At 39.5% G+C, this 144,179-nt stretch overlaps 6 protein-coding genes and 4 pseudogenes across 9 annotated transcripts; all 10 read left to right on the top strand.

Annotated features, from left to right (window-relative positions):
* Positions 1–6,833: 6,833 nt before the first annotated feature.
* Positions 6,834–7,813, top strand: LOC137140123 (uncharacterized; annotated as a pseudogene).
* A 1,870-nt stretch (positions 7,814–9,683) lies between these two features.
* Positions 9,684–24,499, top strand: LOC137098663 (NACHT, LRR and PYD domains-containing protein 12-like). The gene is made up of 11 exons (XM_067475150.1): positions 9,684–10,920; positions 13,102–13,201; positions 14,128–14,232; positions 14,452–14,531; positions 14,708–16,517; positions 17,172–17,348; positions 18,981–19,154; positions 20,202–20,375; positions 21,197–21,370; positions 22,530–22,703; positions 22,847–24,499. Exons 2-11 carry the CDS (start codon positions 13,188–13,190, stop codon positions 22,893–22,895), a joined length of 2,931 nt encoding a protein of 976 aa, XP_067331251.1. The 5' UTR covers positions 9,684–10,920; positions 13,102–13,187; the 3' UTR covers positions 22,896–24,499.
* A 7,383-nt stretch (positions 24,500–31,882) lies between these two features.
* On the top strand, positions 31,883–46,084 carry LOC137098643 (NACHT, LRR and PYD domains-containing protein 12-like). Of its 2 annotated transcripts, none has more exons than XM_067475105.1 (11): positions 31,883–32,563; positions 34,781–34,880; positions 35,552–35,656; positions 35,876–35,955; positions 36,130–37,939; positions 38,594–38,770; positions 40,403–40,576; positions 41,624–41,797; positions 42,619–42,792; positions 43,952–44,125; positions 44,269–46,084. In XM_067475105.1, the coding sequence occupies exons 2-11, from the start codon at positions 34,867–34,869 to the stop codon at positions 44,315–44,317; spliced, it is 2,931 nt and encodes a 976-aa protein (XP_067331206.1). In that variant the 5' UTR covers positions 31,883–32,563; positions 34,781–34,866; the 3' UTR covers positions 44,318–46,084. The 2 variants fall into 2 exon arrangements, with proteins under 2 accessions (XP_067331206.1, XP_067331215.1); XM_067475114.1 differs by having other exon boundaries at positions 36,145–37,939; positions 44,269–46,083.
* Positions 46,085–53,305: 7,221 nt separating this feature from the next.
* Positions 53,306–67,359, top strand: LOC137098653 (NACHT, LRR and PYD domains-containing protein 12-like). 2 transcript variants are annotated; one of them, XM_067475137.1, is made up of 11 exons: positions 53,306–53,986; positions 56,214–56,313; positions 56,985–57,089; positions 57,309–57,388; positions 57,578–59,372; positions 60,025–60,201; positions 61,841–62,014; positions 63,062–63,235; positions 64,057–64,230; positions 65,390–65,563; positions 65,707–67,359. In XM_067475137.1, the coding sequence occupies exons 2-11, from the start codon at positions 56,300–56,302 to the stop codon at positions 65,753–65,755; spliced, it is 2,916 nt and encodes a 971-aa protein (XP_067331238.1). In that variant the 5' UTR covers positions 53,306–53,986; positions 56,214–56,299; the 3' UTR covers positions 65,756–67,359. The 2 variants fall into 2 exon arrangements, with proteins under 2 accessions (XP_067331238.1, XP_067331229.1); XM_067475128.1 differs by having other exon boundaries at positions 57,563–59,372.
* Positions 67,360–75,749: 8,390 nt separating this feature from the next.
* Positions 75,750–90,272, top strand: LOC137098706 (protein NLRC3-like; annotated as a pseudogene).
* Positions 90,226–91,768, top strand: LOC137139538 (ribonuclease inhibitor-like; annotated as a pseudogene).
* Positions 91,769–100,217: 8,449 nt separating this feature from the next.
* On the top strand, positions 100,218–102,786 carry LOC137098888 (uncharacterized; annotated as a pseudogene).
* Positions 102,787–106,039: 3,253 nt separating this feature from the next.
* LOC137098635 (NACHT, LRR and PYD domains-containing protein 12-like) lies at positions 106,040–142,731 on the top strand. 2 transcript variants are annotated; one of them, XM_067475094.1, is made up of 12 exons: positions 106,040–106,720; positions 108,115–108,469; positions 108,942–109,041; positions 109,973–110,077; positions 110,297–110,376; positions 110,551–112,360; positions 112,987–113,163; positions 136,377–136,550; positions 136,911–137,084; positions 138,132–138,305; positions 139,542–139,715; positions 140,234–142,731. In XM_067475094.1, the coding sequence occupies exons 3-12, from the start codon at positions 109,028–109,030 to the stop codon at positions 140,292–140,294; spliced, it is 2,943 nt and encodes a 980-aa protein (XP_067331195.1). In that variant the 5' UTR covers positions 106,040–106,720; positions 108,115–108,469; positions 108,942–109,027; the 3' UTR covers positions 140,295–142,731. The 2 variants fall into 2 exon arrangements, with proteins under 2 accessions (XP_067331195.1, XP_067331185.1); XM_067475084.1 differs by lacking the exon at positions 108,115–108,469.
* Positions 114,755–115,598, top strand: LOC137098864 (ribonuclease inhibitor-like; the record flags this gene model as incomplete). The annotated part of the gene is made up of 1 exon (XM_067475553.1): positions 114,755–115,598. A coding segment is annotated over one exon (237 nt), but the record flags the coding sequence as incomplete, so codon positions are not given.
* Positions 115,996–120,318, top strand: LOC137101474 (ribonuclease inhibitor-like; the record flags this gene model as incomplete). The annotated part of the gene is made up of 4 exons (XM_067479927.1): positions 115,996–116,195; positions 117,017–117,190; positions 118,349–118,522; positions 118,666–120,318. Coding segments are annotated over 4 exons (597 nt in total), but the record flags the coding sequence as incomplete, so codon positions are not given.
* Positions 142,732–144,179: the final 1,448 nt, after the last annotated feature.

The following is a 144,179-nucleotide window of genomic DNA, read 5'->3' as shown; positions in this document are numbered from 1 at the left end:
AGAAGGCAGTAAACCAGAAGAGGTGATCTCCATGGTATAGTTCACAAACACGCAACTTAAAACAAGCAACACGAAAGGTAGAAAGGAAGTGGTGTTCCAGAAATTTAGAAGCATCTCATTTAGTCTGGAAAAACAGTTTAAAAATGTACAAAAAAGCTCTCAGTGATGCCAGAACAGCATATTATTCATAATTAATAGATGAAAACAACCCCCGGTTTCTGTTCAGCACTGTAGCCAGGCTGACTAAGAGCCATAGTTCTGTTGAGCCTAGTTTTCCCTTAACTCTGAGCAACAATGACTTCATGACTTTATTTATGAATAAAATTGTAGCTATTAGAGAAAGAATTCACCAGATCCTCCCCCCAAAAATTACAGATAGATCTTCATGTACAGCAGTGCTAGAATCATCAATAAGGCCCCAATCCCTGTTAGACTGCTTTTTACCCATAGATCTCTCTGAGCTAACTTCAATTATTACATCATCTAAACCAACAACCTGTCTGCTAGACCCTATTCCAACTAAGCTGCTCAAGGAAGCTTTACCCTTAATAGATACGTTCATATTAGATATCATAAATCTATCTTTAGAAACAGGCTATGTACCACAGGCCTATAAGGTAGCTGTAATTAAACCACTACTTAAAAAACCCTGTCTTGAACCAGGTGTTTTAGCCAATTACAGACCAATATCTAATCTCCCCTTTATTTCTAAAATAATTGAAAAAGTAGTCGCAAAACAATTATGTGATCACCTTCATAGGAATAATTTGTATGAAGACTTTCAGTCAGGATTTAGAGTTCATCACAGTACAGAAACAGCACTGGTAAAAGTCACCAACGATCTTCTCATGGCCTCAGATAATGGACTCATCTCTATACTTGTTCTGTTAGATCTTAGTGCTGCATTTGATACCATTGATCATAACATTTTTTACAGAGACTGGAACATGAAATTTGGATTACAGGAACTGCACTAGGTTGGTTTAAATCTTATCTGTCTGATAGATTTCAATTTGTTCATGTTAATGATGAATCCTCCATGCACACAAAGGTTAGCTATGGAGTTCCACAAGGCTCTGTGTTAGGACCAATACTTTTTACTTTATATATGTCTCCTTTAGGCAACATTATTAGAAAACACTCCATAAATGTCCACTGTTATGCTGATGATACCCAGCTATGGAACCAGATGAAAAAAATAATTTTATCAAGCTTCAAGCCTACAAGACATAAAGGCCTGGATGTCCCTCAATTTTTTACTTCTAAACTCAGACAAAACTGAAGTCATAGTATTTAGGCCCAAAAATCTCATAGACCTGATGTCCAACCATATTGTTACTCTAGATGGCATAAGTCTGGCCTCCAGTACTACTAGTTATTTTTGACCAGGATTTGTCCTTTAACTCACATATAAAACAAATCTCTAAAACAGCCTTCTTCCACCTACGGAACATTGCCAAAATTAGGAGCATCCTGTCTCAAAGTGATGCCGAAAAACTGGTCCATGCATTTCTTACTTCTAGGTTGGACTACTGTAATTCCCTACTTTCAGGATGCCCCAGTAACTCCCTAAAGAGCCTGCAATTAATCCAAAATGCTGCAGCAAGAGTGCTGACTGGAACTAGCAAGAGAGATCATATTTCACCTTCTTCTTACATATAAAGCTCTGAATGGTCAGGCTCCATCATATATAGAAGACCTCATAGTACCATATCATCCCAGTAGACCACTTCGATCTCAGAATGCAGGCCTACTTGTGGTTCCCAGAATTTCCAAAGATAGAATGGGAGGTAGAACCTTTAGCTATCAAGCTCCTCTCCTGTGGAACCAGGTCCCAGTTCAGATTCAAGAAGCAGATATCCTCTCTACTATTAAGTCTGGGCTCAAAACCTTCCTCTTTAATAAAGAATATAGTTAGTTATAGTTATGCTGCTATAGGCTTAGACTGCTGGGGGACCCACCCCCCAATGCACAGTTCCTTTCCTCATCTTGTCCCTCTCTCCTCTCACCCCGCAATTGTCACCACTGTATGTGATTAACTCTGTGTTTTCTCCCGTAGTTGTTCTTGTCCTTCTCTGTCTCCCTCTCTCTGTCCCTTTCTGCAGCTGTCCACGGCTTTGAAGCTGTGTGTCTTCCAGCGTGCAGCTATTGGTCCTAACAACCTGCCCGATGTTTTGTTGTTGCTTTTTGTTGCTCTTTTCTTTTCTCTCTTCACTTTCCACTCACCTCAACCGGTCAAGGCAGATGGCCGCTCACCCTGAGCCTGGTTCTGCTGGAGGTTTCTTCAGTTAAAGGGAGTTTTCCTCTCCACTGTTGCCTATGGCTTGCTCCAGGGAGAATTTTTGGGTTCTCTCTATACACCTTTATAATCTTGACTTTACTCTGTAAAGTGCCCTGAGATGACTTTGTTGTGAATTGGCGCTATATAAAAAAAGTTGAATTGAATTGAAACTGTAGTTCAAATTTCTGCTATGTGCTATGAAAGAACTACACGCAGCCATCAATAAACAACAGACCGCTCACCCAGATGCTGCGTTTATTGTTGCAGGTGATTTTAATCACTCAAACCTAAAGGCAGTGCTTCCCAAATTTCACCAGCATGTTTCCTGCCACACCAGAGGAAACAAAACCCATGACCATGTTTACACAAACATGGCTGGAGCTTATGTTGCAATGTTTTTGTTGACATCGACCGCTACACCTCCTCTGTATTGAATTACATCCACTCCACCATAGACAATGTCACTACTCAGAAGCAGATCACCACATACCCAAATCAGAAACAATGGATGAACAAGGAGGTGACAACACAGTAACTGCTATCAAGCTCAAACCCTCACCTGACCACCATCCAATCACACTCTCCACCACAGACGTCTATATATCCATTGTCTTTAAATTTCTGTTTATGTACATATCCATCTACAAAATACTGTACAGTACTAACTTATTTATTTATGCAATAACTGGATATCCTGCTTTTGCTGCTGTTGCACTTCTGGTTAGACCTAAACAGCATTTTGTTGCATTGTACTTGTACATGTGTTATGACAATAAAGTTGAATCTAATCTAAAATCTAATCTAATCTAAACAACTGGATACACCCTTAAAATGTATGGCACAGTCTTGTACATTTACCTGTGACACAGCCATATTTGGACACGTAGTTGTGGACAACGATGAGCCAGAGCAGCCGTTTGCTGTTGATGAAACTCTCTTTTTGGAAAACCTTGCCCTTCTCTATTTGAAGCTACAAGGCAAGTTGTTGCTGCCAGCCAGCACCATACAGACTGTTATTGAGGACTTTCAGAATGCACATGAGATTAGCTTGTTGCATTCACTTAAGATCCTAAGTGAGAAACTGAAAGATCTTGGCATCCAAGAGCCCACTATTAGCAGCATCATTGATGAAATTAACAGTGGTGATCTACTGAAGATGTACAACAGAAATGTATTAAGTACAGACCAGAAAAGGAAAAGTGTCTTTAAAAACACTTTTAACTATGTTGAGCCTTTGCTATTGGGCAGTGATGAAAATGATAAAGAGAGCTTTGCCCAGTATATATCTATACATGAGACACTGGCCACATTGTTCAAAAGTGAACCTTTTAGAGAACAGCATGCTGCTACACAGGCTTGTCTTGTTACTAAAAATATAATTCGGGATGTTAGCGATGGACACGGATTTCAGAGCAATCAGTTGTTGAAAACAGAACCTTCCGCTGTTGGTCTGATCCTGTACCAAGAGGCCTTTGAGGTAGTGAATCCTCTTGGATCAGGGAAAAAAAAAACACAAAATTTTATCTGTTTATCTGAACCTCACTGAAATTTTGTTTCACAATAGATCCACAACGGATCACATGCAACTAGTCCTTCTTTGCAAGGAGAAGGACTTCAAATACTTTGGGAACATGAACATGAACAAAGTTCTTGAACCATTGATCAGAGACCTCAAATTTTTGACAAATTTTGACAAATGATGCAGAATTGTAAAAGGAGCTTTAGTTGCCATTTCAGGAGACAACCTGGGATCATTGTATTGGGAAAACTTCAGTCGGGCAAGTCATTTCTGCTGCTACTGTGAGATAGACAAAAATGTGTTTATAAATGAACCACACATGTGTGGGACTACAAGAAGACCACAATCCTACCAGAGTCATTTGCAAGCTTTGGACACCAATGCCACACATTCTGTATGTGGCATTAAGTTGGACTCTCCTTTTAACGAGCTTGCTTATTTCCATGTTTGCCAGCCAGGTCATCCGGCATGTCTAGGACATGACTTGTTTGAGGGTATTGTGTCTTATGACCTTGCTTTGTTTGTTGTTCACTTAGTTCAGGAGATGAACTTTACCTATTTGCAAATAATTAGATGTATCAAGGAAATGATGACAGCAGCAAACCAGCTGACCTGCACCCTGGTAGTGAACGTTTAAGTGGACATGCAGCCCAGAACTGGTGCTTTCTTAGGTTGCTGCCAGTTTTTTGTGGGTGACAGAATCATATATCCTACTGAAAATGAGGTATGACAACTCATTCTGCATCTGAGAGAGATTGCGGAGCTTGTTTGTGCACCAGCTATTACAGAGAACAAGTGTCATATCTGAAAGTCCTCATTGAAGAATATGTCTTTATTCGGAAAAGGCTTTTCCCTGCAAGTCCACTCAAACCCAAGCATCATTATTTGTGCCATTATCCAGAGCTAATTCTTCACTTTGGTCCACTCATACGCCTGTGGACTTTACGATTTGAGAGCAAACACACATTCTTCAAGCAGTTTGCCAGGAAATTGCACAACTTTAAAAATCTTTGCAAAACGCTTGCAGAAAGACATCAACTGTTGCAAACCTACTTGAGTGCAGCCAACTTCTTCCTTCCAGCTGTGAATGTTGAAAAGGGTACAGAGTTTTATGTGAATGATTACAATGACAGGATCAGGTCATCTGTGGTTGGTAAAAAAATACAGTCACAGTCTGCACTTGCTTGTAATGAAGTCATAGTGAAAGGCACTGTGTACCAGAAGGGAATGTTTGTTGTACTGGGAGCAGCGGTGGAGAACTTTCTGTTGGAAAGATTGAACTGATCGTTGCTCACAATGAGTCTTTTGTGAAGTTGAGAGACATAGGTGTCTATTGTGTCTTAGGATCAGCCCAGGATGATTATGTTTGCATCAACCGAGGGGATTTGTTAGACTACTATCCTCTTCCATGTTAGAAAGTGGATGGCTCACCAGTTATTGCCCTTCACCAGTCTTTTCCAGAGGCAGTTTGAACAAGTGGAGCAAGCTGATTAAGTAAAAACACAAGCAAAATGTAAACGTGATTGCAGTAAATCTATCAATGCAGGAAAACATGATACATATTCATCTTAGCTTATGCTTTATATGCACTGCCACATGTCTACCTGTGCATATTGGAACTAAATTGCTCCAAATGCAGCATTTGAAGTTGATTTTTAATCCACTAATCACAATTAATTAACAGATTATTATTATAGTAACATAGTGTGTAAATTAACAATATTCTATTTTGAATAGTTACATCTCAAAATACTGTTTATAGTTGCTGTTATTTTCTGATTAAGCTATCTAGGTTTAGATGCCCACTATTGTTTGGCGTTTTTTATGACCAGCATTTCAGGTATGACAGAACTATTGAGACAAATTATCATTGTTGGTCCCTCTAACTATGTTGCTTTAGGTCAATTGCTTAGTGTTTTATTGGTAAATAGTTAAATTATTATCCCCCAGTTGGTTTATAGTGCAAAAGAAGATATAGTACATTAAAAAGCTGTTAGCTAGTAAGTCAACTTTTGGATTGTACCAACAAATAGCATTGTTCTTTGTGGATGTAATTTAAATTGTGATTTTTAGTTGATATATTTAAAAAAAACAAAAAAAGAAGAAGAAGGATACAGCTTGTTGTAGGTCTTAAAATGCACAGAATTTGACTGAAATTAGTGGTAAAATAAAAAAAATGTATAGTTTGTTTGATTACAGCTGAAAACCAACCTTTGGAAAAAGTTTTTGGCTCTATACTTCTATACATCTATTTTTGGTTCACAATATTTGTGGTCTTTCTTTGTGTTTTAATAAAAACATTGATATATTCATAACCATAATATTACCCACCTCTAATTCTATTATTAGATTTATCGTCTGCCAAAATTATTTTGGAAAATGAATGAGGAGATAATAAAAGAAGTGGTGGTGTCACTCCTACCGGGCCTTTCTGATGAAACGCTGACATCGCTGTTGGATGGGTTGAAAGAACTGGGTGTGGAAAACAGAGAAGACTTGGCTTTCGTACAAGAAAAGGATATCGAGAAATATTCAGTGTAGGAAATTACTGAATAGGTTTAAGAATGAAGGTAACTATACTTTGACACTGTTCCAACTCACTGCTCAATAGTAGTATAATTATGACCTACTCCTCACTTTCTCCTCAGACTTGTTGTTTAGCCTACTTTGTTATCAGTAGCATATCTTCACCTGATCCCTTGTAGCCTGTGGTGTCCTACTGTTCAGCCTTATTCTTACCCCATCGCTGTTGCAGCACATACCAGAGTTGGTGTCATCTTTTCCAGGACAGTCTGACCAGTGTGACTTTCTGACAGTTATTTTTTCATACTGTATTAACACACTGGATCTAAAACCAAACAAGAAGCATAAGCTCTCATTCCGTCAGTACCTCCTACCTCAAACTTTGCATCCTACTCAGATACAATACAATACTCAGATAAAATACATTCACAAAGAAATATTCACAAAGACATAAATAAATACCCTTTCATGGTTTACTGTCTCTTCAGGTAACGTTGTGCTCTATGGTTTGTAGGATTTGAAACAGTTCAGCTGGAACTGGTTCCTGTTCCCTCTCCGAATATTGTCACCAGCTCCTTGAACACTCTCAGGATAGGATGCCAGTGGGAATTCGAAGAGCAGTAGCAAATCAAACAAGGCCATCTCCAGGAGATAGAAAGGATATGGTGAAGGCAGTGGTGGATCACATGTTAGAATATGAGTCTAACCCAACAAGAGTAACATGTCATAATATTGTCCGGGGAATCGTAAGGGACCATTCAAAAAGTTTTGCTGATGTTGGGAAAAATGGTGATGTTATTGGAGATGGTTGTTATTCTCTTCAACAAATAAAAACTACGGTAGAGTATAAAAATAGAAACAACACTCTTGCCAGAAGACGCAGAGAGAGAAGGCCACATACTGAAGTTCCTGAGTGAGGCACAGCCAATGCAAGAGGTCCTGTGGATCAGTACGGTTGTGTCAGTTGGTGTCCTACCGAATTTCCACTCGGTGAATCTGTGGCATCGTTGAATGACATTTAAACTCAACTTCTTAGCATTTACTCAAAGGAAGGAATGGGTGGGGCTGAGAGAGCTGAACCTCTAATGGGGAAGACCTACGTCATCCAGCGCCACTATCTCAACAGTGTCCCTGCCCCAGCCATTGCAGTGGTTACAAAGGAATGGCCTTTTCTCTTCTCACTGCGTGGCATGTTTTCCCATTTTAAACATTTGACGAATGTTTCCATCCTCAATAAGTTGAGGGAGTCACTGGACAACAAATACAAGACAATTGTGAAGTTCTGCCAAGCAACCAAATGCCATTCAGGGGTGAAAGATGTCCTCACTTCTTTTGAACCAGAGGTTTCAGACAAGGCTGCTTGCAGTCTTTTGCTTGTGATGGCAGACTTCAAAGAGCCCAAGGATGCCATGGTGATGGTTGCTGATATAAGTACATTCATTCTCAAGGACTAATGACTAATTTTTGATAATTATACAAAGTGCAATTAATGTTCATGTTTCATGTTTCTTGCAAGTGCAAGAAAGAAAGAAAAATAAAATCAGAATCGGAATCATCAAAATTAGAAGCATCTTAGTCGGACAGTAGCGTTCACACATACACCCCATTCTGGGTTCTATTCTTTGGGGCATAGTTGATTTGTCTTGTTTGTTTCAGGTGACATATTGGAGCCAACAGCATGGATGCTGTCTATTGAGGGACAGGTGGTCATGGGACCTCACCAAGACTTTACAAGTGGTTTGGCTGCTCTTTTCGCGACCTACTACAATTTAAACCTGCAGTAAGCTGAAGATGCTTCCTGCACCCTGGAATTTATCCAAAGGTAATGTTTTCTTTATTTTTCTTTTTTGCAAACCTTTTATTATCCTCATTTCTCATTGAAAACTAACAACTCTGCTCTTGGTCTTATTTTTGCAGGTGCTTCTTGGGCATTAATCCACAGATGGGGTGAAAGTCAAAGAGACAGCGTGGACACATAAATCAGCAAGTCTGTACTTTTATAAGAAAACTCATTGACTTTGACTTTGATGCAGGAAATACGTGTTAATGTCACTCTGTTTTGAAAAGTCACTGAAATGTGTTGTTCTACATATGACAATGGTCATTAGTGTTTTGAAAAGCTGAAGGAAGGTAAAGAAATGTCCAAATGTTTTGTCTTACAGTTGAATTTATGTAATACAGTTTATTGATTTGTGCAAACAGAATGTCAGTCTTTATAATCTATTTCCATACAGTGAGTCTTACACAACCCTGTTTCAGGTTTATAATAATAATAACCCTGCATTTTCTTGACTGTAGCCACTGCTATTGTATTGTTGGCAAAATAAATTGGTAAAATTGATGCTGTTATTGTAGTAATTTGTTTTGTTTTTGTAACACTTCATTAGATTCTAAACTAAATCTAAAACTAAATGTAATTATAGCTGTAAATTTACAGTTAATTACTGGCTACTGAATTGCATTACTTTTACAGTATCTACTGTCATTCTGCAATTGCATAATGTGACCTCACAGCAATGTCATAAAATATTTACTGCAAAATCACAATTTAATATTTTATTTGTACAACAACATACTGTAAGATCACAGCAGTATCAGAAAACCTTTACTGTGAAATCACAATTAAATACAGTAAACTTTCAACAGCATACTGTCATATCACAGTAATAGTTGGTAAATTTATTGTGCAAACCCAACATAATGCAGTATTTTCACAGTAGCACACTGTTAACTCATAGTAATTTCATGTGAAACTTACTGTGAAGTCACAGTACAGAGCAGAGTACAGAGTCAATTTACACACAGCTGCAAACTGTGAAAGTAATGCAACCAGTAGCCAGTAATTTACTGTAAGCTTACAGCCTAATATTTTACAGTGTACAAATACAAACATATAAACTTTCCTTCATAATGTTGATGAGGGATTTGTTAAAATGCCTCAGTAACTTCTTAAAAACTTGACCTGTGCCTGTTTGCAATAAGTGTTTCTTTGCAAACCACCAGGATCCAGGTTTGTTGGTTCTGCACCGTCTCCACTGGAGCAATGACCATCAGTCACATCATTCAAATCAGCACCACAGACCCTGTAGAGTTCTCACATGAGAAAAACCAGCAGTGATGTAGCTTCAGTTGTGGTCTGCAGCATATTTTGGTGGTGGATTCATTCAGCACTGAGGTCAAACACTGACCGACAGCTTGATAAGAACATTTTAAAGAACAGGGATAAAGTTTTTCTCTTTACTCAAACACTGATTTAACACTTTGGAAACTGCTCAGATACTACTACACCTTTCTGCACTGCAGCTTGACGTGTTCACCTGATGACGTCAGCTTTGTAAAACTCCAACCCTCCATGAATGACGGCGTCGGTAGCCGGGTGCGGTGGCACGCGCCTGTAATCCAAGCTACTGGGAGGCTGAGGCTGGAGGATCGTTGGAGCTCAGGAGCTCTGAGCTGCAGCGGACTGTGTCGAGCGGGTGTCCGCACTAAGTTCGGTATCGATATGGTGCTCCTGGGGGAGCCCGGGACCACCAGGTCGTCTAAGGAGGGGTGCACCGGCCCAGGTCGGAAACGGAGCAGGTCAAAGCCTCCGTGCCGCTCAGTAGTGGGATCGCGCCTGTGAATAGACGCTGTAGCGCAGCCTGAGGACACAGCGGGACCCAGTCTTTTTCTTCTCTTTATACTGTGGGACAACACACACGGTCAAACGTCCTGTTTCATCGTCATACACCAGCTTCTTCTCTCTGTCTGCATCTGCTTCTTTCCACAAAAAGCTTCAGCAACCGGAGCTGCTTGTTGCTCCTACAGCGCCTCCAGCTGGAGCAGAGCAGCAGTGACACCAGTGCTCAGATCCAGATCCACAGCAAACACAGGACGTCACACAGACTGGATTATGGGGAAATGAAAAAGTCAAATATGACACTGACATCATCATAAATCAGCTCAGTGTTTAGAGTGAAGATAAAGAGTCAGACATGAGATTAAATCAATAACTGATCAATAATCTAATCAACCATTAAAGAAGCAGCAGTTTACTCTGAAATGGGACTGAAATGATGAAATTCAAATTAAACCTGTTTATTACAACAACTGACAGAAATAAACTAGAAACATCCTCTCTGGATGCTGTGAGAAAAAGACTTCATGTCCTCAGATACCAGCTGTCCTCCTCCTCTTCCTCCTGTTCCTCCTCTCTTCAGCCTCCATCCAGCTCACCTACCCCAACGTCATGACGTCATGGATCGAGGTTACAACGGAGAACGTTCGGTTTCAGTTTAGCATTAGCTGAGTCACGTCCGTCCACCGGACACAGTTAATGCCAGTAATTTAAAACCAGAAGACGGAAAGTCTGAATTGGTAACTGGGACATCGCGGATGATCAACGCTCTTGGTCTTTTCAGACTTTCAAAGTTCCAGGGCTACAAGACCTAACACACGTTTGTAAAAAGACAAACGGAATAAATCGAAACCTCAGACAGGAACTTTTTTTCTCTGACAGTTGAACCTCAGTGAAAATCATTCATCAGTCTGTAGCCTGCAGCAGTTTACAGCTTAAAGACCAGAGAGAAAATGGAGGAAAAGTGAAGACTGAGACAGGGTGAGTGTTAATCCAACATTACTATTATTTTACTGTCTCTGAGTCAGTTTGTCCCTGAGGACAATAGAGGACACAACACACACTGTCCACTGCTGTTTACATGAAGAGACTCCGGAAAACAAAAACCAGGAAGTAGAAAATGTGGTGTTTCCTTAAAATGACAAATTTTGTTTTTACACCATTGTTGTGAAGAAGTTTTGGCTCCTGACAATTTCAGAGTCTGAGGGTTAAGACTTGGTTTTAGTTCTTAATGGTTGGTGTTGATATAAGAATTATTTCAAGAGTGTCTTCACCAGTCTAGTAAGACACGACTGTGTGTGTGTGTGTGTGTGTGTTGTCTTTTTTTAGGTGTGAACAAACCTGTTTGTCCTGATTCTTGTTCTGGTCTCACAGTTTCTGTTATTGTTTCATCATTACACACATACAGTTGTTTCTATGCTAATAAACTGGAGTCACATGTGTTTTTAGGGAACAGAAACCCACATTTTTTTCTGCTAACACAATAAGGACATGTTAACAATAACATAAATATAAAGTCACTAATACATTCATGCTGAACATACAGTTGTGTACAAAAATTCCATCTGTCTTTTTAGTGTAAAGATGCAAACTTTACATATACTTTACAAAAAAGAAGTGTATGAAGAAGTTATTGTAAAATAATGAAAAAAACTAAATAAAATAAATTACAACAAACTTATTATTTTTCTTTATTGTAAATAATGTTATTTTAATTAATGTTTGTAGGTAGATTTGGAACGTTAACTTCCTCAATGGGTATCTACCTCGGTGCTTTCAGTTTAGCAGCCTCTAGTTTTCACCCTCCCATAGACACATTCAGTCAATGACAAATGATTGCAAAACAATTAGTAGGAAAACAAGGCTTCATTTCATAAGCATTTTACTTTTTCAAGTAATTATTACATAACTTGGAAATTTTGTCACATAGTGTCGATTTATTGAAATCTGAATGTTATTTTATTTATAGAGCACAGATTTACAGCAAAATAATGTCAAGGCACTTTACATAGTAAGTTCATGGCCTTAGAAATGTACAGACAAACCCAACAAAGGACATTGAGCAAGCACAAAGGTAACGATGTGGTGAAAAAAATGTGGAAAAAACAAGAACTAGGGCCAGTGACTGCATATGGAAACACACAGCTCCAAACTGGGGACACCTGCAGAAGATAAAAGCACAACTATGGGAAAAGAAAATAGTTAGTGACATATAATGGAGACATGGCAATGTGTAGAAATGAAGAGAGGGGAGGAGGAGGCTCCTTTCATGAATCTGTACCCAGCATGTGGCACTGTGTTCGTTATTGTCAACACGACATGGTCAAGTTCTTGGAATTGGTGTCAAGTTGACAAGTTGTTTTCAGCTACACATCTCTGAACAGTCCTCCTAGATACTCCAAGATGCTGAGCCATCATTCCAACTGACATGGACATGTCAAGCAGCCCCTGAAGCTGGTTTGCAGATACTACATAACATGGCCGACCCATTGCTCCTTGTACTTGTTCTGGAGAGGCATCAGGCACCTCAGGGTCACAGATATGAATATCATTTAGAAGGTTGTGTAATCCCTGTAAAATGGGTGGAGGGATCAAAGTGAGCTCTTGAGAACAAGTAAACTCAAGAAAGTCCAAATCAATGGGAGGATGATTGATGACTTGGAGTAGCCTGGTCTGAAGCTAAACAAAAGGTGAACCAACATAACTGTACTTAACACATCCTGCCCGTGGATGTAGTGGATGGTTAACCATCTAGCACCAAGTACTGCCAGCTCTGCCTCTGTGTTTCAATTCAATTTCTTTAAAAGTAATTAAAAATCTCTTAGCTCTTCTGTTTTTCCATCTTTAATTATGGTTCTATTCTGCTTGAGTTTCAGATGTGTCTCTATTTTTATTCTAATATTAGGAAAACCTCAGAATATAACCACCTTTAATTATGTTCTCTATAATTAAGATGGAATTAAATTAAAGCATTTTTGAGAATTATCATCAAAAACTGAAACTGATCTTCATAAAGACACTGTATGCTACAGTAGGACTTCATTTACCTGGTGAAACTGATCAGTGAGTCTATTTGCCTGTTTGCTGTGTGGTTGTAGACGTTAAGATGATCGACAATATATCGTTAAATGTCTAACAGAACTTTTCCACTTTTGTATTTAGATAAAGTAAATGAACTTAATAGAGGAAGTTCTTTTATTCTGAACACGTTCAACCAGAAGACTGATTGATGCTGTGGATGGAGGAACATGGAGAACACATCGTAAGTTTTGTATTATTATTTATTATTTCACTGTCAGAGAATCTAGTTTAGTCTCATGTTGGACTGTAGGAGGTCGTGTTTGACATTGTCTGTGGACACAGAATAAACTTTACTGGAAAATAAATTTCCCACAGTTTGAGGTGTAAGTTACTGTGTATTTATGATATATTATTAGTTTATTAAGTAACTGATGCTGTGTATATAGAGTTTTATAGCAAGTTAACTTTCAGTCCCTGTTTAAAAAAAGTTATGAACTAATTAAACTGTGATAATCAAAATGTTTATCTATGTTTGAGCCGTTGATTGTGCAGATTCAGTGCAGTGTGTGAGCTGTAAACCACTGTCACATGTAACAAAGTGAACTGTGAAGACAAACCTGTGACAGTCACATAAAAGAACATGACACATGTAGGACAAACAAAGAGACGCGTCTTTAGGTTTTTGGTGTCAAATTCACAATTAGCATCAATCAATTATCTGCAACCACTTATCCACCCTGGACAGGTCTCCAGTCTGTCTCAGGGCCAATACAGAGAGACATACACAGACAGACACCTAGGGACAATTTCCCTAACATGCATGTCTTTGGACTGTGGGAGGAAACTCGCACAAAAACAGGGACAACATGCAAACTCCACACAGAGAGACTGCAGCTGGTCAGGGATTTGATCCAAGGACCTTCTAGCTGTGAAGCAACAGCATTAACCGCTCCACCACTGCTGCCTTCACAAATATAGGTTTTAAATTATTTGGAAATAATTTCGTCGTGATTGTATTTACGTTTTACAGCATCCCAACTTTTCTGAAAACAGGTTATTGATGGAGAAAAACACATAATCCTTTTTTATTCTAAAGCTCTGATAATGTCTTGTGGTTATGTCTGTTTATTACAAGTGTTAATGATAAAAACACTTTTGTTTCCACAGACACAAACCAGAGTCTTCAGCATCCAGTCATCTGTCTATGAAGAGTGACTGGTCCAAAGGAAATTCTCCAGACTTCAGTCCTGAACCTGGACCCACAGACACAAAGTAAGAGACAGTTTCTACTGTAAACTGACCTGATGAAGATGATTCACTGAAGATGATTTATATTCATGATGCAGAACTATTAGTGCAGATACTGGTTCAGACTAAGATGGATCTTAGTCTGGGTTTTATTTCCATAAACTACTGATGGAGTTTCTGTAGTAAAAAAAGAAAAAAACAGAAATCTACTGATTAGTTAGTTATAAAGAAATGTTTTCACAGAGAGAAGAAAAATCAGTTTGGAGAAAGATCCAGAACAAGACCTGGACTGAAGACAGACAGTCAGAGCAGCTCTGTACAAAGTAAGACTGAACATCTGTCTGCTGATGTTTCTGAAAACAAGACTTGTTGTTTTATACACAGACATTTGTCGTATTATACAGCATTAACATTTATTTTGTTATTATCATTCATTTGTGTTAAATATTATAATAATCACAAATTCCTAAACATCTTTTTGTGTTTTCTTCATTGGTAGTTTCTCATCTTTCAGCAGATGTTGGTCTGCAGGAGGTTTTAGATGAACATAAGATCAGTCTGAGGAGGAGATGTGAATGTGTGACTGAAGGAAGTGATGAAACAGGAAGTGGAACCCTCCTCAACAGGATCTACACTGAACTCTACATCACAGAGGGACAGAGTGAAGAGGTTAATACCCAACATGAGGTGAGGCAGCTTGAGACAGCTTCCAAGATGAAGACCCTCCATGACACTCCAATCAAGGTCCACGACATCTTTAAAGTCTTACCTGAGCAACAGAGACACATCAGAGTGGTTCTGACCAACGGTGTCGCTGGTGTTGGAAAAACCTTCTCGGTGCAGAAGTTCAGTCTGGACTGGGCAGAGGGCTTGGAAAACCAAGATGTCAGTGTGCTGGTTCTGCTTTCATTCAGGGAGCTGAACTTGATCAAAGATGAGCAGTACAGTCTTCTCACGCTGCTCCATGTTTTCCATCCAACATTACAGAAGGTCACAGCAGAGCAGCTGGCTGTCTGTAAACTTTTGTTCATCTTTGACGGCCTGGATGAAAGCAGACGTTCACTGGATTTCAACAACAGTGAGGTTGTGTCTGATGTCACACAGAAGTCATCAGTCGACGTGCTGTTGACAAACCTCATCAAGGGGAATCTGCTTCCCTCGGCTCTGGTCTGGATAACTTCCAGACCTGCAGCAGCCAATCAGATCCCTCCTACATGTGTCGACAGGGTAACAGAAGTACGAGGCTTCACTGATGCCCAGAAGGAGGAGTACTTCAGGAGGAGGTTAAGTGATGAAGAGCTGTCCAGCAGAATCATCTCCCACATCAAGACATCCAGGAGCCTTCACGTCATGTGTCACATCCCAGTCTTCAGCTGGATCACTGCTACAGTTCTGGAGCACATGTTGAGTACAGAGCAGAGAGGAGAGCTGCCCAAGACCCTGACTGACATGTACTCACACTTCCTGCTGGTTCAGACCAAGAGGAAGAAGAACAAATATGATGAGGGACATGAGACCAGTCCACAGGAGCTGACGGAGGCTGACAGGGATGTTCTTGTGAAGCTGGGGATGCTGGCGTTTGAACATCTGGAGAAAGGAAACCTCATGTTCTACCAAGAAGACCTGGAGCAGTGTGGTCTTGATGTCACAGAGGCCTTGGTGTACTCAGGAGTTTGTACAGAGATCTTCAAAAGAGAGAGTGTGATCTTCCAGAAAACAGTCTACTGCTTTGTTCATCTGAGCATTCAGGAGTTTCTGGCTGCAGTTTACTTCTTCCACTGTTACACCAACAGGGAGAGAAAGGTACTGGAGGACTTCCTGGGGAAGAAATACTCATCTCAAAACTCCTCTCTTGAGGTTTTCCTGAAGTCAGCCATGCAGAAATCCCTCCAAAGTAAAAATGGTCACCTGGACCTGTTTGTCCGCTTCCTTCATGGTCTCTCTCTGGAGTCCAACCAGAGACTCTTAGAAGGTCTGCTGGGTCAGACAGAGAACAGTCCAGAAATCATCCAGAGAGTCATAAACAACCTGAAGAAAAAGCAAACTAAAAGTTTTCCTGACAGAAGCATCAACATCTTCCACTGTCTGATGGAGATGAAGGACCACTCAGTACATCAGCAGATCCAAGAGTTCCTGAAGTCAGAGAACAGATCAAAGAAGAAACTCCCTGTGATCCACTGCTCAGCTCTGGCCTACATTCTGCAGATGTCAGAGGAGGTTCTGGATGAGTTGGACCTGAAGAAGTACAACACATCAGAGGAGGGACGACTGAGACTGATCCCAGCTGTGAGGAACTGCAGAAAGGCTCAGTAAGTCCAGATGTGATCAATCCCACTTAACACACATAAAAGATGTTTGAACCCCCGAAACCAAGCTGAAGTGAAGAGAGCTGTAGTAAAGGTCTGGCAGAGCATCACCAGGGAAGAAACCCGGCATCTTGTGATGTTCATAGTTCCAGATTATATAGTTCGTATTTTATAGTTACATAGTTCGAGTTTTTGACTCAGGAAGATTTGGAACAAATATTAAAACAGAGAGTTGAACTTTATTGTTCTTAATATTTGTGAGCCACTAAAATTGGGCTTCTGTGAATAAAAGTGTGTGTAGTTCCTCCACTGTTCATCTAATGTTTTGGAGCAAAGCCTTAAATGAAAGCTGACAGTCTCCACTTTACGCACATTTTGATGGTTTCACTTCAAATCCACTGTGGTGGGACAGAGAACCAGAACCATGAAATCTGTGTCCCTGTTCAAATACTTATGGACCTGACTGTGTGTGTGTGTGTGTTTGTGTCTCCGTGATGTAGAAAAGTGTTATAGAAGATAAGTTCAGACCATTTAGCTTCTGCCTCCATCTCATTCTGCTTTGTGATCAAAATAAAGAAAGTCTAAACTTTATAGTAGATTTTTAATTATACTTATAAATTACATATTCATATTATTTCTCATTATCTGTTATCACAGACTTCGTGGCTGCAAACTCTCAGAGACTCACTGTGAAGTTTTGGCCTCAGCTCTGAAGTCCAGCCCCTCCCATCTGAGAAAACTTGACCTGAATGGAAACTGGGACCTGCAGGATTCAGGAGTGAAGCTGATTTGTTCTGGCCTGAAGAATCCAAACTGTCTCCTGGAGACTCTGAGGTCAGTTTTCCATCTTAAATCCATAAGTGAATGTTCAGGTTTCGTTTGGTTCATTAGTTTCTACGTTTGTCTGAGCACAAATGTGAAAACTATTTCCTCAGGTCAAATCCCTCAACACTATGTGGGACTTTAAGTTGAGTCCACATAGAGAAGTGAAATAAGTCCAGACTGGCTGATGGGAGATGTCTCCATGTTTGCAGACTGTACTTGAAGGAAAGTGGTGCTGAGGAGGAACAGGCTGACAGTCTGATTGGGCCTTGGACTAGTACCTTGTCTGCACTAGTAGTAGACCATGAACTTAAGGAAAGCCGAGTTTTTCTCAAGTGTTAAAGAGTGAAAAGTGTGAAGATGAAACTTTGTTTCTCTGACATTTGTCTGCCTGACAGCTGGAAGGTTCCACACATTCAACAGTGGTTTCTGCCTGTGGCCTTTATGCACTGAATCTTTTCCCACTGTGATGTTGTGGAGATGGTGAAAGAGCTCAGTTCTTTGCAAACTTCTTCTTTCAACTTGATGACAGAATTGTCAAAGTGCTGAGCCACGAGCCATGTTTGATTGTAGAGACTGAGGCTTTGAGCCAATCCTGATCCCCTCACCTGTTACCAATGAAGCTGCTCATTCTGGAATCATCCACAACCGTCGGACTTTTCTTCACTTTTCACTCTTATTTTGTCTTTTCTCAATGAGCTTCAATTTACAAAATACAGTGAAAAATCTTTTCTTTGTCCTTTTGTCAGATAAATCAAATTTCAAGTGAATGAACAAATCCCAGATTGGAGTTTTTATTGCAGTTTGGAAAAAGTCCCAACTTTTCTGGAAGTAAGGTTTGTAGATGAGAAACAGGCAAATAGTTTTGTTAGTGTTGTTGAGAAAAACCAAAGGCTGAATGTCGTCTCAGTATCAATCAGAGCTACAGTGAAACTTTGTAGCAGCTCTTTAAATTCCACTGCTGAGGATATGATCAGGATTTTGGTGGTTTGGTCGTTTTGACCTTGGAATGAACCAGTTCATGGTGGATTTTGTTGTAATTTTTCACGATTTACCTGCTGGTTTTATGTTAAACGACATTTAATAAGTAAAATTTAACACAGTCAAAATCTGTTTTATCAAATGAACTCTTCATATCTTTAGTGGTGTCTGATTTGTCTCCATCAACAGGTGACACTTGAACCTGTGCATGATGCTTCCTGTCAGACAATGATGTCACTTTGTGTAGAGACACAACCAGTAACCAGGAGCAGAAATCTGACCCTGCAGACATGTTTGTACAGAAAGGTGCTAGGTTCCATTTAGGATCAGAGAAGAGAACATCCATCTGACTTTCAGAGGAAGCTGAACTCAGTGTGGTCATTTATTTCACAATACTGGTCATTTATGAAATTCTAAAGAAAACTTCATTCAAGATTCAGTCTTTTGAATAAACATGTCTGATTTTATAATATGTTATAAATGTCATGTTCTGAATCAGTGGGGACATGAATAGGTGTATGAATGCTGTGCTGACATTTGGATGATGTCTGTAGAAGTCTGACATTCTGATAACACAAGGACAAAGTCACTCTAACACCATTGATTAGGACATATCTGATTGATTACGAATGATTTGATCCACATCTTTGATTTTTTATTCAGATTAAGTTGCTGCGATTTCTCAGAGATCAGCTGTGATTCTCTGGTCTCAGCTCTGAAGTCCAACCCCTCCCATCTGAGACAACTGGACCTGAGCTTCAGCAAGCTGCTGGATTCAGGAGTGAAGCTGCTGTGTGGTTTTCTGGAGAGTCCACACTGTAGACTGGAGACTCTGAGGTCAGATTCCATTTTTTAGTTGTGTGCTGAGATTAATATGATGTGAAAGTTGTGGTGACACTAAACTACAGACAGGTTCAAGTTTCTGAGGTCAAATCACATTCAAACTGTTCAGTGGTTAATAGTAAGTTTTGAAAGTGTCGACTCTGATTTGAAAGTAGAAAAATATGATGTAAAAATGTGAAGATGACATTTGATTGTCAGACTTAGAATTGAAGACACTTGTATAAAGCAGCAACAGAGAATCAGCTTGGAGCAAATAGAAGGAGGAGAGAAGAATCAGCAGGTTAAGAACAGGACACACAGCACTAAATAGTTGACTGAAGCTAATGAAGAAGCATCCAACTGTGTCAAGAAGCAGAGACAGTTGATCCTGTTTGATTTGAGTGGAATAAATGTAGAGAGGAGCAGCAGAGTGGGATTGGAAGGTGCAGAGAAAAGGAAAGAAATCCTCCAAACATTCCACAGCTACTATCAAGTGCAACAGGAGATGATTGACAGCTTTACATCATATGGGAAATAGTTTGCATGTGTGAAGACATGTGAGAGACACATGAGACAGAGGACAACTGTGTGTTGAGGACAACCAAAGTGTTGCTGCAGACAAACTGGATCTTTTTCCAATCACTACATTGTCTGATCACATGAAGCCAAATCCAGGTGAATGACAGCAGCTGTGCTGTGAGATCCACCTTAGAGACATTTCAAATGTGTGAGGACAAAGTTCCTCCTGTCTGTCTCTGTCCAGTGTTTGAAGACAGACACAGAAAAACCTTAGTTTGAAGGTTTGATCATTAAGAGCAGACAAGAGGTTGAAGTTTGTGTTTAGCAGAGTTTAGACACTAACATTTCACTAATGATTAGATTGTTGCTTCTGTCTTCACAAAGACAACATGAACTGTCCAAATGAAGAAGAAGAAAGACAGAAATATGTTATTGAAGAATCCTGAGAGAAAATCCTGATCTCAGCTCTGATCAGATGATGAAACATTGATGGTTCAAACAGGAACTTTGTTTCTAAATTTACATCTTTGATTCTTTATACAGATTGATAAGCTGCAGTTTGTCAGAGATCAGCTGTGATTCTCTGGTCTCAGCTCTGAAGTCCAACCCCTCCTATCTGAGACAACTGGACCTGAATGACAACAACCTGCAGGATTCAGGAGTGAAGCTGCTGTGTTGTTTTCTGGAGAGTCCACACTGTAGACTGGAGACTCTGAGGTCAGATTCCATTTTTTAGTTGTGTGCTGAGATTAATATGATGTGAAAGTTGTGGTGACACTAAACTACAGACAGGTTCATGTTTCTGAGGTCAAATCACATTCAAACTGTTCAGTGGTTGAAAGTAAGTTTTGAAAGTGTCGACTCTGATTTGAAAGTAGAAAAATCTGATGTAAAAATGTGAAAATGACAGTTGATTGTCAGACTTAGAATTGAAGACACTTGTATAAAGCAGCAACAGAGAATCAGCTTGGAGCAAATAGAAGGAGGAGAGAAGAATCAGCAGGTTAAGAACAGGACACACAGCACTAAATAGTTGACTGAAGCTAATGAAGAAGCATCCAACTGCCAACTGTGTCAAGAAGCAGAGACAGTTGATCCTGTTTGATTTGAGTGGAATAAATGTAGAGAGGAGCAGCAGAGTGGGATTGGAAGGTGCAGAGAAAAGGAAAGAAATCCTCCAAACATTCCACAGCTACTATCAAGTGCAACAGGAGATGATTGACAGCTTTACATCATATGGGAAATATTTTGCATGGGTGAAGACATGTGAGAGACACATGAGAGAGCAGGGAGGACAAATGTGTGTTGAGGAAAACCAAAGTGTTGCTGCAGTCAAACTGGATCTTTTTCCAATCACTACATTGTCTGATCACATGAAGCCAAATCCAGGTGAATGACAGCAGCTGTGCTGTGAGATCCACCTTAGAGACATTTCAAATGTGTGAGGACAAAGTTCCTCCTGTCTGTCTCTGTCCAGTGTTTGATGGTTTCAAACAGGAACTTTGTTTCTAAATTTACATCTTTTATTCTTTATACAGATTGATAAGCTGCAGTTTGTCAGAGATCAGCTGTGATTCTCTGGTCTCAGCTCTGAAGTCCAACCCCTCCCATCTGAGAGAACTGGACCTGAGCTTCAACAACCTCCAGGATTCAGGAGTGAAGCTGCTGTGTGGTTTTCTGGAGAGTCCACACTGTAGACTGGAGACTCTGAGGTCAGTTCACTGACTGATACTGTTGGAGATTTTATGTGTTTTGTCCCCAACTGTCATTAATAAATCAATTACACTTTGAAGTTAAATGTTTCTTATATCAACAGACTAAAAATATTTTCTTCAGTTTCAGGTAAATGTATTAATAATAAACCTACATTTATTTAAGACAATAATACCAAACTAAACCAAATACAAAGAAACTTGTTTTCAAAATGTAAAAGTAATAAAATCAAACTCTTTTTAGAACAGCAATAAAATCCTTATTAAAATCAATTTACAGTCAGTGAAAAGCTGCATTATAATGGATCTGCAACCTTAAAGAGACACATGTTTAACTCTGCAATGAAACTGTGTTGGTGAATGTGAAAGGGAAGTTCAGTCCAGAGTCTCAGTTCTGGTTCTGAGTTGAACTTCAGCAGCTGAAGTAGATCACAGCATGAGGGAGGCAACATCATAAAGGCTCAAATTGGCCAGTTATGCAGGAGCAAGGCCATGCAGAGCTTTGAATACTTCCAAAAGAATTTCCAACTGAACATGATGAAGTAACGTGTTCACATGTTTTAGATTGGATGAGACCTTTGGCTGCAGAGTCCTGGATGATCCAAAGATGATCAATACATTTTGGGGAATGTCAGACAAATATTGGGTTTTGTTGCATCTAATTATTTTTAGTCATGTGTCATTTTTCTGTCAAATTAATATTCATATTTCTCACTAATGTTTCTCAATACATTGTAAAGAATGTTGAGTTCATCTTTGAATTTAAATTCAGATTTATCACAAAAATAAACTGAAATAAACTCAACAAAACAATATTCTTTGGATTTAATTCATATCAGTGAGCTGTAATCATTGATGTTCATATAAAAGCAGTTGTATTTTTTCATAGAGGTGAGTTTGTTGAACTTGTTAATTGTGTTGCAAAATGTTTAAAGAACCAAACTGTTGTTTTTCCATGTTTCAGTCCATGAAGAAATTGTTTTTATTTCACAAGTTTTCATGAAATCATCTGTAATTTGGGATTCAAATAGTTTTTGTTCTGAATAGTTTAGTAGTAAAATAGTTTTTAGTTTTGCTCATTTTAGAGAAAACACCATTGATTAGGACAAATCTGATTGATTACTAATGATTTGATCTACATCTTTGATTCTTTATTCAGATTAAAGAGCTGCAGCTTGTCAGATATCAGCTGTGATTCTCTGGTCTCAGCTCTGAAGTCCAAACCTTCCCATCTGAGACACCTGGACCTGAGCCCCAACAACCTGCAGGATTCACGAGTGAAGCTTCTGTCTGATCTTGTGGAGAGTCCACACTGTAGACTGGAGACTCTGAGGTCAGTAGAGGGTTGGAGTCAGTCCATGGTTACATTTAGTAACCATGTGGTCTTTGTAGAGACCATCTGCTGACTGACAGATGATGAAGTGAGTCTCTGGAAACATCACTGATCTCCTCTGTTCTGTCTCATTCTCTCTACAGGTGGAGGCCGACTATAATGGACCAGCAAAATAGAGTCAGATCATATTAATGTCTGATGTAAAAGTGTCATTAAATGACCAGGATAATGTTTGTCCTGATGATGCAGATGTTGCAGCAGCAGCAGCATGTTGTGTGCAGAGAGGCTCTGACTGGACCATGTTACTGGGAGGTAGAGTGGAGAGGAGAGCTTCATCCAGCAGTGACTGACAGAGGAATCAGAAGAAGTGGAGATGACTCTCAGTGCTGCAGTCTGAACTGCTCTGAGAACAGCTCCACTGTCAGACACAATGTCAAGTCCACCATCATCCCTGTGTGATCCTCTGGATCTGGATCAGCAGTGGATCTGCTCTGCTGCTGCTCTGTCCTTCTACACAGTCTCTGCAGACACACTGAGACTCCTCCACTCCTTCTGCTCCACACTCAACCACCTCCTCCACCTCCACCTGGATTTGACTTTGTCTTGTTTGATTCCTTCAGATCTTACATTCATATTTCTGTTTAATTGATAAAGTATTAAAGTAAAATAGTGTAATGTTTCTCTCTGAACTCCTGGTTTTTAGCAACAATAGACAGTTTCTCATTATCTTCATATTATTAACAGATAAATAGCTGATAATAAATGTGTTTTTATAATCAGTAAAGTCTCTCAACTGACTGGAAACCAAATATATCTGTTTTTTTGTTATTACTGTTAAAAATGACATTATATGGTCTTAGACACATCAAGTCTCTTTTAGGGTTTTATTACCTTAGAAGAGAGAAGAACATCAACAGAGCTTCCAGTGCAGTTCTAAACTTCATACATCACACATTAGTTTTCTAACCTTGTGTTGCTGGACAGAACATTCTCCACCCTCAGGCTACTGCTCTCAGCCCTTTTCTGCTTTTCTAGAAACCTTTTCCCTTTTCAGCACTTTGATAAGCACCTGTGAGCATGAAGTGACTCTGGGTCACTACAGTGTGGGATGATCTGCTGTTAGACAATAACTGACCTTGGAGCAGTTTTGCAAACACTATAAGACAAAACATGGATATGAGACAAAGTCTGAACAACATTTAAAACATCTTTCACAATTTACTATTACAACTAGAGAAAACACAAGCATTAACATTTAATCATACTTGATTTTCCATCACAATTCCCTCCTGAGACATTTAAGATATTCAATATACATCATCATAATGTTGTATTGGAAATTCAGGCTCTGTTTTTGTGTGACAGACATCACTGGGGTACAGAGCTAAGCAGAGATTAGGAGGTTTTCTAAGCATATTTACAATCTGTGAATGGATCAACATCAGGTTCTAAAAGAGGAACATTATTCTTTGCAGATCTTAGATCAACAAGTGCCATCTGATGAGTCACAGCACTCTGTGACTCACATAATTAGACCTCTTCCATGTGGCATAAGACAACATCCACAAAATGCAAAAATTACAAGCAGAAGTACAGAAGTAAGCAGAGACAATATAACAGGTTTCCATTTACCAAATATCTGCTCAATCCAACCAGTACTTACACCAGAGTTTCATGCAAGTTCTTCCCTGATGGACCTGAGACCCTCTTCCATCAGCTGCAGTATTATTAGGAATGAAAGTACAACATGAGTCTCCAAACACTTCTTTCTTTTTGTGATATATGTAATTAATCCAATGGACATTTGGATTTTATTAATGGCACAAAGAAAACTCAAACTGCAGATATTTGGTTTCTGGCTTTGTATTCATCTGGCCCCCTCTAGGAACCCCCACCTTAGCTATGTACATTTTCCATCAAATGATCCTTCAGGGTCACTAACCTGTGTGTCAACCTCATAAGTGTGTAGGAAGAATATTTCAAATTTGGAATTTGCAACCTCCTCTTTTTGTTTCTTTTTTTTCTCAGCAGTAGGAAAAGTTTGCACAGCAGTGAGTGATGAGAAAACTTTTATGTTTGTTCAACAACTCGCTGTAGAAAGGTGATGAGTCTCTGCTCCTGGAAGATGAAAGAGAGGCTGCATAAGGAACCAAAAGAGTTAGATCAGTCTAACCAACTGTTTGTCTGAGTCATGACAGCTTTCTCTGCAACTGTCACAGCTGGCAGGCATCATATTCCATCATCTACAGGGTCCAGCTTAGCTGAAAAGTAAGCAATAGGTTATCATCATGCCATCATGGCTCTTTAACCAAACAGAATATAATCATATCTACAGAATATTAAAGACAAGGAGCCTTTCTGTCTTGGCAACTGTGAATCCATTGTTTTCAGTATGACGTCATTGTTTCTTGGTTAAAGATATTAGAACAGATTGTTTGGTTATGTGATCTCAGCTGTGATCACATGACCTAAATAAGTTTCTTTAGGTAGGACAAACTGTAATGTGAGTCAGTTTTCTGCTAAATGTTTGGGTAGGTTCACCTTATCTAACATGCAGGCTTTCTCAGACAGGCTGCACATCAGAAAGTCATCAATGATTTCAGCTGAAAATCACCTGGACGTCTCAAAAAGTCAATTCAAAAGCCAAATCTTATCCAGGTAACCGCTATTATTTTTAAGGAAAAAGCAAAAAGTAATGGCTGTCAGCGAACATAAGGACAAATAGAAATACATTCTCCAAATCAGCAATTGAGAAATTAGTGGAAGCTGATTGTGGATTTAATACTTCTGAAGCTCTCGGATGAATTTCCATTTTTACTACTTGCAAATCCTGTACAAATCTCCACTTTCCACCATCACGTATCTTTAATGAGAAAGTTTCACAAGACACAATTACAACTGCTTTTCTTCAACAACTCAAAAACTGATGTAATTCCATCAGTGGCTTTTGTTTTAAAGAATATTGTCATTTGCTGGGCCTGTAAGTAAACTTTGGTATTATCACAACCAGCTCAAAAATATATTTTGTTTTATTTGTATATTACATTTTTTCCCAGGGTTAATGCAGAATTCAGATGTATTAACAAATAGACAGAATGGACGTGTTCATGGGAGGTTGTATGTCAAATGAAAAATCTTAATTGATAAAACATGGTCGACATTCAAGACTTTTGTCCCTCAGTAGATAAATATGAGTGTTTAAAATTAACATCTGTGCAGATGCATAATGTGAATTCAACAATAATTATTTTAGAACTTTTTTTGCATCAACACATGAAAAGATGGAACATTAAGCCAGTTAACTATTTATTACACACTATGAAAACAAACAGGAACCAAATGTGTTTTTTTCCTGTTTTTCTTCCTCAATCAGCAAAAAACTGTTTTTTTTTTTCTTTGCCAAAATGTTTTGAATGACGTGACATCCCACTTTTCTCATAAAAAAACTGTATCTGATTCACCCTCTTGGAAATATGAATGAATGAATTAATCAAATTTTTTTCTTTTTTCCTTTTTTCATTGACATGTTGTCACAGGTTACATTAAGGCTCCGTGTGACATCAGGGTGTTTTATTATGAGACCTACTCTATAACAAGGACAGCTTCATGCTCTTTTACTGTGAAATCTGAAAGAATCACTGGCTCATCCAATCCTAACCCTCTCCTCTCTGCTCGCACCTCTATCACTATGTGTTCAGGCAAAAGATAAATAAAAGACTCAACCACGAGCTGCTTCCACTCATGCACAGAAGAACATTTTCCCAATTATCTTCTTCTGATTTAGCTAATGACAATATAAGAGGAGCAGCATATGAAACCTCATAGAAATGTTTAGTTTCTCCTTCAGACAGACAGACAGTGCACATCTGTGATCAGACCAATACAAAAACCCTGCAGTCAATTTGTCAGACTTCACTGAATCCCCTCTTTGTTCATAAGGAACATCAGGGCCATGTGAATCCTGCTGTACAATGTAAATCACCTTCTGACATTAAATCTGTGCACATTGGGGAAAACAGATAATGTGACACTTCCATTCATACACATGTAACAAAGAATCAGGGCCGTGTGTGTTTGCAAATTTTAAATTACTGAACACTATTACTTCTGATGTAGACATCAGACAGATCCACAAGTTAATCATTAGATATGTCAATTTATGTATTTATATAATCAGTTGACTTCCTGTGTTTAAAGATTTCACAGTAAGAATTGAGTTGGTTTCTTAAATCTCATGTGAGCTGTAAATATCAGAGCAACACAAACAGATCTCAGCGACTGTTTCTGTCCTGTCAGGATTTAGAATGTGACTGCAGAATCTTGAAGTTCCTGTTCCATGTTGTTTGAATGACTAATGTGATTCTGTTAATAAACCTCATCAGCACCGTTTGAAGAAAAGTGAAGTTCCTCCAAAAGAAAACTTGATGAAGTAGTTCAGGACTCAGAGTCACTCACACAACAACTGCATCTAAATAAAGTTACTTATGGTGAAGTTACTAATATAAAAGTGGAAACAGAGTCAAACATGTGGACGTGTTTGTCCAACAGTTGAACACACTGAGGTCCTGAATATATAAAGACAGGAAAGCAGCAAATGTTCACCTCTGATACGACTCAGCCAGTTTATCTACGTGCTCGTGTCTTTACGTTCACCAGAAGACGACATGAAAAGTCTCCGCTTCTAAATGTGAAGACGGTCAACTGTCCACTGAAACATTTCTTGGTGAAATAGTTTACTACAGATCCATGAGAGCACAGGTGGTTTGTCTGCTTTTCAATTTCTGATTTGGAATCGGTCCAATTATCACAGTGGACGTTTTGTTGTCCACCAACAGACATTTGAGTTTTGTTGATAGTGTCAATAACAACTGGGTTTGGTTGTAACATTGGTTCTTCAGCTCCTCTAACTCACTGAACCCTTGAGCTACAGTTCTCGGCCTTTATACCCAAAGTTCTCTACTACAAATGGCCCCAATTCAGAGCTCTGCAAGAAAATCTGTTTGAAGCTGTGAGCACCACAAACTGGGTTTCAGATCCCTCCCTCCCTCTGTGCCTGGTTTCTGTGACCTTTCTGCCGTTTCTCCACTCACATGCACAAGTTCTGCTTTGACCTGATCACAGCCGCATAGAAACACACTGGTTTGTAACTTTGCAGCACTTCTGTTTCCTGTTGTTGTGTGGACCCCACTTTGTGTCCTGCCTTTTCTAGTCCAGGGCTCGTGCATGGACTCTGGTTTCCCCCTCAGACCTCACCACCAGTGAAAGCCCTGATCTGTTGTTTGCATCCTGCCTGTCCTGGTCGTGCTACTGGCTTCTCTGTTTCTAACCCTTTACAAAAACCATGGTGATGCTTCAGTGACATGTTTTCAAAAGGAGGCAGGTTTTAAGTGATTGAAAATATTGGAGCTTAGTTTCTACTGTACGTGTGATTCATGTAAATGAGCTGAAACCAACAGTGATGATGGAGCTAAAGTGGTGAAGGTTCACTGCAGTAACTACGAAGTGTTTGCACATGATCACAATGAAAGCTTTTCTGCTTTTGCTCTCAGACGGAGGCCAGAAGATGAGTATGTGTGAAGAGGACACCTGTCTGTCTCTGAAGGGGGACAGGTCCATCAGTGATGAACATTGACCCTCAGACACAAAGTCACAAACTGTTGGTTCATTGTAAGAAAATGTTCTGCAATAAAAACATTACAGACTATGTTGGATGAAAAATATCTAAGTTCATGTTTATTTGTGTAGTTAATGCAGCATTAGATAGATATGAGCTGGCAAACATCAGATAGTTTGGAAATAGTTACTGTACAACACATCGAAAAAGCTCAAGTTAACACAGCAGCAGATATTTGTCTGGACAGACTGAAACCAATAGAAAACCAGGAGCATCTCTGGGGAAATGATGACAGGAATCTTTGGCTTAAATTCTCTGACTTCATCTCAGACTCAGATCTGATTAAGAGATTAACATCTGTCTCATATCCATGTTTTGTCTTATAGTGTTTGCAGAACTGCTCCAAGGTCAGTTATTGTCTAACAGCAGATCATCCCACACTGTAGTGACCCAGAGTCACTTCATGCTCACAGGTGCTTATCAAAGTGCTGAAAAGGTATAAGGGTAAATTACGCTTCCTGAATGAACAGAGCTTCACCCAGTGGGGACAAATATGATCATTCGTGTCTGATTTGTACCTGCTGAAATGTCATTAACACAGGAGATGATGGCAGGTTTTGCACTTTACAACATTTGTTTATAGAATGAAATTTGTTAAGCCAAATCTTTTTAATGAAATCTTCATAGAGTTGATTTACCTGTTGAGGACCCTGAGGTAACAGTTCCCAGTTCGGCCTTGACTGATCGCCAACCTCTGTGCATGTTTATGTCCCTGCTGTCCTTACCGAGTACAGAATAAGTGTGTAATTTTCACACTTATCTCCTATTTTCAGTTTCAAACTGTGAAATATTACGACAACAAAATACAGGAAATACTTGTACTTAAATATAAACTTTCCTTCATAACGTTGATGAGGGATTTGTTAAAATGCCTCAGTAACTTCTTAAAAACTTGACCTGTGCCTGTTTGCAATAAGTGTTTCTTTGCAAACCACCAGAATCCAGGTTTGTTTCTCCGGCACTGCCTCAGTCAAACCAGGAGCTCAGACCCTGTGACGTTTCTGGACTAGAAAAATCCTCATGATCCACTTCACTCTTCCACATTTCTACTACAGGGATAAAGTTTTTCTCTTTAATGAAACACTGATATAACACTTTGGAAACTGCTCAGATACTACTACACCTTTCTGCACTGCAGCTTGACGTGTTCACCTGATGACGTCAGCTTTGTAAAACTCCAACCCTCCATGAAGGACGGCGTCGGTAGCCGGGTGCGGTGGCACGCGCCTGTAATCCAAGCTACTGGGAGGCTGAGGCTGGAGGATCGTTGGAGCTCAGGAGCTCTGAGCTGCAGCGGACTGTGTCGAGCGGGTGTCCGCACTAAGTTCGGTATCGATATGGTGCTCCTGGGGGAGCCCGGGACCACCAGGTCGTCTAAGGAGGGGTGCACCGGCCCAGGTCGGAAACGGAGCAGGTCAAAGCCTCCGTGCCGCTCAGTAGTGGGATCGCGCCTGTGAATAGACGCTGTAGCGCAGCCTGAGGACACAGCGGGACCCAGTCTTTTTCTTCTCTTTATACTGTGGGACAACACACACGGTCAAACGTCCTGTTTCATCGTCATACACCAGCTTCTTCTCTCTGTCTGCATCTGCTTCTTTCCACAAAAAGCTTCAGCAACCGGAGCTTCTTCTTGGTCCTACAGCGCCTCCAGCTGGAGCAGAGCAGCAGTGACACCAGTGCTCAGATCCAGATCCACAGCAAACACAGGACGTCACACAGACTGGATTATGGGGAAATGAAAAAGTCAAATATGACACTGACATCATCATAAATCAGCTCAGTGTTTAGAGTGAAGATAAAGACTCAGACATGAGGTTAAATCAATAACTGATCAATAATCCAATCAACCATTAAAGAAGCAGCAGTTTCCTCTGAAATGGGACTGAAATGATGAAATTCAAATTAAACCTGTTTATTACAACAACTGACAGAAATAAACTAGAAGAAACTGGACAAATCAACAAAAAGGTCAAGTCTATTTCCTGAACTGTTTGGGTTAGAATAAGGTTAAAGTATTAAGGGGAAACATGTCAACAGCACAACATGTCAAATCCTAGGGTTAACTTGAAAGGTCCAAATGGTGGAACAATATTTACTAAGTCACAAACTGGCCTCTGATAACTATGTCCAAGTCCAAGCTCAACTTTCAAAGCCAGAACAAATCACCAACACACCTGTTGATGATTTGATGATCTGACAGAGTTCCAGTCCAGACAACCTCTCTGAACAATTCTTCTTGGTCCAACCAGCCTAACACGTCTCGATAGACTGAGTCTGTGTGTCCACAGCCGTGCTCTTCGTCCGTTGGTGTCAGATTACAGCAAACAGGTAACAGGGACAGTGACAGTATCCGCTGTTGTGGATGTAAATAAATAAGCCAAATAAAAATCTTATTTATCAACTAAAATCTGGAATTTTGTCAGAAAACTAATTAAGTTGTAGTTTCAGTGTTTTATCCTGTGTCAGGCTTCAGTTTGGTAAATGATTCTTTATTTCATCTGGTTTGTGTTTTACAACATTTTTGTGATTCCAGAAAAAGTAGGACTTTTTTCAATAAAAATATAAATGTATGATTTGTTTGTTCATTTGAACCTTTATTCATGTAAAAAAGCACAAAGAAAAGATTTTGGCTGTTTCCCTCCACTGTTTGTTGTTTCTTGTATTGAGACATTTTCTTGTTGAATCTTTCTCTCACAAAGACTTTGGAGCCTTTGCTGGATGCTCCTTTTACACCCAGTGATGATCCTCTCACCTGGTACCAGTTCACCTGCTCGTGATGGATTCATCATGGTTTCACTCTTATTTTGTCTCCTCTAAACTTCTGATTGCAGACATGAAACTTGACATTTGATTCTATTTACAAAAGATGATGAAGTTGTAGAACGAAGCAGATATTGGATTAAAGACCAGAGGGGATCAGGTTTTTACTGTCCCGGCTCTGGGTCGACCTCTTTCAGGAGCTTAGTCTGCTCAGTTATTCTTGTCCTTTATTTCTGAATGTTTTGATCCACTTTTTATGAAAAAGTTTGTTTTTTCTGCTGGAGTGATGTTAATGTCTTCATTATTTTTGTAAAGGACTAAACTTTGGAGAATAACTATAAAAAAATAATCTTTATGAGCTCATCTCATCAATTATGTTTGTGCTATAGAAAACTACATATGAGGTCAAAACAAGTTTTTCTGTAGATGCAGAAATATCTGAGCTTTCAGTGTTTTCTTGTCTTCAGTTTAATATGAAACATGATTTGTTTAAGGATTGGGTAATTTGGTTTGAGGACACAAATAAGGAGACAGTCAGAGAGGGTTTCAAAGTAAAGGGACATTTATTATAGGGAGTTAGGGGAATGTTAACACCAACATAAAAATCCCTCCATAAGGACGAACAAGAATTACACAGCGTGTAAATTAACAAAATAAATCCAAAGACAAACTTAAATACCAAAAGGGAGGAAAAACTAAAGTAAACAGTGTAACCAAAGAATAACCAAACCTTAGACCTTGTTTTTCAGGAAATGTCAAAGACATAATAAAATATGTGTAGATTTGTGTGAGTAATGTGAAATTAACAGTATTTCTACTGTTAATCGTTTCTACAACACAAATCCTGCACATTGTCCATCACTTTACTTACACAGCGTTTTGTGTCTTTTTTTTCATACATGTCTTTTCATCTCTTTCCTGATTCTTTGTTTCCTCCCAGGAACCAAATCCTCTCTGGATGCTGTGAGAAAAAGACTTCATGTCCTCAGATAGCAGCTGTCATCCTCCTCTTCCTCCTCTTCCTCCTCTCTTCAGCCTCCATCCAGCTCACCTTCCCCAACGTCATGACGTCATGGATCGAGGTTACAACGGAGAACGTTCGGTTTCAGTTTAGCATTAGCTAAGTCACGTCCGTCCAAAGTTAATGCCATTAATTTAAAACCAGAAGACGGAAAGTCAGAATTGGTAACTGGGACATCGCGGATGATCAACGCTCTTGGTCTTTTCAGACTTTCAAAGTTCCAGGGCTACAAGACCTAACACACGTTTGTAAAAAGACAAACGGAATAAATCGAAACCTCAGACAGGAACTTTTTTTCTCTGACAGTTGAACCTCAGTGAAAATCATTCATCAGTCTGTAGCCTGCAGCAGTTTACAGCTTAAAGACCAGAGAGAAAATGGAGGAAAAGTGAAGACTGAGACAGGGTGAGTGTTAATCCAACATTACTATTATTTTACTGTCTCTGAGTCAGTTTGTCCCTGAGGACAATAGAGGAAACAACACACACTGTCCACTGCTGTTTACATGAAGAGACTCCGGAAAACAAAAACCAGGAAGTAGAAAATGTGGTGTTTCCTTAAAATGACAAATTTTGTTTTTACACCATTGTTGTGAAGAAGTTTTGGCTCCTGACAATTTCAGAGTCTGAGGGTTAAGACTTGGTTTTAGTTCTTAATGGTTGGTGTTGATATAAGAATTATTTCAAGAGTGTCTTCACCAGTCTAGTAAGACACGACTCTGTGTGTGTGTGTGTGTGTGTGTGTGTGTGTGTGTGTTGGTGTGTGTTGGTGTGTTGTCTTTTTACGTGTGAACAAACGTTTCAGTTTCTGTTATTGGTTCATCATGACTTGTACAAACATACACATACAGTTGTTTCTCTGCTAATAAACTGGAGTCACATGTGTTTTTAGGGAACAGAAACCCACATTTTTTTCTGCTAACACAATAAGGACATGTTAACAATAACATAAATATAAAGTCACTAATACATTCATGCTAAACATACAGTTGTGTACAAAAATTCCATCTGTCTTTTTAGTGTAAAGATGCAAACTTTACATATACTTTACAAAAAAGAAGTGTATGAAGAAGTTATTGTAAAATAATGAAAAAAACTAAATTAACTTAATTAAAACAAACTTTTTCTTTTTTTCTTTTTCTTTCTTTTTCTTTATTCTAAGTAATGTTATTTTAGTTAATGTTTGTAGGTAGATTTGGAACGTTAACTTCCTCAATGGGTATCTACCTCGGTGCTTTCAGTTTAGCAGCCTCTAGTTTTCACCCTCCCATAGACACATTCAGTCAATGACAAATGATTGCAAAACAATTAGTAGGAAAACAAGGCTTCATTTCATAAGCATTTTACTTTTTCAAGTAATTATTACATAACTTGGAAATTTTGTCACATAGTGTCGATTTATTGAAATCTGAATGTTATTTTATTTATAGAGCACAGATTTACAGCAAAATAATGTCAAGGCACTTTACATAGTAAGTTCATGGCCTTAGAAATGTACAGACAAACCCAACAAAGGACATTGAGCAAGCACAAAGGTAACGATGTGGTGAAAAAAATGTGGAAAAAACAAGAACTAGGGCCAGTGACTGCATATGGAAACACACAGCTCCAAACTGGGGACACCTGCAGAAGATAAAAGCACAACTATGGGAAAAGAAAATAGTTAGTGACATATAATGGTGACATGGCAATGTGTAGAAATGAAGAGAGGGGAGGAGGAGGCTCCTTTCATGAATCTGTACCCAGCATGTGGCACTGTGTTCGTTATTGTCAACACGACATGGTCAAGTTCTTGGAATTGGTGTCAAGTTGACAAGTTGTTTTCAGCTACACATCTCTGAACAGTCCTCCTAGATACTCCAAGATGCTGAGCCATCATTCCAACTGACATGGACATATCAAGCAGCCCCTGAAGCTGGTTTGCGGATATTACATAACGTGGCCGACCCATTGCTCCTTGTACTTGTTCTGGAGATGCATCAGGCACCTCAGGGTCACAGATATGAATATCATTTAGAAGGTTGTGTAATCCCTGTAAAATGGGTGGAGGGATTAAAGTGAACTCTTGAGAACAAGTAAACTCAAGAAAGTCCAAATCAATGGGAGGATGATTGATGACTTGGAGTAGCCTGGTCTGAAGCTAAACAAAAGGTGAACCAACATAACTGTACTTAACACATCCTGCCCGTGGATGTAGTGGATGGTTAACCATCTAGCACCAAGTACTGCCAGCTCTGCCTCTGTGTTTCAATTCAATTTCTTTAAAAGTAATCAAAAATCTCTTAGCTCTTCTGTTTTTCCATCTTTAATTATGGTTCTATTCTGCTTGAGTTTCAGATGTGTCTCTATTTTTAGTCTAATATTAGGAAAACCTCAGAATATAACCACCTTTAATTATGTTCCCTATAATTAAGATGGAATTAAATTAAAGCATTTTTGAGAATTATCATCAAAAACTGAAACTGATCTTCATAAAGACACTGTATGCTACAGTAGGACTTCATTTACCTGGTGAAACTGATCAGTGAGTCTATTTACCTGTTTGTTGTGTGGTTGTAGACGTTAAGATGATCGACAATTTATCGTTAAATGTCTAACAGAACTTTTCCACTTTTGTATTTAGATAAAGTAAATGAACTTAATAGAGGAAGTGCTTTTATTCTGAACACGTTCAACCAGAAGACTGATTGATGCTGTGGATGGAGGAACATGGGTAACACATCGTAAGTTTTGTATTATTATTTATTATTTCACTGTCAGAGAATCTAGTTTAGTCTCATGTTGGACTGTAGGAGGTCGTGTTTGACATTGTCTGTGGACACAGAATAAACTTTACTGGAAAATAAATTTCCCACAGTTTGAGGTGTAAGTTACTGTGTATTTATGATATATTATTAGTTTATTAAGTAACTGATGCTGTGTATATAGAGTTTTATAGCAAGTTAACTTTCAGTCCCTGTTTAAAAAAAGTTATGAACTAATTAAACTGTGATAATCAAAATGTTTATCTATGTTTGAGCCATTGATTGTGCAGATTCAGTGCAGTGTGTGAGCTGTAAACCACTGTCACATGTAACAAAGTGAACTGTGAAGACAAACCTGTGACAGTCACATAAAAGAACATGACACATGTAGGACAAACAAAGAGACGCGTCTTTAGGTTTTTGGTGTCAAATTCACAATTAGCATCCATCCATTATCTGCAACCACTTATCCACCCTGGACAGGTCTCCAGTCTGTCTCAGGGCCAATACAGAGAGACATACACAGACAGACACCTAGGGACAATTTCCCTAACATGCATGTCTTTGGACTGTGGGAGGAAACTCGCACAAAAACAGGGACAACATGCAAACTGCAAGTGTTAATGATAAAAACACTTTTGTTTCCACAGACACAAACCAGAGTCTTCAGCATCCAGTCATCTGTCTATGAAGAGTGACTGGTCCAAAGGAAATCCTCCATACTTCAGTCCTGAACCTGGACCCACAGACACAAAGTAAGAGACAGTTTCTACTGTAAACTGACCTGATGAAGATGATTCACTGAAGATGATTTATATTCATGATGCAGAACTATTAGTGCAGATACTGGTTCAGACTAAGATGGATCTTAGTCTGGGTTTTATTTCCACAAACTACTGATGGTGTTTCTGTAGTAAAAAAAGAAAAAAACATAAATCTACTGATTAGTTAGTTATAAAGAAATGTTTTCACAGAGAGAAGAAAAAGCAGTTTGGAGAAAGATCCAGAACAAGACCTGGACTGAAGACAGACAGTCAGAGCAGCTCTGTACAAAGTAAGACTGAACATCTGTCTGCTGATGTTTCTGAAAACAAGACTTGTTGTTTTATACACAGACATTTGTCGTATTATACAGCATTAACATATTTTTTTTTATTATCATTCATTTGTGTTAAATATTATAATAATCACAAATTCTTAAACATCTTTGTGTTTTCTTCATTGGTAGTTTCTGATCTTTCAGCAGGTGTTGGTCTGCAGGAGGTTTTAGATGAACATAAGATCAGTCTGAGGAGGAGATGTGAATGTGTGACTGAAGGAAGTGATGAAACAGGAAGTGGAACCCTCCTCAACAGGATCTACACTGAGCTCTACATCACAGAGGGACAGAGTGAAGAGGTTAATACTCAACATGAGGTGAGGCAGCTTGAGACAGCTTCCAAGATGAAGACCCTCCATGACACTCCAATCAAGGTCCACGACATCTTTAAAGCCTTACCTGACCAACAGAGACACATCAGAGTGGTTCTGACCAACGGCGTCGCTGGTGTTGGAAAAACCTTCTCGGTGCAGAAGTTCAGTCTGGACTGGGCAGAGGACTTGGAAAACCAAGATGTCAGTGTGCTGGTTGTGCTTTCGTTCAGGGAGCTGAACTTGATCAAAGATGAGCAGTACAGTCTTCTCACGCTGCTCCATGTTTTCCATCCAACATTACAGAAGGTCACAGCAGAGCAGCTGGCTGTCTGTAAACTTTTGTTCATCTTTGACGGCCTGGATGAAAGCAGACGTTCACTGGATTTCAACAACAGTGAGGTTGTGTCTGATGTCACACAGAAGTCATCAGTCGACGTGCTGCTGACAAACCTCATCAAGGGGAATCTGCTTCCTTCTGCTCTGGTCTGGATAACTTCCAGACCTGCAGCAGCCAATCAGATCCCTCCTACATGTGTCGACAGGGTAACAGAAGTACGAGGCTTCACTGACGCCCAGAAGGAGGAGTACTTCAGGAGGAGGTTCAGTGATGAAGACCTGTCCAGCAGAATCATCTCCCACATCAAGACATCCAGGAGCCTCCACGTCATGTGTCACATCCCAGTCTTCAGCTGGATCACTGCTACAGTTGTGGAGCACATGTTGACTACAGAGCAGAGTGGAGAGCTGCCCAAGTCCCTGACTGACATGTACTCACATTTCCTGCTGGTTCAAACCAAGAGGAAGAAGAACAAGTATGATGAGGGACATGAGACCAGGCCACAGGAGCTGATGGAGGCTGACAGGGATGTTCTTGTGAAGCTGGGGATGCTGGCGTTTGAACATCTGAAGAAAGGAAACATAATGTTCTACCAAGAAGACCTGGAGCAGTGTGGTCTTGATGTCACAGAGGCCTTGGTGTACTCAGGAGTTTGTACAGAGATCTTCAAAAGAGAGAGTGTGATCTTCCAGAAAACAGTCTACTGCTTTGTTCATCTGAGCATTCAGGAGTTTCTGGCTGCAGTTTACTTCTTCCACTGTTACACCAACAGGGAGAGAAAGGTACTGGAGGACTTCCTGGGGAAGAAATACTCATCTCAAAACTCCTCTCTTGAGGTTTTCCTGAAGTCAGCCATGCAGAAATCCCTCCAAAGTAAAAATGGTCACCTGGACCTGTTTGTCCGCTTCCTTCATGGTCTCTCTCTGGAGTCCAACCAGAGACTCTTAGAAGGTCTGCTGGGTCAGACAGAGAACAGTCCAGAAATCATCCAGAGAGTCATAAACAACTTGAAGAAAAAGCAAACTAGTAGTTCTCCTGACAGAAGCATCAACATCTTCCACTGTCTGATGGAGATGAAGGACCACTCAGTACATCAGCAGATCCAAGAGTTCCTGAAGTCAGAGAACAGATCAAAGAAGAAACTCCCTGTGATCCACTGCTCAGCTCTGGCCTACATGCTGCAGATGTCAGAGGAGGTTCTGGATGAGTTGGACCTGAAGAAGTACAACACATCAGAGGAGGGACGACTGAGACTGATCCCAGCTGTGAGGAACTGCAGAAAGGCTCAGTAAGTCCAGATGTGATCAATCACACTTAACACACATAAAAGATGTTTGAACCCCCGAAACCAAGCTGAAGTGAAGAGAGCTGCAGTAAAGGTCTGACAGAGCATCACCAGGGAAGAAACCCGGCATCTTGTGATGTTCATAGTTCCAGATTATATAGTTCGTATTTTATAGTTACATAGTTCGAGTTTTTGACTCAGGAAGATTTGGAACAAATATTAAAACAGAGAGTTGAACTTTATTGTTCTTAATATTTGTGAGCCACTAAAATTGGGCTTCTGTGAATAAAAGTGTGTGTAGTTCCTCCACTGTTCATCTAATGTTTTGGAGCAAAGCCTTAAATGAAAGCTGACAGTCTCCACTTTACGCACATTTTGATGGTTTCACTTCAAATCCACTGTGGTGGGACAGAGAACCAGAACCATGAAATCTGTGTCCCTGTTCAAATACTTATGGACCTGACTGTGTGTGTGTGTGTGTTTGTGTCTCCGTGATGTAGAAAAGTGTTATAGAAGATAAGTTCAGACCATTTAGCTTCTGCCTCCATCTCATTCTGCTTTGTGATCAAAATAAAGAAAGTCTAAACTTTATAGTAGATTTTTAATTATACTTATAAATTACATATTCATATTATTTCTCATTATCTGTTATCACAGACTTCGTGGCTGCAAACTCTCAGAGACTCACTGTGAAGTTTTGGCCTCAGCTCTGAAGTCCAGCCCCTCCCATCTGAGAAAACTTGACCTGAATGGAAACTGGGACCTGCAGGATTCAGGAGTGAAGCTGATTTGTTCTGGCCTGAAGAATCCAAACTGTCTCCTGGAGACTCTGAGGTCAGTTTTCCATCTTAAATCCATAAGTGAATGTTCAGGTTTCGTTTGGTTCATTAGTTTCTACGTTTGTCTGAGCACAAATGTGAAAACTATTTCCTCAGGTCAAATCCCTCAACACTATGTGGGACTTTAAGTTGAGTCCACATAGAGAAGTGAAATAAGTCCAGACTGGCTGATGGGAGATGTCTCCATGTTTGCAGACTGTACTTGAAGGAAAGTGGTGCTGAGGAGGAACAGGCTGACAGTCTGATTGGGCCTTGGACTAGTACCTTGTCTGCACTAGTAGTAGACCATGAACTTAAGGAAAGCCGAGTTTTTCTCAAGTGTTAAAGAGTGAAAAGTGTGAAGATGAAACTTTGTTTCTCTGACATTTGTCTGCCTGACAGCTGGAAGGTTCCACACATTCAACAGTGGTTTCTGCCTGTGGCCTTTATGCACTGAATCTTTTCCCACTGTGATGTTGTGGAGATGGTGAAAGAGCTCAGTTCTTTGCAAACTTCTTCTTTCAACTTGATGACAGAATTGTCAAAGTGCTGAGCCACGAGCCATGTTTGATTGTAGAGACTGAGGCTTTGAGCCAATCCTGATCCCCTCACCTGTTACCAATGAAGCTGCTCATTCTGGAATCATCCACAACCGTCGGACTTTTCTTCACTTTTCACTCTTATTTTGTCTTTTCTCAATGAGCTTCAATTTACAAAATACAGTGAAAAATCTTTTCTTTGTCCTTTTGTCAGATAAATCAAATTTCAAGTGAATGAACAAATCCCAGATTGGAGTTTTTATTGCAGTTTGGAAAAAGTCCCAACTTTTCTGGAAGTAAGGTTTGTAGATGAGAAACAGGCAAATAGTTTTGTTAGTGTTGTTGAGAAAAACCAAAGGCTGAATGTCGTCTCAGTATCAATCAGAGCTACAGTGAACCTTTGCAGCAGCTCTTTAAATTCCACTGCTGAGGACATGATCAGGATTTTGGTGGTTTGGTCGTTTTGACCTTGGAATGAACCAGTTCATGGTGGATTTTGTTGTAATTTTTCACGATTTACCTGCTGGTTTTATGTTAAACGACATTTAATAAGTAAAATTTAACACAGTCAAAATCTGTTTTATCAAATGAACTCTTCATATCTTTAGTGGTGTCTGATTTGTCTCCATCAACAGGTGACACTTGAACCTGTGCATGATGCTTCCTGTCAGACAATGATGTCACTTTGTGTAGAGACACAACCAGTAACCAGGAGCAGAAATCTGACCCTGCAGACATGTTTGTACAGAAAGGTGCTAGGTTCCATTTAGGATCAGAGAAGAGAACATCCATCTGACTTTCAGAGGAAGCTGAACTCAGTGTGGTCATTTATTTCACAATACTGGTCATTTATGAAATTCTAAAGAAAACTTCATTCAAGATTCAGTCTTTTGAATAAACATGTCTGATTTTATAATATGTTATAAATGTCATGTTCTGAATCAGTGGGGACATGAATAGGTGTATGAATGCTGTGCTGACATTTGGATGATGTCTGTAGAAGTCTGACATTCTGATAACACAAGGACAAAGTCACTCTAACACCATTGATTAGGACATATCTGATTGATTACGAATGATTTGATCCACATCTTTGATTTTTTATTCAGATTAAGTTGCTGCGATTTCTCAGAGATCAGCTGTGATTCTCTGGTCTCAGCTCTGAAGTCCAACCCCTCCCATCTGAGACAACTGGACCTGAGCTTCAGCAAGCTGCTGGATTCAGGAGTGAAGCTGCTGTGTGGTTTTCTGGAGAGTCCACACTGTAGACTGGAGACTCTGAGGTCAGATTCCATTTTTTAGTTGTGTGCTGAGATTAATATGATGTGAAAGTTGTGGTGACACTAAACTACAGACAGGTTCAAGTTTCTGAGGTCAAATCACATTCAAACTGTTCAGTGGTTAATAGTAAGTTTTGAAAGTGTCGACTCTGATTTGAAAGTAGAAAAATATGATGTAAAAATGTGAAGATGACATTTGATTGTCAGACTTAGAATTGAAGACACTTGTATAAAGCAGCAACAGAGAATCAGCTTGGAGCAAATAGAAGGAGGAGAGAAGAATCAGCAGGTTAAGAACAGGACACACAGCACTAAATAGTTGACTGAAGCTAATGAAGAAGCATCCAACTGTGTCAAGAAGCAGAGACAGTTGATCCTGTTTGATTTGAGTGGAATAAATGTAGAGAGGAGCAGCAGAGTGGGATTGGAAGGTGCAGAGAAAAGGAAAGAAATCCTCCAAACATTCCACAGCTACTATCAAGTGCAACAGGAGATGATTGACAGCTTTACATCATATGGGAAATAGTTTGCATGTGTGAAGACATGTGAGAGACACATGAGACAGAGGACAACTGTGTGTTGAGGACAACCAAAGTGTTGCTGCAGACAAACTGGATCTTTTTCCAATCACTACATTGTCTGATCACATGAAGCCAAATCCAGGTGAATGACAGCAGCTGTGCTGTGAGATCCACCTTAGAGACATTTCAAATGTGTGAGGACAAAGTTCCTCCTGTCTGTCTCTGTCCAGTGTTTGAAGACAGACACAGAAAAACCTTAGTTTGAAGGTTTGATCATTAAGAGCAGACAAGAGGTTGAAGTTTGTGTTTAGCAGAGTTTAGACACTAACATTTCACTAATGATTAGATTGTTGCTTCTGTCTTCACAAAGACAACATGAACTGTCCAAATGAAGAAGAAGAAAGACAGAAATATGTTATTGAAGAATCCTGAGAGAAAATCCTGATCTCAGCTCTGATCAGATGATGAAACATTGATGGTTCAAACAGGAACTTTGTTTCTAAATTTACATCTTTGATTCTTTATACAGATTGATAAGCTGCAGTTTGTCAGAGATCAGCTGTGATTCTCTGGTCTCAGCTCTGAAGTCCAACCCCTCCTATCTGAGACAACTGGACCTGAATGACAACAACCTGCAGGATTCAGGAGTGAAGCTGCTGTGTTGTTTTCTGGAGAGTCCACACTGTAGACTGGAGACTCTGAGGTCAGATTCCATTTTTTAGTTGTGTGCTGAGATTAATATGATGTGAAAGTTGTGGTGACACTAAACTACAGACAGGTTCATGTTTCTGAGGTCAAATCACATTCAAACTGTTCAGTGGTTGAAAGTAAGTTTTGAAAGTGTCGACTCTGATTTGAAAGTAGAAAAATCTGATGTAAAAATGTGAAAATGACAGTTGATTGTCAGACTTAGAATTGAAGACACTTGTATAAAGCAGCAACAGAGAATCAGCTTGGAGCAAATAGAAGGAGGAGAGAAGAATCAGCAGGTTAAGAACAGGACACACAGCACTAAATAGTTGACTGAAGCTAATGAAGAAGCATCCAACTGCCAACTGTGTCAAGAAGCAGAGACAGTTGATCCTGTTTGATTTGAGTGGAATAAATGTAGAGAGGAGCAGCAGAGTGGGATTGGAAGGTGCAGAGAAAAGGAAAGAAATCCTCCAAACATTCCACAACTACTATCAAGTGCAACAGGAGATGATTGACAGCTTTACATCATATGGGAAATATTTTGCATGGGTGAAGACATGTGAGAGACACATGAGAGAGCAGGGAGGACAAATGTGTGTTGAGGAAAACCAAAGTGTTGCTGCAGTCAAACTGGATCTTTTTCCAATCACTACATTGTCTGATCACATGAAGCCAAATCCAGGTGAATGACAGCAGCTGTGCTGTGAGATCCACCTTAGAGACATTTCAAATGTGTGAGGACAAAGTTCCTCCTGTCTGTCTCTGTCCAGTGTTTGATGGTTTCAAACAGGAACTTTGTTTCTAAATTTACATCTTTTATTCTTTATACAGATTGATAAGCTGCAGTTTGTCAGAGATCAGCTGTGATTCTCTGGTCTCAGCTCTGAAGTCCAACCCCTCCCATCTGAGAGAACTGGACCTGAGCTTCAACAACCTCCAGGATTCAGGAGTGAAGCTGCTGTGTGGTTTTCTGGAGAGTCCACACTGTAGACTGGAGACTCTGAGGTCAGTTCACTGACTGATACTGTTGGAGATTTTATGTGTTTTGTCCCCAACTGTCATTAATAAATCAATTACACTTTGAAGTTAAATGTTTCTTATATCAACAGACTAAAAATATTTTCTTCAGTTTCAGGTAAATGTATTAATAATAAACCTACATTTATTTAAGACAATAATACCAAACTAAACCAAATACAAAGAAACTTGTTTTCAAAATGTAAAAGTAATAAAATCAAACTCTTTTTAGAACAGCAATAAAATCCTTATTAAAATCAATTTACAGTCAGTGAAAAGCTGCATTATAATGGATCTGCAACCTTAAAGAGACACATGTTTAACTCTGCAATGAAACTGTGTTGGTGAATGTGAAAGGGAAGTTCAGTCCAGAGTCTCAGTTCTGGTTCTGAGTTGAACTTCAGCAGCTGAAGTAGATCACAGCATGAGGGAGGCAACATCATAAAGGCTCAAATTGGCCAGTTATGCAGGAGCAAGGCCATGCAGAGCTTTGAATACTTCCAAAAGAATTTCCAACTGAACATGATGAAGTAACGTGTTCACATGTTTTAGATTGGATGAGACCTTTGGCTGCAGAGTCCTGGATGATCCAAAGATGATCAATACATTTTGGGGAATGTCAGACAAATATTGGGTTTTGTTGCATCTAATTATTTTTAGTCATGTGTCATTTTTCTGTCAAATTAATATTCATATTTCTCACTAATGTTTCTCAATACATTGTAAAGAATGTTGAGTTCATCTTTGAATTTAAATTCAGATTTATCACAAAAATAAACTGAAATAAACTCAACAAAACAATATTCTTTGGATTTAATTCATATCAGTGAGCTGTAATCATTGATGTTCATATAAAAGCAGTTGTATTTTTTCATAGAGGTGAGTTTGTTGAACTTGTTAATTGTGTTGCAAAATGTTTAAAGAACCAAACTGTTGTTTTTCCATGTTTCAGTCCATGAAGAAATTGTTTTTATTTCACAAGTTTTCATGAAATCATCTGTAATTTGGGATTCAAATAGTTTTTGTTCTGAATAGTTTAGTAGTAAAATAGTTTTTAGTTTTGCTCATTTTAGAGAAAACACCATTGATTAGGACAAATCTGATTGATTACTAATGATTTGATCTACATCTTTGATTCTTTATTCAGATTAAAGAGCTGCAGCTTGTCAGATATCAGCTGTGATTCTCTGGTCTCAGCTCTGAAGTCCAACCCCTCCCATCTGAGAGAACTGGACCTGAGCCCCAACAACCTGCAGGATTCACGAGTGAAGCTTCTGTCTGATCTTGTGGAGAGTCCACACTGTAGACTGGAGACTCTGAGGTCAGTAGAGGGTTGGAGTCAGTCCATGGTTACATTTAGTAACCATGTGGTCTTTGTAGAGACCATCTGCTGACTGACAGATGATGAAGTGAGTCTCTGGAAACATCACTGATCTCCTCTGTTCTGTCTCATTCTCTCTACAGGTGGAGGCCGACTATAATGGACCAGCAAAATAGAGTCAGATCATATTAATGTCTGATGTAAAAGTGTCATTAAATGACCAGGATAATGTTTGTCCTGATGATGCAGATGTTGCAGCAGCAGCAGCATGTTGTGTGCAGAGAGGCTCTGACTGGACCATGTTACTGGGAGGTAGAGTGGAGAGGAGAGCTTCATCCAGCAGTGACTGACAGAGGAATCAGAAGAAGTGGAGATGACTCTCAGTGCTGCAGTCTGAACTGCTCTGAGAACAGCTCCACTGTCAGACACAATGTCAAGTCCACCATCATCCCTGTGTGATCTTCTGGATCTGGATCAGCAGTGGATCTGCTCTGCTGCTGCTCTGTCCTTCTACACAGTCTCTGCAGACACACTGAGACTCCTCCACTCCTTCTGCTCCACACTCAACCACCTCCTCCACCTCCACCTGGATTTGACTTTGTCTTGTTTGATTCCTTCAGATCTTACATTCATATTTCTGTTTAATTGATAAAGTATTAAAGTAAAATAGTGTAATGTTTCTCTCTGAACTCCTGGTTTTTAGCAACAATAGACAGTTTCTCATTATCTTCATATTATTAACAGATAAATAGCTGATAATAAATGTGTTTTTATAATCAGTAAAGTCTCTCAACTGACTGGAAACCAAATATATCTGTTTTTTTGTTATTACTGTTAAAAATGACATTATATGGTCTTAGACACATCAAGTCTCTTTTAGGGTTTTATTACCTTAGAAGAGAGAAGAACATCAACAGAGCTTCCAGTGCAGTTCTAAACTTCATACATCACACATTAGTTTTCTAACCTTGTGTTGCTGGACAGAACATTCTCCACCCTCAGGCTACTGCTCTCAGCCCTTTTCTGCTTTTCTAGAAACCTTTTCCCTTTTCAGCACTTTGATAAGCACCTGTGAGCATGAAGTGACTCTGGGTCACTACAGTGTGGGATGATCTGCTGTTAGACAATAACTGACCTTGGAGCAGTTTTGCAAACACTATAAGACAAAACATGGATATGAGACAAAGTCTGAACAACATTTAAAACATCTTTCACAATTTACTATTACAACTAGAGAAAACACAAGCATTAACATTTAATCATACTTGATTTTCCATCACAATTCCCTCCTGAGACATTTAAGATATTCAATATACATCATCATAATGTTGTATTGGAAATTCAGGCTCTGTTTTTGTGTGACAGACATCACTGGGGTACAGAGCTAAGCAGAGATTAGGAGGTTTTCTAAGCATATTTACAATCTGTGAATGGATCAACATCAGGTTCTAAAAGAGGAACATTATTCTTTGCAGATCTTAGATCAACAAGTGCCATCTGATGAGTCACAGCACTCTGTGACTCACATAATTAGACCTCTTCCATGTGGCATAAGACAACATCCACAAAATGCAAAAATTACAAGCAGAAGTACAGAAGTAAGCAGAGACAATATAACAGGTTTCCATTTACCAAATATCTGCTCAATCCAACCAGTACTTACACCAGAGTTTCATGCAAGTTCTTCCCTGATGGACCTGAGACCCTCTTCCATCAGCTGCAGTATTATTAGGAATGAAAGTACAACATGAGTCTCCAAACACTTCTTTCTTTTTGTGATATATGTAATTAATCCAATGGACATTTGGATTTTATTAATGGCACAAAGAAAACTCAAACTGCAGATATTTGGTTTCTGGCTTTGTATTCATCTGGCCCCCTCTAGGAACCCCCACCTTAGCTATGTACATTTTCCATCAAATGATCCTTCAGGGTCACTAACCTGTGTGTCAACCTCATGTGTGTAGGAAGAATATTTCAAATTTGGAATTTGCAACCTCCTCTTTTTGTTTCTTTTTTTTCTCAGCAGTAGGAAAAGTTTGCACAGCAGTGAGTGATGAGAAAACTTTTATGTTTGTTCAACAACTCGCTGTAGAAAGGTGATGAGTCTCTGCTCCTGGAAGATGAAAGAGAGGCTGCATAAGGAACCAAAAGAGTTAGATCAGTCTAACCAACTGTTTGTCTGAGTCATGACAGCTTTCTCTGCAACTGTCACAGCTGGCAGGCATCATATTCCATCATCTACAGGGTCCAGCTTAGCTGAAAAGTAAGCAATAGGTTATCATCATGCCATCATGGCTCTTTAACCAAACAGAATATAATCATATCTACAGAATATTAAAGACAAGGAGCCTTTCTGTCTTGGCAACTGTGAATCCATTGTTTTCAGTATGACGTCATTGTTTCTTGGTTAAAGATATTAGAACAGATTGTTTGGTTATGTGATCTCAGCTGTGATCACATGACCTAAATAAGTTTCTTTAGGTAGGACAAACTGTAATGTGAGTCAGTTTTCTGCTAAATGTTTGGGTAGGTTCACCTTATCTAACATGCAGGCTTTCTCAGACAGGCTGCACATCAGAAAGTCATCAATGATTTCAGCTGAAAATCACCTGGACGTCTCAAAAAGTCAATTCAAAAGCCAAATCTTATCCAGGTAACCGCTATTATTTTTAAGGAAAAAGCAAAAAGTAATGGCTGTCAGCGAACATAAGGACAAATAGAAATACATTCTCCAAATCAGCAATTGAGAAATTAGTGGAAGCTGATTGTGGATTTAATACTTCTGAAGCTCTCGGATGAATTTCCATTTTTACTACTTGCAAATCCTGTACAAATCTCCACTTTCCACCATCACGTATCTTTAATGAGAAAGTTTCACAAGACACAATTACAACTGCTTTTCTTCAACAACTCAAAAACTGATGTAATTCCATCAGTGGCTTTTGTTTTAAAGAATATTGTCATTTGCTGGGCCTGTAAGTAAACTTTGGTATTATCACAACCAGCTCAAAAATATATTTTGTTTTATTTGTATATTACATTTTTTCCCAGGGTTAATGCAGAATTCAGATGTATTAACAAATAGACAGAATGGACGTGTTCATGGGAGGTTGTATGTCAAATGAAAAATCTTAATTGATAAAACATGGTCGACATTCAAGACTTTTGTCCCTCAGTAGATAAATATGAGTGTTTAAAATTAACATCTGTGCAGATGCATAATGTGAATTCAACAATAATTATTTTAGAACTTTTTTTGCATCAACATATGAAAAGATGGAACATTAAGCCAGTTAACTATTTATTACACACTATGAAAACAAACAGGAACCAAATGTGTTTTTTTCCTGTTTTTCTTCCTCAATCAGCAAAAAACTGTTTTTTTTTTTCTTTGCCAAAATGTTTTGAATGACGTGACATCCCACTTTTCTCATAAAAAAACTGTATCTGATTCACCCTCTTGGAAATATGAATGAATGAATTAATCAAATTTTTTTCTTTTTTCCTTTTTTCATTGACATGTTGTCACAGGTTACATTAAGGCTCCGTGTGACATCAGGGTGTTTTATTATGAGACCTACTCTATAACAAGGACAGCTTCATGCTCTTTTACTGTGAAATCTGAAAGAATCACTGGCTCATCCAATCCTAACCCTCTCCTCTCTGCTCGCACCTCTATCACTATGTGTTCAGGCAAAAGATAAATAAAAGACTCAACCACGAGCTGCTTCCACTCATGCACAGAAGAACATTTTCCCAATTATCTTCTTCTGATTTAGCTAATGACAATATAAGAGGAGCAGCATATGAAACCTCATAGAAATGTTTAGTTTCTCCTTCAGACAGACAGACAGTGCACATCTGTGATCAGACCAATACAAAAACCCTGCAGTCAATTTGTCAGACTTCACTGAATCCCCTCTTTGTTCATAAGGAACATCAGGGCCATGTGAATCCTGCTGTACAATGTAAATCACCTTCTGACATTAAATCTGTGCACATTGGGGAAAATGGATAATGTGACACTTCCATTCATACACATGTAACAAAGAATCAGGGCCGTGTGTGTTTGCAAATTTTAAATTACTGAACACTTGTATTACTTCTGATGTAGACGTCAGACAGATCCACAAGTTAATCATTAGATATGTCAATTTATGTATTTATATAATCAGTTGACTTCCTGTGTTTAAAGATTTCACAGTAAGAATTCAGTTGGTTTCTTAAATCTCATGTGAGCTGTAAATATCAGAGCAACACAAACAGATCTCAGCGACTGTTTCTGTCCTGTCAGGATTTAGAATGTGACTGCAGAATCTTGAAGTTCCTGTTCCATGTTGTTTGAATGACTAATGTGATTCTGTTAATAAACCTCATCAGCACCGTTTGAAGAAAAGTGAAGTTCCTCCAAAAGAAAACTTGATGAAGTAGTTCAGGACTCAGAGTCACTCACACAACAACTGCATCTAAATAAAGTTACTTATGGTGAAGTTACTAATATAAAAGTGGAAACAGAGTCAAACATGTGGACGTGTTTGTCCAACAGTTGAACACACTGAGGTCCTGAATATATAAAGACAGGAAAGCAGCAAATGTTCACCTCTGATACGACTCAGCCAGTTTATCTACGTGCTCGTGTCTTTACGTTCACCAGAAGACGACATGAAAAGTCTCCGCTTCTAAATGTGAAGACGGTCAACTGTCCACTGAAACATTTCTTGGTGAAATAGTTTACTACAGATCCATGAGAGCACAGGTGGTTTGTCTGCTTTTCAATTTCTGATTTGGAATCGGTCCAATTATCACAGTGGACGTTTTGTTGTCCACCAACAGACATTTGAGTTTTGTTGATAGTGTCAATAACAACTGGGTTTGGTTGTAACATTGGTTCTTCAGCTCCTCTAACTCACTGAACCCTTGAGCTACAGTTCTCGGCCTTTATACCCAAAGTTCTCTACTACAAATGGCCCCAATTCAGAGCTCTGCAAGAAAATCTGTTTGAAGCTGTGAGCACCACAAACTGGGTTTCAGATCCCTCCCTCCCTCTGTGCCTGGTTTCTGTGACCTTTCTGCCGTTTCTCCACTCACATGCACAAGTTCTGCTTTGACCTGATCACAGCCGCATAGAAACACACTGGTTTGTAACTTTGCAGCACTTCTGTTTCCTGTTGTTGTGTGGACCCCACTTTGTGTCCTGCCTTTTCTAGTCCAGGGCTCGTGCATGGACTCTGGTTTCCCCCTCAGACCTCACCACCAGTGAAAGCCCTGATCTGTTGTTTGCATCCTGCCTGTCCTGGTCGTGCTACTGGCTTCTCTGTTTCTAACCCTTTACAAAAACCATGGTGATGCTTCAGTGACATGTTTTCAAAAGGAGGCAGGTTTTAAGTGATTGAAAATATTGGAGCTTAGTTTCTACTGTACGTGTGATTCATGTAAATGAGCTGAAACCAACAGTGATGATGGAGCTAAAGTGGTGAAGGTTCACTGCAGTAACTACGAAGTGTTTGCACATGATCACAATGAAAGCTTTTCTGCTTTTGCTCTCAGACGGAGGCCAGAAGATGAGTATGTGTGAAGAGGACACCTGTCTGTCTCTGAAGGGGGACAGGTCCATCAGTGATGAACATTGACCCTCAGACACAAAGTCACAAACTGTTGGTTCATTGTAAGAAAATGTTCTGCAATAAAAACATTACAGACTATGTTGGATGAAAAATATCTAAGTTCATGTTTATTTGTGTAGTTAATGCAGCATTAGATAGATATGAGCTGGCAAACATCAGATAGTTTGGAAATAGTTACTGTACAACACATCGAAAAAGCTCAAGTTAACACAGCAGCAGATATTTGTCTGGACAGACTGAAACCAATAGAAAACCAGGAGCATCTCTGGGGAAATGATGACAGGAATCTTTGGCTTAAATTCTCTGACTTCATCTCAGACTCAGATCTGATTAAGAGATTAACATCTGTCTCATATCCATGTTTTGTCTTATAGTGTTTGCAGAACTGCTCCAAGGTCAGTTATTGTCTAACAGCAGATCATCCCACACTGTAGTGACCCAGAGTCACTTCATGCTCACAGGTGCTTATCAAAGTGCTGAAAAGGTATAAGGGTAAATTACGCTTCCTGAATGAACAGAGCTTCACCCAGTGGGGACAAATATGATCATTCGTGTCTGATTTGTACCTGCTGAAATGTCATTAACACAGGAGATGATGGCAGGTTTTGCACTTTACAACATTTGTTTATAGAATGAAATTTGTTAAGCCAAATCTTTTTAATGAAATCTTCATAGAGTTGATTTACCTGTTGAGGACCCTGAGGTAACAGTTCCCAGTTCGGCCTTGACTGATCGCCAACCTCTGTGCATGTTTATGTCCCTGCTGTCCTTACCGAGTACAGAATAAGTGTGTAATTTTCACACTTATCTCCTATTTTCAGTTTCAAACTGTGAAATATTACGACAACAAAATACAGGAAATACTTGTACTTAAATATAAACTTTCCTTCATAACGTTGATGAGGGATTTGTTAAAATGCCTCAGTAACTTCTTAAAAACTTGACCTGTGCCTGTTTGCAATAAGTGTTTCTTTGCAAACCACCAGAATCCAGGTTTGTTTCTCCGGCACTGCCTCAGTCAAACCAGGAGCTCAGACCCTGTGACGTTTCTGGACTAGAAAAATCCTCATGATCCACTTCACTCTTCCACATTTCTACTACAGGGATAAAGTTTTTCTCTTTAATGAAACACTGATATAACACTTTGGAAACTGCTCAGATACTACTACACCTTTCTGCACTGCAGCTTGACGTGTTCACCTGATGACGTCAGCTTTGTAAAACTCCAACCCTCCATGAAGGACGGCGTCGGTAGCCGGGTGCGGTGGCACGCGCCTGTAATCCAAGCTACTGGGAGGCTGAGGCTGGAGGATCGTTGGAGCTCAGGAGCTCTGAGCTGCAGCGGACTGTGTCGAGCGGGTGTCCGCACTAAGTTCGGTATCGATATGGTGCTCCTGGGGGAGCCCGGGACCACCAGGTCGTCTAAGGAGGGGTGCACCGGCCCAGGTCGGAAACGGAGCAGGTCAAAGCCTCCGTGCCGCTCAGTAGTGGGATCGCGCCTGTGAATAGACGCTGTAGCGCAGCCTGAGGACACAGCGGGACCCAGTCTTTTTCTTCTCTTTATACTGTGGGACAACACACACGGTCAAACGTCCTGTTTCATCGTCATACACCAGCTTCTTCTCTCTGTCTGCATCTGCTTCTTTCCACAAAAAGCTTCAGCAACCGGAGCTGCTTGTTGGTCCTACAGCGCCTCCAGCTGGAGCAGAGCAGCAGTGACACCAGTGCTCAGATCCAGATCCACAGCAAACACAGGACGTCACACAGACTGGATTATGGGGAAATGAAAAAGTCAAATATGACACTGACATCATCATAAATCAGCTCAGTGTTTAGAGTGAAGATAAAGACTCAGACATGAGGTTAAATCAATAACTGATCAATAATCCAATCAACCATTAAAGAAGCAGCAGTTTCCTCTGAAATGGGACTGAAATGATGAAATTCAAATTAAACCTGTTTATTACAACAACTGACAGAAATAAACTAGAAGAAACTGGACAAATCAACAAAAAGGTCAAGTCTATTTCCTGAACTGTTTGGGTTAGAATAAGGTTAAAGTATTAAGGGGAAACATGTCAACAGCACAACATGTCAAATCCTAGGGTTAACTTGAAAGGTCCAAATGGTGGAACAATATTTACTAAGTCACAAACTGGCCTCTGATAACTATGTCCAAGTCCAAGCTCAACTTTCAAAGCCAGAACAAATCACCAACACACCTGTTGATGATTTGATGATCTGACAGAGTTCCAGTCCAGACAACCTCTCTGAACAATTCTTCTTGGTCCAACCAGCCTAACACGTCTCGATAGACTGAGTCTGTGTGTCCACAGCCGTGCTCTTCGTCCGTTGGTGTCAGATTACAGCAAACAGGTAACAGGGACAGTGACAGTATCCGCTGTTGTGGATGTAAATAAATAAGCCAAATAAAAATCTTATTTATCAACTAAAATCTGGAATTTTGTCAGAAAACTAATTAAGTTGTAGTTTCAGTGTTTTATCCTGTGTCAGGCTTCAGTTTGGTAAATGATTCTTTATTTCATCTGGTTTGTGTTTTACAACATTTTTGTGATTCCAGAAAAAGTAGGACTTTTTTCAATAAAAATATAAATGTATGATTTGTTTGTTCATTTGAACCTTTATTCATGTAAAAAAGCACAAAGAAAAGATTTTGGCTGTTTCCCTCCACTGTTTGTTGTTTCTTGTATTGAGACATTTTCTTGTTGAATCTTTCTCTCACAAAGACTTTGGAGCCTTTGCTGGATGCTCCTTTTACACCCAGTGATGATCCTCTCACCTGGTACCAGTTCACCTGCTCGTGATGGATTCATCATGGTTTCACTCTTATTTTGTCTCCTCTAAACTTCTGATTGCAGACATGAAACTTGACATTTGATTCTATTTACAAAAGATGATGAAGTTGTAGAACGAAGCAGATATTGGATTAAAGACCAGAGGGGATCAGGTTTTTACTGTCCCGGCTCTGGGTCGACCTCTTTCAGGAGCTTAGTCTGCTCAGTTATTCTTGTCCTTTATTTCTGAATGTTTTGATCCACTTTTTATGAAAAAGTTTGTTTTTTCTGCTGGAGTGATGTTAATGTCTTCATTATTTTTGTAAAGGACTAAACTTTGGAGAATAACTATAAAAAAATAATCTTTATGAGCTCATCTCATCAATTATGTTTGTGCTATAGAAAACTACATATGAGGTCAAAACAAGTTTTTCTGTAGATGCAGAAATATCTGAGCTTTCAGTGTTTTCTTGTCTTCAGTTTAATATGAAACATGATTTGTTTAAGGATTGGGTAATTTGGTTTGAGGACACAAATAAGGAGACAGTCAGAGAGGGTTTCAAAGTAAAGGGACATTTATTATAGGGAGTTAGGGGAATGTTAACACCAACATAAAAATCCCTCCATAAGGACGAACAAGAATTACACAGCGTGTAAATTAACAAAATAAATCCAAAGACAAACTTAAATACCAAAAGGGAGGAAAAACTAAAGTAAACAGTGTAACCAAAGAATAACCAAACCTTAGACCTTGTTTTTCAGGAAATGTCAAAGACATAATAAAATATGTGTAGATTTGTGTGAGTAATGTGAAATTAACAGTATTTCTACTGTTAATCGTTTCTACAACACAAATCCTGCACATTGTCCATCACTTTACTTACACAGCGTTTTGTGTCTTTTTTTTCATACATGTCTTTTCATCTCTTTCCTGATTCTTTGTTTCCTCCCAGGAACCAAATCCTCTCTGGATGCTGTGAGAAAAAGACTTCATGTCCTCAGATAGCAGCTGTCATCCTCCTCTTCCTCCTCTTCCTCCTCTCTTCAGCCTCCATCCAGCTCACCTTCCCCAACGTCATGACGTCATGGATCGAGGTTACAACGGAGAACGTTCGGTTTCAGTTTAGCATTAGCTAAGTCACGTCCGTCCAAAGTTAATGCCATTAATTTAAAACCAGAAGACGGAAAGTCAGAATTGGTAACTGGGACATCGCGGATGATCAACGCTCTTGGTCTTTTCAGACTTTCAAAGTTCCAGGGCTACAAGACCTAACACACGTTTGTAAAAAGACAAACGGAATAAATCGAAACCTCAGACAGGAACTTTTTTTCTCTGACAGTTGAACCTCAGTGAAAATCATTCATCAGTCTGTAGCCTGCAGCAGTTTACAGCTTAAAGACCAGAGAGAAAATGGAGGAAAAGTGAAGACTGAGACAGGGTGAGTGTTAATCCAACATTACTATTATTTTACTGTCTCTGAGTCAGTTTGTCCCTGAGGACAATAGAGGAAACAACACACACTGTCCACTGCTGTTTACATGAAGAGACTCCGGAAAACAAAAACCAGGAAGTAGAAAATGTGGTGTTTCCTTAAAATGACAAATTTTGTTTTTACACCATTGTTGTGAAGAAGTTTTGGCTCCTGACAATTTCAGAGTCTGAGGGTTAAGACTTGGTTTTAGTTCTTAATGGTTGGTGTTGATATAAGAATTATTTCAAGAGTGTCTTCACCAGTCTAGTAAGACACGACTCTGTGTGTGTGTGTGTGTGTGTGTGTGTGTGTGTGTGTTGGTGTGTGTTGGTGTGTTGTCTTTTTACGTGTGAACAAACGTTTCAGTTTCTGTTATTGGTTCATCATGACTTGTACAAACATACACATACAGTTGTTTCTCTGCTAATAAACTGGAGTCACATGTGTTTTTAGGGAACAGAAACCCACATTTTTTTCTGCTAACACAATAAGGACATGTTAACAATAACATAAATATAAAGTCACTAATACATTCATGCTAAACATACAGTTGTGTACAAAAATTCCATCTGTCTTTTTAGTGTAAAGATGCAAACTTTACATATACTTTACAAAAAAGAAGTGTATGAAGAAGTTATTGTAAAATAATGAAAAAAACTAAATTAACTTAATTAAAACAAACTTTTTCTTTTTTTCTTTTTCTTTCTTTTTCTTTATTCTAAGTAATGTTATTTTAGTTAATGTTTGTAGGTAGATTTGGAACGTTAACTTCCTCAATGGGTATCTACCTCGGTGCTTTCAGTTTAGCAGCCTCTAGTTTTCACCCTCCCATAGACACATTCAGTCAATGACAAATGATTGCAAAACAATTAGTAGGAAAACAAGGCTTCATTTCATAAGCATTTTACTTTTTCAAGTAATTATTACATAACTTGGAAATTTTGTCACATAGTGTCGATTTATTGAAATCTGAATGTTATTTTATTTATAGAGCACAGATTTACAGCAAAATAATGTCAAGGCACTTTACATAGTAAGTTCATGGCCTTAGAAATGTACAGACAAAGCCAACAAAGGACATTGAGCAAGCACAAAGGTAACGGTGTGGTGAAAAAAAGCAGAGAAAAAATAAAAAAAACAATAACTAAGGCCAGTGACTGCATATGGAAACACACAGCTCCAAACTGGGGACACCTGCAGAAGATAAAAGCACAACTATGGGAAAAGAAAATAGTTAGTGACATATAATGGTGACATGGCAATGTGTAGAAATGAAGAGAGGGGAGGAGGAGGCTCCTTTCATGAATCTGTACCCAGCATGTGGCACTGTGTTCGTTATTGTCAACACGACATGGTCAAGTTCTTGGAATTGGTGTCAAGTTGACAAGTTGTTTTCAGCTAGACATCTCTGAACAGTCCTCCTAGATACTCCAAGATGCTGAGCCATCATTCCAACTGACATGGACATATCAAGCAGCCCCTGAAGCTGGTTTGCGGATATTACATAACGTGGCCGACCCATTGCTCCTTGTACTTGTTCTGGAGATGCATCAGGCACCTCAGGGTCACAGATATGAATATCATTTAGAAGGTTGTGTAATCCCTGTAAAATGGGTGGAGGGATTAAAGTGAACTCTTGAGAACAAGTAAACTCAAGAAAGTCCAAATCAATGGGAGGATGATTGATGACTTGGAGTAGCCTGGTCTGAAGCTAAACAAAAGGTGAACCAACATAACTGTACTTAACACATCCTGCCCGTGGATGTAGTGGATGGTTAACCATCTAGCACCAAGTACTGCCAGCTCTGCCTCTGTGTTTCAATTCAATTTCTTTAAAAGTAATCAAAAATCTCTTAGCTCTTCTGTTTTTCCATCTTTAATTATGGTTCTATTCTGCTTGAGTTTCAGATGTGTCTCTATTTTTAGTCTAATATTAGGAAAACCTCAGAATATAACCACCTTTAATTATGTTCCCTATAATTAAGATGGAATTAAATTAAAGCATTTTTGAGAATTATCATCAAAAACTGAAACTGATCTTCATAAAGACACTGTATGCTACAGTAGGACTTCATTTACCTGGTGAAACTGATCAGTGAGTCTATTTACCTGTTTGTTGTGTGGTTGTAGACGTTAAGATGATCGACAATTTATCGTTAAATGTCTAACAGAACTTTTCCACTTTTGTATTTAGATAAAGTAAATGAACTTAATAGAGGAAGTGCTTTTATTCTGAACACGTTCAACCAGAAGACTGATTGATGCTGTGGATGGAGGAACATGGGTAACACATCGTAAGTTTTGTATTATTATTTATTATTTCACTGTCAGAGAATCTAGTTTAGTCTCATGTTGGACTGTAGGAGGTCGTGTTTGACATTGTCTGTGGACACAGAATAAACTTTACTGGAAAATAAATTTCCCACAGTTTGAGGTGTAAGTTACTGTGTATTTATGATATATTATTAGTTTATTAAGTAACTGATGCTGTGTATATAGAGTTTTATAGCAAGTTAACTTTCAGTCCCTGTTTAAAAAAAGTTATGAACTAATTAAACTGTGATAATCAAAATGTTTATCTATGTTTGAGCCATTGATTGTGCAGATTCAGTGCAGTGTGTGAGCTGTAAACCACTGTCACATGTAACAAAGTGAACTGTGAAGACAAACCTGTGACAGTCACATAAAAGAACATGACACATGTAGGACAAACAAAGAGACGCGTCTTTAGGTTTTTGGTGTCAAATTCACAATTAGCATCCATCCATTATCTGCAACCACTTATCCACCCTGGACAGGTCTCCAGTCTGTCTCAGGGCCAATACAGAGAGACATACACAGACAGACACCTAGGGACAATTTCCCTAACATGCATGTCTTTGGACTGTGGGAGGAAACTCGCACAAAAACAGGGACAACATGCAAACTGCAAGTGTTAATGATAAAAACACTTTTGTTTCCACAGACACAAACCAGAGTCTTCAGCATCCAGTCATCTGTCTATGAAGAGTGACTGGTCCAAAGGAAATCCTCCATACTTCAGTCCTGAACCTGGACCCACAGACACAAAGTAAGAGACAGTTTCTACTGTAAACTGACCTGATGAAGATGATTCACTGAAGATGATTTATATTCATGATGCAGAACTATTAGTGCAGATACTGGTTCAGACTAAGATGGATCTTAGTCTGGGTTTTATTTCCACAAACTACTGATGGTGTTTCTGTAGTAAAAAAAGAAAAAAACATAAATCTACTGATTAGTTAGTTATAAAGAAATGTTTTCACAGAGAGAAGAAAAAGCAGTTTGGAGAAAGATCCAGAACAAGACCTGGACTGAAGACAGACAGTCAGAGCAGCTCTGTACAAAGTAAGACTGAACATCTGTCTGCTGATGTTTCTGAAAACAAGACTTGTTGTTTTATACACAGACATTTGTCGTATTATACAGCATTAACATATTTTTTTTTATTATCATTCATTTGTGTTAAATATTATAATAATCACAAATTCTTAAACATCTTTGTGTTTTCTTCATTGGTAGTTTCTGATCTTTCAGCAGGTGTTGGTCTGCAGGAGGTTTTAGATGAACATAAGATCAGTCTGAGGAGGAGATGTGAATGTGTGACTGAAGGAAGTGATGAAACAGGAAGTGGAACCCTCCTCAACAGGATCTACACTGAGCTCTACATCACAGAGGGACAGAGTGAAGAGGTTAATACTCAACATGAGGTGAGGCAGCTTGAGACAGCTTCCAAGATGAAGACCCTCCATGACACTCCAATCAAGGTCCACGACATCTTTAAAGCCTTACCTGACCAACAGAGACACATCAGAGTGGTTCTGACCAACGGCGTCGCTGGTGTTGGAAAAACCTTCTCGGTGCAGAAGTTCAGTCTGGACTGGGCAGAGGACTTGGAAAACCAAGATGTCAGTGTGCTGGTTGTGCTTTCGTTCAGGGAGCTGAACTTGATCAAAGATGAGCAGTACAGTCTTCTCACGCTGCTCCATGTTTTCCATCCAACATTACAGAAGGTCACAGCAGAGCAGCTGGCTGTCTGTAAACTTTTGTTCATCTTTGACGGCCTGGATGAAAGCAGACGTTCACTGGATTTCAACAACAGTGAGGTTGTGTCTGATGTCACACAGAAGTCATCAGTCGACGTGCTGCTGACAAACCTCATCAAGGGGAATCTGCTTCCTTCTGCTCTGGTCTGGATAACTTCCAGACCTGCAGCAGCCAATCAGATCCCTCCTACATGTGTCGACAGGGTAACAGAAGTACGAGGCTTCACTGACGCCCAGAAGGAGGAGTACTTCAGGAGGAGGTTCAGTGATGAAGACCTGTCCAGCAGAATCATCTCCCACATCAAGACATCCAGGAGCCTTCACGTCATGTGTCACATCCCAGTCTTCAGCTGGATCACTGCTACAGTTGTGGAGCACATGTTGACTACAGAGCAGAGTGGAGAGCTGCCCAAGTCCCTGACTGACATGTACTCACATTTCCTGCTGGTTCAAACCAAGAGGAAGAAGAACAAGTATGATGAGGGACATGAGACCAGGCCACAGGAGCTGATGGAGGCTGACAGGGATGTTCTTGTGAAGCTGGGGATGCTGGCGTTTGAACATCTGAAGAAAGGAAACATAATGTTCTACCAAGAAGACCTGGAGCAGTGTGGTCTTGATGTCACAGAGGCCTTGGTGTACTCAGGAGTTTGTACAGAGATCTTCAAAAGAGAGAGTGTGATCTTCCAGAAAACAGTCTACTGCTTTGTTCATCTGAGCATTCAGGAGTTTCTGGCTGCAGTTTACTTCTTCCACTGTTACACCAACAGGGAGAGAAAGGTACTGGAGGACTTCCTGGGGAAGAAATACTCATCTCAAAACTCCTCTCTTGAGGTTTTCCTGAAGTCAGCCATGCAGAAATCCCTCCAAAGTAAAAATGGTCACCTGGACCTGTTTGTCCGCTTCCTTCATGGTCTCTCTCTGGAGTCCAACCAGAGACTCTTAGAAGGTCTGCTGGGTCAGACAGAGAACAGTCCAGAAATCATCCAGAGAGTCATAAACAACTTGAAGAAAAAGCAAACTAGTAGTTCTCCTGACAGAAGCATCAACATCTTCCACTGTCTGATGGAGATGAAGGACCACTCAGTACATCAGCAGATCCAAGAGTTCCTGAAGTCAGAGAACAGATCAAAGAAGAAACTCCCTGTGATCCACTGCTCAGCTCTGGCCTACATGCTGCAGATGTCAGAGGAGGTTCTGGATGAGTTGGACCTGAAGAAGTACAACACATCAGAGGAGGGACGACTGAGACTGATCCCAGCTGTGAGGAACTGCAGAAAGGCTCAGTAAGTCCAGATGTGATCAATCACACTTAACACACATAAAAGATGTTTGAACCCCCGAAACCAAGCTGAAGTGAAGAGAGCTGCAGTAAAGGTCTGACAGAGCATCACCAGGGAAGAAACCCGGCATCTTGTGATGTTCATAGTTCCAGATTATATAGTTCGTATTTTATAGTTACATAGTTCGAGTTTTTGACTCAGGAAGATTTGGAACAAATATTAAAACAGAGAGTTGAACTTTATTGTTCTTAATATTTGTGAGCCACTAAAATTGGGCTTCTGTGAATAAAAGTGTGTGTAGTTCCTCCACTGTTCATCTAATGTTTTGGAGCAAAGCCTTAAATGAAAGCTGACAGTCTCCACTTTACGCACATTTTGATGGTTTCACTTCAAATCCACTGTGGTGGGACAGAGAACCAGAACCATGAAATCTGTGTCCCTGTTCAAATACTTATGGACCTGACTGTGTGTGTGTGTGTTTGTGTCTCCGTGATGTAGAAAAGTGTTATAGAAGATAAGTTCAGACCATTTAGCTTCTGCCTCCATCTCATTCTGCTTTGTGATCAAAATAAAGAAAGTCTAAACTTTATAGTAGATTTTTAATTATACTTATAAATTACATATTCATATTATTTCTCATTATCTGTTATCACAGACTTCGTGGCTGCAAACTCTCAGAGACTCACTGTGAAGTTTTGGCCTCAGCTCTGAAGTCCAGCCCCTCCCATCTGAGAAAACTTGACCTGAATGGAAACTGGGACCTGCAGGATTCAGGAGTGAAGCTGATTTGTTCTGGCCTGAAGAATCCAAACTGTCTCCTGGAGACTCTGAGGTCAGTTTTCCATCTTAAATCCATAAGTGAATGTTCAGGTTTCGTTTGGTTCATTAGTTTCTACGTTTGTCTGAGCACAAATGTGAAAACTATTTCCTCAGGTCAAATCCCTCAACACTATGTGGGACTTTAAGTTGAGTCCACATAGAGAAGTGAAATAAGTCCAGACTGGCTGATGGGAGATGTCTCCATGTTTGCAGACTGTACTTGAAGGAAAGTGGTGCTGAGGAGGAACAGGCTGACAGTCTGATTGGGCCTTGGACTAGTACCTTGTCTGCACTAGTAGTAGACCATGAACTTAAGGAAAGCCGAGTTTTTCTCAAGTGTTAAAGAGTGAAAAGTGTGAAGATGAAACTTTGTTTCTCTGACATTTGTCTGCCTGACAGCTGGAAGGTTCCACACATTCAACAGTGGTTTCTGCCTGTGGCCTTTATGCACTGAATCTTTTCCCACTGTGATGTTGTGGAGATGGTGAAAGAGCTCAGTTCTTTGCAAACTTCTTCTTTCAACTTGATGACAGAATTGTCAAAGTGCTGAGCCACGAGCCATGTTTGATTGTAGAGACTGAGGCTTTGAGCCAATCCTGATCCCCTCACCTGTTACCAATGAAGCTGCTCATTCTGGAATCATCCACAACCGTCGGACTTTTCTTCACTTTTCACTCTTATTTTGTCTTTTCTCAATGAGCTTCAATTTACAAAATACAGTGAAAAATCTTTTCTTTGTCCTTTTGTCAGATAAATCAAATTTCAAGTGAATGAACAAATCCCAGATTGGAGTTTTTATTGCAGTTTGGAAAAAGTCCCAACTTTTCTGGAAGTAAGGTTTGTAGATGAGAAACAGGCAAATAGTTTTGTTAGTGTTGTTGAGAAAAACCAAAGGCTGAATGTCGTCTCAGTATGAATCAGAGCTACAGTGAAACTTTGTAGCAGCTCTTTAAATTCCACTGCTGAGGATATGATCAGGATTTTGGTGGTTTGGTCGTTTTGACCTTGGAATGAACCACTTCATGGTGGATTTTGTTGTAATTTTTCACGATTTACCTGCTGGTTTTATGTTAAACGACATTTAATAAGTAAAATTTAACACAGTCAAAATCTGTTTTATCAAATGAACTCTTCATATCTTTAGTGGTGTCTGATTTGTCTCCATCAACAGGTGACACTTGAACCTGTGCATGATGCTTCCTGTCAGACAATGATGTCACTTTGTGTAGAGACACAACCAGTAACCAGGAGCAGAAATCTGACCCTGCAGACATGTTTGTACAGAAAGGTGCTAGGTTCCATTTAGGATCAGAGAAGAGAACATCCATCTGACTTTCAGAGGAAGCTGAACTCAGTGTGGTCATTTATTTCACAATACTGGTCATTTATGAAATTCTAAAGAAAACATTCAAGATTCAGTCTTTTGAATAAACATGTCTGATTTTATAATATGTTATAAATGTCATGTTCTGAATCAGTGCGGACATGAATAGGTGTATGAATGTTGTGCTGACATTTGGATGATGTCTGTAGAAGTCTGACATTCTGATGATCCACAATAACACAAGGACAAAGTCACTCTAACACCATTGATTAGGACAAATCTGATTCATTACTAATGAGTTAATTTACACCTTTGATTTTTTATTCAGATTAAGTTGCTGCGATTTGTCAGACATCAGCTGTGATTCTCTGGTCTCAGCTCTGAAGTCCAACCCCTCCCATCTGAGACAACTGGACCTGAGCTTCAGCAAGCTGCTGGATTCAGGAGTGAAGCTGCTGTGTGGTTTTCTGGAGAGTCCACACTGTAGACTGGAGACTCTGAGGTCAGATTCCATTTTTTAGTTGTGTGCTGAGATTAATATGATGTGAAAGTTGTGGTGACACTAAACTACAGACAGGTTCAAGTTTCTGAGGTCAAATCACATTCAAACTGTTCAGTGGTTAATAGTAAGTTTTGAAAGTGTCGACTCTGATTTGAAAGTAGAAAAATATGATGTAAAAATGTGAAGATGACATTTGATTGTCAGACTTAGAATTGAAGACACTTGTATAAAGCAGCAACAGAGAATCAGCTTGGAGCAAATAGAAGGAGGAGAGAAGAATCAGCAGGTTAAGAACAGGACACACAGCACTAAATAGTTGACTGAAGCTAATGAAGAAGCATCCAACTGTGTCAAGAAGCAGAGACAGTTGATCCTGTTTGATTTGAGTGGAATAAATGTAGAGAGGAGCAGCAGAGTGGGATTGGAAGGTGCAGAGAAAAGGAAAGAAATCCTCCAAACATTCCACAGCTACTATCAAGTGCAACAGGAGATGATTGACAGCTTTACATCATATGGGAAATAGTTTGCATGTGTGAAGACATGTGAGAGACACATGAGACAGAGGACAACTGTGTGTTGAGGACAACCAAAGTGTTGCTGCAGACAAACTGGATCTTTTTCCAATCACTACATTGTCTGATCACATGAAGCCAAATCCAGGTGAATGACAGCAGCTGTGCTGTGAGATCCACCTTAGAGACATTTCAAATGTGTGAGGACAAAGTTCCTCCTGTCTGTCTCTGTCCAGTGTTTGAAGACAGACACAGAAAAACCTTAGTTTGAAGGTTTGATCATTAAGAGCAGACAAGAGGTTGAAGTTTGTGTTTAGCAGAGTTTAGACACTAACATTTCACTAATGATTAGATTGTTGCTTCTGTCTTCACAAAGACAACATGAACTGTCCAAATGAAGAAGAAGAAAGACAGAAATATGTTATTGAAGAATCCTGAGAGAAAATCCTGATCTCAGCTCTGATCAGATGATGAAACATTGATGGTTCAAACAGGAACTTTGTTTCTAAATTTACATCTTTGATTCTTTATACAGATTGATAAGCTGCAGTTTGTCAGAGATCAGCTGTGATTCTCTGGTCTCAGCTCTGAAGTCCAACCCCTCCTATCTGAGACAACTGGACCTGAATGACAACAACCTGCAGGATTCAGGAGTGAAGCTGCTGTGTTGTTTTCTGGAGAGTCCACACTGTAGACTGGAGACTCTGAGGTCAGATTCCATTTTTTAGTTGTGTGCTGAGATTAATATGATGTGAAAGTTGTGGTGACACTAAACTACAGACAGGTTCATGTTTCTGAGGTCAAATCACATTCAAACTGTTCAGTGGTTGAAAGTAAGTTTTGAAAGTGTCGACTCTGATTTGAAAGTAGAAAAATCTGATGTAAAAATGTGAAAATGACAGTTGATTGTCAGACTTAGAATTGAAGACACTTGTATAAAGCAGCAACAGAGAATCAGCTTGGAGCAAATAGAAGGAGGAGAGAAGAATCAGCAGGTTAAGAACAGGACACACAGCACTAAATAGTTGACTGAAGCTAATGAAGAAGCATCCAACTGCCAACTGTGTCAAGAAGCAGAGACAGTTGATCCTGTTTGATTTGAGTGGAATAAATGTAGAGAGGAGCAGCAGAGTGGGATTGGAAGGTGCAGAGAAAAGGAAAGAAATCCTCCAAACATTCCACAACTACTATCAAGTGCAACAGGAGATGATTGACAGCTTTACATCATATGGGAAATATTTTGCATGGGTGAAGACATGTGAGAGACACATGAGAGAGCAGGGAGGACAAATGTGTGTTGAGGAAAACCAAAGTGTTGCTGCAGTCAAACTGGATCTTTTTCCAATCACTACATTGTCTGATCACATGAAGCCAAATCCAGGTGAATGACAGCAGCTGTGCTGTGAGATCCACCTTAGAGACATTTCAAATGTGTGAGGACAAAGTTCCTCCTGTCTGTCTCTGTCCAGTGTTTGATGGTTTCAAACAGGAACTTTGTTTCTAAATTTACATCTTTTATTCTTTATACAGATTGATAAGCTGCAGTTTGTCAGAGATCAGCTGTGATTCTCTGGTCTCAGCTCTGAAGTCCAACCCCTCCCATCTGAGAGAACTGGACCTGAGCTTCAACAACCTCCAGGATTCAGGAGTGAAGCTGCTGTGTGGTTTTCTGGAGAGTCCACACTGTAGACTGGAGACTCTGAGGTCAGTTCACTGACTGATACTGTTGGAGATTTTATGTGTTTTGTCCCCAACTGTCATTAATAAATCAATTACACTTTGAAGTTAAATGTTTCTTATATCAACAGACTAAAAATATTTTCTTCAGTTTCAGGTAAATGTATTAATAATAAACCTACATTTATTTAAGACAATAATACCAAACTAAACCAAATACAAAGAAACTTGTTTTCAAAATGTAAAAGTAATAAAATCAAACTCTTTTTAGAACAGCAATAAAATCCTTATTAAAATCAATTTACAGTCAGTGAAAAGCTGCATTATAATGGATCTGCAACCTTAAAGAGACACATGTTTAACTCTGCAATGAAACTGTGTTGGTGAATGTGAAAGGGAAGTTCAGTCCAGAGTCTCAGTTCTGGTTCTGAGTTGAACTTCAGCAGCTGAAGTAGATCACAGCATGAGGGAGGCAACATCATAAAGGCTCAAATTGGCCAGTTATGCAGGAGCAAGGCCATGCAGAGCTTTGAATACTTCCAAAAGAATTTCCAACTGAACATGATGAAGTAACGTGTTCACATGTTTTAGATTGGATGAGACCTTTGGCTGCAGAGTCCTGGATGATCCAAAGATGATCAATACATTTTGGGGAATGTCAGACAAATATTGGGTTTTGTTGCATCTAATTATTTTTAGTCATGTGTCATTTTTCTGTCAAATTAATATTCATATTTCTCACTAATGTTTCTCAATACATTGTAAAGAATGTTGAGTTCATCTTTGAATTTAAATTCAGATTTATCACAAAAATAAACTGAAATAAACTCAACAAAACAATATTCTTTGGATTTAATTCATATCAGTGAGCTGTAATCATTGATGTTCATATAAAAGCAGTTGTATTTTTTCATAGAGGTGAGTTTGTTGAACTTGTTAATTGTGTTGCAAAATGTTTAAAGAACCAAACTGTTGTTTTTCCATGTTTCAGTCCATGAAGAAATTGTTTTTATTTCACAAGTTTTCATGAAATCATCTGTAATTTGGGATTCAAATAGTTTTTGTTCTGAATAGTTTAGTAGTAAAATAGTTTTTAGTTTTGCTCATTTTAGAGAAAACACCATTGATTAGGACAAATCTGATTGATTACTAATGATTTGATCTACATCTTTGATTCTTTATTCAGATTAAAGAGCTGCAGCTTGTCAGATATCAGCTGTGATTCTCTGGTCTCAGCTCTGAAGTCCAACCCCTCCCATCTGAGAGAACTGGACCTGAGCCCCAACAACCTGCAGGATTCACGAGTGAAGCTTCTGTCTGATCTTGTGGAGAGTCCACACTGTAGACTGGAGACTCTGAGGTCAGTAGAGGGTTGGAGTCAGTCCATGGTTACATTTAGTAACCATGTGGTCTTTGTAGAGACCATCTGCTGACTGACAGATGATGAAGTGAGTCTCTGGAAACATCACTGATCTCCTCTGTTCTGTCTCATTCTCTCTACAGGTGGAGGCCGACTATAATGGACCAGCAAAATAGAGTCAGATCATATTAATGTCTGATGTAAAAGTGTCATTAAATGACCAGGATAATGTTTGTCCTGATGATGCAGATGTTGCAGCAGCAGCAGCATGTTGTGTGCAGAGAGGCTCTGACTGGACCATGTTACTGGGAGGTAGAGTGGAGAGGAGAGCTTCATCCAGCAGTGACTGACAGAGGAATCAGAAGAAGTGGAGATGACTCTCAGTGCTGCAGTCTGAACTGCTCTGAGAACAGCTCCACTGTCAGACACAATGTCAAGTCCACCATCATCCCTGTGTGATCCTCTGGATCTGGATCAGCAGTGGATCTGCTCTGCTGCTGCTCTGTCCTTCTACACAGTCTCTGCAGACACACTGAGACTCCTCCACTCCTTCTGCTCCACACTCAACCACCTCCTCCACCTCCACCTGGATTTGACTTTGTCTTGTTTGATTCCTTCAGATCTTACATTCATATTTCTGTTTAATTGATAAAGTATTAAAGTAAAATAGTGTAATGTTTCTCTCTGAACTCCTGGTTTTTAGCAACAATAGACAGTTTCTCATTATCTTCATATTATTAACAGATAAATAGCTGATAATAAATGTGTTTTTATAATCAGTAAAGTCTCTCAACTGACTGGAAACCAAATATATCTGTTTTTTTGTTATTACTGTTAAAAATGACATTATATGGTCTTAGACACATCAAGTCTCTTTTAGGGTTTTATTACCTTAGAAGAGAGAAGAACATCAACAGAGCTTCCAGTGCAGTTCTAAACTTCATACATCACACATTAGTTTTCTAACCTTGTGTTGCTGGACAGAACATTCTCCACCCTCAGGCTACTGCTCTCAGCCCTTTTCTGCTTTTCTAGAAACCTTTTCCCTTTTCAGCACTTTGATAAGCACCTGTGAGCATGAAGTGACTCTGGGTCACTACAGTGTGGGATGATCTGCTGTTAGACAATAACTGACCTTGGAGCAGTTTTGCAAACACTATAAGACAAAACATGGATATGAGACAAAGTCTGAACAACATTTAAAACATCTTTCACAATTTACTATTACAACTAGAGAAAACACAAGCATTAACATTTAATCATACTTGATTTTCCATCACAATTCCCTCCTGAGACATTTAAGATATTCAATATACATCATCATAATGTTGTATTGGAAATTCAGGCTCTGTTTTTGTGTGACAGACATCACTGGGGTACAGAGCTAAGCAGAGATTAGGAGGTTTTCTAAGCATATTTACAATCTGTGAATGGATCAACATCAGGTTCTAAAAGAGGAACATTATTCTTTGCAGATCTTAGATCAACAAGTGCCATCTGATGAGTCACAGCACTCTGTGACTCACATAATTAGACCTCTTCCATGTGGCATAAGACAACATCCACAAAATGCAAAAATTACAAGCAGAAGTACAGAAGTAAGCAGAGACAATATAACAGGTTTCCATTTACCAAATATCTGCTCAATCCAACCAGTACTTACACCAGAGTTTCATGCAAGTTCTTCCCTGATGGACCTGAGACCCTCTTCCATCAGCTGCAGTATTATTAGGAATGAAAGTACAACATGAGTCTCCAAACACTTCTTTCTTTTTGTGATATATGTAATTAATCCAATGGACATTTGGATTTTATTAATGGCACAAAGAAAACTCAAACTGCAGATATTTGGTTTCTGGCTTTGTATTCATCTGGCCCCCTCTAGGAACCCCCACCTTAGCTATGTACATTTTCCATCAAATGATCCTTCAGGGTCACTAACCTGTGTGTCAACCTCATAAGTGTGTAGGAAGAATATTTCAAATTTGGAATTTGCAACCTCCTCTTTTTGTTTCTTTTTTTTCTCAGCAGTAGGAAAAGTTTGCACAGCAGTGAGTGATGAGAAAACTTTTATGTTTGTTCAACAACTCGCTGTAGAAAGGTGATGAGTCTCTGCTCCTGGAAGATGAAAGAGAGGCTGCATAAGGAACCAAAAGAGTTAGATCAGTCTAACCAACTGTTTGTCTGAGTCATGACAGCTTTCTCTGCAACTGTCACAGCTGGCAGGCATCATATTCCATCATCTACAGGGTCCAGCTTAGCTGAAAAGTAAGCAATAGGTTATCATCATGCCATCATGGCTCTTTAACCAAACAGAATATAATCATATCTACAGAATATTAAAGACAAGGAGCCTTTCTGTCTTGGCAACTGTGAATCCATTGTTTTCAGTATGACGTCATTGTTTCTTGGTTAAAGATATTAGAACAGATTGTTTGGTTATGTGATCTCAGCTGTGATCACATGACCTAAATAAGTTTCTTTAGGTAGGACAAACTGTAATGTGAGTCAGTTTTCTGCTAAATGTTTGGGTAGGTTCACCTTATCTAACATGCAGGCTTTCTCAGACAGGCTGCACATCAGAAAGTCATCAATGATTTCAGCTGAAAATCACCTGGACGTCTCAAAAAGTCAATTCAAAAGCCAAATCTTATCCAGGTAACCGCTATTATTTTTAAGGAAAAAGCAAAAAGTAATGGCTGTCAGCGAACATAAGGACAAATAGAAATACATTCTCCAAATCAGCAATTGAGAAATTAGTGGAAGCTGATTGTGGATTTAATACTTCTGAAGCTCTCGGATGAATTTCCATTTTTACTACTTGCAAATCCTGTACAAATCTCCACTTTCCACCATCACGTATCTTTAATGAGAAAGTTTCACAAGACACAATTACAACTGCTTTTCTTCAACAACTCAAAAACTGATGTAATTCCATCAGTGGCTTTTGTTTTAAAGAATATTGTCATTTGCTGGGCCTGTAAGTAAACTTTGGTATTATCACAACCAGCTCAAAAATATATTTTGTTTTATTTGTATATTACATTTTTTCCCAGGGTTAATGCAGAATTCAGATGTATTAACAAATAGACAGAATGGACGTGTTCATGGGAGGTTGTATGTCAAATGAAAAATCTTAATTGATAAAACATGGTCGACATTCAAGACTTTTGTCCCTCAGTAGATAAATATGAGTGTTTAAAATTAACATCTGTGCAGATGCATAATGTGAATTCAACAATAATTATTTTAGAACTTTTTTTGCATCAACATATGAAAAGATGGAACATTAAGCCAGTTAACTATTTATTACACACTATGAAAACAAACAGGAACCAAATGTGTTTTTTTCCTGTTTTTCTTCCTCAATCAGCAAAAAACTGTTTTTTTTTTTCTTTGCCAAAATGTTTTGAATGACGTGACATCCCACTTTTCTCATAAAAAAACTGTATCTGATTCACCCTCTTGGAAATATGAATGAATGAATTAATCAAATTTTTTTCTTTTTTCCTTTTTTCATTGACATGTTGTCACAGGTTACATTAAGGCTCCGTGTGACATCAGGGTGTTTTATTATGAGACCTACTCTATAACAAGGACAGCTTCATGCTCTTTTACTGTGAAATCTGAAAGAATCACTGGCTCATCCAATCCTAACCCTCTCCTCTCTGCTCGCACCTCTATCACTATGTGTTCAGGCAAAAGATAAATAAAAGACTCAACCACGAGCTGCTTCCACTCATGCACAGAAGAACATTTTCCCAATTATCTTCTTCTGATTTAGCTAATGACAATATAAGAGGAGCAGCATATGAAACCTCATAGAAATGTTTAGTTTCTCCTTCAGACAGACAGACAGTGCACATCTGTGATCAGACCAATACAAAAACCCTGCAGTCAATTTGTCAGACTTCACTGAATCCCCTCTTTGTTCATAAGGAACATCAGGGCCATGTGAATCCTGCTGTACAATGTAAATCACCTTCTGACATTAAATCTGTGCACATTGGGGAAAACAGATAATGTGACACTTCCATTCATACACATGTAACAAAGAATCAGGGCCGTGTGTGTTTGCAAATTTTAAATTACTGAACACTATTACTTCTGATGTAGACATCAGACAGATCCACAAGTTAATCATTAGATATGTCAATTTATGTATTTATATAATCAGTTGACTTCCTGTGTTTAAAGATTTCACAGTAAGAATTGAGTTGGTTTCTTAAATCTCATGTGAGCTGTAAATATCAGAGCAACACAAACAGATCTCAGCGACTGTTTCTGTCCTGTCAGGATTTAGAATGTGACTGCAGAATCTTGAAGTTCCTGTTCCATGTTGTTTGAATGACTAATGTGATTCTGTTAATAAACCTCATCAGCACCGTTTGAAGAAAAGTGAAGTTCCTCCAAAAGAAAACTTGATGAAGTAGTTCAGGACTCAGAGTCACTCACACAACAACTGCATCTAAATAAAGTTACTTATGGTGAAGTTACTAATATAAAAGTGGAAACAGAGTCAAACATGTGGACGTGTTTGTCCAACAGTTGAACACACTGAGGTCCTGAATATATAAAGACAGGAAAGCAGCAAATGTTCACCTCTGATACGACTCAGCCAGTTTATCTACGTGCTCGTGTCTTTACGTTCACCAGAAGACGACATGAAAAGTCTCCGCTTCTAAATGTGAAGACGGTCAACTGTCCACTGAAACATTTCTTGGTGAAATAGTTTACTACAGATCCATGAGAGCACAGGTGGTTTGTCTGCTTTTCAATTTCTGATTTGGAATCGGTCCAATTATCACAGTGGACGTTTTGTTGTCCACCAACAGACATTTGAGTTTTGTTGATAGTGTCAATAACAACTGGGTTTGGTTGTAACATTGGTTCTTCAGCTCCTCTAACTCACTGAACCCTTGAGCTACAGTTCTCGGCCTTTATACCCAAAGTTCTCTACTACAAATGGCCCCAATTCAGAGCTCTGCAAGAAAATCTGTTTGAAGCTGTGAGCACCACAAACTGGGTTTCAGATCCCTCCCTCCCTCTGTGCCTGGTTTCTGTGACCTTTCTGCCGTTTCTCCACTCACATGCACAAGTTCTGCTTTGACCTGATCACAGCCGCATAGAAACACACTGGTTTGTAACTTTGCAGCACTTCTGTTTCCTGTTGTTGTGTGGACCCCACTTTGTGTCCTGCCTTTTCTAGTCCAGGGCTCGTGCATGGACTCTGGTTTCCCCCTCAGACCTCATCACCAGTGAGTCCTGCCTGTCCTGGTCGTGCTACAGGCTTCTCTGTTTCTAACCCTTTACAAAAACCATGGTGATGCTTCAGTGACATGTTTTCAAAAGGAGGCAGGTTTTAAGTGATTGAAAATATTGGAGCTTAGTTTCTACTGTACATGTGATTCATGTAAATGAGCTGAAACCAACAGTCATGATGGAACTAAAGTGGTGAAGGTTCTAAGTTCATGTTTATTTGTGTAGTTAATGCAGCATTAGATAGATATGAGCTGGCAAACATTAGATAGTTTGGAAATAGTTACTGTACAACACATCGAAAAAGCTCAAGTTAACACAGTGGTGTTGCAGATAAACCTGAGGCTGCTTCACAGTGAAAGAGTCAATAAACAATTGAGCTGCTGTCTCATGAGGCAGGATCTTGTGGTGAGTAATGGCTTAAATTTGACAAATAAATCTAACATATTTTACAATGAGTGGAGTCATTAAATATGTCCTCAACTAGTGGTATTTACAAATTGACATGTCCCCATAAATGCTCATATGATACAACTGAGAAAAAAGCCATTTTAAGGAAAAACTCTCTTCTCACCTTCAGCATCCTGAATGAACAGAGCTTCACCCAGTGGGGACAAATATGATCATTCGTGTCTGATTTGTACCTGCTGAAATGTCATTAACACAGGAGATGATGGCAGGTTTTGCACTTTACAACATTTGTTTATAGAATGAAATTTGTTAAACCAAATCTTTTTAATGAAATCTTCATAGAGTCGATTTATCTGTTGAGGACCCTGAGGTAACAGTTCCCAGTTTGTCCTTGACTGATCACCAACCTCTGTGCATGTGTATGTCCCTGCTGTCCTTACCGAGTACAGAATAAGTGTGTAATTTTCACACTTATCTCCTATTTCAAACCGTGAAATATTATATAAAATGACAACAAAATACAGGAAATATTATACTTAAATATAAACTTTCCTTCATAATGTTGATGAGGGGTTTGTTAAAATGTCTCAGTAACTTCTTAAAAACTTGACCTGTGCCTGTTTGCAATAAGTGTTTCTTTGCAAACCACCAGGATCCAGGTTTGTTGGTTCTGCACCATCATTCAATTCAGCACCACAGACCCTGTAGAGTTCTCACATGAGAAAAACCAGCAGTGATGTAGCTTCAGTTGTGGTCTGCAGCATATTTTGGTGGTGGATTCATTCAGCACTGAGGTCAAACACTGACCGACAGCTTGATAAGAACATTTTAAAGAACAGGGATAAAGTTTTTCTCTTTACTCAAACACTGATTTAACACTTTGGAAACTGCTCAGATGCTACTACACCTTTCTGCACTGCAGCTTGACGTGTTCACCTGATGACGTCAGCTTGGTAAAACTCCAACCCTCCATGAATGACGGCGTCGGTAGCCGGGTGCGGTGGCACGCGCCTGTAATCCAAGCTACTGGGAGGCTGAGGCTGGAGGATCGTTGGAGCTCAGGAGCTCTGAGCTGCAGCGGACTGTGTCGAGCGGGTGTCCGCACTAAGTTCGGTATCGATATGGTGCTCCTGGGGGAGCCCGGGACCACCAGGTCGTCTAAGGAGGGGTGCACCGGCCCAGGTCGGAAACGGAGCAGGTCAAAGCCTCCGTGCCGCTCAGTAGTGGGATCGCGCCTGTGAATAGACGCTGTAGCGCAGCCTGAGGACGCAGCGGGACCCAGTCTTTTTCTTCTCTTTATACTGTGGGACAACACACACGGTCAAACGTCCTGTTTCATCGTCATACACCAGCTTCTTCTCTCTGTCTGCATCTGCTTCTTTCCACAAAAAGCTTCAGCAACCGGAGCTGCTTGTTGCTCCTACAGCGCCTCCAGCTGGAGCAGAGCAGCAGTGACACCAGTGCAAACTAATTGCTAATTAGCTCTTAATGTGAGTCTTGATGGAGTGGAAAATAATCCCAACCCTTGACAAACTGCATTTACACAAGAAAAGAAAAACCTGACTGAATATATGTGAACATGTAGAATATGGATTCTATCAAACACAGGACGTCACACAGACTGGATTATAGTAAAATGACAGCTGGTGAGGAATGTGGATCAGGACTCTAATTCATAACATTATTCTCTAATACAAACAAAGGAACAACTCATATCTTCTCTATCAAACTAATTCATGTCTTTAATTCATTTCATATTTCTGACAGTAGAACGTGACGTGTCCCACGGTCTCTTCTTGTCCACAATAGTCACATTTGCCTCTGTTGTGCTTCCCTGTTCTGAACAATGTCCTATTCAGTCCGCTTTGTCCAAATCTAAGTCTTCATATGACTGTTTCATCTGTCCTCTTTGTCCCTGTACATCTCATCTCTCCTACTTTCCTTAGAACCATGGTCCTTTTCTTTCTTCTTTCCATTTAGTTCATTAACATCCTGAATAATCAGTCAGCTTTTCCCATTTCTTGACCACTAATATGATAAATGGTAAATAATCGCTTTTATCCAAAGCGCTTTACAATGTTGCTTCCCATCGGGAGCAACTTGGGAGCAACATGTAGCCAGGAGTGGGGATCGAACTACTGACCCTGTGGTCCAATGGGAACTGCGTTACCAACTGAGCTTCACTTACACAGCGTTTTGGTTATTTTTTGTCCTCACTGTGTGAACACAGACTGAGACTTGTTATTATTGAGTAAAAACTGTCTGTGGACATGTCTCATGTCTATTAAAATCTGTCCTGATTCTTTGTTTCCTCCCAGGCACCAAATCCTCTCTGGATGCTGTGAAAAGACTTCATATCCTCAGATACCAACCGTCCTCCTCCTCTTCCTCCTCTCATCAGCCTCCATCCAGTTCACCTTCCCCAGTGCCATGATGTCATGGATCGAGGTTACTACGGAGAGCGTTTGGTTTCAGTTTAGCATTAGCTGAGTCACGTTAAAGTGACTCAGCTAAAGAGTTAAAGCCAGTGTAAGAGCCAAAACAGCTGTACATAGTTAATTAAGTTATTGTTATTTTGTGTTATGTCATTTCACTATAGTAAATCGTAATTGTGCCATCTATTTATAGTAAATTGATCATGTGGGCCAGGGCGGCGGCACATGCGCAGTGAAGGCTATGAGGCACATAAGAAAGGAAAAAGAATAGAGAACGGTAAAAAAATAAGTTGTTGAGTTGCCACAAAACAGGTTTTGACCGTATAATACGTATATTACGATAAGAAAAGACAAAGTCGATTAGTGGATTCACTGTTAATAATTGAGAGAAGCTCAGTTAAAGGACATTAAGATGGAAAAGTAACCAGTTTTTGTCTGATGCCAGTAAATCATCAAAAAGCTGCTCGGATTGATTCATCTGTGAAGCCGTAAGTCTGTGGAACGTTACATGAGAAGTGGAATACGAGTCAAAACGTTTTGTCTGGAAGGTTTTATTGATAAGAAAAGGCACCAACAGCCAGTAATTTAAAACCAGAAGACAGAAAGTCAGAACTGGTAACTGGGACATCGTGGACATTGGTCTTTTCAGACTTTCAGAGTTCCAGGGCTACAAGACCTAACACACGTTTGTAAAAAGACAAATGGAATAAATCCAAACCTCAGACAGGAACTTTTGTTCACTGACAGTTGAACCTTAGTGAAAATCATTCAGCAAATATCAGCCTCCATATTAAAATCATCACAGCATGTAGCATTGTTAGCTTGAGACATTGTCCATGTTCAGGAGGCTCTGAACTTTATCTAAATGTTGGAAACTCATCAACCTGCTGTAACATGAACATACTGTGCACAGTAGACAGCTGTAGTTCGCTCATATTTGAAATGACTTTCTAATCTTATGACGTCATAGAGTCAAACTGGGGCTGCAAACACAATATTTAGTAAAACTACTGATCTGTGATGGAAGTGAAATGTTCATTTTTTATATTCTGACTGTCTGTGGTTCCAGACTGGGACACACCAGTGACACCACCTTGTCAGTGTCAGTTTGGTCCTGAACTCAACCACAGACTAAAACTACAAAGTGCTTTTTTCTGAGAAATGTTAGAAATCAGTGGTTTTGTCTTTATCATTCTGTTGTATTTTCTGAACGTCTCACATGTTAGATTTTCTTCTTCTGACCTTCTCCTCTGTTTGGGCTGTTGGAATCTTTGCACAAGCAGTAGTTGAGCTGTAATTACTCAGCCTGACACAGGTCATCTTCTCTGGACATGGACATGTCTCACAGGGCTGGACAGGTGTTGTGACTGCATACAGACTGGAAGAACAGCTGGAGGAATGTGGGGAACATTTAGATAAATATGACAACATGTGGCCGTACCTAATGTGAAAGGTAGCTAGTTCCTGTCAGATAAATTATTTCCTTCTGAATATGTTGAAGTCTAATGTTATGGGTGATTATATGAAGCAGAGTTTTTACAGAAACACTCAGGGAGCAGGAAGCTGTGACACTACTTCAGAAAAACACAGTCCAACAACAAGTGCAGGACTTTGTTTCACTTTTGTCAGTGTGGAATGAAACCTGACAGGTTCAGTCTGTAGCCTGCAGCAGTTTACAGCCTAAAGACCAGAGAGAAACTTCCTGTAGAAGCTCAGAAACAACTCACAGTTTAGGATTAAATCTGAAGGAAAAGACCAAAGAAGGACTTACAGCATTTTATTTGTAACCTTCTCAAACACTTCCTCTGTCTTTAGATGCTGTGTTGATAAATTCATTATAACGTCCATTTCCACAGCTGTAATTCCATCAGTACAGTTTAGATGTTAAATGCTCCAAAATGTTCAACAGCAGGAAAAAACCCGACAATGTATTTGTTAGACAGAATGAGTTAATAATGAAAATCTACAGTTTGGATTCAAATCTCCATTCATTAGTTTAACATTTGTAGGTAAAGTTCAGAATAATTCAAGCAGTGGCTCCAACCTGCTGAACATGTTGATCAAATCTGTATCTGACAAACTGAAAACTGACTCTGACACTTTGTTGTTCAGCAGCTGTTTGAGCCAAATACTGAAGCTCACAACTGTGAAGCTGATTCTGCTTCATTTACTGATCTGAGAGAAGTTCAGAGACACATCCTGTTCACAATCTGATCTAATGTGAGAATCAAACACACACCTGAGGGGCCACACTGAACATTTGATCCAGGTACATTAGATCAGGAAGGGAACACAGCCTCCATTTAGAGTGAACAGAGCAGATGGAGGAAAAGTGAAGACTGAGACAGAGTGAGTGTTAATCCAACATTACTATTATTTTACTGTCAAAGCCTCTGAGTCAGTTTGTCCCTGAGGACAATAGAGGACAGAACACACAGTGTCCACTGCTGTTTATATGAAGAGACTTTGGAAAAAAACAGGAAGTAGAAAATGTGATGTTTCCTTTTAAATGACAAATTTTGTTTTTACACCATTGTTGTGAAGAAGTTTTGGCTCCTGACAATTTCAAAGGTCTGTCTGAGGGTTAAGACTTGGTTTTAGTTCTAAATGGTTGGTGTTAATATAAGAATTATTTCAAGAGTGTCTTCACCAGTCTAGTGAGACACGACTGTGTGTGTGTGTGTGGGTGGTCTTTTTACGTGTGAACAAACCTGTTTGTCCTGATTCTTGTTCTGGTCTCACAGTTTCTGTTGTTGGTTCATCATGACCTGTAAAGTACTGCCAGATCTGCCTCTGTGTTTTCAACGTGCTCATTAATTACCATTAAGCTGACAACTGTAGACTGTCTTGATACAGTGTGTATAATAAATGACTTTATACAAACCCGATTCCAAAAAAGTTGGCACACTGTACAAATTGTGAATAAAAAAGAAATGCAATAATTTACAAATCTCATAAACGTATAGTTTATTCAGAATACAACATAGATGACATATTAAATGTTTAAACTGAGAAAATGTATCATTTTAAGGGAAAAATAAGTTGATTTTAAATTTCACGGCATCAACACATCTCAAGAAAGTTGGGACAAGGCCATGTTTACCACTGTGTAGCATCCGCTCTTCTTTTATAACAGTCTGCAAATGTTTGGGGACTGAGGAGACAAGTTGCTCACGTTTAGGAATAGGAATGTTGTCCCATTCTTGTCTAATACAGGCTTGTAATTGCTCAAGTGTCTTAGGTCTCCTTTGTCTCATCTTCCTCTTTATGATGCGCTAAATGTTTTCTATGGGTGAAAGATGTGGACTGCAGGCTGGACATTTCAATACCCAGATCCTTCTTCTATGCAGCCATGATGTTGTAATTGATGCAGTATGTGGTCTGACATTGTCATGTTGGAAAATGAAAGTTCTTCCCTGAAAGAGACGACGTCTGGATGGGAGCATATGTTGTTCTAGAACTTGGATATACTTTTCAGCATTGATGCAGAGATGCAGGCTTGTGAACTGAGCGCTGATAACAACTTGGGTTGTCCTTGTCCTCTTTAGTCCGGATGACATGGTGTCCCAGTTTTCCAAAAAGAACTTCAAATTTTGATTCGTCTGACCACAGAACAGTTTTCCACTTTGCACACAGTTTAAATGAGCCTTGGCCCAGAGAAAACGCCTGCGCTTCTGGATCATGTTTAGATATGATTTCTTTTTTGACCTATAGAGATTTAGCCGGCAACGGGAAATGACACGAGGGATTATGTTTACCGACGCTGTTTTCTGGAAGTATTCCTGAGCCCATGTTGTGATTTATATTCCAGTAGCATTCCTGTATGTGATGCAGTGCCGTCTAAGGGCCCGAAGATCACGGGCATCCAATATGGTTTTCCAGCATTGACCCTTATGCCCAGAGATTGTTCCAGATTCTCGGAATCTTTGGATGATATTATGCACTGTAGATGATGATAACGTCAAACTCTTTGCAATTTTTTGATAATGCGCCACTATAATTCGCTGCAGCATTGGGGGAATTGCTGATCCTCTGCCCATCTTGACTTCTGAGAGACACTGCCACTCTGAGAGGCTCTTTTTATACCCAGTCATGTTGCCAATTGACCTAATAAGGTGCAAATTGCTCCTCCAGCTGTTCCTTATATGCACATTGAACTTTTCTGGCCTCTTATTGCAACCTGTCCCAACTTTTTTGGAATGTGTAGCTCTCATGAAATCCAAAATGAGCCAATATTTGGCAAAGCATTTAAAAATTTCTCACTTTCAACATTTGATATGTTATCTATATTCTATTGTGAATAAAATATAAGTTTATGAGTTTTTTTTGGAATCGGGTTTGTATTTACAGTGTGTAATAAAAAGAAAAAACTATGCTAGATAATTGACTAGTTCAACATGCAGGACGTTTCCCTTCTGTTTTCCCCTTTTTTCGCTTTGTCTTTGATTTCTGTGGACTTTAAATTTGAAAAACGATTGAACCCGACGTCCGGATGTGGGTGTGACATGTTGCAGTGCTGTTGTAATAAAACATGTCGCGCTGACCTCTGGCGATACTTGTTCAAAAGCTGCCAAAACAACCTGGGGAAAACCGAGAGCAGATGCAGAAATGAGCACTCAGAATGGACTGTGCTCTCTCAAATCCTTCCTCCCTCGCTCTCAAAACAAACACTGACTTACAAACCTAGGAGCTCTCAAAATTGGGTTTGTGCTCTCTCAGGCCTTTTGGCGTTGATCTACTTCCATAGAGAGAGAAAGAGAAAACACCATTGATTGTTACTAATGATTTGATCTACATATTTGATTCTTTATTCAAATTAAGTTGCTGCGATTTGTCAGAGATCAGCTGTGATTCTCTGGTCTCAGCTCTGAAGTCCAACCCCTCCCATCTGAGAGGACTCGACCTGAGCTGGAACTAGAACATGCAGGATTCAGGAGTGAAGCTGCTGTGTGGTTTTCTGGAGAGTCCACACTGTAGACTGGAGACTCTGAGGTCAGACACCATTTTTTATTTGTGTTCTGAGATTAATATGATGTGAAAGTTGTGGTGACATTAAACTACAGACAGGTTCATGTTTCTGAGGTCAAATCACATTCAAACTGTTCAGTGGTTGAAAGTAAGTTTTGAAAGTGTCGACTCTGATTTGAAAGTAGAAAAATCTGATGTAAAAATGTGAAGATGACATTTGATTGTCAGACTTAGAATTGAAGACACTTGTATAAAGCAGCAACAGAAAATCAGCTTGGAGCAAATAGAAGGAGGAGAGAAGAATCAGCAGGTTAAGAACAGGACACACAGCACTAAATAGTTGACTGAAGCTAATGAAGAAGCATCCAACTGCCAACTGTGTCAAGAAGCAGAGACAGTTGATCCTGTTTGATTTGAGTGGAATAAATGTAGAGAGGAGCAGCAGAGTGGGATTGGAAGGTGCAGAGAAAAGGAAAGAAATCCTCCAAACATTCCACAACTACTATCAAGTGCAACAGGAGATGATTGACAGCTTTACATCATATGGGAAATAGTTTGGTCCGTCCTCCATCAGAGTAGATACTAAAGCATGTTCAAAGACATGTGAGAGACACATGAGAGAGCAGGGAGGACAAATGTGTGTTGAGGACGACCAAAGTGTTGCTGCAGACAAACTGGATCTTTTTCCAATCACTACATTGTCTGATCACATGAAGCCAAATCCAGGTGAATGACAGCAGCTGTGCTGTGAGATCCACCTTAGAGACATTTCAAATGTGTGAGGACTCTCTGTCTCTGTCCAGTGTTTGAAGACAGACACAGAAAAACCTTAGTTTGAAGGTTTGATCATTAAGAGCAGACAAGAGGTTGAAGTTTGTGTTTAGCAGAGTTTAGACTCTAACATTTCACTAATGATCAGATTGTTGCTTCTGTCTTCACAAAGACAACATGAACTGTCCAAATGAAGAAGAAGAAAGCTGAACATTCATGCACAATTTAAAGGAGATTGATATGAAATTGCCACAATCATCTAATTTGTGTAACAACTGTTTGTCATATCAGGTTTTGCTTTGATTTGCAGAATACAAAGAGAAATAATGTTACTTTTTACATTTTCCAGGAAATTATTTGTCAAGTGTGTGTGTGTATCTTAGTGTCTTCTGCTATTAAGAAATCAATGCTGGTTGTTTCTAGTGTAATCAGTGCCACCTGTTGATCCCCCTGCTGTCTCCCCATTGATTGGTAGGAGAGCAGATGAAGGAGTTGATTCTCTTTTGGTTGGAGGTTAGAGGTAACACTAGTCTGCTGTGACTAGGGTTTTAATTGTTTGAGTATTTAATATAATATTAAATATTGTGAGTTTAAGTTTTGTGTTTGTAAATTATTTAGTGTTTGTGATGCTACAGATGCTACAATAGCATAATGCCATTTTTAAAAATATGTTAAAAGTGCTAATCATTTCCAGTATTTATCCATTTGTGCAAATATGTAAGTGCTGGAAAAGCTTGAAAAGGTGAATGAACCCTGGAAATGATACTGTGTATATATTTATACTGCAGTATAAGATGTCCTTCCAACTTTTCTCCAATTACAGATAAAATTCCTCTTCAAATATATTTTAACTAATAAAAAGAAATCTATCCAATTGTTTTGGACCTGTGATTATACTGTGTTTGAGTCAGATGTCCTTACTTTCATTTAAATCAATAATTAATTTAATAATTTCAACTTTTCTTTTAAAGAATGTTTATGGAATATTCAATTACAATTAGAATTAGTTGAATTAGAATTCAACTTTATTTATATGGCACCAATTCACAACAAAGTCACTTTACAGAATGAAATGAAGACTATACAGATGTGTAGAACCAGAACCAGGCTCAGGGTGGGCAACAACAAAACATCTGGCAGGTTGTTAGGACCAGTAGCTGCACACTGGAGAAACACACAGCTCCAAAGCCGGGGACACCTGCAGAAAGGGACAGAGAGAGGGAGACAGAGAGGGACATAGACACAAAGTGAAGAGGACAGTGACCAATATTTTCTAATATTTTTATATTTGCTAAATTCTATATTCATAAATGTAAATTTGCTAATAACCCAAGTGAAGTGTGAGACAGGGTGAGTGTTAATCCAACATTCTTCTTATTTTACTGTCAAAGTCTCTGAGTCAGTTTGTCCCTGTGGACACAACACACACTGTCCACTGCTGTTTATACAGAGAGACTCAGAGAAAATGAGGAACTTGTACTGTGTGTTACCTCCTGGTTACTGAGCTCAGTTACTCCTGTCAGTTTATAGAAATGTTTGTTGAAATGTTTCTAATGTGGTCAGATGGTTGTTTGAATCACATAAATCTGCTGCTCTTTGTATGATATGAACTTACTGATGATAAATGTAATGTTTGATTAAGACGTAATGATCATAATGATCTTTGTGATTATACTGCAGGCAAATACCAACATTTCTACTAAAACCCTTTTTAATTCAAGCTGTTGATCATGAAAACATCACATTAAAGCTGATAACACACACAGACAGACTCATGAGAAGAAGCTGCTAAAACAGAAACTGTTCTTAGAAATTAATTTCTGTTGCTCTAAAGTAAGAAAGCAGTGGTGCAGTAACATCTGTGTGCTTCTTCCTTTTTGTCATTTCCCAGAGCTGATGTTCAGAAGATGGACGAAAAGGACAGAACAGAGTCTTCAGGATCCAGCTGTCTGTCTATGAAGAGTGACCGGTCCAGAAGCATTCCTCCAGGCTTTAGTAATGGACCTGGACCCTCAGACACAAAGTAAGAGACTGAAGATGACTCAGTGAGCAGGAAGACAAACTTCTGCTCTGTTTTATCAGTTGCTCTTCACTGTTACCAACAACAGACATTTCAGTAGAGATGATGATCAGGAGGAGTCTATGTCTCCAACTTAAAGCTGTAGGGGTTTTGTCTCTCTGCAGATGGAGGCTGGTGACAGGACAGGACATGTCAGGGTAGAAAGTTGTTGTTGCTTCTCTGTAGTTTAACACAGTGACTCTTTGGTTCACCACCAAAACTGTGCTGTCAGCTTCTCTGTCCACTGTTGTTCTTGTCGTCAGCACATATGTAATAAACCCTGGAGTCAGGTCACTATGAAGGAGGAACCAGAGGATTCAGCTGAACTAAAGTGATAAAAATATGACCAACAAACGCCACTTTTACTCACAGCACGAATTTTAAACATTAACTGATCGGGTTAAAATCCCTGAAGTGTTACCGTGGTTACCAGGTTATTCACGTTCACCTGTTTACATCACATACACACTGATGATGAGATTGTAGGAGGATTTAGGTTTTGAAATGATGTAGAAATCTTAGATTTACTGTGACTAAATACTGTAGTTTGTATAATTTACTTTCACAGTCCACAGAGTATTTTAGTTTATTTCTAATAAATCTTAAAGTAGTAACTTTACTTTTGTGAACCTGCTGGTGAAGCTTTTCTTTAACAAACTGAGGGTTTCTCTCAGTCCCTTTTTGCTGAGTCTGAAGAATCTGTCCGTCTCATTCATTCATACAATACTTTTCATATCATACCAATTTCCTGAAGTTTACTTAGGGAGTTCAAATTAACAACTATTATTTTATTAATTAATCCTTTTCTTTTATATATACGTGTATATTTATGATTGTACATTGTACAAGTTTCATAAACAGGTTTCAAATGATTTATAAATCATTGCATGTACTTATTATATTTTATTACTGGTAATGGAGATTCTTAATGAAAACTCTTCCAACAATGATAATAATAAAAGACTTTAAAAACAACTGAAATTGTGTAAGATAAAAAAATAAAAATGAAATACCAACTGAAATCAAGACATATTTAATCAATACAATATCTGATAAATATTTTTAAATCAAACCTCCACCTTTTAATCTCTTGTATACAACTGATCACATGACTTGTGCAGAGCACTGAGGGTGTGACATCATGTAAAATCTAAAATGATGACACACATTTCCTGCACTTTATTCGCTTGGTGTTATTTCAGAGCAGGTTATGTTTCAGCAGGTTCCAGTGTGATGTTAGAAATGTCAGATCAAGGTCCTTATGTTTATAAGGTTATGTTTAAGAAGACACATATCCTACAGCTGCAGAGGATTCTTATTGGTGAATTATTAAAATGTTTCTTCACCATAAAAATAATTTTCCACTCATCCACAGGACGTGTGCTCCTCACTTCATCAGCTCATTTGTTGTTTTCTACTTTTCCTGTGAAAACTTGCTGTTGAACTTTGTGTGGATTGTGTCAGACCAACTACCTCTGACCTCTCTGATAAATTTCTGATTAAATGGCAGCTTTCAGTCCACTCTGAGACATGTCTGAGGTTTTTGTATAATGAAGTTACACACATCTGCTGAACACTTAGTAGTTACATGTCCAATTTGAAAGGACTGATGTCTGAAAATCAAAACAGTCCTGTAAGAACAAATTGTCAAAATTCATGCCCAGACTGAGTTTTCTTAATGTCCACAGAAAGAGGATGTGGACACAAGTTTCTGTGGAGGAGCAGCTGTCCTGCTGTGCTTTGTGTCAGGACGTCCTGAAGGATCCAGTCTCATCAGGAGACTCCTCCTGTCCCCAGTGTGCAAAAAGATCCAGAACAAGACCTGGACTGAAGACAGTCAGTCAGAACAGGACTGTACAAAGTAAGACTGAACATCTGTTGTTCATCTGCTGATGTTTCTGAAAACTGGAGTTGTTATTTTTTGGAGACATTTGTTACATCATACAGCACATTTTTGTGTAATTTTAAATATCAGATATTCTTAGACATCTTTGTTTCTTTTTGTTGGATTCTGTTTCTTCATTCTCACATAGTTTCTGATCTTTCAGCAGATGTTGGTCTGCAGGAGCTTTTAGATGAACATAAGATCAGTCTGAGGAGGAGATGTGAATGTGTGATTGAAGGAAGTGATGAAACAGGAAGTGGAACCCTCCTCAACAGGATCTACACTGAGCTCTACATCACAGAGGGACAGAGTGAAGAGGTTAATACCCAACATGAGGTGAGGCAGCTTGAGACAGCTTCCAAGATGAAGACCCTCCATGACACTCCAATCAAGGTCCACGACATCTTTAAAGTCTTACCTGAGCAACAGAGACACATCAGAGTGGTTCTGACCAACGGTGTCGCTGGTGTTGGAAAAACCTTCTCGGTGCAGAAGTTCAGTCTGGACTGGGCAGAGGACTTGGAAAACCAAGATGTCAGTGTGCTGGTTGTGCTTTCGTTCAGGGAGCTGAACTTGATCAAAGATGAGCAGTACAGTCTTCTCACGCTGCTCCATGTTTTCCATCCAACATTACAGAAGGTCACAGCAGAGCAGCTGGCTGTCTGTAAACTTTTGTTCATCTTTGACGGCCTGGATGAAAGCAGACGTTCACTGGATTTCAACAACAGTGAGGTTGTGTCTGATGTCACACAGAAGTCATCAGTCGACGTGCTGTTGACAAACCTCATCAAGGGGAATCTGCTTCCCTCGGCTCTGGTCTGGATAACTTCCAGACCTGCAGCAGCCAATCAGATCCCTCCTACATGTGTCGACCGGGTAACAGAAGTACGAGGCTTCACTGATGCCCAGAAGGAGGAGTACTTCAGGAGGAGGTTCAGTGATGAAGAGCTGTCCAGCAGAATCATCTCCCACATCAACACATCCAGGAGCCTCCACGTCATGTGTCACATCCCAGTCTTCTGCTGGATCACTGCTACAGTTGTGGAGCACATGTTGACTACAGAGCAGAGAGGAGAGCTGCCCAAGACCCTGACTGACATGTACTCACACTTCCTGCTGGTTCAGACCAAGAGGAAGAAGAACAAGTATGATGAAGGACATGAGACCAGTCCACAGGAGCTGACGGAGGCTGACAGGGACGTTCTTGTGAAGTTGGGGAGGCTGGCGTTTGAACATCTGGAGAAAGGAAACATCATGTTCTACCAAGAAGACCTGGAGCAGTGTGGTCTTGATGTCACAGAGGCCTTGGTGTACTCAGGAGTTTGTACAGAGATCTTCAAAAGAGAGAGTGTGATCTTCCAGAAAATAGTCTACTGCTTTGTTCATCTGAGCATTCAGGAGTTTCTGGCTGCAGTTTACTTCTTCCACTGTTACACCAACAGGGAGAGAAAGGTACTGGAGGACTTCCTGGGGAAGAAATACTCATCTCAAAACCCATCTCTTGAGGTTTTCCTGAAGTTAGCCATGCAAAAATCCCTCCAAAGTCAAAATGGTCACCTGGACCTGTTTGTCCGCTTCCTTCATGGTCTCTCTCTGGAGTCCAACCAGAGACTCCTAGGAGGTCTGCTGGGTCAGAAAGAGAACAGTCCAGAAATCATCCAGAGAATCATCAACAACTTGAAGGAGATGAACAGTGATAAAATGTTTCCTGACAGAAGCATCAACATCTTCCACTGTCTGATGGAGATGAAGGACCACTCAGTACATCGGGAGATCCAAGAGTTCCTGAAGTCAGAGAACATATCAGAGAATAAACTCTCTGTGATCCACTGCTCAGCTCTGGCCTACATGCTGCAGATGTCAGAGGAGGTTCTGGATTAGTTGGATCTGAAGAAGTACAACACATCAGAGGAGGGACGACAGAGACTGATCCCAGCTGTGAGGAACTGCAGAAAGGCTCAGTAAGTCCAGATGTGATCAATCACACTTAACACACATGATAGATCCCACTGTGGTGGGACAGAGAGTCAGAACCATGAAATCTGTGTGTGTGTGTGTGTGTGTGTGTTCTGTGATCCATCCTCTTCATGCTGGTTCTAATGTTCAGTGTTTGTTGGAGATGTTCTCCATTCTACAAACAGCTGATTGTGGATTAGCCCACATTAATATCATCTCAGTGGACAAAGTAGAACAAACATCTGTTAGTGTGAAGCAGTACAATTCAACAGCATCACACTAAATCCTCCAACATGAGCAGAGATGGAAAATAGTGTCACTTTCAGATGTGTAAAGTGTTCAGGGATCAAATGATGTGTTAACAGTTTCAGCTTTTCAGCAGCAATAGGAAACATTATTCACCAACCCTCTGGATGAAGTTAGTGTTGGAACCAACAGTTATTACACCATAGATATGGACATTTAGAGAGATTCGTCCAATTCTGTCCAACAACTGTATGATCAAAGTCTGGCAGACATGAAGTGTGACACTTAATCAGTGCACGTTGTGGTTTAGCTCATGTAATATATAACACGATGGGTGTTGAAGGTTTTTCTGCTTTGTTGTGGTGTCAGTGTGAAACTACAGATACTGTGACTGCAGTCTGATTTAGTGGAATGTCAGAATGACAGAGCAGGGAGTGGGGGGCTGAGTGGAGCAGAGGGGATTGAATTGGACACGAGTTTTAGTAAATTAGCAACTGAGAAACTTTAGTTTCTAACTAAAAATGAAGTTTAAACTTCATTTTCAGGAGACAGTGTTTAATCACTGCATGAAGCTTCTGTTCAAAGTGACTTTTACATAAATTTGGTACATTGTGGATTCTGTGTGTAGATTGAGGACATGTACATGTGGACAAGAGGAGCTGATTGACCCAGGGGACTGTGTGTGTGTGTGTGTGTGTGTGTTTGTGTCTCCATAATGTAGAAAAGTGTTATAGAGGTTAAGTTCAGACCATTTAGCTGCTGCCTCCATCTCATTCTGCTTTGTGATCAAAATAAAGAAAATATAAACTTTATAATAAATCTTTGATTATACTTAAAAATTAAATATTAATATTATTTTTCATTATCTGTGATCACAGACTTTCTTACTGTGGACTCTCAGAGACTCACTGTGAAGTTGTGGCCTCAGCTCTGAAGTCCAGCCCCTCCCGTGTGAGAGAACTGGACCTGAGTGGAAACTGGGACCTACAGGATTCAGGAGTGAAGCTTATTTGTTCTGGCCTGAAAAATCCAAACTGTCTCCTGGAGACTCTGAGGTCAGTTTTCCATCTTAAATCCATAAGTGAATGTTCAGGTTTCGTTTGGTTCATTAGTTTCTACGTTTGTCTGAGCACAAATGTGAAAACCATTTCCTCAGGTCAAATCCCTCAACACTATGTGGGACTTTAAGTTGAGTCCACATAGAGAAGTGAAATAAGTCCAGACTGGCTGATGGGAGATGTCTCCATGTTTGCAGACTGTACTTGAAGGAAAGTGGTGCTGAGGAGGAACAGGCTGACAGTCTGATTGGGCCTTGGACTAGTACCTTGTCTGCACTAGTAGTGGACCATGAACTTAAGGAAAGCCGAGTTTTTCTCAAGTGTTAAAGAGTGAAAAGTGTGAAGATGAAACTTTGTTTCTCTGACATTTGTCTCCTGACAGCTGGAAGGTTCCACACATTCAACAGTGGTTTCTGCCTGTGGCCTTTATGCACTGAATCTTTTCCCACTGTGATGTTGTGGAGATGGTGAAAGAGCTCAGTTCTTTTCAAACTTCTTCTTTTTTTCAACTTGATGACAGAATTGTCAAAGTGCTGAGCCACGAGCCATGTTTGATTGTAGAGACTGAGCCTTTGAGCCAATCTGGATCCCCTCACCCAGTGGTGATCCTAGAGTATGTTGGCACTCTAGCCCAAACATTATGCCATTATTATTGTTTATTATTATTATTATTATTATTATTATTATTATTGTTATTATTATTATTATTATTATTATTATTATTATTATTATTATGCCATAAACCCGCTATGCTTAAGATATGGAAAATAAAATAAAATACACCACACAACACAATAACTTACAGTAATACACTGTACTGATACAGTAAACTTGGCTCAGTCAGAGACAGCTTTCATCAGTTTCCTACAGAAAAAGAAAAATGTACTAATTCATGGTAATAGACACTATATATATATATATATATATATATATAAGAGGAAAAGCAAAAAACACTTCAGTCAGTCAATATGTGAATGTGTGAATAAGCAGGTACCAGCTCTGTCCCAGTTCTCAGTGCTGTAACACCAAGAACTCACATAGCACTGCTTCACATCTGCTCCTTTCTGTGCCCATGGAACAAAGAAGGATGCAATGACAAGTTCTATTAAGAAAACATTATGAGCACGTGTCATTATATGGTTTGATCCACTCTGACATCGGCTTCAAGGATCCGATTTGAAGGCACATTTTACAATAAATTCAGCACCTTTATATCTAAAAAGACACCATCAGTCTGGGGTTTAAATCCTGTGCGGTGAATGCAGCTCTCAGGCCAAACTGCACACAACACGCCAAAAAGGAAAATTGCTGAGCTCACTTTTGATTATTGCTAATATGTCAAATAACAGCCTGCACCTGGTTTAATAAAGACATTTCTGTGTCACTTGTTACTCGTTTTCATAAGAAAACAAAGTGGTTAATTATGAAATCTGTAAAATAACCTGATTGTAACATAAGAACACAACAATATTAGAAATGTAGTGGAGTAAGAGTCAAAGTAGCCATAATTAAATTTACTTAAGTTAAGTGAAATGTGACAAATTACAGTAAGGAAATATTTGTGCTCCATTACTTTCCACCACTGTACATTGGTGAGTGAGGTGAGCAGCATGTTCTGAATCAGTGCTGACATGAATAGGTGTATGAATGTTGTGCTGACATTTGGATGATGTCTGTAGAAGTCTGACATTCTGATGATCCACAATAACACAAGGACAAAGTCACTTTAACACCATTGATTAGGACAAATCTGATTGATTACTAATGATTTGATCGACATCTTTGATTCTTTATTCAGATTGAGTTGCTGCAGTTTGTCAGAGATCAGCTTTGATTCTCTGGTCTCAGCTCTGAAGTCCAACCCCTCCCATCTGAGACAACTGGACCTGAGCTCCAACTACAAGCTGTATGATTCAGGAGTGAAGCTGCTGTGTGGTTTTCTGGAGAGTCCACACTGTAGACTGGAGACTCTGAGGTCAGACAGCATTTTTTAATTTAATATGATGTGAAAGTTGTGGTGACACTAAACTACAGACAGGTTTATGTTTCTGAGGTCAATTCACATTCAAACTGTTCAGTGGTTGAAAGTAAGTTTTGAAAGTGTCGACTGATTTGAAAGAAGAAAAATCTGATGTAAAAATGTGAAAATGACATTTGATTGTCAGACTTAGAATTGAAGATTTAATCCACAGGTTAAGAACAGGACACACAGCACTAAATAGTTGACTGAAGCTAATGAAGAAGCATCCAACTGCCAACTGTGTCAAGAAGCAGAGACAGTTGATCCTGTTTGATTTGAGTGGAATAAATGTAGAGAGGAGCAGCAGAGTGGGATTGGAAGGTGCAGAGAAAAGGAAAGAAATCCTCCAAACATTCCACAACTACTATCAAGTGCAACAGGAGATGATTGACAGCTTTACATCATATGGGAAATAGTTTGCATGTGTGAAGACATGTGAGAGACACATGAGAGAGCAGGGAGGACAAATGTGTGTTGAGGACAACCAACGTGTTGCTGCAGACAAACTGGATCTTTTTCCAATCACTACATTGTCTGATCACATGAAGCCAAATCCAGGTGAATGATAGCAGATGTGCTGTGAGATCCACCTTAGAGACATTTCAAATGTGTGAGGACAAAGTTCCTCCTCTCTGTCTCTGTCCAGTGTTTGAAGACAGACACAGAAAAACCTTAGTTTGAAGGTTTGATCATTAAGAGCAGACAAGAGGTTGAAGTTTGTGTTTAGCAGTTTAGACTCTAACATTTCACTAATGATCAGATTGTTGCTTCTGTCTTCACAAAGACAACATGGACTGTCCAAATGAAGAAGAAGAAAGACAGAAATATATTATTGAAGAATCCTGAGAGAAAATCCTGATCTCAGCTCTGATCAGATGATGAAACATTGATGGTTTCAAATAGGAACTTTGTTTCTCAACTTACATCTTTGATTCTTTATTCAGATTAAGTTGCTGCAGATTGTCAGAGATCAGCTGTGATTCTCTGGTATCAGCTCTGAAGTCCAACCCCTCCCATCTGAGACAACTGGACCTGAGTGTCAACAACCTGCAGGATTCAGGAGTGAAGCTGCTGTGTGGTTTTCTGGAGAGTCCACACTGTAGACTGGAGACTCTGAGGTCAGTTCACTGACTGATACTGTTGCAGATTTTATGTGTTTTGTCCCCAACTGTCATTAATGAATCAATTACATTGTGAAGTTAAATGTTTCTTATATCCACAGACTAAAAATATTTTCTTCAGTTTCAGGTAAATGTATTAATAATAAACCTACATTTATTTAAGACAATAATAATAAAACTAAACCAAATACAAAGAAACTTTTTTTAAAATGTAAAAGTAATAAACTCAAACTCTTTTTAGAACAGCAATAATATACTTATTAAAATCAATTTACAGTCAGTGAAAAGCTGCATTATAATGGATCTGCAACCTTAAAGAGACACATGTTTAACTCTGCAATGAAACTGTGTTGGTGAATGTGAAAGGGAAGTTCAGTCCAGAGTCTCAGTTCTGGTTCTGAGTTGAACTTCAGCAGCTGAAGTAGATCACAGCATGAGGGAGGCAACATCATAAAGGCTCAAATTGGCCAGTTATGCAGGAGCAAGGCCATGCAGAGCTTTGAATACTTCCAAAAGAATTTCCAACTGAACATGATGAAGTAACGTGTTCACATGTTTTAGATTGGATGAGACCTTTGGCTGCAGAGTCCTGGATAATCCAAAGATGATCAATACATTTTGGGGAATGTCAGACAAATATTGGGTTTTGTTGCATCTAATTATTTTTAGTCATGTGTCATTTTTCTGTCAAATTAAACCTTCAGATCTCAAATGCTCATATTTCTCACTAATGAATAGTTTAGTAGTAAAATAGTTTTTAGTTTTGCTCATTTTAGAGAAAACACCATTGATTAGGACAAATCTGCTTGATTATTAATGATTTGATCTACATCTTGGATTCTTTATTCAGATTGAGTTGCTGCAGTTTGTCAGAGATCAGCTGTGATTGTCTGGTCTCAGCTCTGAAGTCCAACCCCTCCCATCTGAGAAACTGGACCTGGCAGGAAACAACCTGCAGGATTCAGCAGTGAAGCTTCTGTCTGATCTTGTGGAGAGTCCACACTGTAGACTGGAGACTCTGAGGTCAGTAGAGGGTTGGAGTCAGTCCATGCTGCTTTCAGCAGTTTTGTTCTAAACCCAGTTAGTATCAAAGCAAAGATCTAGTTTTCCTGTAAAGCTCCAACCTTCTCAGTGGCTGCTTTCCTCAGTGAAGCTGTGAGAGGAGAATGGGGACAGACTTCAGGATTGGACAGAAAGACAGAGAGAACAATCAGCCAATCAAATCAGCCAGAAGCTTGTTGTCATCATGTCTTTGAGTTTATGTGAAGACAACTGTTGTTGTTGTCTTCATGTGGACAGGAAATAAAGCTGGATTCCAGCTGACAGCCTCACAACATGTATAGAGACAGTGGTCCTCATTCATCAAATCTGATCTGATTTCAACACTAAACTATTGATCAGTTTCATCTTTGTCACAGCTCTAAGATCAGTCTGACTGAAGCCTGCAAATCAAAGAACCATGGTTACATTTAGTAACCATGTGGTCTTTGTACAGACCAGAACCTCTGCTGACTGACAGATGATGAAGTGAGTCTCTGGAAACATCACTGATCTCCTCTGTTCTCTCTCATTCTCTCCACAGGTGGAAGTGATGATCTCTCTGTGTCCTGATGATGCAGATGTTGCAGCAGCAGCATGTTGTGTGCAGAGAGGCTCTGACTGGACCATGTTACTGGGAGGTAGAGTGGAGAGGAGAGCTTCATCCAGCAGTGACTGACAGAGGAATCAGAAGAAGTGGAGATGACTCTCAGTGCTGCAGTCTGAACTGCTCTGAGAACAGCTCCACTGTCAGACACAATGTCAAGTCCACCATCATCCCTGTGTGATCCTCTGGATCTGGATCAGCAGTGGATCTGCTCTGCTGCTGCTCTGTCCTTCTACACAGTCTCTGCAGACACACTGAGACTCCTCCACTCCTTCTGCTCCACACTCAACCACCTCCTCCACCTCCACCTGGATTTGACTTTGTCTTGTTTGATTCCTTCAGATCTTAAATTCATGTTTCTGTTTAAGTGATGGAGTATTAAAGTAAAATAGTGTAATGTTTCTCTCTGAACTCCTGGTTTTTAGCAACAATAGACAGTTTCTCATTATCTTTATATTAATAACCGATAAATAGCTGATAATAAATGATTTTTTATAATCAGTAAAGTCTCTCAACTGGAAATCAATTATATCTGTTTATTGTTATTAATGTTAAAAATGACCATTTCTGGTCCTAGACACATCAAGTGTTTCCAGGATGTGTTTTTCCCTTTTCAGCACTTTGATAAGCACCTGTGAGCATGAAGTGAATCTGGGTCACTACAGTGTGGGATGATCTGCTGTTAGACAATAACTGACCTTGGAGCAGTTCTGCAAACAAATAAATCTAATATATCTTACAGTGAGTGGAGTCATTAAATATGTCCTCCACTAGTATTATTTACAAATGGACATGTTCCCATAAATGCTCATATGATACAACTGAGAAAAAAGCCATTTTAAGGAAAAACTTTCTTCTCGCCTTCAGCATCCTGAATGAACAGAGCTTCATCCAGTGGGGACAAATATGATCATTCGTGTCTGATTTGTACCTGCTGAAATGTCATTAACACAGGAGATGATGGCAGGTTTTACACTTTACAACATTTGTTTATAGAATTAAATTTGTTAAGCCAAATCTTTTTGATAAAATCGCCAACACCTGTGCATGTTTATGTCCCTGCTGTCCTTACCGAGTACAGAATAAGTGTGTAATTTTCACACTTCTCTCCTATTTTCAGTTTCAAACCGTGAAATATTATATAAAAAGACAAGTACATCAGGTCCCGTGTCTCCCCCCCCCTGGTGTGACAATCCAAATACTATGTGAAGGTTGAGAGGGTCTTGGAGAGAGGCTCGTGATTTAAGTCACCTGAGATTATAAAGAGGAGACTGGAGTCTGGCTGAGTGTATTACGTTACAGGCGCCGTCTGCAGAGGCAGAGGGAGGAATATAGACGCCAATAAATATGGCGTGTGAGGGCTCTCTGGGCATGTTAAAATGTCTCAGTAACTTCTTAAAAACTTGACCTGTGCCTGTTTGCAATAAGTGTTTCTTTGCAAACCACCAGGATCCAGGTTTGTTGGTTCTGCACCGTCTCCACTGGAGCAATGACCATCAGTCACATCATTCAAATCAGCACCACAGACCCTGTAGAGTTCTCACATGAGAAAAACCAGCAGTGATGTAGCTTCAGTTGTGGTCTGCAGCATATTTTGGTGGTGGATTCATTCAGCACTGAGGTCAAACACTGACCGACAGCTTGATAAGAACATTTTAAAGAACAGGGATAAAGTTTTTCTCTTTACTCAAACACTGATTTAACACTTTGGAAACTGCTCAGCTGCACTGCAGCTTGACGTGTTCACCTGATGACGTCAGCTTTGTAAAACTCCAACCCTCCATGAATGACGGCGTCGGTAGCCGGGTGCGGTGGCACGCGCCTGTAATCCAAGCTACTGGGAGGCTGAGGCTGGAGGATCGTTGGAGCTCAGGAGCTCTGAGCTGCAGCGGACTGTGTCGAGCGGGTGTCCGCACTAAGTTCGGTATCGATATGGTGCTCCTGGGGGAGCCCGGGACCACCAGGTCGTCTAAGGAGGGGTGCACCGGCCCAGGTCGGAAACGGAGCAGGTCAAAGCCTCCGTGCCGCTCAGTAGTGGGATCGCGCCTGTGAATAGACGCTGTAGCGCAGCCTGAGGACACAGCGGGACCCAGTCTTTTTCTTCTCTTTATACTGTGGGACAACACACACGGTCAAACGTCCTGTTTCATCGTCATACAGCAGCTTCTTCTCTCTGTCTGCATCTGCTTCTTTCCACAAAAAGCTTCAGCAACCGGAGCTGCTTGTTGCTCCTACAGCGCCTCCAGCTGGAGCAGAGCAGCAGTGACACCAGTGCTCAGATCCAGATCCACAGCGAACTAATTGCTAATTAGCTCTTAATGTGAGTCTTGATGGAGTGGAAAATAATCCCCCCCTCAGTCTGCCACTAAATTCAATTTAAATCATATTCTCCTCCCAAACTGATTCTGGAGTAGCATACGTTTAAAGACTATAATATTTAACTATAACTATTCCCATTCATAGTAATAACTGTTGATTTGATTTGTCTATATAATGTTTTTTGTATTTTGTCTGACTGAATTAACTAAACTGAACTATTTTAGAGCTCAGCACTTCCACCACTGACATGTGACATTGTGATGATTATAATTCAATTACAATCTATTTAAAGTATAAAAACATAAATTTGGACCCTTTTGGTATAAGGTTGTATTAATATTATTCTCCAGTTTAAGCTTCTAATGCAAACTGTCACAGTTGTGTTGAACATGTTGTTACACCAGTGATGCTGCCTGCTGTATTCCATTATATTCTCATATTCATTATTGATAATATGATCATTCTTTGCTAGTTTAAACTACAATTTTCTTCTTGATAATAATTGCAAAACAAAACAAACAAACAAAAAACAGCATTGGGAAAAAACCTTAAAAGGCTTTGACTAGTTCTTCTGCACAATCATATTCTCCTCCCAAGTTTCCTTCAAAAGTATGAACAATGGAGATGCGCACAAGTAACAACACCTTTTAAAACACAACAACAACAAACGGGACAACATACATGATCCAGTGTCATGTTCCAACATGACACCAAAGCTTTATTTATGTTTATATCCATGAAAAATCTTAATTTAAGATTATCTCTGCAACCATACAAAGAGGTAGGTAAAGATGGCGGCGCGAGGCCCGGGGTCTTTCCAGATTTTGCAATTTTGTGGTACTTCTCTTGCTCATCTTGGATCTGTTTGTGCAGATCAGCTGTAACATAATATCGTACACACGATTTGAGCTTTTAGATATTGGTTTGCGAATTCCAGACTTTTTTTTCGACAACCTTCAACCCTTCCTGATATCGCCAGAACACCTGAGGCGATTCACTCTACCCGGCCTGGCGGAAGCACCCGCAAGTGCCATCGAGATCGTAAAAAAAGGAGGGGGGAACGCGGAGGAATTAGAGCTAAGCTAAAGCTAACACCACACCGGCTCTCGTTACCCAGCATTTTCCTCACCAATGTAAAATCACTGGTGAACAAAATGGAGGAGATTCGACTCAACATCACATACAATAAGAGACTTTCGAACTGAAATGTTTTTATGTTCACGGAAACATGGCTACACAGCAGCATACCGGACAATACCATCGAGCTGGCAGGACGCCATGCGGACAGAACACAAGACGGCTCCGGCAAGACCAGAGGTGGTGGACTGTGCATTTACATTAACAAAGCCTGGTGCACGAACTCTGTTATTGTCATGAGTCATTGTTCAGCCAACCTTGAGTTTCTCATGGTTAAATGCAGACCGTTTTATCTGCCACGTGAGTTCACTTCAAACATTATAACAGCAGCCTACGTTCCCCCGGATGCTGATGCCAAGCTTACTATGAAAGAACTTCACGCAGCCATCAGTAAACAACAGACCACTCACCCAGATGCTGTGTTTATTGTTGCGGTTTGATTTTAATCACTCAAACCTAAAGGCAGTGCTTCCCAAATTTCACCAGCATGTTTCCTGCCACACCATAGGAAACAAAACCCTTGACCATTTTCACACAAACATGGCTGGAGCTTACATTGCAACCCCTCTCCCCCACCTAGGACAGTCAGATCACCTTTCTTTGTTCCTCACCCCCAAATATGCACCCCTCATCAATCGTGTGAAGCCACAGTAAGGACCATCAAAGTGTGGCCTGTCGGGGTAGATTTCACACTCCAGGAAAAGTTTGCTTCTCAGCCCACCAGTGGCTCTCACATCAACATCGACCACTACACCTCCTCTGTATTGAATTACATCCACTCCACCATAGAAAATGTCACAACTCAGAAGCAGATCACCACATACCCAAATCAGAAGCCATGGATGAACAATGAGGTCCACCTCCTGTTGAAGGCAAGCAACACTGCCTTCAGATCAGGAGATGCACAGGCCTACAGCACATCCAGAGCTAACCTGAAGAGGGGCATCAAAAAGGCCAAGCACTGCTACAAGCTAAAGATAGAGGAGCACTTTTCCAACTCTGACCCTCGACGCATGTGGCAGGGCATCCAGGCCATCAGTGACTACAAAACCACCCACTTAACCCCCGCAGCCACTGATGTCCTCTTCTTAAACAAGATGAGTAGTTTAATTACTTTTATGCACGCTCTGAGGGAGATAACACAGTAACCGCTATCAAGCTAAAACCCTCATCTGACCACCCACCAATCACACTCTCCACCACAGACGTCTGCACCACACTGAGCCGGATCAGTGCGCACAAAGCCGCTGGACCAGACAACATCCCGGGTCGTGAACTCAAGGCATGTGCTGAGCAGCTCGCTGGGGTTTTCACAGACATATTCAACCTGTCTCTTGCCCGAGCAGCTTTGCCGGCATGCTTTAAATCACCTCCATCGTGCCTGTGCCAGAACACTCCACCCCAAAGTGTCTGAACGACTACTGCCCTGTAGCTCTGACACCTACCGTCATGAAGTGCTTAGAGCAGGTGGTCCTGGCTCACCTGAAGGACTCTCTGCCATCCACATTGGACCCTCACCAGTTTGCCTACCGCAGCAATAGGAGCACAAAGGATGCCGTGTCCATGGCAGTGCACTTTGTGCTAACACATCTGGACAATAAGAACACTTACGCACGTATGGGGTTTGTTGACTTCAGCTCAGCTTTCAACATGGTCATCCCATCCAAGCTAATAGCTAAACTTGTGGACCTGGGCATCAACACCTCCCTCTGCATTTGGATTATGGACTTCCTGACCAACAGACCCCAGCAAGTACGATCCGGCTCCATCTGCTCCAACATCACCACAATCAACACTGGTGTACCACAGGGCTGTGTACTGAGCCCCTTCCTCTACTCCCTCTTCACCTCTGACTGCAAGCCTGTGAACAGATCTAACACCATCATCAAGTTTGCAGATGACACTATGGTGATTGGTCTCATCAGCAACAATGATGAGACTGCCTACAGGGAGGAGATTCAGCACCAGGCCACATGGTGCAATGACAATAACATGCTCCTTAACACCTCCAAGACGAAGGAGCTCATTGTGGACTTCAGAAAAGAGTCAAGAGATACACATGACACCATCCACATTAATGGAACGGCTGTTGAGCGTGTCTCCAGTTACAAGTTCCTAGGGATCCACATCTCTGAGGACCTGTCCTGGACTATAATCACCTCCAGTCTAGTTAAGAAGGCCCACCAGCTTCTTCTTGAGGACACTAAAGAAGAATCAGCTGTCCTCGGATATTCTGGTGAACTTCTATCACTGTGCAATAGAAGGCATCCTGACCAACTGTGTCACAGTCTGGTATGGGAGCTGCTCTGTTGCAGAGCGCAAGACACTGCAGCGGGTGGTGAAAACCAACTAGCACATCACAGGGACCACCCTTCCAGCCATGGAGGACGTCCAGAGGAAACGCTGCCTGCGTCGAGCTCGCAGCATCTGCAAGGTCTCCTCTCATCCCGCCCATAGACTGATCACTCTCTTGCCCTTTGGCAGGCGCTTCAGGTGCCTCAAAAAAAGGACTAGCAGACTGAAGAACAGTTTTTCCCCAGAGCTGTCTCTTTACTGAATTTAATTTTCTGTTTGAGTACATATCCATCTACAAAATACTGTACAATACTAACTTATTAATTTATGCAATAACTGGATATCCTGCTTTTGCTGCTGTTGCACTTCTGGTTAAACCTAAACTGCATTTCGTTGCATTGTACTTGTACATGTGTAATGACAATACAGTTATCTAACCTAAAATCTAATCTAATCTAAACAACTTGATACAGCCTTAAAATGTATGGCACAGTCTTGTACATTTACCTGTGACACTTTAAGCACCATCATGAAGCATTTGAAGTCACACATACAAGAAGGATTAGAAACTAAATGCCCAGTCAGAGGTTGTGATTGCAGCTTTACAGTTGCATCCAGTTTGGCCTCATGTTTCAAGAAAACATAAGGAGGTAGGTCAAACTCTCTCGGATTTGTCTAAACCTGATGAGCCTTGTACTATGTCTAGTCAGCCATATTTGGACACGTAGTTGTGGACAACGATGAGCCAGAGGAGCCATTTGCTGTTGATGAAACTCTCTTTTTGGAAAGACTTGCCCTTCTCTATTTGAAGCTACAAGGCAAGTTGTTGCTGCCAGCCAGCACCATACAGACTGTTATTGAGGACTTTCAGAATGCACATGAGATTAGCTTGTTGCATTCACTTAAGATCCTAAGTGAGAAACTGAAAGATCTTGGCATCCAAGAGCCCACTATTAGCAGCATCATTGATGAAATTAACAGTGGTGATCTACTGAAGATGTACAACAGAAATGTATTAAGTACAGACCAGAAAAGGAAAAGTGTCTTTAAAAACACTTTTAACTATGTTGAGCCTTTGCTATTGGGCAGTGATGAAAATGATAAAGAGAGCTTTGCCCAGTATATATCTATACATGAGACACTGGCCACATTGTTCAAAAGTGAACCTTTTAGAGAACAGCATGCTGCTACACAGGCTTGTCTTGTTACTAAAAATATAATTTGGGATGTTAGCGATGGACACAGATTTCACAGCAATCAGTTGTTGAAAACAGAACCTTCCTCTGTTGGTCTGATCCTGTACCAAGATGCCTTTGAGGTAGTGAATCCTCTTGGATCACGGAAAAAAAAAACACAAAATTTTAGCTGTTTACCTGACCCTCACTTACATTTTGCCTCACAATAGATCCACAACGGATCACATGCAACTAGTCGTTCTTTGCAAGGAGAAGGACTTCAAATACTTTTTGATGAACAAAGTTTTTGAGTCCTCATTGAAGAATATGTCTTTATTCGGAAAAGGCTTTTCCCTGCAAGTCCACTCAAACCCAAGCATCATTATTTGTGCCATTATCCAGAGCTATTTCTTCACTTTGGTCCACTCATACGCCTGTGGACTTTACGATTTGAGAGCAAACACACATTCTTCAAGCAGTTTGCCAGGAAATTGCACAACTTTAAAAATCTTTGCAAAACGCTTGCAGAAAGACATCAACTGTTGCAAACCTACTTGAGTGCAGGCAACTTCTTCCTTCCAGCTGTGAATGTTGAAAAGGGTACAGAGTTTTATGTGAATGATTACAATGACAGGATCAGGTCATCTGTGGTTGGTAAAAATATACAGTCACAGTCTGCACTTGCTTGTAATGAAGTCACAGTGAAAGGCACTGTGTACCAGAAGGGAATGTTTGTTGTACTGGGAGCAGCGGTGGAGAACTTTCTGCAGGAAAGATTGAACTGATCGTTGCTCACAATGAGTCTGTGCAATTTGTCACTGAGAAACATACTTTTGTGAAGTTGAGAGACATACGTGTCTATTGTGTCTTAGGATCAGCCCAGGATGATTATGTTTGCATCAACCAAGGGGATTTGTTAGACTACTATCCTCTTCCATGTTAGAAAGTGGATGGCTCACCAGTTATTGCCCTTCACCAGTCTTTTCCAGAGGCAGTTTGAACAAGTGGAGCAAGCTGATTAAGTAAAAACACAAGCAAAATGTAAACGTGATTGCAGTAAATCTATCAATGCAGGAAAACATGATACATATTCATCTTAGCTTATGCTTTATATGCACTGCCACATGTCTACCTGTGCATATTGGAACTAAATTGCTCCAAATGCTTATAATTTTTAATGCTTATTATTTTTAATCCACTAATCACAATTAATTAATAGATTATTATTCTAGTAACATAGTGTGTGCATTAACAATATGCTATTTTGAATAGTTACATCTCAAAATACTGTTTATACTGGCTGTTATTTTCTGATTAAGCTATCTAGGTTTAGATGCCCACTATTGTTTGGCGTTTTTTATGACCAGCATTTCAGGTATGACAGAACTATTGAGACAAATTATCATTGTTGGTCCCTCTAACTATGTTGCTTTAGGTCAATTGCTTAGTAAGTGTTTTATTGGTAAATAGTTAAATTGTTATCCCCCAGTTGGTTTATAGTGCAAAAGAAGATATAGTACATTAAAAAGCTGTTAGCTAGTAAGTCAACTTTTGGATTGTACCAACAAATAGCATTGTTCTTTGTGGATGTAATTTAAATTGTGATTTTTAGTTGATATATTAGAAGAAGAAGAAGGATACAGCTTGTTGTAGGTCTTAAAATGCACAGAATTTGACTGAAATTAGTGGTAAAATAAAAAAATGTATAGTTTGTTTGATTACAGCTGAAAACCAACCTTTGGAAAAAGTTTTTGGCTCTATACTTCTATACTTCTATTTTTGGCTCACAATATTTGTGGGTTTTCTTTGTGTTTTAATAAAAACATTGATATATTCATAACCATAATATTACCCACCTCTAATTCTATTATTAGATTTATCGTCTGGCAAAATTATTTTGGAAAATGAATGAGGAGATAATAAAAGAAGTGGTGGTGTCACTCCTACCGGGCCTTTCTGATGAAACGCTGACATCGCTGTTGGATGGGTTGAAAGAACTGGGTGTGGAAAACAGAGAAGACTTGGCTTTCGTACAAGAAAAGGATATCGAGAAGTATTCAGTGTAGGAAATTACTGAATAGGTTTAAGAATGAAGGTAACTATACTTTGACACTGTTCCAACTCACTGCTCAATAGTAGTATAATTATGACCTACTCCTCACTTTCTCCTCAGACTTGTTGTTTAGCCTACTTTGTTATCAGTAGCATATCTTCACCTGATCCCTTGTAGCCTGTGGTGTCCTACTGTTCAGCCTTATTCTTACCCCATCGCTGTTGCAGCACATACCAGAGTTGGTGTCATCTTTTCCAGGACAGTCTGACCAGTGTGACTTTCTGACAGTTATTTTTTCATACTGTATTAACACACTGGATCTAAAACCAAACAAGAAGCATAATCTCTCATTCCGTCAGTACCTCCTACCTCAAACTTTGCATCCTACTCAGATACAATACAATACTCAGATAAAACACATTCACAAAGAAATATTCACAAAGACAGACATAAATAAATACCCTTTCATGGTTTACTGTCTCTTCAGGTAAAGTTGTGCTCTATGGTTTGTAGGATTTGAAACAGTTCAGCTGGATCTGGTTCCTGTTCCCTCTCCGAATATTGTTACCAGCTCCTTGAACACTCTCAGGATAGGATGCCAGTGGGAATTCGAAGAGCAGTAGCAAATCAAACAAGGCCATCTCCAGGAGATAGAAAGGATATGGTGAAGGCAGTGGTGGATCACATGTTAGAATATGAGTCTAACCCAACAAGAGTAACATGTCATAATATTGTCCGGGGAATCGTAAGGGACCATTCAAAAAGTTTTGCTGATGTTGGGAAAAATGGTGATGTTATTGGAGATGGTTGTTATTCTCTTCAACAAATAAAAACTACGGTAGAGTATAAAAATAGAAACAACACTCTTGCCAGAAGACGCAGAGAGAGAAGGCCACATACTGAAGTTCCTGAGTGAGGCACAGCCAATGCAAGAGGTCCTGTGGATCAGTACGGTTGTGTCAGTTGGTGTCCTACCGAATTTCCACTCGGTGAATCTGTGGCATCGTTGAATGACATTTAAACTCAACTTCTTAGCATTTACTCAAAGGAAGGAATGGGTGGGGCTGAGAGAGCTGAACCTCTAATGGGGAAGACCTACGTCATCCAGCGCCACTATCTCAACAGTGTCCCTGCCCCAGCCATTGCAGTGGTTACAAAGGAATGGCCTTTTCTCTTCTCACTGCGTGGCATGTTTTCCCATTTTAAACATTTGACGAATGTTTCCATCCTCAATAAGTTGAGGGAGTCACTGGACAACAAATACAAGACAATTGTGAAGTTCTGCCAAGCAACCAAATGCCATTCAGGGGTGAAAGATGTCCTCACTTCTTTTGAACCAGAGGTTTCAGACAAGGCTGCTTGCAGTCTTTTGCTTGTGATGGCAGACTTCAAAGAGCCCAAGGATGCAATGGTGATGGTTGCTGATATAAGTACATTCATTCTCACAGACTAATGAGTAATTTTTGATAATTATACAAAGTGCAATTAATGTTCATGTTTCACGTTTCTTGCAAGTGCAAGAAGAAAGAAAAATAAAATCAGAATCGGAATCATCAAAATTAGAAGCATCTTAGTCGGACAGTAGCGTTCACACATACAGCCCATTCTGGGTTCTATTCTTTGGGGCATAGTTGATTTGTCTTGTTTGTTTCAGGTGACATATTGGAGCCAACAGCATGGATGCTGTCTATTGAGGGACAGGTGGTCATGGGACCTCACCAAGACTTTACAAGTGGTTTGGCTGCTCTTTTCGCGACCTACTACAATTTAAACCTGCAGTAAGCTGAAGATGCTTCCTGCACCCTGGAATTTATCCAAAGGTAATGTTTTCTTTATTTTTCTTTGTTGCAAACCTTTTATTATCCTCATTTCTCATTGAAAACTAACAACTCTGCTCTTGGTCTTATTTTTGCAGGTGCTTCTTGGGCATTAATCCACAGATGGGGTGAAAGTCAAAGAGACAGGGTGGACACATAAATCAGCAAGTCTGTACTTTTATAAGAAAACTCATTGACTTTGACTTTGATGCAGGAAATACGTGTTAATGTCACTCTGTTTTGAAAAGTCACTGAAATGTGTTGTTCTACATATGACAATGGTCATTAGTGTTTTGAAAAGCTGAAGGAAGGTAAAGAAATGTCCAAATGTTTTGTCTTACAGTTGAATTTATGTAATACAGTTTATTGATTTGTGCAAACAGAATGTCAGTCTTTATAATCTATTTCCATACAGTGAGTCTTACACAACCCTGTTTCAGGTTTATAATAATAATAACCCTGCATTTTCTTGACTGTAGCCACTGCTATTGTATTGTTGGCAAAATAAATTGGTAAAATTGATGCTGTTATTGTAGTAATTTGTTTTGTTTTTGTAACACTTCATTAGATTCTAAACTAAATCTAAAACTAAATGTAATTATAGCTGTAAATTTACAGTTAATTACTAGCTACTGAATTGCATTACTTTTACAGTATCTACTGTCATTCTGCAATTGCATAATGTGACCTCACAGCAATGTCATAAAATATTTACTGCAAAATCACAATTTAATATTTTATTTGTACAACAACATACTGTAACATCACAGCAGTATCAGAAAACCTTTACTGTGAAATCACAATTAAATACAGTAAACTTTCAACAGCATACTGTCATATCACAGTAATAGTTGGTAAATTTATTGTGCAAACCCAACATAATGCAGTATTTTCACAGTAGCACACTGTTAACTCATAGTAATTTCATGTGAAACTTACTGTGAAGTCACAGTACAGAGCAGAGTACAGAGTCAATTTACACACAGCTGCAAACTGTGAAAGTAATGCAACCAGTAGCCAGTAATTTACTGTAAGCTTACAGCCTAATATTTTACAGTGTACAAATACAAACATATAAACTTTCCTTCATAATGTTGATGAGGGATTTGTTAAAATGCCTCAGTAACTTCTTAAAAACTTGACCTGTGCCTGTTTGCAATAAGTGTTTCTTTGCAAACCACCAGGATCCAGGTTTGTTGGTTCTGCACCGTCTCCACTGGAGCAATGACCATCAGTCACATCATTCAAATCAGCACCACAGACCCTGTAGAGTTCTCACATGAGAAAAACCAGCAGTGATGTAGCTTCAGTTGTGGTCTGCAGCATATTTTGGTGGTGGATTCATTCAGCACTGAGGTCAAACACTGACCGACAGCTTGATAAGAACATTTTAAAGAACAGGGATAAAGTTTTTCTCTTTACTCAAACACTGATTTAACACTTTGGAAACTGCTCAGATACTACTACACCTTTCTGCACTGCAGCTTGACGTGTTCACCTGATGACGTCAGCTTTGTAAAACTCCAACCCTCCATGAAGGACGGCGTCGGTAGCCGGGTGCGGTGGCACGCGCCTGTAATCCAAGCTACTGGGAGGCTGAGGCTGGAGGATCGTTGGAGCTCAGGAGCTCTGAGCTGCAGCGGACTGTGTCGAGCGGGTGTCCGCACTAAGTTCGGTATCGATATGGTGCTCCTGGGGGAGCCCGGGACCACCAGGTCGTCTAAGGAGGGGTGCACCGGCCCAGGTCGGAAACGGAGCAGGTCAAAGCCTCCGTGCCGCTCAGTAGTGGGATCGCGCCTGTGAATAGACGCTGTAGCGCAGCCTGAGGACACAGCGGGACCCAGTCTTTTTCTTCTCTTTATACTGTGGGACAACACACACGGTCAAACGTCCTGTTTCATCGTCATACAGCAGCTTCTTCTCTCTGTCTGCATCTGCTTCTTTCCACAAAAAGCTTCAGCAACCGGAGCTGCTTGTTGCTCCTACAGCGCCTCCAGCTGGAGCAGAGCAGCAGTGACACCAGTGCTCAGATCCAGATCCACAGCAAACACAGGACGTCACACAGACTGGATTATGGGGAAATGAAAAAGTCAAATATGACACTGACATCATCATAAATCAGCTCAGTGTTTAGAGTGAAGATAAAGACTCAGACATGAGGTTAAATCAATAACTGATCAATAATCCAATCAACCATTAAAGAAGCAGCAGTTTCCTCTGAAATGGGACTGAAATGATGAAATTCAAATTAAACCTGTTTATTACAACAACTGACAGAAATAAACTAGAAGAAACTGGACAAATCAACAAAAAGGTCAAGTCTATTTCCTGAACTGTTTGGGTTAGAATAAGGTTAAAGTATTAAGGGGAAACATGTCAACAGCACAACATGTCAAATCCTAGGGTTAACTTGAAAGGTCCAAATGGTGGAACAATATTTACTAAGTCACAAACTGGCCTCTGATAACTATGTCCAAGTCCAAGCTCAACTTTCAAAGCCAGAACAAATCACCAACACACCTGTTGATGATTTGATGATCTGACAGAGTTCCAGTCCAGACAACCTCTCTGAACAATTCTTCTTGGTCCAACCAGCCTAACACGTCTCGATAGACTGAGTCTGTGTGTCCACAGCCGTGCTCTTCGTCCGTTGGTGTCAGATTACAGCAAACAGGTAACAGGGACAGTGACAGTATCCGCTGTTGTGGATGTAAATAAATAAGCCAAATAAAAATCTTATTTATCAACTAAAATCTGGAATTTTGTCAGAAAACTAATTAAGTTTTAGTTTCAGTGTTTTATCCTGTGTCAGGCTTCAGTTTGGTAAATGATTCTTTATTTCATCTGGTTTGTGTTTTACAACATTTTTGTGATTCCAGAAAAAGTAGGACTTTTTTCAATAAAAATATAAATGTATGATTTGTTTGTTCATTTGAACCTTTATTCATGTAAAAAAGCACAAAGAAAAGATTTTGGCTGTTTCCCTCCACTGTTTGTTGTTTCTTGTATTGAGACATTTTCTTGTTGAATCTTTCTCTCACAAAGACTTTGGAGCCTTTGCTGGATGCTCCTTTTACACCCAGTGATGATCCTCTCACCTGGTACCAGTTCACCTGCTCGTGATGGATTCATCATGGTTTCACTCTTATTTTGTCTCCTCTAAACTTCTGATTGCAGACATGAAACTTGACATTTGATTCTATTTACAAAAGATGATGAAGTTGTAGAACGAAGCAGATATTGGATTAAAGACCAGAGGGGATCAGGTTTTTACTGTCCCGGCTCTGGGTCGACCTCTTTCAGGAGCTTAGTCTGCTCAGTTATTCTTGTCCTTTATTTCTGAATGTTTTGATCCACTTTTTATGAAAAGGTTTGGTTTGTTCTGCTGACGTGATGTTAATGTCTTCATTATTTTTGTAAAGGACTAAACTTTGGAGAATAACTATAAAAAAATAATCTTTATGAGCTCATCTCATCAATTATGTTTGTGCTATAGAAAAAAACTACATATGAGGTCAAAACAAGTTTTTCTGTAGATGCAGAAATATCTGAGCTTTCACTGTTTTCTTGTCTTCAGTTTAATATGAAACATGATTTGTTTAAGGATTGGGTAATTTGGTTTGAGGACACAAATAAGGAGACAGTCAGAGAGGGTTTCAAAGTAAAGGGACATTTATTATAGGGAGTTAGGGGAATGTGAACACCAACATAAAAATCCCTCCATAAGGACGAACAAGAATTACACAGCGTGTAAATTAACAAAATAAATCCAAAGACAAACTTAAATACCAAAAGGGAGGAAAAACTAAAGTAAACAGTGTAACCAAAGAATAACCAAACCTTAGACCTTGTTTTTCAGGAAATGTCAAAGACATAATAAAATATGTGTAGATTTGTGTGAGTAATGTGAAATTAACAGTATTTCTACTGTTAATCGTTTCTACAACACAAATCCTGCACATTGTCCATCACTTTACTTACACAGCGTTTTGTGTCTTTTTTTTCATACATGTCTTTTCATCTCTTTCCTGATTCTTTGTTTCCTCCCAGGAACCAAATCCTCTCTGGATGCTGTGAGAAAAAGACTTCATGTCCTCAGATACCAGCTGTCCTCCTCCTCTTCCTCCTCTCTTCAGCCTCCATCCAGCTCACCTTCCCCAACGTCATGACGTCATGGATCGAGGTTACAACGGAGAACGTTCGGTTTCAGTTTAGCATTAGCTAAGTCACGTCCGTCCAAAGTTAATGCCATTAATTTAAAACCAGAAGACGGAAAGTCAGAATTGGTAACTAGGACATCGCGGATGATCAACGCTCTTGGTCTTTTCAGACTTTCAAAGTTCCAGGGCTACAAGACCTAACACACGTTTGTAAAAAGACAAACGGAATAAATCGAAACCTCAGACAGGAACTTTTTTTCTCTGACAGTTGAACCTCAGTGAAAATCATTCATCAGTCTGTAGCCTGCAGCAGTTTACAGCTTAAAGACCAGAGAGAAAATGGAGGAAAAGTAAAGACTGAGACAGGGTGAGTGTTAATCCAACATTACTATTATTTTACTGTCTCTGAGTCAGTTTGTCCCTGAGGACAATAGAGGAAACAACACACACTGTCCACTGCTGTTTATATGAAGAGACTCCGGAAAACAAAAACCAGGAAGTAGAAAATGTGGTGTTTCCTTAAAATGACACATTTTGTTTTTACACCATTGTTGTGAAGAAGTTTTGGCTCCTGACAATTTCAGAGTCTGAAGGTTAAGACTTGGTTTTAGTTCTTAATGGTTGGTGTTGATATAAGAATTATTTCAAGAGTGTCTTCACCAGTCTAGTTAGACACGACTCTGTGTGTGTGTGTGTGTGTGTGTGTGTGTGAACAAACCTGATTCTTGTTCTGGTCTCACAGTTTCTGTTATTGGTTCATCATGACTTGTACAAACATACACATACAGTTGTTTCTATGCTAATAAACTGGAGTCACATGCGTTTTTTTATGTGAACAGAAGGGAACAGAAACCCACATTTTTTTCTGCTAACACAATAAGGACATGTTAACAATAACATAAATATAAAGTCACTAATACATTCATGCTAAACATACAGTTGTGTACAAAAATTCTTTTTAGTGTAAAGATGCAAACTTTACATATATTTTACAAAAAAGAAGTGTATGAAGAAGTTATTGTAAAATAATGAAAAAACTAAATTAACTTAATTAAAACAACCTTTTTCTTTTTTTCTTTTTCTTTCTTTTTCTTTATTCTAAGTAATGTTATTTTAGTTAATGTTTGTAGGTAGATTTGGAACGTTAACTTCCTCAATGGGTATCTACCTCGGTGCTTTCAGTTTAGCAGCCTCTAGTTTTCACCCTCCCATAGACACATTCAGTCAATGACAAATGATTGCAAAACAATTAGTAGGAAAACAAGGCTTCATTTCATAAGCATTTTACTTTTTCCAATTAATTATTACATAACTTGGAATTTTTGTCACATAGTGTCGATTTATTGAAATCTTAATGTTATTTTATTTATAGAGCAGAGATTTACAGCAAAATAATGTCAAGGCACTTTACATAGTAAGTTCATGGCCTTAGAAATGTACAGACAAAGCCAACAAAGGACATTGAGCAAGCACAAAGGTAACGGTGTGGTGAAAAAAAGCAGAGAAAAAATAAAAAAAACAATAACTAAGGCCAGTGACTGCATATGGAAACACACAGCTCCAAACTGGGGACACCTGCAGAAGATAAAAGCACAACTATGGGAAAAGACAATAGTTAGTGACATATAATGGTGACATGGCAATGTGTAGAAATGAAGACAGGGGAGGAGGAGGCTCCTTTCATGAATCTGTACCCAGCATGTGGCACTGTGTTCTTTATTGTCAACACGACATGGTCAAGTTCTTCATCTGTCATTTTAGAATTGGTGTCAAGTTGACAAGTTGTTTTCAGCTACACATCTCTGAACAGTCCTCCTAGATACTCCAAGATGCTGAGCCATCATTCCAACTGACATGGACATGTCAAGCAGCCCCTGAAGCTGGTTTGCAGATACTACATAACGTGGCCGACCCATTGCTCCTTGTACTTGTTCTGGAGAGGCATCAGGCACCTCAGGGTCACAGATATGAATATCATTTAGAAGGTTGTGTAATCCCTGTAAAATGGGTGGAGGGATCAAAGTGAACTCTTGAGAACAAGTAAACTCAAGAAAGTCCAAATCAATGGGAGGATGATTGATGACTTGGAGTAGCCTGGTCTGAAGCTAAACAAAAGGTGAACCAACATAACTGTACTTAACACATCCTGCCCGTGGATGTAGTGGATGGTTAACCATCTAGCACCAAGTACTGCCAGCTCTGCCTCTGTGTTTAAATTCAATTTCTTTAAAAGTAATTAAAAATCTCTTAGCTCTTCTGTTTTTCCATCTTTAATTATGGTTCTATTCTGCTTGAGTTTCAGATGTGTCTCTATTTTTATTCTAATATTAGGAACAGCTCAGAATATAACCACCTTTAATTATGTTCTCAATAATTAAGATGGAATTAAATTAAAGCATTTTTGAGAATTATCATCAAAAACTGAAACTGATCTTCATAAAGACACTGTATGCTACAGTAGGACTTCATTTACCTGGTGAAACTGATCAGTGAGTCTATTTGCCTGTTTGTTGTGTGGTTGTAGACGTTAAGATGATCGACAATTTATCGTTAAATGTCTAACAGAACTTTTCCACTTTTGTATTTAGATAAAGTAAATGAACTTAATAGAGGAAGTGCTTTTATTCTGAACACGTCCAACCAGAAGACTGATTGATGCTGTGGATGGAGGAACATGGAGAACACATCGTAAGTTTTGTATTATTATTTATTATTTCACTGTCAGAGAATCTAGTTTAGTCTCATGTTGGACTGTAGGAGGTAAGTCGTGTTTTAAATTGTCTGTGGACACAGAATAAACTTTACTGGAAAATAAATTTCCCACAGTTTGAGGTGTAAGTTACTGTGTATTTATGATATATTATTAGTTTATTAAGTAATTGATGCTGTGTATATAGAGTTTTATAGCAAGTTAACTTTCAGTCCCTGTTTAAAAAAAGTTATGAACTAATTAAACTGTGATAATCAAAATGTTTATCTATGTTTGAGCCGTTGATTGTGCAGATTCAGTGCAGTGTGTGAGCTGTAAACCACTGTCACATGTAACAAAGTGAACTGTGAAGACAAACCTGTGACAGTCACATAAAAGAACATGACACATGTAGGACAAACAAAGAGACGCGTCTTTAGGTTTTTGGTGTCAAATTCACAATTAGCATCAATCAATTATCTGCAACCACTTATCCACCCTGGACAGGTCTCCAGTCTGTCTCAGGGCCAACACAGAGAGACATACACAGACAGACACCTAGGGACAATTTCCCTAACATGCATGTCTTTGGACTGTGGGAGGAAACTCGCACAAACACAGGGACAACATGCAAACTCCACACAGAGAGACTGCAGCTGGTCAGGGATTTGATCCAAGGACCTTCTAGCTGTGAAGCAACAGCATTAACCGCTCCACCACTGCTGCCTTCACAAATATAGGTTTTAAATTATTTGGAAATAATTTCGTCGTGATTGTATTTACGTTTTACAGCATCCCAACTTTTCTGAAAACAGGTTATTGATGGAGAAAAACACATAATCCTTTTTTATTCTAAAGCTCTGATAATGTCTTGTGTTTATGTCTGTTTATTACAAGTGTTAATGATAAAAAACACTTTTGTTTCCACAGACACAAACCAGAGTCTTCAGCATCCAGTCATCTGTCTATGAAGAGTGACCGGTCCAAAGGAAATCCTCCAGACTTCAGTCCTGAACCTGGGCCCTCAGACACAAAGTAAGAGACAGTTTCTACTGTAAACTGACCTGATGAAAATGATTCACTGAGGATGATTTATATTCATGATGCAGAACTATTAGTGCAGATACTGGTTCAGAATAAGATGGATCTTAGTCTGGGTTTTATTTCCACAAACTACTGATGGTGTTTCTGTAGTAAAAAAAGAAAAAAACAGAAATCTACTGATTAGTTAGTTATAGAGAAATGTTTTCACAGAGAGAAGAAAAAGCAGTTTGGAGAAAGATCCAGAACAAGACCTGGACTGCAGACAGACAGTCAGAGCAGCTCTGTACAAAGTAAGACTGAACATCTGTCTGCTGATGTTTCTGAAAACAAGACTTGTTGTTTTATACACAGACATTTGTCGTATTATACAGCATTAACATTTATTTTGTTATTATCATTCATTTGTGTTAAATATTATAATAATCACAAATTCTTAAACATCTTTGTGTTTTCTTCATTGGTAGTTTCTCATCTTTCAGCAGATGTTGGTCTGCAGGAGGTTTTAGATGAACATAAGATCAGTCTGAGGAGGAGATGTGAATGTGTGACTGAAGGAAGTGATGAAACAGGAAGTGGAACCCTCCTCAACAGGATCTACACTGAGCTCTACATCACAGAGGGACAGAGTGAAGAGGTTAATACCCAACATGAGGTGAAGCAGCTTGAGACAGCTTCCAAGATGAAGACCCTCCATGACACTTCAATCAAGGTCCACGACATCTTTAAAGCCTTACCTGACCAACAGAGACACATCAGAGTGGTTCTGACCAACGGTGTCGCTGGTGTTGGAAAAACCTTCTTGGTGCAGAAGTTCAGTCTGGACTGGGCAGAGGACTTGGAAAACCAAGATGTCAGTGTGCTGGTTGTGCTTTCGTTCAGGGAGCTGAACTTGATCAAAGATGAGCAGTACAGTCTTCTCACGCTGCTCCATGTTTTCCATCCAACATTACAGAAGGTCACAGCAGAGCAGCTGGCTGTCTGTAAACTTTTGTTCATCTTTGACGGCCTGGATGAAAGCAGACGTTCACTGGATTTCAACAACAGTGAGGTTGTGTCTGATGTCACACAGAAGTCATCAGTCGACGTGCTGCTGACAAACCTCATCAAGGGGAATCTGCTTCCTTCTGCTCTGGTCTGGATAACTTCCAGACCTGCAGCAGCCAATCAGATCCCTCCTACATGTGTCGACAGGGTAACAGAAGTACGAGGCTTCACTGACGCCCAGAAGGAGGAGTACTTCAGGAGGAGGTTCAGTGATGAAGACCTGTCCAGCAGAATCATCTCCCACATCAAGACATCCAGGAGCCTTCACGTCATGTGTCACATCCCAGTCTTCAGCTGGATCACTGCTACAGTTGTAGAGCACATGTTGACTACAGAGCAGAGAGGAGAGCTGCCCAAGACCCTGACTGACATGTACTCACATTTCCTGCTGGTTCAAACCAAGAGGAAGAAGAACAAGTATGATGAGGGACATGAGACCAGTCCACAGGAGCTGACGGAGGCTGACAGGGATGTTCTTGTGAAGCTGGGGAGGCTGGCGTTTGAACATCTGAAGAAAGGAAACATCATGTTCTACCAAGAAGACCTGGAGCAGTGTGGTCTTGATGTCACAGAGGCCTTGGTGTACTCAGGAGTTTCTACAGAGATCTTCAAAAGAGAGAGTGTGATCTTCCAGAAAACAGTCTACTGCTTTGTTCATCTGAGCATTCAAGAGTTTCTGGCTGCAGTTTACTTCTTCCACTGTTACACCAACTGGGAGACAAAGGTACTGGAGGACTTCCTGGGGAAGAAATACTCATCTCACAACCCATCTCTTGAGGTTTTCCTAAAGTCAGCCATGCAGAAATCCCTCCAAAGTCAAAATGGTCACCTGGACCTGTTTGTCCGCTTCCTTCATGGTCTCTCTCTGGAGTTCAACCAGAGACTCTTAGAAGGTCTGCTGGGTCAGACAGAGAACAGTCCAGAAATCATCCAGAGAGTCATAAAGAACCTGAAGAAAAAGCAAACTAAAAGTTCTCCTGACAGAAGTATCAACATCTTCCACTGTCTGATGGAGATGAAGGACCACTCAGTACATCAGCAGATCCAAGAGTTCCTGAAGTCAGAGAACAGATCAGAGAAGAAACTCCCTGTGATCCACTGCTCAGCTCTGGCCTACATGCTGCAGATGTCAGAGGAGGTTCTGGATGAGTTGGACCTGAAGAAGTACAACACATCAGAGGAGGGACGATTTAGACTGATCCCAGCTGTGAGGAACTGCAGAAAGGCTCAGTAAGTCCAGATGTGATCAATCCCACTTAACACACATAAAAGATGTTTGAACCCCCGAAACCAAGCTGAAGTGAAGAGAGCTGTAGTAAAGGTCTGGCAGAGCATCACCAGGGAAGAAACCCGGCATCTTGTGATGTTCATAGTTCCAGTTTTCAGCGAGTTTTTGACTCAGAAAGATTTGGAACAAATATTAAAACAGAGAGTTGAACTTTATTGTTCTTAATAGTTGTGAGCCACTAAAATTGGGGGTCTGTCAATAAAAGTGTGTGTAGTTCCTCCACTGTTCATCTAATGTTTTGGAGCAAAGCCTTAAATGAAAGCTGACAGTCTCCACTTTAAGCACATTTTGATGGTTTCACTTCAAATCCACTGTGGTGGGACAGAGAACCAGAACCATGAAATCTGTGTCCCTGTTCAAATACTTATGGACCTGACTGTGTGTGTGTGTGTTTGTGTCTCCGTGATGTAGAAAAGTGTTATAGAAGATAAGTTCAGACCATTTAGCTTCTGCCTCCATCTCATTCTGCTTTGTGATCAAAATAAAGAAAGTCTAAACTTTATAGTAGATTTTTAATTATACTTATAAATTACATATTCGTATTATTTCTCATTATCTGTTATCACAGACTTCATGGCTGCAAACTCTCAGAGACTCACTGTGAAGTTTTGGCCTCAGCTCTTAAGTCCAGCCCCTCCCATCTGAGAGAACTGGACCTGAATGGAAACTGGGACCTGCAGGATTCAGGAGTGAAGCTGATTTGTTCTGGCCTGAAGAATCCAAACTGTCTCCTGGAGACTCTGAGGTCAGTTTTCCATCTTAAATCCATAACTTAATGTTCAGGTTTCGTTTGGTTCATTAGTTTCTACGTTTGTCTGAGCACAAATGTGAAAACTATTTCCTCAGGTCAAATCCCTCAACACTATGTGGGACTTTAAGTTGAGTCCACATAGAGAAGTGAAATAAGTCCAGACTGGCTGATGGGAGATGTCTCCATGTTTGCAGACTGTACTTGAAGGAAAGTGGTGCTGAGGAGGAACAGGCTGACAGTCTGATTGGGCCTTGGACTAGTACCTTGTCTGCACTAGTAGTGGACCATGAACTTAAGGAAAGCCGAGTTTTTCTCAAGTGTTAAAGAGCGAAAAGTGTGAAGATGAAACTTTGTTTCTCTGACATTTGTCTGCCTGACAGCTGGAAGGTTCCACACATTCAACAGTGGTTTCTGCCTGTGGCCTTTATGCACTGAATCTTTTCCCACTGTGATGTTGTGGAGATGGTGAAAGAGCTCAGTTCTTTGCAAACTCCTTTTTTCAACTTGATGACAGAATTGTCAAAGTGCTGAGCCACGAGCCATGTTTGATTGTAGAGACTGAGGCTTTGAGCCAATCCTGATCCCCTCACCTGTTACCAATGAAGCTGCTCATTCTGGAATCATCCACAACTGTCGGACTTTTCTTCACTTTTCACTCTTATTTTGTCTTTTCTCAATGAGCTTCAATTTACAAAATACAGTAAAAAATCTTTTCTTTGTCCTTTTGTCTGATAAATCAAAGTTCAACTGAATGAACAAATCACAGATTGGAGTTTTTATTGCAGTTTGGAAAAAGTCCCAACTTTTCTGGAAGTAAGGTTTGTAGATGAGAAACAGTCAAATAGTTTTGTTAGTGTTGTTGAGAAAAACCAAAGGCTGAATGTCGTCTCAGTATGAATCAGAGCTACAGTGAACCTTTGCAGCAGCTCTTTAAATTCCACTGCTGAGGACATGATCAGGATTTTGGTGGTTTGGTCGCTTTGACCTTGGAATGAACCAGTTCATGGTGGATTTTGTTGTAATTTTTCACGATTTACCTGCTGGTTTTATGTTAAACGACATTTAATAAGTAAAATTTAACACAGTCAAAATCTGTTTTATCAAATGAACTCTTCATATCTTTAGTGGTGTCTGATTTGTCTCCATCAACAGGTGACACTTGAACCTGTGCATGATGCTTCCTGTCAGACAATGATGTCACTTTGTGTAGAGACACAACCAGTAACCAGGAGCAGAAATCTGACCCTGCATGTTTGTACAGAAAGGTGCTAGGTTCCATTTAGGATCAGAGAAGAGAACATCCATCTGACTTTCAGAGGAAGCTGAACTCAGTGTGGTCATTTATTTCACAATACTGGTCATTTATGAAATTCTAAAGAAAACTTTCAAGATTCAGTCTTTTGAATAAACATGTCTGATTTTATAATATGTTATAAATGTCATGTTCTGAATCAGTGCTGACATGAATAGGTGTATGAATGTTGTGCTGACATTTGGATGATGTCTGTAGAAGTCTGACATTCTGATGATCCACAATAACACAAGGATAAAGTCACTCTAACACCATTGATTAGGACAAATCTGATTCATTACTAATGATTTGATCGACATCTTTGATTCTTTATTCAGATTAAGTTGCTGCGATTTGTCAGAGATCAGCTGTGATTCTCTGGTCTCAGCTCTGAAGTCCAACCCCTCCCATCTGAGACAACTGGACCTGAATGACAACAACCTGCAGGATTCAGGAGTGAAGCTGCTGTGTGGTTTTCTGGAGAGTCCACACTGTAGACTGGAGACTCTGAGGTCAGATTCCATTTTTTAGTTGTGTGCTGAGATTAATATGATGTGAAAGTTGTGGTGACACTAAACTACAGACAGGTTCAAGTTTCTGAGGTCAAATCACATTCAAACTGTTCAGTGGTTAATAGTAAGTTTTGAAAGTGTCGACTCTGATTTGAAAGTAGAAAAATATGATGTAAAAATGTGAAGATGACATTTGATTGTCAGACTTAGAATTGAAGACACTTGTATAAAGCAGCAACAGAAAATCAGCTTGGAGCAAATAGAAGGAGGAGAGAAGAATCAGCAGGTTAAGAACAGGACACACAGCACTAAATAGTTGACTGAAGCTAATGAAGAAGCATCCAACTGTGTCAAGAAGCAGAGACAGTTGATCCTGTTTGATTTGAGTGGAATAAATGTAGAGAGGAGCAGCAGAGTGGGATTGGAAGGTGCAGAGAAAAGGAAAGAAATCCTCCAAACATTCCACAACTACTATCAAGTGCAACAGGAGATGATTGACAGCTTTACATCATATGGGAAATAGTTTGCATGTGTGAAGACATGTGAGAGACACATGAGAGAGCAGGGAGGACAAATGTGTGTTGAGGACAACCAACGTGTTGCTGCAGACAAACTGGATCTTTTTCCAATCACTACATTGTCTGATCACATGAAGCCAAATCCAGGTGAATGACAGCAGCTGTGCTGTGAGATCCACCTTAGAGACATTTCAAATGTGTGAGGACAAAGTTCCTCCTGTCTGTCTCTGTCCAGTGTTTGAAGACAGACACAGAAAAACCTTAGTTTGAAGGTTTGATCATTAAGAGCAGACAAGAGGTTGAAGTTTGTGTTTAGCAGAGTTTAGACACTAACATTTCACTAATGATTAGATTGTTGCTTCTGTCTTCACAAAGACAACATGAACTGTCCAAATGAAGAAGACAGACAGAAATATGTTATTGAAGAATCCTGAGAGAAAATCCTGATCTCAGCTCTGATCAGATGATGAAACATTGATGGTTCAAACAGGAACTTTGTTTCTAAATTTACATCTTTGATTCTTTATACAGATTGATAAGCTGCAGTTTGTCAGAGATCAGCTGTGATTCTCTGGTCTCAGCTCTGAAGTCCAACCCCTCCCATCTGAGACAACTGGACCTGAATGACAACAACCTGCAGGATTCAGGAGTGAAGCTGCTGTGTGGTTTTCTGGAGAGTCTACATTGTAGACTGGAGACTCTGAGGTCAGATTCCATTTTTTAGTTGTGTGCTGAGATTAATATGATGTGAAAGTTGTGGTGACACTAAACTACAGACAGGTTCATGTTTCTGAGGTCAAATCACATTCAAACTGTTCAGTGGTTGAAAGTAAGTTTTGAAAGTGTCGACTCTGATTTGAAAGTAGAAAAATCTGATATAAAAATGTGAAAATGACAGTTGATTGTCAGACTTAGAATTGAAGACACTTGTATAAAGCAGCAACAGAGAATCATCTTGGAGCAAATAGAAGGAGGAGAGAAGAATCAGCAGGTTAAGAACAGGACACACAGCACTAAATAGTTGACTGAAGCTAATGAAGAAGCATCCAACTGCCAACTGTGTCAAGAAGCAGAGACAGTTGATCCTGTTTGATTTGAGTGGAATAAATGTAGAGAGGAGCAGCAGAGTGGGATTGGAAGGTGCAGAGAAAAGGAAAGAAATCCTCCAAACATTCCACAGCTACTATCAAGTGCAACAGGAGATGATTGACAGCTTTACATCATATGGGAAATATTTTGCATGTGTGAAGACATGTGAGAGACACATGAGAGAGCAGGGAGGACAAATGTGTGTTGAGGACAACCAACGTGTTGCTGCAGACAAACTGGATCTTTTTCCAATCACTACATTGTCTGATCACATGAAGCCAAATCCAGGTGAATGACAGCAGCTGTGCTGTGAGATCCACCTTAGAGACATTTCAAATGTGTGAGGACAAAGTTCCTCCTCTCTGTCTCTGTCCAGTGTTTGATGGTTTCAAACAGGAACTTTGTTTCTAAATTTACATCTTTTATTCTTTATACAGATTGATAAGCTGCAGTTTGTCAGAGATCAGCTGTGATTCTCTGGTCTCAGCTCTGAAGTCCAACCCCTCCCATCTGAGAGAACTGGACCTGAGCTTCAACAACCTCCAGGATTCAGGAGTGAAGCTGCTGTGTGGTTTTCTGGAGAGTCCACACTGTAGACTGGAGACTCTGAGGTCAGTTCACTGACTGATACTGTTGGAGATTTTATGTGTTTTGTCCCCAACTGTCATTAATGAATCAATTACACTGAAGTTAAATGTTTCTTATATCAACAGACTAAAAATATTTTCTTCAGTTTCAGGTAAATGTATTAATAATAAACCTACATGTATTTAAGACAATAATACCAAACTAAACCAAATACTAAAAAACTTTTTTTTTTAAATATAAAAGTAATAAAATCAAACTCTGTTTAGAACAGCAATAAAATCCTTATTAAAATCAATTTACAGTCAGTGAAAAGCTGCATTATAATGGATCTGCAACCTTAAAGAGACACATGTTTAACTCTGCAATGAAACTGTGTTGGTGAATGTGAAAGGGAAGTTCAGTCCAGAGTCTCAGTTCTGGTTCTGAGTTGAACTTCAGCAGCTGAAGTAGATCACAGCATGAGGGAGGCAACATCATAAAGGCTCAAATTGGCCAGTTATGCAGGAGCAAGGCCATGCAGAGCTTTGAATACTTCCAAAAGAATTTCCAACTGAACATGATGAAGTAACGTGTTCACATGTTTTAGATTGGATGAGACCTTTGGCTGCAGAGTCCTGGATGATCCAAAGATGATCAATACATTTTGGGGAATGTCAGACAAATATTGGGTTTTGTTGCATCTAATTATTTTTAGTCATGTGTCATTTTTCTGTCAAATTAATATTCATATTTCTCACTAATGTTTCTCAATACATTGTAAAGAATGTTGAGTTCATCTTTGAATTTAAATTCAGATTTATCACAAAAATAAACTGAAATAAACTCAACAAAACAATATTCTTTGGATTTAATTCATATCAGTGAGCTGTAATCATTGATGTTCATATAAAAGCAGTTGTATTTTTTCATAGAGGTGAGTTTGTTGAACTTGTTAATTGTGTTGCAAAATGTTTAAAGAACCAAACTGTTGTTTTTCCATGTTTCAGTCCATGAAGAAATTGTTTTTATTTCACAAGTTTTCATGAAATCATCTGTAATTTGGGATTCAAATAGTTTTTGTTCTGAATAGTTTAGTAGTAAAATAGTTTTTAGTTTTGCTCATTTTAGAGAAAACACCATTGATTAGGACAAATCTGATTGATTACTAATGATTTGATCTACATCTTTGATTCTTTATTCAGATTAAAGAGCTGCAGCTTGTCAGATATCAGCTGTGATTCTCTGGTCTCAGCTCTGAAGTCCAACCCCTCCCATCTGAGAGAACTGGACCTGAGCCCCAACAACCTGCAGGATTCACGAGTGAAGCTTCTGTCTGATCTTGTGGAGAGTCCACACTGTAGACTGGAGACTCTGAGGTCAGTAGAGGGTTGGAGTCAGTCCATGGTTACATTTAGTAACCATGTGGTCTTTGTAGAGACCATCTGCTGACTGACAGATGATGAAGTGAGTCTCTGGAAACATCACTGATCTCCTCTGTTCTGTCTCATTCTCTCTACAGGTGGAGGCCGACTATAATGGACCAGCAAAATAGAGTCAGATCATATTAATGTCTGATGTAAAAGTGTCATTAAATGACCAGGATAATGTTTGTCCTGATGATGCAGATGTTGCAGCAGCAGCAGCATGTTGTGTGCAGAGAGGCTCTGACTGGACCATGTTACTGGGAGGTAGAGTGGAGAGGAGAGCTTCATCCAGCAGTGACTGACAGAGGAATCAGAAGAAGTGGAGATGACTCTCAGTGCTGCAGTCTGAACTGCTCTGAGAACAGCTCCACTGTCAGACACAATGTCAAGTCCACCATCATCCCTGTGTGATCCTCTGGATCTGGATCAGCAGTGGATCTGCTCTGCTGCTGCTCTGTCCTTCTACACAGTCTCTGCAGACACACTGAGACTCCTCCACTCCTTCTGCTCCACACTCAACCACCTCCTCCACCTCCACCTGGATTTGACTTTGTCTTGTTTGATTCCTTCAGATCTTACATTCATATTTCTGTTTAATTGATAAAGTATTAAAGTAAAATAGTGTAATGTTTCTCTCTGAACTCCTGGTTTTTAGCAACAATAGACAGTTTCTCATTATCTTCATATTATTAACAGATAAATAGCTGATAATAAATGTGTTTTTATAATCAGTAAAGTCTCTCAACTGACTGGAAACCAAATATATCTGTTTTTTTGTTATTACTGTTAAAAATGACATTATATGGTCTTAGACACATCAAGTCTCTTTTAGGGTTTTATTACCTTAGAAGAGAGAAGAACATCAACAGAGCTTCCAGTGCAGTTCTAAACTTCATACATCACACATTAGTTTTCTAACCTTGTGTTGCTGGACAGAACATTCTCCACCCTCAGGCTACTGCTCTCAGCCCTTTTCTGCTTTTCTAGAAACCTTTTCCCTTTTCAGCACTTTGATAAGCACCTGTGAGCATGAAGTGACTCTGGGTCACTACAGTGTGGGATGATCTGCTGTTAGACAATAACTGACCTTGGAGCAGTTTTGCAAACACTATAAGACAAAACATGGATATGAGACAAAGTCTGAACAACATTTAAAACATCTTTCACAATTTACTATTACAACTAGAGAAAACACAAGCATTAACATTTAATCATACTTGATTTTCCATCACAATTCCCTCCTGAGACATTTAAGATATTCAATATACATCATCATAATGTTGTATTGGAAATTCAGGCTCTGTTTTTGTGTGACAGACATCACTGGGGTACAGAGCTAAGCAGAGATTAGGAGGTTTTCTAAGCATATTTACAATCTGTGAATGGATCAACATCAGGTTCTAAAAGAGGAACATTATTCTTTGCAGATCTTAGATCAACAAGTGCCATCTGATGAGTCACAGCACTCTGTGACTCACATAATTAGACCTCTTCCATGTGGCATAAGACAACATCCACAAAATGCAAAAATTACAAGCAGAAGTACAGAAGTAAGCAGAGACAATATAACAGGTTTCCATTTACCAAATATCTGCTCAATCCAACCAGTACTTACACCAGAGTTTCATGCAAGTTCTTCCCTGATGGACCTGAGACCCTCTTCCATCAGCTGCAGTATTATTAGGAATGAAAGTACAACATGAGTCTCCAAACACTTCTTTCTTTTTGTGATATATGTAATTAATCCAATGGACATTTGGATTTTATTAATGGCACAAAGAAAACTCAAACTGCAGATATTTGGTTTCTGGCTTTGTATTCATCTGGCCCCCTCTAGGAACCCCCACCTTAGCTATGTACATTTTCCATCAAATGATCCTTCAGGGTCACTAACCTGTGTGTCAACCTCATAAGTGTGTAGGAAGAATATTTCAAATTTGGAATTTGCAACCTCCTCTTTTTGTTTCTTTTTTTTCTCAGCAGTAGGAAAAGTTTGCACAGCAGTGAGTGATGAGAAAACTTTTATGTTTGTTCAACAACTCGCTGTAGAAAGGTGATGAGTCTCTGCTCCTGGAAGATGAAAGAGAGGCTGCATAAGGAACCAAAAGAGTTAGATCAGTCTAACCAACTGTTTGTCTGAGTCATGACAGCTTTCTCTGCAACTGTCACAGCTGGCAGGCATCATATTCCATCATCTACAGGGTCCAGCTTAGCTGAAAAGTAAGCAATAGGTTATCATCATGCCATCATGGCTCTTTAACCAAACAGAATATAATCATATCTACAGAATATTAAAGACAAGGAGCCTTTCTGTCTTGGCAACTGTGAATCCATTGTTTTCAGTATGACGTCATTGTTTCTTGGTTAAAGATATTAGAACAGATTGTTTGGTTATGTGATCTCAGCTGTGATCACATGACCTAAATAAGTTTCTTTAGGTAGGACAAACTGTAATGTGAGTCAGTTTTCTGCTAAATGTTTGGGTAGGTTCACCTTATCTAACATGCAGGCTTTCTCAGACAGGCTGCACATCAGAAAGTCATCAATGATTTCAGCTGAAAATCACCTGGACGTCTCAAAAAGTCAATTCAAAAGCCAAATCTTATCCAGGTAACCGCTATTATTTTTAAGGAAAAAGCAAAAAGTAATGGCTGTCAGCGAACATAAGGACAAATAGAAATACATTCTCCAAATCAGCAATTGAGAAATTAGTGGAAGCTGATTGTGGATTTAATACTTCTGAAGCTCTCGGATGAATTTCCATTTTTACTACTTGCAAATCCTGTACAAATCTCCACTTTCCACCATCACGTATCTTTAATGAGAAAGTTTCACAAGACACAATTACAACTGCTTTTCTTCAACAACTCAAAAACTGATGTAATTCCATCAGTGGCTTTTGTTTTAAAGAATATTGTCATTTGCTGGGCCTGTAAGTAAACTTTGGTATTATCACAACCAGCTCAAAAATATATTTTGTTTTATTTGTATATTACATTTTTTCCCAGGGTTAATGCAGAATTCAGATGTATTAACAAATAGACAGAATGGACGTGTTCATGGGAGGTTGTATGTCAAATGAAAAATCTTAATTGATAAAACATGGTCGACATTCAAGACTTTTGTCCCTCAGTAGATAAATATGAGTGTTTAAAATTAACATCTGTGCAGATGCATAATGTGAATTCAACAATAATTATTTTAGAACTTTTTTTGCATCAACATATGAAAAGATGGAACATTAAGCCAGTTAACTATTTATTACACACTATGAAAACAAACAGGAACCAAATGTGTTTTTTTCCTGTTTTTCTTCCTCAATCAGCAAAAAACTGTTTTTTTTTTTCTTTGCCAAAATGTTTTGAATGACGTGACATCCCACTTTTCTCATAAAAAAACTGTATCTGATTCACCCTCTTGGAAATATGAATGAATGAATTAATCAAATTTTTTTCTTTTTTCCTTTTTTCATTGACATGTTGTCACAGGTTACATTAAGGCTCCGTGTGACATCAGGGTGTTTTATTATGAGACCTACTCTATAACAAGGACAGCTTCATGCTCTTTTACTGTGAAATCTGAAAGAATCACTGGCTCATCCAATCCTAACCCTCTCCTCTCTGCTCGCACCTCTATCACTATGTGTTCAGGCAAAAGATAAATAAAAGACTCAACCACGAGCTGCTTCCACTCATGCACAGAAGAACATTTTCCCAATTATCTTCTTCTGATTTAGCTAATGACAATATAAGAGGAGCAGCATATGAAACCTCATAGAAATGTTTAGTTTCTCCTTCAGACAGACAGACAGTGCACATCTGTGATCAGACCAATACAAAAACCCTGCAGTCAATTTGTCAGACTTCACTGAATCCCCTCTTTGTTCATAAGGAACATCAGGGCCATGTGAATCCTGCTGTACAATGTAAATCACCTTCTGACATTAAATCTGTGCACATTGGGGAAAATGGATAATGTGACACTTCCATTCATACACATGTAACAAAGAATCAGGGCCGTGTGTGTTTGCAAATTTTAAATTACTGAACACTTGTATTACTTCTGATGTAGACGTCAGACAGATCCACAAGTTAATCATTAGATATGTCAATTTATGTATTTATATAATCAGTTGACTTCCTGTGTTTAAAGATTTCACAGTAAGAATTCAGTTGGTTTCTTAAATCTCATGTGAGCTGTAAATATCAGAGCAACACAAACAGATCTCAGCGACTGTTTCTGTCCTGTCAGGATTTAGAATGTGACTGCAGAATCTTGAAGTTCCTGTTCCATGTTGTTTGAATGACTAATGTGATTCTGTTAATAAACCTCATCAGCACCGTTTGAAGAAAAGTGAAGTTCCTCCAAAAGAAAACTTGATGAAGTAGTTCAGGACTCAGAGTCACTCACACAACAACTGCATCTAAATAAAGTTACTTATGGTGAAGTTACTAATATAAAAGTGGAAACAGAGTCAAACATGTGGACGTGTTTGTCCAACAGTTGAACACACTGAGGTCCTGAATATATAAAGACAGGAAAGCAGCAAATGTTCACCTCTGATACGACTCAGCCAGTTTATCTACGTGCTCGTGTCTTTACGTTCACCAGAAGACGACATGAAAAGTCTCCGCTTCTAAATGTGAAGACGGTCAACTGTCCACTGAAACATTTCTTGGTGAAATAGTTTACTACAGATCCATGAGAGCACAGGGGGTTTGTCTGCTTTTCAATTTCTGCTTTGGAATCAGTCCAATTATCACAGTGGACGTTTTGTTGTCCACCAACAGACATTTGATTTTTGTTGATAGTGTCAATAAAAACTGGGTTTGGTTGTAACATTGGTTCTTCAGCTCCTCTAACTCACTGAACCCTTGAGCTACAGTTCTCGGCCTTTATACCCAAAGTTCTCTACTACAAATGGCCCCAATTCAGAGCTCTGCAAGAAAATCTGTTTGAAGCTGTGAGCACCACAAACTGGGTTTCAGATCCCTCCCTCCCTCTGTGCCTGGTTTCTGTGACCTTTCTGCCGTTTCTCCACTCACATGCACAAGTTCTGCTTTGACCTGATCACAGCCGCATAGAAACACACTGGTTTGTAACTTTGCAGCACTTCTGTTTCCTGTTGTTGTGTGGACCCCACTTTGTGTCCTGCCTTTTCTAGTCCAGGGCTCGTGCATGGACTCTGGTTTCCCCCTCAGACCTCACCACCAGTGAGTCCTGCCTGTCCTGGTCGTGCTACAGGCTTCTCTGTTTCTAACCCTTTACAAAAACCATGGTGATGCTTCAGTGACATGTTTTCAAAAGGAGGCAGGTTTTAAGTGATTGAAAATATTGGAGCTTAGTTTCTACTGTACATGTGATTCATGTAAATGAGCTGAAACCAACAGTCATGATGGAACTAAAGTGGTGAAGGTTCTAAGTTCATGTTTATTTGTGTAGTTAATGCAGCATTAGATAGATATGAGCTGGCAAACATTAGATAGTTTGGAAATAGTTACTGTACAACACATCGAAAAAGCTCAAGTTAACACAGTGGTGTTGCAGATAAACCTGAGGCTGCTTCACAGTGAAAGAGTCAATAAACAATTGAGCTGCTGTCTCATAAGGCAGGATCTTGTGGTGAGTAATGGCTTAAATTTGACAAATAAATCTAACATATCTTACAGTGAGTGGAGTCATTAAATATGTCCTCCACTAGTGGTATTTACAAATGGACATGTTCCCATAAATGCTCATATGATACAACTGAGAAAAAAGCCATTTTTAGGAAAAACTCTCTTCTCACCTTCAGCATCCTGAATGAACAGAGCTTCACCCAGTGGGGACAAATATGATCATTCGTGTCTGATTTGTACCTGCTGAAATGTCATTAACACAGGAGATGATGGCAGGTTTTGCACTTTACAACATTTGTTTATAGAATGAAATTTGTTAAACCAAATCTTTTTAATGAAATCTTCATAGAGTCGATTTATCTGTTGAGGACCCTGAGGTAACAGTTCCCAGTTTGTCCTTGACTGATCACCAACCTCTGTGCATGTGTATGTCCCTGCTGTCCTTACCGAGTACAGAATAAGTGTGTAATTTTCACACTTCTCTCCTATTTTCAGTTTCAAACCTTGAAATATTATAGAAAATGACAACAAAATAAGGGAAATACTTGTACTTAAATATAAACTTTCCTTCATAAAGTTGATGAGGGATTTGTTTCTGCCGTTTCTCCACTCACATGCACAAGTTCTGCTTTGACCTGATCACAGCCGCATAGAAACACACTGGTTTGTAACTTTGCAGCACTTCTGTTTCCTGTTGTTGTGTGGACCCCACTTTGTGTCCTGCCTTTTCTAGTCCAGGGCTCGTGCATGGACTCTGGTTTCCCCCTCAGACCTCACCACCAGTGAGTCCTGCCTGTCCTGGTCGTGCTACAGGCTTCTCTGTTTCTAACCCAGATATTTGTCTGGACAGACTGAAACCAATAGAAAACCAGGAGCATCTCTGGGGAAATGATGACAGGAATCTTTGGCTTAAATTCTCTGACTTCATCTCAGACTCAGATCTGATTAAGAGATTAACATCTGTCTCATATCCATGTTTTGTCTTATAGTGTTTGCAGAACTGCTCCAAGGTCAGTTATTGTCTAACAGCAGATCATCCCACACTGTAGTGACCCAGAGTCACTTCATGCTCACAGGTGCTTATCAAAGTGCTGAAAAGGTATAAGGGTAAATTACGCTTCCTGAATGAACAGAGCTTCACCCAGTGGGGACAAATATGATCATTCGTGTCTGATTTGTACCTGCTGAAATGTCATTAACACAGGAGATGATGGCAGGTTTTGCACTTTGAAACATTTGTTTATAGAATGAAATTTGTTAAACCAAATCTTTTTAATAAAATCTTCATAGAGTCGATTTATCTGTTGAGGACCCTGAGGTAACAGTTCCCAGTTTGTCCTTGACTGATCACCAACCTCTGTGCATGTGTATGTCCCTGCTGTCCTTACCGAGTACAGAATAAGTGTGTAATTTTCACACTTATCTCCTATTTCAAACCGTGAAATATTATATAAAATGACAACAAAATACAGGAAATATTATACTTAAATATAAACTTTCCTTCATAATGTTGATGAGGGATTTGTTAAAATGCCTCAGTAACTTCTTAAAAACTTGACCTGTGCCTGTTTGCAATAAGTGTTTCTTTGCAAACCACCAGGATCCAGGTTTGTTGGTTCTGCACCGTCTCCACTGGAGCAATGACCATCAGTCACATCATTCAAATCAGCACCACAGACCCTGTAGAGTTCTCACATGAGAAAAACCAGCAGTGATGTAGCTTCAGTTGTGGTCTGCAGCATATTTTGGTGGTGGATTCATTCAGCACTGAGGTCAAACACTGACCGACAGCTTGATAAGAACATTTTAAAGAACAGGGATAAAGTTTTTCTCTTTACTCAAACACTGATTTAACACTTTGGAAACTGCTCAGATACTACTACACCTTTCTGCACTGCAGCTTGACGTGTTCACCTGATGACGTCAGCTTTGTAAAACTCCAACCCTCCATGAATGACGGCGTCGGTAGCCGGGTGCGGTGGCACGCGCCTGTAATCCAAGCTACTGGGAGGCTGAGGCTGGAGGATCGTTGGAGCTCAGGAGCTCTGAGCTGCAGCGGACTGTGTCGAGCGGGTGTCCGCACTAAGTTCGGTATCGATATGGTGCTCCTGGGGGAGCCCGGGACCACCAGGTCGTCTAAGGAGGGGTGCACCGGCCCAGGTCGGAAACGGAGCAGGTCAAAGCCTCCGTGCCGCTCAGTAGTGGGATCGCGCCTGTGAATAGACGCTGTAGCGCAGCCTGAGGACACAGCGGGACCCAGTCTTTTTCTTCTCTTTATACTGTGGGACAACACACACGGTCAAACGTCCTGTTTCATCGTCATACACCAGCTTCTTCTCTCTGTCTGCATCTGCTTCTTTCCACAAAAAGCTTCAGCAACCGGAGCTTCTTCTTGGTCCTACAGCGCCTCCAGCTGGAGCAGAGCAGCAGTGACACCAGTGCTCAGATCCAGATCCACAGCAAACACAGGACGTCACACAGACTGGATTATGGGGAAATGAAAAAGTCAAATATGACACTGACATCATCATAAATCAGCTCAGTGTTTAGAGTGAAGATAAAGACTCAGACATGAGGTTAAATCAATAACTGATCAATAATCCAATCAACCATTAAAGAAGCAGCAGTTTCCTCTGAAATGGGACTGAAATGATGAAATTCAAATTAAACCTGTTTATTACAACAACTGACAGAAATAAACTAGAAGAAACTGGACAAATCAACAAAAAGGTCAAGTCTATTTCCTGAACTGTTTGGGTTAGAATAAGGTTAAAGTATTAAGGGGAAACATGTCAACAGCACAACATGTCAAATCCTAGGGTTAACTTGAAAGGTCCAAATGGTGGAACAATATTTACTAAGTCACAAACTGGCCTCTGATAACTATGTCCAAGTCCAAGCTCAACTTTCAAAGCCAGAACAAATCACCAACACACCTGTTGATGATTTGATGATCTGACAGAGTTCCAGTCCAGACAACCTCTCTGAACAATTCTTCTTGGTCCAACCAGCCTAACACGTCTCGATAGACTGAGTCTGTGTGTCCACAGCCGTGCTCTTCGTCCGTTGGTGTCAGATTACAGCAAACAGGTAACAGGGACAGTGACAGTATCCGCTGTTGTGGATGTAAATAAATAAGCCAAATAAAAATCTTATTTATCAACTAAAATCTGGAATTTTGTCAGAAAACTAATTAAGTTTTAGTTTCAGTGTTTTATCCTGTGTCAGGCTTCAGTTTGGTAAATGATTCTTTATTTCATCTGGTTTGTGTTTTACAACATTTTTGTGATTCCAGAAAAAGTAGGACTTTTTTCAATAAAAATATAAATGTATGATTTGTTTGTTCATTTGAACCTTTATTCATGTAAAAAAGCACAAAGAAAAGATTTTGGCTGTTTCCCTCCACTGTTTGTTGTTTCTTGTATTGAGACATTTTCTTGTTGAATCTTTCTCTCACAAAGACTTTGGAGCCTTTGCTGGATGCTCCTTTTACACCCAGTGATGATCCTCTCACCTGGTACCAGTTCACCTGCTCGTGATGGATTCATCATGGTTTCACTCTTATTTTGTCTCCTCTAAACTTCTGATTGCAGACATGAAACTTGACATTTGATTCTATTTACAAAAGATGATGAAGTTGTAGAACGAAGCAGATATTGGATTAAAGACCAGAGGGGATCAGGTTTTTACTGTCCCGGCTCTGGGTCGACCTCTTTCAGGAGCTTAGTCTGCTCAGTTATTCTTGTCCTTTATTTCTGAATGTTTTGATCCACTTTTTATGAAAAAGTTTGTTTTTTCTGCTGGAGTGATGTTAATGTCTTCATTATTTTTGTAAAGGACTAAACTTTGGAGAATAACTATAAAAAAATAATCTTTATGAGCTCATCTCATCAATTATGTTTGTGCTATAGAAAACTACATATGAGGTCAAAACAAGTTTTTCTGTAGATGCAGAAATATCTGAGCTTTCAGTGTTTTCTTGTCTTCAGTTTAATATGAAACATGATTTGTTTAAGGATTGGGTAATTTGGTTTGAGGACACAAATAAGGAGACAGTCAGAGAGGGTTTCAAAGTAAAGGGACATTTATTATAGGGAGTTAGGGGAATGTTAACACCAACATAAAAATCCCTCCATAAGGACGAACAAGAATTACACAGCGTGTAAATTAACAAAATAAATCCAAAGACAAACTTAAATACCAAAAGGGAGGAAAAACTAAAGTAAACAGTGTAACCAAAGAATAACCAAACCTTAGACCTTGTTTTTCAGGAAATGTCAAAGACATAATAAAATATGTGTAGATTTGTGTGAGTAATGTGACATTAACAGTATTTCTACAGTTAATCGTTTCTACAACACAAATCCTACACATTGTCCATCACTGACTTTACTTACACAGCGTTTTGCTTATTTTTTGTCCTCACAGTGTGAACACAGACTGAGACTTGTTGTTATTTAGTAAAAACTGTCTGTGGACATGTCTCGTGTCTTTTCATTTCTGTGCTGATTCTTTGTTTCCTCCCAGGCACCAAAACCTCTCTGGATGCTGTGAGAAAAAGACTTCATGTCCTCAGATACCAGCTGTCCTCCTCCTCTTCCTCCTCTCTTCAGCCTCCATCCAGCTCACCTTCCCCAACGTCATGACGTCATGGATCGAGGTTACAACGGAGAACGTTCGGTTTCAGTTTAGCATTAGCTAAGTCACGTCCGTCCAAAGTTAATGCCATTAATTTAAAACCAGAAGACGGAAAGTCAGAATTGGTAACTGGGACATCGCGGATGATCAACGCTCTTGGTCTTTAACGACTTTCAAAGTTCCAGGGCTACAAGACTTAACACATGTTTGTAAAAAGACAAACGGAATAAATCGAAACCTCAGACAGGAACTTTTGTTCACTGACAGTTGAACCTTAGTGAAAATCATTCATCAGTCTGTAGCCTGCAGCAGTTTACAGCTTAAAGACCAGAGAGAAAATGGAGGAAAAGAAGACTGAGACAGGGTGAGTGTTAATCCAACATTACTATTATTTTACTGTCTCTGAGTCAGTTTGTCCCTGAGGACAATAGAGGAAACAACACACACTGTCCACTGCTGTTTATATGAAGAGACTCCGGAAAACAAAAACCAGGAAGTAGAAAATGTGGTGTTTCCTTAAAATGACACATTTTGTTTTTACACCATTGTTGTGAAGAAGTTTTGGCTCCTGACAATTTCAGAGTCTGAAGGTTAAGACTTGGTTTTAGTTCTTAATGGTTGGTGTTGATATAAGAATTATTTCAAGAGTGTCTTCACCAGTCTAGTTAGACACGACTCTGTGTGTGTGTGTGTGTGTGAACAAACCTGATTCTTGTTCTGGTCTCACAGTTTCTGTTATTGGTTCATCATGACTTGTACAAACATACACATACAGTTGTTTCTATGCTAATAAACTGGAGTCACATGCGTTTTTTTATGTGAACAGAAGGGAACAGAAACCCACATTTTTTTCTGCTAACACAATAAGGACATGTTAACAATAACATAAATATAAAGTCACTAATACATTCATGCTAAACATACAGTTGTGTACAAAAATTCTTTTTAGTGTAAAGATGCAAACTTTACATATATTTTACAAAAAAGAAGTGTATGAAGAAGTTATTGTAAAATAATGAAAAAACTAAATTAACTTAATTAAAACAACCTTTTTCTTTTTTTCTTTTTCTTTCTTTTTCTTTATTCTAAGTAATGTTATTTTAGTTAATGTTTGTAGGTAGATTTGGAACGTTAACTTCCTCAATGGGTATCTACCTCGGTGCTTTCAGTTTAGCAGCCTCTAGTTTTCACCCTCCCATAGACACATTCAGTCAATGACAAATGATTGCAAAACAATTAGTAGGAAAACAAGGCTTCATTTCATAAGCATTTTACTTTTTCCAATTAATTATTACATAACTTGGAATTTTTGTCACATAGTGTCGATTTATTGAAATCTTAATGTTATTTTATTTATAGAGCAGAGATTTACAGCAAAATAATGTCAAGGCACTTTACATAGTAAGTTCATGGCCTTAGAAATGTACAGACAAAGCCAACAAAGGACATTGAGCAAGCACAAAGGTAACGGTGTGGTGAAAAAAAGCAGAGAAAAAATAAAAAAAACAATAACTAAGGCCAGTGACTGCATATGGAAACATACAGCTCCAAACTGGGGACACCTGCAGAAGATAAAAGCACAACTATGGGAAAAGAAAATAGTTAGTGACATATAATGGTGACATGGCAATGTGTAGAAATGAAGACAGGGGAGGAGGAGGCTCCTTTCATGAATCTGTACCCAGCATGTGGCACTGTGTTCTTTATTGTCAACACGACATGGTCAAGTTCTTCATCTGTCATTTTAGAATTGGTGTCAAGTTGACAAGTTGTTTTCAGCTACACATCTCTGAACAGTCCTCCTAGATACTCCAAGATGCTGAGCCATCATTCCAACTGACATGGACATATCAAGCAGCCCCTGAAGCTGGTTTGCGGATATTACATAACGTGGCCGACCCATTGCTCCTTGTACTTGTTCTGGAGATGCATCAGGCACCTCAGGGTCACAGATATGAATATCATTTAGAAGGTTGTGTAATCCCTGTAAAATGGGTGGAGGGATTAAAGTGAACTCTTGAGAACAAGTAAACTCAAGAAAGTCCAAATCAATGGGAGGATGATTGATGACTTGGAGTAGCCTGGTCTGAAGCTAAACAAAAGGTGAACCAACATAACTGTACTTAACACATCCTGCCCGTGGATGTAGTGGATGGTTAACCATCTAGCACCAAGTACTGCCAGCTCTGCCTCTGTGTTTCAATTCAATTTCTTTAAAAGTAATCAAAAATCTCTTAGCTCTTCTGTTTTTCCATCTTTAATTATGGTTCTATTCTGCTTGAGTTTCAGATGTGTCTCTATTTTTAGTCTAATATTAGGAAAACCTCAGAATATAACCACCTTTTATTATGTTCCCTATAATTAAGATGGAATTAAATTAAAGCATTTTTGAGAATTATCATCAAAAACTGAAACTGATCTTCATAAAGACAATGTATGCTACAGTAGGACTTCATTTACCTGGTGAAACTGATCAGTGAGTCTATTTGCCTGTTTGTTGTGTGGTTGTAGACGTTAAGATGATCGACAATTTATCGTTAAATGTCTAACAGAACTTTTCCACTTTTGTATTTAGATAAAGTAAATGAACTTAATAGAGGAAGTTCTTTTATTCTGAACACGTCCAACCAGAAGACTGATTGATGCTGTGGATGGAGGAACATGGAGAACACATCGTAAGTTTTGTATTATTATTTATTATTTCACTGTCAGAGAATCTAGTTTAGTCTCATGTTGGACTGTAGGAGGTCGTGTTTGACATTGTCTGTGGACACAGAATAAACTTTACTGGAAAATAAATTTCCCACAGTTTGAGGTGTAAGTTACTGTGTATTTATGATATATTATTAGTTTATTAAGTAACTGATGCTGTGTATATAGAGTTTTATAGCAAGTTAACTTTCAGTCCCTGTTTAAAAAAAGTTATGAACTAATTAAACTGTGATAATCAAAATGTTTATCTATGTTTGAGCCGTTGATTGTGCAGATTCAGTGCAGTGTGTGAGCTGTAAACCACTGTCACATGTAACAAAGTGAACTGTGAAGACAAACCTGTGACAGTCACATAAAAGAACATGACACATGTAGGACAAACAAAGAGACGCGTCTTTAGGTTTTTGGTGTCAAATTCACAATTAGCATCCACCACTTATCCACCCTGGACAGGTCTCCAGTCTGTCTCAGGGCCAACACAGAGAGACATACACAGACAGACACCTAGGGACAATTTCCCTAACATGCATGTCTTTGGACTGTGGGAGGAAACTCGCACAAACACAGGGACAACATGCAAACTCCACACAGAGAGACTGCAGCTGGTCAGGGATTTGATCCAAGGACCTTCTAGCTGTGAAGCAACAGCATTAACCGCTCCACCACTGCTGCCTTCACAAATATAGGTTTTAAATTATTTGGAAATAATTTCGTCGTGATTGTATTTACGTTTTACAGCATCCCAACTTTTCTGAAAACAGGTTATTGATGGAGAAAAACACATAATCCTTTTTTATTCTAAAGCTCTGATAATGTCTTGTGTTTATGTCTGTTTATTACAAGTGTTAATGATAAAAAACACTTTTGTTTCCACAGACACAAACCAGAGTCTTCAGCATCCAGTCATCTGTCTATGAAGAGTGACCGGTCCAAAGGACATCCTCTAAACTTCAGTCCTGAACCTGAACCCTCAGACACAAAGTAAGAGAGTTTCTACTGTAAACTGACCTGATGAAGATGATTCACTGAGGATGATTTATATTCATGATGCAGAACTATTAGTGCAGATACTGGTTCAGAATAAGATGGATCTTAGTCTGGGTTTTATTTCCACAAACTACTGATGGTGTTTCTGTAGTAAAAAAAGAAAAAAACAGAAATCTACTGATTAGTTAGTTATAGAGAAATGTTTTCACAGAGAGAAGAAAAAGCAGTTTGGAGAAAGATCCAGAACAAGACCTGGACTGCAGACAGACAGTCAGAGCAGCTCTGTACAAAGTAAGACTGAACATCTGTCTGCTGATGTTTCTGAAAACAAGACTTGTTGTTTTATACACAGACATTTGTCGTATTATACAGCATTAACATTTATTTTGTTATTATCATTCATTTGTGTTAAATATTATAATAATCACAAATTCTTAAACATCTTTGTGTTTTCTTCATTGGTAGTTTCTCATCTTTCAGCAGATGTTGGTCTGCAGGAGGTTTTAGATGAACATAAGATCAGTCTGAGGAGGAGATGTGAATGTGTGACTGAAGGAAGTGATGAAACAGGAAGTGGAACCCTCCTCAACAGGATCTACACTGAGCTCTACATCACAGAGGGACAGAGTGAAGAGGTTAATACCCAACATGAGGTGAAGCAGCTTGAGACAGCTTCCAAGATGAAGACCCTCCATGACACTTCAATCAAGGTCCACGACATCTTTAAAGCCTTACCTGACCAACAGAGACACATCAGAGTGGTTCTGACCAACGGTGTCGCTGGTGTTGGAAAAACCTTCTTGGTGCAGAAGTTCAGTCTGGACTGGGCAGAGGACTTGGAAAACCAAGATGTCAGTGTGCTGGTTGTGCTTTCGTTCAGGGAGCTGAACTTGATCAAAGATGAGCAGTACAGTCTTCTCACGCTGCTCCATGTTTTCCATCCAACATTACAGAAGGTCACAGCAGAGCAGCTGGCTGTCTGTAAACTTTTGTTCATCTTTGACGGCCTGGATGAAAGCAGACGTTCACTGGATTTCAACAACAGTGAGGTTGTGTCTGATGTCACACAGAAGTCATCAGTCGACGTGCTGTTGACAAACCTCATCAAGGGGAATCTGCTTCCCTCGGCTCTGGTCTGGATAACTTCCAGACCTGCAGCAGCCAATCAGATCCCTCCTACATGTGTCGACAGGGTAACAGAAGTACGAGGCTTCACTGACGCCCAGAAGGATGAGTACTTCAGGAGGAGGTTCAGTGATGAAGAGCTGTCCAGCAGAATCATCTCCCACATCAAGACATCCAGGAGCCTTCACGTCATGTGTCACATCCCAGTCTTCAGCTGGATCACTGCTACAGTTGTGGAGCACATGTTGACTACAGAGCAGAGTGGAGAGCTGCCCAAGACCCTGACTGACATGTACTCACATTTCCTGCTGGTTCAAACCAAGAGGAAGAAGAACAAGTATGATGAGGGACATGAGACCAGGCCACAGGAGCTGATGGAGGCTGACAGGGATGTTCTTGTGAAGCTGGGGATGCTGGCGTTTGAACATCTGAAGAAAGGAAACATAATCTTCTACCAAGAAGACCTGGAGCAGTGTGGTCTTGATGTCACAGAGGCCTTGGTGTACTCAGGAGTTTGTACAGAGATCTTCAAAAGAGAGAGTGTGATCTTCCAGAAAACAGTCTACTGCTTTGTTCATCTGAGCATTCAGGAGTTTCTGGCTGCAGTTTACTTCTTCCACTGTTACACCAACAGGGAGACAGAGGTACTGGAGGACTTCCTGGGGAAGAAATACTCATCTCAAAACTCCTCTCCTGAGGTTTTCCTGAAGTCAGCCATGCAGAAATCCCTCCAAAGTAAAAATGGTCACCTGGACCTGTTTGTCCGCTTCCTTCATGGTCTCTCTCTGGAGTCCAACCAGAGACTCTTAGAAGGTCTGCTGGGTCAGACAGAGAACAGTCCAGAAACCATCCAGAGAGTCATAAACAACCTGAAGAAAAAGCAAACTAAAAGTTCTCCTGACAGAAGCATCAACATCTTCCACTGTCTGATGGAGATGAAGGACCACTCAGTACATCAGCAGATCCAAGAGTTCCTGAAGTCAGAGAACAGATCAAAGAAGAAACTCCCTGTGATCCACTGCTCAGCTCTGGCCTACATTCTGCAGATGTCAGAGGAGGTTCTGGATGATTTGGACCTGAAGAAGTACAACACATCAGAGGAGGGACGACTGAGACTGATCCCAGCTGTGAGGAACTGCAGAAAGGCTCAGTAAGTCCAGATGTGATCAATCACACTTAACACACATAAAAGATGTTTGAACCCCCGAAACCAAGCTGAAGTGAAGAGAGCTACAGTAAAGGTCTGACAGAGCATCACCAGGGAAGAAACCCGGCATCTTGTGATGTTCATAGTTCCAGATTTCAGCGAGTTTTTGACTCAGAAAGATTTGGAACAAATTTTAAAACAGAGAGTTGAACTTTATTGTTCTTAATATTTGTGAGCCACTAAAATTGGGGGTCTGTGAATAAAAGTGTGTGTAGTTCCTCCACTGTTCATCTAATGTTTTGGAGCAAAGCCTTAAATGAAAGCTGACAGTCTCCACTTTAAGCACATTTTGATGGTTTCACTTCAAATCCACTGTGGTGGGACAGAGACAGAACCATGAAATCTGTGTCCCTGTTCAGATACTTATGGACCTGACTGTGTGTGTGTGTGTGTTTGTGTCTCCGTGATGTAGAAAAGTGTTATAGAAGATAAGTTCAGATCATTTAGCTGCTGCCTCCATCTCATTCTGCTTTGTGATCAAAATAAAGAAAGTCTAAACTTTATAGTAGATTTTTAATTATACTTATAAATTACATATTCATATTATTTCTCATTATCTGTTATCACAGACTTTCTGGCTGCAAACTCTCAGAGACTCACTGTGAAGTTTTGGCCTCAGCTCTGAAGTCCAGCCCCTCCCATCTGAGAGAACTGGACCTGAATGGAAACTGGGACTTGCAGGATTCAGGAGTGAAGCTGATTTGTTCTGGCCTGAAGAATCCAAACTGTCTCCTGGAGACTCTGAGGTCAGTTTTCCATCTTAAATCCATAAGTGAATGTTCAGGTTTCGTTTGGTTCATTAGTTTCTACGTTTGTCTGAGCACAAATGTGAAAACCATTTCCTCAGGTCAAATCCCTCAACACTATGTGGGACTTTAAGTTGAGTCCACATAGAGAAGTGAAATAAGTCCAGACTGGCTGATGGGAGATGTCTCCATGTTTGCAGACTGTACTTGAAGGAAAGTGGTGCTGAGGAGGAACAGGCTGACGGTCTGATTGGGCCTTGGACTAGTACCTTGTCTGCACTAGTAGTGGACCATGAACTTAAGGAAAGCCGAGTTTTTCTCAAGTGTTAAAGAGCGAAAAGTGTGAAGATGAAACTTGAAAAAATCCTTTTTCAGAAATCTGACCCTGCAGACATGTTTGTACAGAAAGGTGCTAGGTTCCATTTAGGATCAGAGAAGAGAACATCCATCTGACTTTCAGAGGAACCTGAACTCAGTGTGATCATTTATTTCACAATACTGGTCATTTATGAAATTTTAAAGAAAACTTCAGTCAAGATTCAGTCTTTTGAATAAACATGTCTGATTTTATATGTTATAACTGTCATTTTATGAATCAGTGCTGACATGAATAGGTGTATGAATGTTGTGCTGACATTTGGATGATGTCTGTAGAAGTCTGACATTCTGATGATCCACAATAACACAAGGACAAAGTCACTCTAACACCATTGATTAGGACAAATCTGATTGATTACTAATGATTTGATCGACATCTTTGATTCTTTATTCAGATTGAGTCACTGCAGTTTGTCAAAGATCAGCTGTGATTCTCTGGTCTCAGCTCTGAAGTCCAACCCCTCCCATCTGAAAGAACTGGACCTGAGCTTCAACAAGCTGCAGGATTCAGTAGTGAAGCTGCTGTGTGGTTTTCTGGAGAGTCCACACTGTAGACTGGAGACTCTGAGGTCAGACACCATTTTTTCAGTGAGAGATACTGTTGGAGATCTTTTTTTAGTTGACAACTGTAGTTAGTTAATTAAAATCAAAAGTGTCTTTTTTAAAATAATATCAGTTTACAGTTACTGAATATTGTAGTAAGTTTTTAGTCTGTCATATGTGATTTGATGTTTGTCTTCTAATTCCAGTGGTGAGTGAGGTGAGCAGCATGTTCTGAATCAGTGCTGACATGAATAGGTGTATGAATGTTGTGCTGACATTCTGATGATCCACAATAACACAAGGACAAAGTTACTCTAACACCATTGATTAGGACATATCTGATTGATTACTAATGATTTGATCGACATCTTTGATTCTTTATTCAGATTAAGTTCCTGCGATTTGTCAGAGATCAGCTGTGATTCTCTGGTCTCAGCTCTGAAGTCCAACCCCTCCCATCTGAGACAACTGGACCTGAGTGAAAACAACCTGCAGGATTCAGCAGTGAAGCTACTGTGTGGTTTTCTGGAGAGTCCACACTGTAGACTGGAGACTCTGAGGTCAGACACCATTTTTTAGTTGTGTGCTGAGATTAATATGATGTGAAAGTTGTGGTGACACTAAACTACAGACAGGTTCATGTTTCTGAGGTAAAATCACATTCAAACTGTTCAGTGGCTGAAAGTAAGTTTTGAAAGTGTCGACTCTGATTTGAAAGTAGAAAAATCTGATGTGAAGATGACATTTGATTGTCAGACTTAGAATTGAAGACACTTGTATAAAGCAGCAACAGAGAATCAGCTTGGAGCAAATAGAAGGAGGAGAGAAGAATCAGCAGGTTAAGAACAGGACACACAGCACTAAATAGTTGACTGAAGCTAATGAAGAAGCATCCAACTGTGTCAAGAAGCAGAGACAGTTGATCCTGTTTGATTTGAGTGGAATAAATGTAGAGAGGAGCAGCAGAGTGGGATTGGAAGGTGCAGAGAAAAGGAAAGAAATCCTCCAAACATTCCACAGCTACTATCAAGTGCAACAGGAGATGATTGACAGCTTTACATCATATGGGAAATATTTTGCATGTGTGAAGACATGTGAGAGACACATGAGAGAGCAGGGAGGACAAATGTGTGTTGAGGACAACCAACATGTTGCTGGAGACAAACTGGATCTTTTTCCAATCACTACATTGTCTGATCACATGAAGCCAAATCCAGGTGAATGACAGCAGCTGTGCTGTGAGATCCACCTTAGAGACATTTCAAATGTGTGAGGACACAGTTCCTCCTGTCTGTCTCTGTCCAGTGTTTGAAGACAGACACAGAAAAACCTTAGTTCGAAGGTTTGATCATTAAGAGCAGACAAGAGGTTGAAGTTTGTGTTTAGCAGAGTTTAGACACTAACATTTCACTAATGATCAGATTGTTGCTTCTGTCTTCACAAAGACAAAATGGACTGTCCAAATGAAGAAGAAGACAGACACAGAAATATATTATTGAAGAATCCTGAGAGAAAATCCTAATCTCAGCTCTGATCAGATGATGAAAGATTGATGGTTTCAAACAGGAACTTTGTCTCTAAACTTTCATCTTTGATTCTTTATTCAGATTGAGTTTCTGCAGTTTTTCAGAGATCAGCTGTGATTCTCTGGTCTCAGCTCTGAAGTCCAACCCCTCCCATCTGAGACAACTGGACCTGAGTGACAACAACCTGCAGGATTCAGGAGTGAAGCTGCTGTGTGGTTTTCTGGAGAGTCCACACTGTAGACTGGAGACTCTGAGGTCAGTAGAGGGTTGGAGTCCGTCCATGCTGCTTTCAGCAGTATTGTACTAAACCCAGTTAGTATCAAAGCAAAGATCCAGTTATTTCCTGTAAAGCTCCAACCTTCTCAGTGGCTGCTTTCCTCAGTGAAGCTGTGAGAGGAGAATGGGGACATTTTTTTCTTTAGTTTCAGGTAAATGTATTAATAATAAACCTACATTTATTTAAGACAATAATACCAAACTAAACCAAATACAAAGAAACCTTTTTAAAAAATGTAACAGTAATAAAATCAAACTCTGTTTAGAACAGCAATAAAATCCTTATTAAAATCAATTTACAGTCAGTGAAAAGCTGCATTATAATGGATCTGCAACCTTAAAGAGACACATGTTTAACTCTGCAATGAAACTGTGTTGGTGAATGTGAAAGGGAAGTTCAGTCCAGAGTCTCAGTTCTGGTTCTGAGTTGAACTTCAGCAGCTGAAGTAGATCACAGCATGAGGGAGGCAACATCATAAAGGCTCAAATTGGCCAGTTATGCAGGAGCAAGGCCATGCAGAGCTTTGAATACTTCCAAAAGAATTTCCAACTGAACATGACGAAGTAACGTGTTCACATGTTTTAGATTGGATGAGACCTTTGGCTGCAGAGTCCTGGATAATCCAAAGATGATCAATACATTTTGGGGAATGTCAGACAAATATTGGGTTTTGTTGCATCTAATTATTTTTAGTCATGTGTCATTTTTCTGACAAATTAAACCTTCAGATCTCAAATGCTCATATTTCTCACTAATGTTTGTCAATACATTGTAAAGAATGTTGAGTTCATCTTTGAATTTAAATTCAGATTTATCACAACAATAAACTGAAATAAACTTAACAAAACAATATTCTTTGGATTTAATTCATATCAGTGAGCTGTAATCATTGATGTTCATATAGAATTAGTTGTATTTTTTCACAGAGGTGAATTTTCTTGTTAATTAAGTTGCAAAATGTTTAAAGAACTAAACTGTTGTTTTTCCATGTTTCAGTCCATGAAGTTGAAATTGTTTTTATTTCACATTTCTGCTGAACATTTTCCAAAGTTTTCATGAAATCATCTGTAATTTGGGATTCAAATAGTTTTGTTCTGAATAGTTTAGTAGTAAAATAGTTTTTAGTTTTGCTCATTTTAGAGAAAACACCATTGATTAGGACAAATCTGATTGATTACTAATGATTTGATCTACATCTTTGATTCTTTATTCAGATTGTGGGACTGCAGTTTGTCAGAGATCAGCTGTGACTCTCTGTTCTCAGCTGTGAAGTCCAACCCCTCCCATCTGAGAGAACTGGACCTGAGCTACAACAACCTGCAGGATTCAAGAGTGAAGCTTCTGTCTGATCTTGTGGAGAGTCCACACTGTAGACTGGAGACTCTGAGGTCAGTAGAGGGTTGGAGTCAGTCCATGCTGCTTTCAGCAGTATTGTACTAAACCCAGTTTGTATCAAAGCAAAGATCCAGTATTTCCTGTAAAGCTCCAACCTTCTCAGTGGCTGCTTTCCTCAGTGAAGCTGTGAGAGGAGAATGGGGACAGGCTTCAGGATTGGACAGAAAGACAGAGACAGAGAAAACAGTCAGCCAATCAGATCAGCCAGAAGCTTGTTGTCATCATCTGTTTGAGTTAATGTGAAGATGACTGTTGTTGTTGTCTTCATGTGGACAGGAAATAAAGCTGGATTCCAGCTGACAGCCTCACAACATAAAAAGAGACAGTGGTCCTCATTCATCAAATCTGATCGTTTTCAAAACTAAACTATTGATCAGTTTCATCTTTGTCACAGCTCTAAGATCAGTCTGACTGAAGCCTGCAAATCAAAGAACCATGGTTACATTTAGTAACCAAGTGAGTCTCTGGAAACATCACTGATCTCCTCTGTTCTCTCTCATTCTCTCTACAGGGGGAAGCCGACTCTAATGGACCAGCAAAGAAGATTTGTATCATATCAATGTCTGATGTAACAGTGTCATTAAATGACCAGGATAATGTTTGTCCTGATGATGCAGATGTTGCAGCAGCAGCAGCATGTTGTGTGCAGAGAGGCTCTGACTGGACCATGTTACTGGGAGGTAGAGTGGAGAGGAGAGCTTCATCCAGCAGTGACTGACAGAGGAATCAGAAGAAGTGGAGATGACTCTCAGTGCTGCAGTCTGAACTGCTCTGAGAACAGCTCCACTGTCAGACACAATGTCAAGTCCACCATCATCCCTGTGTGATCCTCTGGATCTGAGAGAGGATCAGCAGTGGATCTGCTCTGCTGCTGCTCTGTCCTTCTACACAGTCTCTGCAGACACACTGAGACTCCTCCACTCCTTCTGCTCCACACTCAACCACCTCCTCCACCTCCACCTGGATTTGACTTTGTCTTTTTTGATTCCTTCAGATCTTAAATTCATATTTCTGTTTAAGTGATGGAGTATTAAAGTAAAATAGTGTAATGTTTCTCTCTGAACTCCTGGTTTTTAGCAACAATAGACAGTTTCTCATTATCTTTATATTAATAACAGATAAATAGCTGATAATAAATGTGATTTTATAATCAGTAAAGTCTCTCAACTGACTGGAAATCGATTATATCTGTTTTTTTTGTTATTACTGTTAAAAATGACATTATCTGGTCTTAGACACATCAAGTCTCTTTTAGGGTTTTATTACCTTAGAAGAGAGAAGAACATCAACAGAGCTTCCAGTGCAGTTCTAAACTTCATACATCACACATTAGTTTTCTAACCTTGTGTTGCTGGACAGAACATTCTCCACCCTCAGGCTACTGCTCTCAGCCCTTTTCTGCTTTTCTAGAAACCTTTTCCCTTTTCAGCACTTTGATAAGCACCTGTGCGCATGAAGTGACTCTGGGTCACTACAGTGTGGGGTGATCTGCTGTTAGACAATAACTGACCTGGGAGCAGTTCTGCAAACACTTCAAGACAAAACATGGATATGAGACAAAGTTTGAACATTTTTCACAATTTACCATTACAACTAGAGAAAACACAAGCATTAGCATTTAATCATACTTGATTTTGCATCACAATTCCCTCCTGAGACATTTAAGATATTCAATATACATCATCATAATGTTGTATTGGAAATTCAGGCTCTGTTTCTGTGTGACAGACATCACTGGGGTACAGAGCTAAGCAGAGATTAGGAGGTTTTCTAAGCATATTTACAATCTGTGAATGGATCAACATCAGGTTCTAAAAGAGGAACATTATTCTTTGCAGATCTTAGATCAACAAGTACCATCTGATGAGTCACAGCACTCTGTGACTCACATAATTAGACCTCTTCCATGTGGCATAAGACAACATCCACAAAATGCAAAAATTACAAGCAGATGTACAGAAATAAGTAGGTAGGACAAACTGTAATGTGAGTCAGTTTTCTGCTAAATGTTTGGGTAGGTTCACCTTATCTAACATGCAAGTTTTCTCAGACAGGCTGCACATCAGAAAGTCATCAATGATTTCAGCTGAAAATCACCTGGACGTCTCAAAAAGTCAGTTAAAAAGCCAAATCTTATCCAGGTAACCGCTATTATTTTTAAGGAAAAAGCAAAAAGTAATGGCTGTCAGTGAACATACGGACAAATAGAAATACATTCTCCAAATCAGCAACCGAGAAATTAGTGGAAGTTAATTGTGGATTTAATACTTCTGGAGCTCTTGGATGAATTTCCATTTTTACTACTTGCAAATCCTGTACAAATCTCCACTTTCCACCATCACGTATCTTTGCTGATAAAGTTTCACAAGACACAATTACAACTGCTTTTCTTATTAATATATTAATATTAATATATATTAACATTACATTTTTTCCCAGGGTTAATGCAGAATTCAGATGTATTAACAAACAGACAGAATGGACGTGTTCATGGGAGGTTGTATGTCAAATGAAAAATCTTAATTGATAAAACATGGTTGACATTCAAGACTTTTGTCCCTCAGTAGATAAATATGAGTGTTTAAAATTAACATCCGTGCAGATTTAGGCCTATTACATCTTCAATAAATTAGAATAAAAATATTGCCATGAATATAAACTGTTATAATTTGAATTCAACAATAATTATTTTAGGATATTTTTTGCATCAACATATGAAAAGATGGAACATTAAGCCAGTTAACTATTTATTATATACTATGAAAACAAACAGGAAGCAAATGGTTTTTTTTTTGTTTTTCTTTCTTAATCAGCAAAAAAACCTTTTTTTTCCAAAAATGTTTTGAATGATGTGAAATCCCACTTTTCTCAGTAGAAAACAGTGAATCTGAATCACCCTCTTGGAAATATGAATGAATGAATGGATCATTTTTGTGTTGCTGCCACTACATAAAGAGAGTGTGTATGTTTTATTCTCAGGCAAAACAGAAATAAAAGACTCAACCACGAGCTGCTTCCACTCATGCACAGAAGAACATTTTCCCAATTATCTTCTTCTTTAGCTAATGACAATATAAGAGGAGCAGCATATGAAACATCATAGAAATGTTTAGTTTCTCCTTCAGACAGACAGACAGTGCACATCTGTGATCAGACCAATACAAAAACCCTGCAGTCAATTTCTCAGACTTCACTGAATCCCCTCTTTGTTCATTAGGAACATCAGGGCCATGTGAATCCTGCTGTACAATGTAAATCACCTTCTGACATTAAATCTGTGCACATTGGGGAAAATGGATAATGTGACACTTCCATTCATACACATGTAACAAAGAATCAGGGCCGTGGGTGTTTGCAAATTTTAAATTACTGAACACTTGTATTACTTCTGATGTAGACGTCAGACAGATCCACAAGTTAATCATTAGATATGTCAATTTATGTATTTATATAATCAGTTGACTTCCTGTGTTTAAAGATTTCACAGTAAAAATTGAGTTGGTTTCCTAAATCTCATGTGAGCTGTAAATATCAGAGCAACACAAACAGATCTCAGCGACTGTTTCTGTCCTGTCAGGATTTAGAATGTGACTGCAGAATCTTGAAGTTCCTGTTCCATGTTGTTTGAATGACTAATGTGATTCTGTTAATAAACCTCATCAGCACAGTTTGAAGAAAAGGGAAGTTCCTCCAAAAGAAAACCTGATGAAGTAGTTCAGGACTCAGAGTATTTGTGTAGTTAATGCAGGATTAGATAGATATGAGCTGGCAAACATCAGATAGTTTGGAAATAGTTACTGTACAACACATCGAAAAAGCTCAAGTTAACACAGTGGTGTTGCAGATAAACCTGAGGCTGCGTATTATACAGCATTAACATTTATTTTGTTATTATCATTCATTTGTGTTAAATATTATAATAATCACAAATTCCTAAACATCTTTTTGTGTTTTCTTCATTGGTAGTTTCTGATCTATCAGCAGATGTTGGTCTGCAGGAGGTTTTAGATGAACATAAGATCAGTCTGAGGAGGAGATGTGAATGTGTGACTGAAGGAAGTGATGAAACAGGAAGTGGAACCCTCCTCAACAGGATCTACACTGAGCTCTACATCACAGAGGGACAGAGTGAAGAGGTTAATACCCAACATGAGGTGAGGCAGCTTGAGACAGCTTCCAAGATGAAGACCCTCCATGACACTCCAATCAAGGTCCACGACATCTTTAAAGTCTTACCTGACCAACAGAGACACATCAGAGTGGTTCTGACCAACGGTGTCGCTGGTGTTGGAAAAACCTTCTCGGTGCAGAAGTTCAGTCTGGACTGGGCAGAGGACTTGGAAAACCAAGATGTCAGTGTGCTGGTTCTGCTTTCGTTCAGGGAGCTGAACTTGATCAAAGATGAGCAGTACAGTCTTCTCAAGCTGCTCCATGTTTTCCATCCAACATTACAGAAG

The sequence above is a fragment of the Channa argus genome, chromosome 1 (genome assembly GCF_033026475.1).
Source record: "Channa argus isolate prfri chromosome 1, Channa argus male v1.0, whole genome shotgun sequence".
NCBI classification, from domain to species: domain Eukaryota; kingdom Metazoa; phylum Chordata; class Actinopteri; order Anabantiformes; family Channidae; genus Channa; species Channa argus.
The sequence above is the reverse complement of the archived record's forward strand: the minus strand, read 5'-3'. Positions and strand labels throughout refer to the sequence as shown.

Coding starts and splice junctions, on each gene's coding strand:
- LOC137098663 (XM_067475150.1), top strand. Junction 16,518..17,171: donor AGGAACTGCAGAAAGGCTCA/GTAAGTCCAGAT, acceptor CTGTTATCACAG/ACTTCGTGGCTGCAAACTCT. Junction 22,704..22,846: donor TGTAGACTGGAGACTCTGAG/GTCAGTAGAGGG, acceptor TTCTCTCTACAG/GTGGAGGCCGACTATAATGG.
- LOC137098643 (XM_067475105.1), top strand. Junction 40,577..41,623: donor TGTAGACTGGAGACTCTGAG/GTCAGATTCCAT, acceptor TTCTTTATACAG/ATTGATAAGCTGCAGTTTGT. Junction 42,793..43,951: donor TGTAGACTGGAGACTCTGAG/GTCAGTTCACTG, acceptor TTCTTTATTCAG/ATTAAAGAGCTGCAGCTTGT.
- LOC137098653 (XM_067475128.1), top strand. Junction 60,202..61,840: donor TGTCTCCTGGAGACTCTGAG/GTCAGTTTTCCA, acceptor TTTTTTATTCAG/ATTAAGTTGCTGCGATTTGT. Junction 62,015..63,061: donor TGTAGACTGGAGACTCTGAG/GTCAGATTCCAT, acceptor TTCTTTATACAG/ATTGATAAGCTGCAGTTTGT.
- LOC137098635 (XM_067475084.1), top strand. Junction 110,078..110,296: donor CCTGGGCCCTCAGACACAAA/GTAAGAGACAGT, acceptor ATGTTTTCACAG/AGAGAAGAAAAAGCAGTTTG. Junction 136,551..136,910: donor TGTAGACTGGAGACTCTGAG/GTCAGACACCAT, acceptor TTCTTTATTCAG/ATTAAGTTCCTGCGATTTGT.